Consider the following 144179-nt stretch of genomic DNA (forward strand, 5'->3'; position numbering starts at 1 on the left):
AGGGCTCCGGGGGGAGGGAGGGAAGAGGGGGACAATTTGCAAAGTTTCATGAAAGGGGCCTTTGCGCACGCGGAAGTTTTGCAGCCACTGCTGATCTTCCCATACCTGCAGAACATGTGGTCCCACCAGTCAGCTTGTTTCACAGCATGAGAACTGGCACTCTGCTGTGTACAAAGCATTGAGTGCAGCCAGGGTCCCCGTGTTCCTCCTGTCCGGTGTTTCACATCCACGTATGTCTGTGTCCTCCTCCGAATCTTCACCACTCTGAAGGCTGCTTAGACTCTGCACCCAGCGTGATGCGTGAGGTGCTCATAACACTTGCCACATCAGTTTGTAGCTGGACAAGTTCCATGCTAGCCTTCCAGAGGTACTAGAGAGGCACTGGACAGTGCCATGTAGGGTAGGGTTAAATCTGTATCTCTATAAGCAGCAGTGAACAGGGGACTATACTGTAGGCCAGGAGCTGGCAACACAGGGCCCTAGGGCTGGATCTGGCTGGCCAAACCTTTTAACTGGGCTGCTGGCTGGCCCCTACAGCTGGGGATGAGGACAGTGCAGCACAATTCATCAGCTCCCATTGTTCAGTTTCCAGCCACCAGGAGCTGAGATTTTTTACTGGGCTGGGGATAGTGTGTGAACCCAGCCTAATGGAACTGGGAACTTTTGTTGGTGGGGGGCGGGGGCAGTGCACACAAGTTCTCAGCTCCCACTGGCTGGTTTCCAGCCAATAGGAGCTAAGAGATTTTGCTGGTGGGGGGGGCAAGTGCACTGAATCCCTCCCCATCCCCAGCATAGACAGCCACATGGACCAGCCAATGGGCTGGGGCTCCTAGCAGGCAGAGAAGCCTGCCTGAGTGCTGCTGGCCAGGAGCTTCCTAGGTTAAGCACTTCCTGGCCAGATCCTGCTTCTGGCACCCTTTCCCCAACTCCCTCCCAGACTCTGCACCTGCTCCTACACCCCTCCCCTAGGCCAGAAACCTCTCCTGCACTGAGCTCACGCCACTCCAAAACCCTGCCCTGCAACCTCCTCCCCAGAGTCACCAACCAAAGCTTCTGCACTCTCCTCCCTCCAACTCAGGTCACAACACCCTCTCAAACCCTGCACCCATTCCTAAATCCCTTCCCCAGGCCAGAATCCTTTCCTGCACCCATGCTACTACCAGATCCTGCACTCCACTATCTGCCCCAGGTCACAAACCCCTCTTTCACTTAAAATCCCCCTCAGGCTCCACACACACTTCTGCCCCCCACACTGGGCTCTCTTCTGCCCCCAGCCTCCAGCCCCGACCTCACACCCCTTTGGCCACTTTCCAAAATCTTGACATGCCCCTTCCCCCCATCAAAAATTATTGCCCACTCCTGCTACAGGTGAAGAAAGTGAAAAGGAAATGGGAAGACAGAGAGAGGGGAGCGGAGAAAACTGGAGGCCAGGAAACAGAAGAGCTAAGTGCAATCTGAGAAGGTTGCACAGTGGACAAAAATCATGTTTTCCCTCCTCATCGTTGGTCATCATGATAATTCCCTTTATCTCAACTGAAACCTATATGCAAATGAGTAGCACTGTAATTTATATGATTTTGAGAGTGTGTGTAACTTTGTGTGGACTCTCAACACGTTACAATATTTCCATATCCGTAGGCTCTCCCTCTGCTTTTCTTTTGGTTTCAAGTTTAGAACTCAAAATTAAAAAAGCAGTAACTTTGTTGGTGGAAAAAATTAATTTACACTTTCCGGAAATTCAAGCCACACACTCTCCTTCAGCATCCTCCGGAGGAGGCAGCTTCATATGAATGCATGAAAACCCATCTTAATTGCTTCTACTCTATCTGCCTGGTAACTACAGTATTGTATTAATGTCAGACTACACACTAATTTCCTACTTTATTCTGCTTGCGACTCAACACATGGAAGTTGGGATTCTGTTCAAACCCACAGCAAAGCCTCCAGTGGGAAACAAAAGTAAATGTAATAATAATGTCATACTGGTCTATCAGTTATTCATGGAGCCCTACCTAGTCATCATATAAGTGAAGGTGAAACTTTACAAGTTTACCCTGTAATAAGCTCCAGCCATTCAAATTCCAATACGCCATCTTGTTTTTTAAAATATGGTTTCCTACTTACATTTATTTTTCCTTTAATAACAGACAGTTTAGCATTTCATAGTTTTGCATTCTACACTCTTATACACGCTGTTCTTGTAATAGCATTAAAACACAAAAGACATAGCAAGACCTCCAAACACAAATAAATATCAAAAAACACAGTATACAACTGAAGTACAACATATAATAATGCTATTGGAAAATTAAGACATGTTGCCTCATTATTATTAACAACAACATGGTTATTGCTGAGCAATAAATTATACATTTTTAAGTCTCTCCCCCCCCCCGTTTAAAAAAAAAGTACGAGTACCACTAGTTACCAGATCACTTGCACTGTATCCTTACAGCTATTGATAATTAAGACAGGCAGAATATACACAATCAAATGAGGTTGGCCTTCTTTGGTCTTTGTTTTTGGATCGTAAAATTGAACATAAACAGGTGTACCATTCACTGAAGAGTATGAGAAAAAATGTAAGTTACGCAGTTTTCTAAACATTAATTTTTACACTATTCTTGATTACTCATGTATTTTCTACAGATATTTCTTAAGAGAATTTCTTGGAAATGTCAGCTTTTAGCTAATCCAATTAGTATATTATTTTGTGTGTTTCAAAGGTTATCTTACTTGTCCGAGAGGAATGGACCTACCTACAGCCCATTATTTCTGATTAGGATATTAGCATCCCCTAGTCACTACTAAGTTATTGGGGTTTTCTATCTCATACAAAATCCTGACTTTTCCCCTTTATTCCCCTATTAAATCAAGAAGTCATATTAACCCCCAATACAAGAGCTACAAGGAAAAATAAATGTGTGGACCAGATGGTGCATCAGCAGTGATGGAAGCCTGAACTTTTCCATTCCACAAGTGCAGATTATACAACTCTCTGCCAGTGAGACAGGTCATAGTTGGAAAATGTGTCCTTTCAAGGATGAGCTACAACCAAATTTAAAGCTCAGAACACTCTAGGCAGGAGAATGACCTTTACATATGGTAATGCTGGTTTATCACAGTAACCCTTACACAGAGTCAAATTTTCTCACTACGCATCCCACTGCTAGCAATGGTGCGAGTGGCCACTGGCATTGCTAAGAAGTTAAAAAGTCCTCGTGGAACTGGCTACCAAATTGACAGGTTAGTTCCAAAGGACCAAAAGGTAAAAAAACACCACACCATTGCTTAAGTGGGTGGATGAACCAAAAACCACAGAGTTAGGATCCAGATCTGAATTTACACAAATCCTGGGATGTTGGATCAGGTGTATCTCTGTGAAATTTAGATGTTATTTGAACCCTAAGGAACTAATCCTAACTTGGAAAAAGTGTGGCCTAATATAGACACTAAAATCATGGAATGGAAGACAAAAGCTACAGTCTTGCCAATAAATTAGAAGAGAAATAGGATTAAACAGATCCCCTTGTGTGCTGTATCTCTCAACTCTTCCAGAATTTAAGGGATGCCTCTGAGTTTGCACCCAAAATTACCCCTTGACCTTCCTCCATTTGGCACTGTCTTGAAGACTCAGATTAAAAGGTAGGAAGCAACAGGAAAGCCCTCAATTTTGTTGCTCAGCTAAACTGATCAAGAAAGGATCACAGTAAAGGTTGATAAAACCAAAATCAATTCACTTAAACACTTTTGTCACCTGCCTAAACAAGCCCTTAAAAATCAATCCCCTAAAACGAGGGCACCATAAAAAGATCAATTGAAAAGTACTTTGATTGGTGACCTGTGGGGTGTCATATGCATGCCCCCAAATCACGACAGCTCATATTTTTAATTCTAGCCCTTACAGTCTTGACTGCAGGTCTTTAAAATATGTCACTTCATTTGTTTTTCAGTTCCTTTAAGGGACAAGGACATGAAAAGGTGAGCTCCTATGATCTGAACATAGTACTAGGAGACAAGAACCTCTTAGCTAACCTTGGCTCCAAGACAGGCTCTTTTTGTGGCTCTGGGCAAAGTCATTTAACCTCTCCTCGTTAGTTTTCCTGTCTATAAAATGTGAATGTTTCTTGTGAGGCTTAGTTCTTGTTTGTAAAATGCTTTGTAAATGAAAAGCACTTCGTACTATACAGTAAGCATGAAGAATCATTATCAAATAGATCAAAGTTCAGGGTAGATTTTGTTTTTTTTTTTTGAAGTTACCATTTCTAGGTCAACAGAAGTTGAGAGGTATTGAAGACACTGCAGGAACCCCAGGAAGAGGTGGGCAGTGGGACTAGCTGTTCTTCCATTTTCTTACTTCCCAAATAATAAAAACCCAACAATCTTTTGTCCCACCTCTTTATTCTGAGCTGCCCAGCACCAACTATTTTAAAACCCTGAATCTCCTGATTAACTGAGTGGAAGGAAGGATGTGTGAACTAGATGCCACTCCAAAGAGCATCCATATAGTTTTAGAAGGATCCGGCAAGCTACCCACTTCTATGAGACAAAGCAGTTCGTGAGTGCAGTGTGCTGAGTCTTCGTATTTGGAGTGTGGGAATCCAGGGCTTGCTACTATTCATGAGTCTCCCTTAACAGGAGCAGAAAAACATTTGCACCAGTCGACCAAAACTAATTTGGGGGCTGGGATTATTTTGACAACTTCTACATCAAACAATTCTTTGCCTGACGACAAATCCAGAATATATAGAGAACACTAACAGTGAAAAGTAAGATACTAGGTTTGAAACTAAACTTCATTACCTAAGATTATTTTTTCCCACCACCTATTAATATATTTGCATAGTTAAACATCAAGGCATCAAGACAGCAGTAACATTTGATTTAGTCAGGAGGTGCAGAATACTTCTCTTACCATTGCCTACAGGCTTTGCTGCCTTGCACCACAGAGCACCAATATTAACAGAAACTGCATTGTTGGTGAAATGCCTATTCAGCATGATGGACTATAGTTAACAAATAGGTGGGTTTTAAACTCAGTCGCAACATGCCATCATCAGGGCAAGTTGGTAGCAACTTGAGCAGTACAATCGTACCCTAACATTCATGGGTTCAATAGTTTAAAACTACAACTAAACTCAGATCTCCATTACCTTGCATTTGAGAGATTCATCAGGCACATTTCATATCTTGAACTTTCCTTTTCCAAGTAGGAAAACCAGTTAGGAATTGGAATTAAACTGCATCTTATCTTTAAGATAACTAGCATGTTACCCATTAATTTTCATTTTTACTGAAGTTGAGCTACCCTTTTCTGTTTTCCTATTGCACATTCTCTTTGAGAAGAACAAATTTACAGTAAAAGGCTGAAATCAACATTGCATATAAAGAGTCAGCAGTTGACTTAAGTTGTGAAGGCGTACATGTAGACAATAGCTGAACAAGATCCCCTTAAGATCAACAGAGAAGTAATGCAGATGCAGTCACGCATAAGGATCACAGATTGGTCTTTAAATGCTGAAATAGTTTCATCCTGTTTGGAATTTGAGACTTGCTAAAAACAACACATGCATATCTACTGTATCTGTAGTGCACAATGAACAAGATGCAACTTCTGGCAGACTGGAATCTTTTTGCTAGATGTACCAGCGGAAGTGAGAGAGTCAAAAAATATTAAATAGCAATGCCAAGATTCTGTTATGAAGAAATTCTGTTTATAGTAATGATTAGCACAATAACTCAAATTCCATGGGCCCAACACTGTGTTCATGCAACTCCACTGAGGCTCATGGATTTTCATAGGTGTGCCCTCTGAGACATATTTATAGACAGTGCCTAGGAAAGTTTTAAGATACCCAGGAAGAAAAAAAACCAAATGTCTGAAAAATATAATTTTACCTGACCTACAAGACAGTAAAGCACAAAGGAACTTTTCTCCTAAATTTGGATTACATTTCTTGATCTCATTTCTCTGTTACATACTTCCATTGCATGTACATATACAGCAAAAAATTCACAGTATGGAGATATTTGGCAAGTTCTGTAGAGATGGATATTATAATTCAGGCCTCATGTACTCCACAGGAGGATAGAGATAAGTTTTGCATTCAGGGGCACAAACTGGAAATTCTGTGGCAGCTTTACATTTTTTTAAATATGAAAATACAGTACCAATCAAAACTCTTCTTCTCCTGTGCCTGTATATTTATACCTGCCTTTGGAATTTCCACTCGAATGCATCTGATGATGTGGGTCTTTGCCCACGAAAGCTTATGCTCCAATACATCTTCTCATCTGTAAGGAGCCACAGGACTACTTCTTGTTTTTGCAGACACGGACTAGCATGGCTACCATTCTGATACTTATAAATTCACGCTTGTTCATTTTTTGATGAAGAGCTTGGATTCAGGAGTACAGGTTCACTGTAAGACCTAGAGTCTGCAGCTACAGAATTGCAAAACACTCAGTGGCCTGATTATGATACAAATCTCACCTAAATCAGTCCCAGATTCAAACAGGATAGAAACTGTTCTTATGTGACCGTATATTTTCATTTAAATTTCACAATACATATACTAGCAATGGGAGCAGAGCCCTTTGGACATTTCCACTTGGGAATCCTGTTTTCAGTAAAATTCTGTAATGCACATACACAAAAGCTCAGTTGCCTACATTCATGACTATTAGAATGGTATGCAAGTTGAGTGAACCTTTGCTCTAAGCACAAGTGATGGGTTTATTTAGGCTGCCTGCATAAAACTGCAAGTGCCATACAGATCTTCTGCAGGAAGTCCTCCTTCTGTGCTAGAAGTGAAACATTAGCACATGCCTCCTTACAAGAGTTTGCACCTGTTGTCACCTATGCACCATAAAAGGAATATAGGACCTGGACAGTGGGAAGGCAAGAACAGGAAGACTGATTGCTATGGAATGTTTTGGATGCCAGGAAGCAGGCAGTATTCTAGCAGGTGCCTGGAAAACCCATGAGGACCACTTAGCATGCACTGTATATTTGCAACAGGAAAGTACTTCTTGCAGGCACAGTTTGTGAAGGCACAGCCATAAAAGACAACGGCAACAGAGACAAGCTGCACTATAAAGGCATGAATTCATCTGAGCCCTAGGTAAATACTGTGGCTATGCCCCAAAAAGTGGAAACCTGAATGGGCACCAGCTGACAATCAAGCAGGGAGGTACCATACTCTTTCAGATGCACAAAGGTGCACTAATTAGCTTCTCCCATTTGCTCTAAGCAGCACTCAGATTTTAAGTCGCACCCAGATGACTGGTACATAGTTAAGCTATGCCATTAAACTCACTAGTTTCAGACTACAAGCAGAAGTAGATAAACAAAGTGAGTTGCAATCAGCCTGCTCAGGACTAGGGGATGCTTTCTGCTGAAGCTCGGGCAGTTATAGCAAAGAAATCTGTGCATTTGTGTGTCAGGATGCTTGTCAGTCTGCCATGAACAGACATCAATAAACGTATACATTAATATCCACTCAGAACTCCTGGATTAGTCCATTTGAAGCACTGCCACCTTCCTTAAACAGGACGGTGAGGAAGCACAAATTCTTCCTTCATGCTAACTTAGAGGCACTATCAAAGCCCACACTCCATAGGAGCACTGTGCATACAATTTTGGCACCCGAACATGATGGATTCCATGGTAGTGAAAACACAGAAGCTCTCAAATCCAAACCTGGACTTCTGCTTCTATTCTGCATGTTGCTAAATATCTAAGGGCTCACATTTTGCCTGAAGTCCAGTTAAACCTACCATTTTGGATATTATAATTAATCTAAATACAAAGCTATGGTTTAAAAGCAGCACGTCACATTTAAGGCACATATATGCATGCAGGCCACCATCATCTTTCCACTGCTTTCTGATCATACATCCTTAATAAGATGCAATGATTGCCAGTGCAGAATGAACTCAGAGGATCATGACTGGCTGCATTTCAGCACTAATCCTCCTCCTCACACTGAAAATATTAGGTGTTGCACATTTATGCTGTCAGCAATATACATATATATAGCTTGATTGGAAAGCATGAGGCAGAACTTTAAAAGCGTACAGGATTCCGTTTAGAACTCCAAAGTTCAACAAATGCCCTATTTTAGGGTGAAAACAATTATAAATCTGATAATGATGCACAGCATCCATGAGTGATTTTTCCTTAGTTTTGAAATAGTGTCATTAACTACGACATATATTGTAGGTTTACATTTCTAAAGAGAAATAACATCAATAGTTGAACAATTTCTTTTTTATCACAAGTGATAACCAGTGTTTGATATCTTCTATTTTTCTTCCAAGAAATATCAGTCTATCAACGCCTTTAAAATAAAATGTTTTCTGTAACAATTATTAATAGAACTTTAAATAAAAATATGATTCCGATTTAGATACTTTCAAGAAGACCTAGATATTTTTCAAGGGCTTCTGATAAAGTAATTATTAAAACAGAGACCAGATGAGGCCTTAAAAAGACAATATACTGTATTTCAGACACGATTGCACTTAGTTTTTCAAAGTAATTATATCATAGTTGCAACATTACTTGATCATTTCTTCTTTTACTTAACATGCTGACAGTTTCCAGCTAACCCACAGGTGAACTTTTTTGTATGCTAGTCTAAATGAAGAAAAGTCAGGTAAAATTTACTTAGCACATACTTTACATGTCTTTTCACCTCCAATTGACTAGAGCATAAATAAGTTAAAAAACCCTCTCTGACTGTAATCATTATCCTCATGAGGGATAAATAATTCTTCAGAGTGTAAGTATTACTAGTTCTATTAGAAAATATACCATGGTATGATTTCTTAATGTGTTGCTACTTTCGCCATTGGACCCTATGAAGTTATGCCTTCAAACTCTTCCTTCTGTTCCACAAGATGGTCCTTTGTGCTTTAGGACCTCTGATTGAAGACAAACTGATAGAAAACCCCCAAATGGAGTTGTCTTCTGTTTAATTTGCCTCCTGCTTATATGTCAGGGGTCTGGTAGATCCGATGTATCCACTATGACTTTAATAAAAATAGTATCATCTTTAATATACGTTCCATTTTCTAGTACTGTTTGGGCCACAAAGACAGGGCAGCCAGATGCAATGTTCATTTCTCCAGTAGGCTTCTTGAAACTACTGCTGTTTGGGTCTGGCTTGAAAGCATCTCCTAAGTGACGTCGAGAAGGTCCTTGATCCATTAGCATCAGAGTCACTTTCTGTTTAAATGGCCAAGGAAGTAAGGCATCATATTCTCCACGCATTATGACAAAAAACAGTGATAAATGTGTCCCTTTTCCCATGCCATCTCCATTAAGATAAACTCTGGCACACATCTTGTAGCCAAAGTATCCAGTATAAAAGGGCTGACTGTACAAGGACAGAGTCTTTCCCATGACAGCCTCTTGTTTCCGACGTTTATAGTCTCGAATTTTCCAAATTAATACTCCATTGTAGCTGGCAGTCTCTAGCACCTGGAATCGGAGGTCCATGTCAGCCAAACGAATATCATGAACACTCAGCATTTGATCGTGTCTACTTAACTGTGTCTCCAGTACGGCTAGGAAAAAATGGAAAGGGGATTGTGGGGGGAGGGGGAGAAAGAATAATTTAACTATTTTGTAAAAAAAAAAATACAACATTAATAAATCAACAGCACAAAATAAATAAATACCTCAAGATACTATATTGCCTGAACCCTTAAAAAATTGTCAACATTGTACTCATAATTTTGGTTTTCAATCACTTTGTTCAATGTGAGAACAAGCAAACTTCATTGTGTTCTTCACATCAAACATTCTCTACTAGATATACAAGACTGTAAATTGACATCTGGAAACATTTAGATGTCTTCAAGTCACCAGGGCCTGATGAAATGCCTCCTAGAATACTTAAGGAGCTGATAGAGGTTTCTGAGCCTTTAGCTATCATCTTTGAAGAGTCCTGGAAGTCAAGAGAGATTCCAGAAGACTGGTAAAGGGCAAACATAGTGCCCATGTACAAAAATGGAAAAAAGAACAACCCAGGAAAGTACAGACCAGTCAGTTTAACTTCTGCGTGGGGAAAGATATGGAGCAAATACTTAAGGAATTCATCTGCAAACATCTGGATAAAAATAAGGTGATGAACAATAACGATAAAAAATAAGGTGGTAAAGAACAAATCATACCAGACCAATCTGATATCATTTTTTGACAGGATAACAAGTCTTGTGGATAAGGGAGAGCCGGTGGATGTCATATCACCAGACTTTAGTAAGGCATTTGACACAGTTTCACATGATTTTCTTATCAATAAACTAAGCAGATACAGCTGAGATGGGGCCACTATAAGGAGGGTGCATAACTGGCTGGATGACCATTCTCAGAGAGTAGTTATTAATGGTTTGCATTCACGCTGGAAGGGCATAACAAGTGGGGTTCTGCAGGGATCTGTTTTGGAACCAGTTCTATTCAATATCTTCATCAACGATTTAGAGATTGGGATAGAGAGTACGCTTATTTTGTTTGCAGATGATACCAAGCCAGGGAGGGTTGCAACTGCTTTGAAGGATAGGCTCATAACTCAGAATGATCTGGACACACTGGAAAAATGATCTGAGGCAAATAGTTGCAGTATAATAAGGACAAATGCAAAGTACTCCACTTAGGAAGAAACAATCAGCTTCAGACATATAGAATGGGAAGCGACTGTCTAGGAAGGATTACTGTGGAAAAGGACTTAGGGGTGATAGTGGACAACAAGTTAAATATGAGTCAACACTGCGATGCTGTTGCCAAAAAAGCAAACATGATTCTGGGATGTATTAACAGGAGTGTTGTGAGCAAGACATGAGAAGTCATTCTTCTGCTCTACTCAGAGCTCATTAGGCTTCAGCTGGAGTATTGTGTCCAGTTCTGGGCACCACATTTCAAGAAACATGTGGAGAAACTAGAAAAGGTCCACTGAAGAGTAATAAGAATGGCTAAAGGTCTAGACAACATGAGCTATGAGGGAAGACTGAAAGAACTGGGCTTGTTTAGTTTACAAAAGAGAAGATTTAGAGGGGACGCGACAGCTGTTTTCAAGTACCTCAAAGAGGGTTACAAGGAGGAGGGAGAAAAATTGTTCTCCTTGGCCTCTGAGGGTAGGACAAAGAGCAATGGGTTTAAAATGCAGTAAGGGAGGTTTAGATTAGACATTAGGAAAAACATCCTAATTGTCAGGGTGGTTAAACATTGGAATAAGTTACCTAGGGAGGTTGTGGAATCTCCATCACTGGAGATATTTAAGAACAGGTTAGACGGACACCTGTCGGGGATGATCTAGATGGAGCCAAGAGGGAAGGGAACTGGACTCGATGACCTCTTGAGGTCCTTTCCAGTTCTAGTGTTCTATGATTCTCTGATTTCCAAGCACATAAAAATAACTAACTAATTTGTTTACTAGGACTATATTAACCCTAAAAGACTTGCTTTCTAAGAGCAGGTGATAAAATATCTGCAATTAAATTTCAGTGTAATTAATGCTATGTTCCTTGAGTACAAAGATAAGAACTAAGTCTGAGAGACAACCAAGACAGGAAGTGTCATTCCATTAACAAAATGATTAAAACATCTAATTTCGTTTTCTGGTGGTATTCCACTCCACTGTCCTTATGCTCACCTGTATTTCGAGCTCCTTGTCCTGCAGTTTTATCAACACTTTCCAGTTCAGTCACTCTGTTCTGGAGGGATTCCACACTGGTCTTCATGATGTCTGCCTCCTCCCAATTCTGTCGGAAGGGGCGAATCTCTTTGTCCAGTTCTTTCAATTTGTCTGCTTGACTGTCTATCACTCGCTTTATAAAACAGTAAAATTTAGTTAAAAGACAACCACCTGGAAAAACTGGAAATAATGAATGTTATACAAGGATTGCATTCGTGACAAACAAAAAAACAACCCACATTTAAAATAAACCCACATCACTTAACTGAACCTTAGTGGTAGCATAATCTAGGAGAACAAGGATTGAACTAAAACAAGAACGATTATACTATCAACCTCCTAGGCAGCTTTGGGTATGATACTTACCTCTCAGTTTCCACCAAGTGTGAAACAGAAATAATTATTTCACATGGATGTCGTTGCAAACGAATATCTGAACAACTTTTTGAAATTAGAAGGGCCTCTATATGTGCTAGGTATTTATTATTAGAGCACTGTCAGGATCTCCAGTAAAAATACTATTTTAGAAAATTAGTATTCTGGCATTCGATTACAGAACCTTGTTTCAATAGAAGGTCTCATAATGAAAATTGTATTCATTTGTAGAGTTAATTTGGATCGGATTTTTGAAAGTGTGTCTAAGTGATTAAAGAAACAAAAGTCAGCAGAGCACATGCTTCTGGTCACTTGAGCATCCTTTGCTCCTAGATTTATACAGGTCATGCATCCTGAAGGTGCTCCCTGATTCAGCTGTATTTTTACAGCTATTCATAATTATAAAAAACCATAAGGTCTTTGTTCAAGACAAGTGCAGAAAATCTTCTCATCTCTGAAGCAGGCACAATAATTTCATTTCTCACTACTCTATTTTAGTAAAAAATAGAAACTAAGAAAGAAGCAGCACACCCACCAGATTGCTTCAAATCTAACACAAAAACTATGGAATATTTTACATTGTCACAGTTAATTTAGAATAGCAGGAATTTTAGCCAGAACCATACATTGAAATTATAGCATTCAAACAATAGTGAAAAATGTATGAGAAAAAAAACTACTTTGGCTACCAGCTACAGTTAAATTCAGAATCTCATCCACTTTATATAAATCTATCAGAGCTCATTCAACAGCTCTGGCAAATTTTAAAATATTTTACCTTCTAATTTTTTTTCCACTTTAATACAAAGACCGGTTCATTTCAATCTGTGTCTGCTTTCTGGGCAGATGAACTAAGCAATCAGTGTTCTTGTGGGCATAACCCAAATGCCCCACACCTTCTTCACTTCCCCTCTGGATGTTTATTTTAATCATTCAGTTTCAATACATTCTGGAAATTTATAATGAGTAAATGAAGGCTTTGATTTTGACATTCTAATGGTAGAATTATAATATTCTATAAGTATGTTTTATCTTGCTATAGCTAAGAAATTCTAAGCAACGCGTTAAATTTTAAGAACAAACATTTCTTTCTTACAGCGATGCTTCAAAATAAGTATGTATGAATCTTGAAATATGCACTAAATCAAATATATTATATGGACATGTGCTCTCATCAAATAGATAAATGTCACTGTGTATTGTGATACTAATCACAAAGTACCAGTCAAAAGCACCCAACAACTTTATTTCTTTCTTTGTTCCAGGACAAGAGGCCACAGAGGGGAATAAAATAGACAACAGCCTTGGGCTGTATATGTAAAAGGGAGCACACCATGAGATGACCTAAATTAATTGGCTGTGTCTACATTAGCAAGTTCTTTCAAAAGATTTTTCGAAAGAAGGGGGCTCTTTTGAAAGATCCCACAGAGTGTCTACACACAAAAAGTGTTCTTTCAAAAGTAAATTGAAAGAACACGGCACTCCTTTTGAAATTCTTCTTCCTTTCCCTTTTCAGGAAGAACACCTTGTTTCAAAAGCTTCTCTAGAAAGAAAATGTGTAAATGCTCCACAGGGCCTTTCTTTTGAAAGAGCAGTCCTCGTGGCACCTGATTCTTTGACCCCTGTCCTGTTCTTCTGAAAGAGCGGGGGCTGTGTGGACGCTCTCTTTCAAAAGAGCAGCTCACTCTTTTACCTGCTTTTTTTGTGTGAGGACATGCTCTTTCGAAAGAAGTTCTTTCAAAAGAGATCTTCTGGAAAGGCTTCGTTCAAAAAGATGTCTGTAGTGTAGATGTAGCCATTGTGTAAGAGCATATTAGCAAGCTTAGACCAGGAGCTCACAGATTCAGAAATACACATATAAGTTGGTGCTTGACTTATATTCATGGTACTAGATTTAGCTTGCATACTCACAGGTGCAATGGCCCTCTTTTTGTTACATGTTGTACAGTGCCTCACATAATGGGGCCCTGACCTCTGACTAAAACCAATAGATACATTTCAAAGTAAATTTTCAGATGAACCTGAAAGTACGACTATGGGGTAAAATACAGTAAAAGTGTAAGCTGGGCTTTTCCCTGGAAACAACAGGGGAGAAAATTATTGGACTACTGCCTTTTTTAAAAAACAACTTATTCTCCATCAAGCCATATTTAATATGCTATCCTTGACTAAAATGCACACAAGCTGTACAATGAGACTTTTGCTGGCTGACAGAAAATAAGATATTTTATGCTTCAAAATTGTTGAGAAGAAATTTCAGACACATGGAAACCAATCTGTAATCTACTGAAAAGGAGGCACATGGACCGTTTGCCTCTTCCCAACAGGCAGGCAGAGGATGTTCACACTGAGAATATTTACAAACTAAAACTTATTTTAATACAGCAGTGGAGAAAGAGAAGTTACTCACTGTAGTAACGGTGGTTCTTCGAGATGTGTCCCCGTGGGTGCTCCACAATAGGTGTCGGGCTCACCCGGTGCCGCAGATCGGAAATCTTCCAGCAGTTTCTCCTGGATCGCGCATGCGCCGGCACGCACTGCTCCCCTGCGCGCCCCCGGCCACGTGCGCGATCCGGTCCACACCAGTTCCTTGACCAACCGCCTCGAATGCTCCTGAAAAACACTAGACAGAGATCCGAAGCGGGGAGGATGGGCGGGTGGTGGAGCACCCACAGGGACACATCTCGAAGAACCACCGTTACTACGGTGAGTAACTTCTCTTTCTTCATTGAGTGTCCCCGTGGGTGCTCCACAATAGGTGACTACCCAGCAGTAACCCAAGAAAGGAGGTGGGTAATCAGTTTATGTGCAGCTTGCACCCGAAAGGACTGCTGTCACAGATGGGTATCCTCTTGGAATACCCGACGTAGGGCATAATGCTTGGCGAAGGTGTCGTAGAATGACCAGGTCGCCGCTCTACAGATGTCTCTCAAGGCGATGCCCTTGAAGAAGGCTGTTGATGCCGCCACCGCCCTGGTGGAGTGAGCCCTAGGCGGGGCCAGCAAAGGAGTCTTTCGAAGCTCGTAGCACATTTTTATACAGGACACAATGTGCTTTGAAACTCTCTTTGAAGAGAGACTTTCCCCTTTTGACCTGGGAGCGAGAGACACTAGAAGCCTGTCCGTTTTCCGGAAGGATTTAGTTCTGTCTATGTAGAAGGTCAACGCCCTCCTCACGTCCAGAAGGTGCAGGCGTGCCTCTTTGCCGGAGCTGTGAGGCTTTGGGTAAAACGAGGGTACAACTATTGGTTCGTTAAGATGGAACTCTGAAGAAACTTTTGGAACAAAGGCTGGGTGCAGCCGTAAGGTTACCACCTCCTTTGAGAATACTGTGCAGGGCGGCGTTGCCATAACTGCTGCGAGCTCACTGACCCTGCGAGCTAACATAATTGCAAAGAGGAAGGTTGTTTTTATCATAAGGAGACGTAGAGGGACTGTGGCTAATGGTTCAAAAGGTGGACCCGTTAGCGTGCTGAGCACCAAGTCCAAGCTCCACAAAGGTGGAAGCGGTTTCCGAGGGGGGTACAGGTTTACCAACCCCTTCAAGAACCTGGTAACTATAGGATGGACGAATACCGCGGGCCCCTCCTCTGTATGCCGAAAGGCTGATATAGCGGCGAGGTGGACTTTTAGTGATGATAAGGAAAGCCTGCACCTCTTGAGGTCCAATAAATATTCTAGTATTATCGGTATAGGAACGTCAAGGGGAGCTAATTGCCTGGCGGAACACCAGGCTGTGAATCGAGTCCATTTCTGCTTGTAAGTCTTCCTGGTGGAGGTCCTTCGGCTACATTCCAGGACTTGTTGTACTCCCTCCGTACATGTGCTTTCTAAGGAGCTGAGCTATGGATTAGCCATGCTTGTAGGCGCAGGCCCTGAGGGTGCGGGTGCACTATGGACCCCTGAGCCTGCGTGAGTAGATCCGGAGCCACCAGTAGAGGGAGCGGTGGGCGGTCCGACATGCACAGAAGCAAGGGAAACCATTGCTGCCGATCCCACATTGGGACTACTAGTATCATGCGAGCTCTCTCCCTTCTGGCTTTCTGCATGACCTTGTGGATAAGCGCTGTGGGGGCGAATGAGTAAAGTAGGGGGCCCTTCCATGAAATCATGAATGTGTCCCCCAGGGACCCCCGCCCCACTCCTGCCCTGGAGCAGTACTGGGGACACTTCTTGTTGTGCTGGGTGGCAAACAGATCGATCTAGGGAAACCCCCATGTATGAAAGGTCGGTCATAGCAGATCGGAGCGGATCTGCCACTCATGCGTGAGTGCAAAGCGCCTGCTCAGCTGATCTGCTTTCACATGGTGAGCGCCTGGCAAGTACGAGGCTTTCAACGTTATGTTTTTGGCGATGCACCAGTTCCACAGTCGGACTGCTTCCGCACACAGGGCACGGGATCAGGCTCCTCCTTGTCGATTTATGTAAAACTTAGTGGAGGTATTGTCTGTATTGATTCCGACTACTTTGCCATATATGTGGTCTCGAAAATGTTTGCAGGCATTGAACACTGCTCTGAGCTCCAGTATGTTTATGTGCAGTGTCTGTTCCGCAGGAGACCACAGCCCTTGCGTCACCTTGTCGCCGATGTGCGCTCCCCATCCTGTGTGGGAGGTGTCGGTAGTAAGAAAAATAGAAATTTGTGGTTGGTGAAAAGGCACCCCTGCTAGCAGGTTCTTGGGGTTTACCCACCACGCCAGGGATCTGCGCACCTCTGTCGTGGGCGACACCACCCTGTGGACAGTGTGGGATGCCGGTTTGTAGACGCTCGCCAGCCAATGCTGCAGGCTTCACATGTGCAATCTGGCATTTTGTACCACAAACGTCGCTGCCGCCATGTGGCCCAGCAGCTGTAAGCACGTTAAGACCGGCACCGTGGGGCTGTATGTGATGACTTGCACCAGCGAAGTGATGGCGCAGAAGCAGGCGTCAGGTAGGTACACCCTTGCTGTGACAGAGTTTATGCGTGCCCCTATGAACTCTATGTCTTGTGTGGGGTCGGTCTTTGACTTCGCGAGGTTGATGGACTAGGCCCAGCGAAGAAAACGTGTCCGCTGTGATGCAGATCATGCGTAGGACCTCCGCCTTCGAGGCCCCTTTCAGTAGGCAGTCGTCCAGGTATGGGAATATAAACACCCGCTGTCTGTGCAGGTAGGCTGACACCACTGCCAGGGTTTTGGTAAAGACTCTGGGGGCCGAGGAGAGGCCAAACGGAAGAACCCTGTACTGGAAGTGTTCCTTGCCGACCATGAAGCGGAGGAAGCGCCTGTGTGCTGGGTGGATCGTTATATGAAGTAAGCATCTTGTAAGTCGAGGGCTGCAAACCAATCTCCATCGTCCAGTGCCGTGAGTATGGAGGCGACTGTAATCATCCGAAAACGCTGCTTGCGTAAGTAGCGGTTGAGGCCCCGAAGATCTAACATGGGCCTCCAGCCTCCTGTTTTCTTCTCTGTGAGGAAGTAGCATGAATAAAAACCTTTCCCCTGGAATTGTTCCGGCACTCTTTCCACCGCCCCTATGAACATAAGGTGGTCCACCTCCTGCTTGAGCCTCGCCTCGTGGGTAGCGTCCCGGAGGTGAGGCCTGGAAGGAGGCTTCGTCGGTGGGAGCGACTGGAAGGGGATCGCGTAACCTGTGGCTATGATCTCCATTTGTCTGCGGTGATCTTTTGCCATTGGGAGTGAAACGGTCTGAGGCGATGATGGAACATGAGATGAGAGTGGCATTGCGCGATGGTAGTGATAGTGCAGCCCTCAACATGCCCGTCAAACTTGTTGCCTTTGGGCCTGTCCCGAGGGTGTACGGCTTTGTTGAGAACATTGTCTGGGAGTTCTGTACTGTTGCTGATGTCGCCCTTGGTCGTAGCCCCATTGATACTGTGCACGCTGTGGTTGGTACAGGTAGCGTCTTTGCTGAGGGTAATATTTTTTCTTCCTATATGGAGGAGTGTAAATACCCAGGGTTCTGAGTGTAGCTCTCGAGTCCTTACTAGAGTGGAGGACCGAGTTGGTTGAATCTGTGAACAACTTTTGCGTGTCAAAGGGAAGATCCACGATCTTCGCCTGTAGATCCCTCAGGATACCCGATGTCTGGAGCCAAGATTCTCTACGCATGACCACTGCTGTAGCCGTTGAGCGCGCCACCATATCTGCCACATCCAGGGCGATCTGGACTCCCATTCTCAAAGCTGCATAGCCCTCTTGCACAATTGCCTTTAACACCGGCTTCTTATCTTCCAGAAGTGAATCCATGAGAGAAGTAAGCCTGGAGTAATTATCAAAATTATGGTTCGCTAGGTGTGCCGCATCATTTGCCATTCTCAGTAGCAGGGTGGAAGAGGAATATACCTTCCTGCCAAACAGCTCTAGCTTCTTGGCATCTTTGTCTGATCCCCCCGATTTGTACTGAGAAGTCTTTGACCTCTGCTGGGATGACTCGACCACCAAAGAATTTGGTTGTGGGTGACTGAAGAGGAACTCCATGCCCTTTGCCGGGACGAAGTACTTCTTATCCGCTCTCTTGTTCATAGGCGGAGAGGAGGCCGGAGTCTGCCATATGGTAGTGGCTGACTCCATAATAGCTTCGTCCAGCGGAATAGCAATTTTGGATGAAGCCGGGGGTCTCAAATTTTTCAGGAGTTTGTGATGTTTCTCCTGCACTTCTGCCGTTTGAGTGCCTTGCGTGAAAGCCACCCTTTTAAACAGCTCTTGGAACTGTTTGAGGTCATCCGGGGGAATGACATCCCCGGGGGCCATGGCCTCACCTGGGGAGGATGAGGAGGAACCACTAGGATAAACCTCCCTCGAACTCTCAGGTTCCTGCGGCCGATGATACACCTGCTCGCTGGAGGATTGCGAAGGAAAGTCTCGGGGTTCTAAAATTAACTCCCCTTGAGATAACTGTGTTTCCATCCCCGATCGAGAGTGTCCACGGGGGTATTGGATGGCCGGGGGGGACCTGCCCCTGGGCGTAGGCCTGGGGTGTCTGTGTCCAGCATGATAAGAATGACCATGGCAGCACGGGCCCGGGTCCGGGGATGGAGACCTGGACCACTCTCGGGGTGTGTACCCCCGATGTCTGGGAGAGCAAGACCTCCGCGATGACACAGATAGCGGTGAAACTGGTTTGTGGTAGTACTCCAGGGGATCCAATCTCAGAAAGGGTGAAGGTGGCCCAAGCCATGGTGACATTGGTTCGAGGAACGGAGGAGGTGGTTCTGGATAGGCCGGTGGAGACCCAGGCCTTCTGGGCAGCGTGCGTAGCACAGGGGGAGGGCTTGTTGTCAGTAGCAGCACAGCCCTGTCCGGAGAAGGGCTGCGGTGCCGGGTTTTTGTTCTTGCCTTTCCCCTCCACTGCGGGGCTGGCACCGCCCCCTCCCATGCCGGGGATCTTGGCCCCGCTGTTGGCGCCGTGCTCGGCCCGCTCAGCTGCGGTGCTGCGCGGGTAACGTCCTCCGGTGCCTGCAGGCTCCGTGCCTGTTGGCCCTGCGCCGTTGGTGCCGCCGGTTCTGGCGCTTGCCTGGCCGATGCTCTAGGCGCCGCGCGTGCCAGCTGTTTTGTAACCGGAGGCTCAGCCTCTGCCACGTGCGCTGCCGCCCTGCCACTTGCCTGAGTATGCGGCTGGGGGCTGTGTGCTCCGCCCGTCCCGCTCGCTGAAACCGCCGGCAAGGATCGAGCTCGGGAGAGTTTCCTCCGTTTCTGCACCGAGGGGGTCAAAGAAGCTGCCTTCCTCTTGTGGAACCCAGAGGGCCCTTCTGGTTGAGGCCTCTCCGGCAAGTCCGGCTGGAGGGCCTTGTCAAACAAGAGCATTTTAAGAAGCATTTCTCTGTCTTTCCTGGCCCTGGCTGTGAGCTTAGCACAGTGGGAACACTTCTGGGTAACACGTGATTCCCCAGGCATCGGATACATTCACTGTGCCCATCGGAGGCCAGCATAGCTTCACGGCAAGACTCACACTTTTTAAAGCCTGAAGAGGCCATCGCGGTGAGTCTTTTACTGTTAATAGGATACTTAGCACTTAATCCGTGCCTGTTTACCCGAATCGCAGACACCGGCCTGCAGGGCAGCGGGCGGCCTACTGGCCTTATGTCCACTCTTCTTCTCCGCTCCTCTCTCTCTTTTTATTATATATTTTTTATATTCTCTTTGTCCTCTTTTTTTTTTTTTTTAAACTGGAAAAAAACAACAATTTACACATAGAAACACTATCTAATCTGACTCTGGCCATAGCCTGAGAGGATTCCATCTGCAGCCGATGGCAGTTGAGAAGGAACTGGTGGGGACTGGATCGCGCACGTGGCCGGGGGCGCGCAGGGGAGCGGCGTGTGCTGGCGCATGTGCGATCCAGGAGAAACTGTTGGAAGATTTCCGATCTGCGGCGCCGGGCAAGCCCAACACCTATTGTGGAGCACCCACGGGGACACTCGATGAAGAATTATATTTTCTCTGAGTCATTAGTCATCCTGCAGATCTCACATTATATTTGTAAATTTTCAAGCAGATATAAAGTTTCTATTTATGACTTTCTATTTCAGCCATTGACCTCTCCAGATTAGCACACATAGCTCTATGCCTACATGAAGCCATATACAATTTTTCTGGATACTGAAGTTAGTGATTTTTAATTTTCTGTAGGTAGATACTCATTTGTTATATATTTAAACTATTTATGAACATCTTTTGTATTATTTCTGGACCAGTCCTAGCCACTAAAACTAAGCATTCTTCAGGACTTAAGACAATAGGTCCAACAGACAAATTTAGCACAGCACATATTGTAAGGCACCATTCAAGGCCTATTAACACCCTGGTAATTACAGGACAAAAAGTGGAATGCAATTGTTGTAATAAGCCATAAATCCAGTCTCTTGGTTCAGTTGTGATTTTTAGTGTCTAGCTCCCAGTCAATCATGTCAAGAAGCAATAACTGATTCCTTCATGGTAATTCTTCTTTTCCTTTCTCAGCCCTACCACACTATGTGAAAAGATACCACAGCAACTCCCCCTTAGAAGGAAAGTATAAATCAATAAAGTAGTATCTATGCACTGAACAAGGAGAATTTAATGCTTCCTAGAAATATTTCTCGAGGCCAATGAAATTGCCTAACGTTTTCTCAAGATATGCTATTGAGTACTGTTGGGTTTATTTCCCCATTCATGAGCATGTGAAAACATATGGAGGAGCCTATTTGAGGTTATATTCTGTACTCCTGACAGGTAAGTGGCTGGTATGAAAACATTGTGGTGAATGCACCAATTCCATAGCCTTAGTGCCTTCATGCACAGGGAGGGTGATCTGGTGCCCCTTGTTGATTTATATAAATCACGAACACTATGTTGTCTGTCATGATTTTCACGTAAATGTCCTTTATTAGTGAAAGAAAACATGAGCATGCATTTCTGATAGTTCTTAGCTCTTAGTTCGAAGAAGCTGATATGGAGACACTTTTTTTCCCCAAACCTTGTGGTTGTTCAGGTAGGCTCTCGGTCTATTAGGGATGTATCCATTAGCAAAAACAATATCATTTGGGGGCCTGTATGAATAAGATCCCCACAGAGACATTTGTTAAGTTTATCCACCATTCCAGTAAGTATTCGACCCTAAAGGTATCGACAGTGCCTTGTCTAGCCTGTTTCTGTTTGGTATGGAGACAGAACTGAGCCATGCCTGTATGCATCTCACTTGTTGTGTCATTTGAGGTATCACAAACATGCATACCACCATGTTCCTGAGAAGCTGGAGGCAATGGCTGATTGTTTGTGGGATGGCTTGAAATTTCTCTGACAGCGATCGGAGAACAAAATCTCTGTTGCACAAGGAATACTCTTGCTTCTACTGTATTGAGATTGGTCCCTATACACACCAACATCTGGACTCGAATCTAGGTCAGTCTTTGGCACTGATCTGAAAACCCAACTGTGCGAATACATCCATGGTCCTAAGGGTGGCACCATTGGGTGCTAAATGAGAAGGCTCTGAGAAAGTTGTCTGAGTAAGGGTAAACCACAATCCCCACAGTGCATAGATGAGCTGCCACTAAAGAAAGGACTTTGGAGAATTCTTTGGATGTGGCTTCAGAGGCCAAAAGGAAGTACTCCATACTGATAATGATGCTGACCAATAGTAAACCAGAGGAATTGTCTGTGGATGGATGGATCAATACATGGAAGAAGCAACAAGGGGTCCTGTGGCACCTTCCAGACTAACAGAAATGTTAGTCTGGAAGGTCCCACAGGACCCCTTGTTGCTTTTGCAGATCCAGACTAACATGGCTACCCTTCTGATACTTGACATCATACATGGAAGAAGGCATCCTGGAGATCAAGGGTCAAGAACCAAATATCCCTGTTCTGCAGATGGAATAACTGCTGCTAGTGTGACCAACCTGCATTTCCATACCTTGTGACTTGTTTAGAGATCTAGTTTGTCTCTCCAATGTCCTTTTCTCTTGGAAATCAGGAAACAATGGAAATAGAAGCCTCTGCCCTCTGAGGTTCACAGGAATAGATTATATGGCTCCTAAGCATAGCAAAAGATATATCTCCTCTCAAGATTCTTGTGAGAAAGGTCCCTGAAGAGGGATGGGAAGGGAGAGCAGTGAAGTGAATAGAAGAACCTTGGAGATGACCTCCAAGACCCATCAAGTTGGAAGTTAAATATTCCTAGCTTTGGAAGTAAAGAACAAGGTGACATCCAATAGGATGTGCAAGGTTTGTAGATCTCAGGTGATGTTGTGGGGAGTGGCTTCTCAGGGTCTAAATCATGGCACTCAAAGAGATGTTTCGAAGTCTATGGCTGAGATACAGAGGACTGAGTGGTGATGTTTTACGGCTTTGAATCCAAGGCCTCTTCTGCCATGCCTCATAATGCTGCTTTGGCAGCAAGTATTGGGGTAGTCAGGATTGATGAAATGATGAAGAACTGAATTTCCATTTCTGTCCCAGTGTGTAGATCCTTAGTGAGCATAGTGGGGTCCCAGAGTCCTCAAGAGAATGCAGCAAGGCATCAGTCTTATTTAAAAAAAGTTTAGACCCACCAAACAGAGGTCTTTGACCATTGTTTGTACCTCTTTTGATGGTTCTGAGAAATGCAATCATGATGCCCATTGCATCACAACAACCACTGATACAAGACAAACTGCTGTATCTGTGGCATCTAGTGTGATCTGGGACACTCTTCCTGATATTAACTGACCCTCATGTATGACTCCTTGAAACTGTTCCCATAGTGCTTCAGGAAAATGGCCAATACATTTATTAGGTTTATTGTGGTTCATATGGTCATACACCCCAAATAAGGCTTGATAAGTTGCGGTTCTGAAATGCAAAACTGCGGTGGAATATCCTTTCCTATCAAATGAATCTAATCTTTTCCAGTCTGTCAGAAGAGATGGATTTAGGAGAATAATGTTGACCATAGGCATTCATAGCAGCCCCACTGATAGAGGATACAAAAATGGAATTCTGCATTCTTGGAGGGCACATACTTCATATTAGTGAACTGATACTTGTGCTCACAAGCACCCAAACCTCAGGACTATAATAGTCCCCTTGTCCTTTTATATGCTTGTGAGATAGAGAATCACATTTGATAAATGACCTTAGGAGGATCTAGAAGTGCCTCACTGACAGAAGGTGTGTGCACACCCAAGTCCTAAGCAGGAAAAGGAGGTGTGAAGTGTATGCCGTAACATGTAATGTTGTCTTTTCCTTCCTCTCAGGGAATCTGAGGTGTCTGCCACCTGTTTTGTGAGAGCCTGAAATATTTTAAAATGACATGGATGGTGGGGACATGGATGGTGGAGGGGGCATCACCTCCTCATTTAGGGAGAATGCGATATTAGCTAGTGGTGTAACCTCTTGTAATCTGACTTCTTGCTCCTCCAAAGTTTCTTCTTAAGGTTCTGGAGCTCTGGAAACAGAAGCAGAAGGATTCAGTCTTATTGATTCTTGGTAGGAAATACCAGATGTCTGAGAAATATGATGCATGCAGGCTGCCCGTGGGTTTCAACTACTGCAGCAGAGGAAAGGGCCTGGGTGGTGTAACCCATGGGTGGCGATAGCAGGAGTAGTGAGGCTCACACCAAGGATGTAACTGGGAGTGTCCTGGTTGATGTACAGAGATGCCATATGAGACCTATGAGAGAGTACCACCCTGACCATCACTTGACCCCTTGCTATACAGCAGTAGAGGAGACAAGGAGAAATGAACATCTCAGCACCAGTGCAGATTTCAGGAACCACAATGGGCTCAGTCCTGGTGCCCTGGCATCAAACAATGGGGCCTCTAGAATCTCAGCTACCATGAGAAAAATTAAACTCCTGGGATACCGCAGTAATTGGTACTGACAGGGCTTGTCTGTGCTGGCTTGCTGGTATTGAGTAAATTGAAGGAAATCTTGTATGAGATGACTGGTCTGACACAGGTTGTTTGGAAGGACTTTGTGTCACATGTTTCCACTTTAACGATGATGGGATCACTCATTACTGAGTATGACTGTCTTCCATGGGAGCTGTGGATGCACAAGTGGCTGCTAAGCCCTATTCTTGAACACAAAGTTCTATTACAGAGAAGACAGATGTTTCCAGGTATGGCAGGAGGCTATTGACTGACTGAAAGCCAGTCTCTCCTTCCATCTGCGTCTCTTGTCCACCTCAGCTTGTCAGCAGGCAAATTCATAATGCAGGGGACCACTGCGTATTACTTCTCTCCATTTTGAACAATCCTGGGCGAGTGTCTCCCAAGCGTCAATGCCAATATTGCACTTTAAGGCTGTGTCTAGACTAGCTACCAGCTTCGAAGGGGGCATGGTAATTAGCATGTTGGGAGGTTACTAATGAAGTGCTGCAGTGCATATGCAGCACTTCATTAAGCTAAATCTCCCCCGTGGCAACTTCGAAGCGTGAAACTTAGAAGTGTTGGCTTGCATGTAGGGGAGTAAAGGAACTTCAAAGTAGCGCGGACACTTTGAAGTACACGCAGCTGACCCACAGCTACACACAAGCCAGCACTTCGAAGTTTCACACTTCGAAGTCGCCATGGGGGAGATTTAGGCTAATGAAGTGCTGCATATGCACTGCAGCACTTCATTAATAATCTTCCAACACCCTAATTACCATGCTCCCTTTGACGTTGGGGGCTAGTCTAGACACAGTCTAAGTTATTGTTCAGCAAGTCCTTATAACACTTCCATTGGCCTCCTGTGTTGTGATATTCTTCTTTCAGCTGAGTAAACAGGACCTGCTTTGGATGGCGATGGTCTCCCAGCTGGACAAAATGACCTGTCCTGAGAAGTTGCTGATGTATGATCATTGTCTCGATACTGGTGGTCTTTGCCTCTTCCAGAACACTAGTGTTGGTGTGTATATCTTCCCCTTTGATCTTCAAGATCTTCCAAAGGCTGTGTTGTGATGGCTCCCAAGGACTTTCAAGTGACGTCCACAGGTTGTCCAGATTTCAGACCCATACATCAATGTTGGGAGAATAACGGCCTGATGAACAAGAAGTTCGGTGTCTGTTGAAATATCATGATAGTCAAATTCCTGTGCTGTAAAAGAACGAAGGCTGCAGTGACACAGCTCAGACAGTGTCAGATTTCTGCATCAATATCTACCTTGGATGAGAGATGACTTCCAAGGCAGAGAAAAATGGTCAACATTCTCCAGTATTTCTCCATTGGATTTAATAGATGGAGCACATGGTACCTGATTTGGAGAGAGCTGATGGAGCAAGTTAGTTTTCTTGATGTTCAGTGTGACACTCAGACATGTGTAAGCATCAGCAAACATGCTCAGGATAGTTTGAAGATCTTTCTCAGAGTGGGAAAATTCTGTGTTGTCATCAGCATAATAAAGTTCCAGAACAGATGTGGTGGAAATCTTATTCTTAGCTTGCAGCCTGCTAAGCCTGAACAGCTTTCTATACACTCTATGCATGATTTCTATGCCAGCTGGAGTTTTTCCAGCAATTAGGTAAAGAATAATGACAATAAAAACCACAAACATGGTTGAGGCAATGATGCAGCTGTTTGTCCTTCGTAAGATTCACTCTGGGATCCAGTACTACTCAGAACAGTAGCTTTCATGTTGTCATGAAGCAACTTTAGAACACTGACATATTTATCAGGACATCCATTCTTCAAAAGTACAATCCAGAGGGCACAGCAATTCACCAAATCAAAAGCTTTAATCAGATCAATGAAAGCCACTTACTGAGGTCATTTTTACTCATGACACTTTTCTTGAAGCTGCCATGCTGTGATGATCATAGCCATAGTTCTGCAACATGGCTGGAAACTGCTCTGTGATGCCAGTAAAATATCTTCTGACAAGGGCATATGGTGAATTACAACTTTACCTGCAGTGACAAGGAGAGAACTATCACATTAATTTCTATGGTTCACTTTATCCCTTTTCTTGAAGATGGTGCCAGTAAGGGTGTCCCTCCTTTCACTGGGTATCTTCTTCTTTATCCAGATTTTAAAGATGAACAAGTAAAGCTGGCAAATTAGCTCTGGCCAACCACCTCTAAAGATTTCAGCAGGGATTCCATCTGGACCTGCAGCTTCTTGTTCTTCATCTCCTTAATGGCATTGTGTTTTTCATGCAAACTGGGAAGTCTCCAAACTCGTACCTAGGAGGTCACTGGGGGATTCACTCAAGGACTTCATCTGCAATCACTGAGTTATGGTTAAGAAGATCTTCCAAATATTCTTTCCAGTGAAAATTGATGGCTTCATTGTCCTTCAAAAGTGTGGTTCCATCTTTAGAATGAAGGGGATTCATGCCATAACAAGCTGGCCCATCGACAGCCTTAGTGGCACTGAAGAAACGACATGTGTTGTGGATACCAACAAGATGTAAGACTTTTTACGCTTTCTCAGTCCACCATTTTTTCTTGAGTTCTCTGGTTTTACATTGGACTTCCACACTCACCTTGGCATGAGCTTCTCTCTTTGTATTAAAATTTATGTCCTGCCAACCTTGAAATGCCACTCTCTTCTCATTGATGAGATGCTCAATTTCAACGTCAGTATCATCACACCAATCCCAATGTTTTCTGGTCTGGCAGACTATGGTTTTCTCACAGGCAATGATGATTACTGCTTTCAGCTGGCTCCAGTGTTTCTCGATTTCTTCTGGAAATTCTACTGGGAAGCTTTTCTTCTAAGACTGCTTGGAAGTGGTTAAGCTTACTGAGGTTCTTCAGATCTAGAAGCTTCAGCTTGTGTCTGACCTGCTTCTTTTGCAGCCTCCATCAGGGGCAATTTTAATTTTCTCTGTGGATCGAAGTAGACCAGTCCAGCCATCATTGGCACTTGTCATTGCTCTTCTGAGAAGTACTTCAGGCAGCATCACTTGTGGGGTCATTTAAACAAACAAGCCTCTCCAAGTGGTGATCCATGAAGAGGATACTTCAGTACCTTTTTCACAAAGATGGTGCAGTCTTTCCTCTTGCCTTTGACAGTCATTATCACTGCAGGTCTTTAGGCTTAAAGGCAGCATCTGCACTTGGAGGATACATTTATCCTATGGGTACAATGTTTTGGAGCTGTCAGTGCCACTGGTGAAGAGGTGATCAATTATGCCAGGTATCTCCTCTGTCCCAGGAGCTCAGTTTGAGGACTTGCAGCCCTCTTTTTGGAGACTTTGCAAGGGAACTCATATGATTTCCTCCTCAGTTCTTCCACAGAATTTGAAGGGTCTGGGAACAATCTTTACCATGGAGAAGCTGGAGGACCAAGGTCAGATATCAATTTAAGAGCACCCTCCATTAGGAGTATCAACTTTAATTTGTGGTTCTTTCAGGATCTAGCCTTCCATTGTTGCCAGAAGGTGCACTTCTACGGAATGTCAGACTCTGAGGCAGAGAACACAGGCACAGTGTCCACCTGTAACCGGTATTGCCTCCCTGCAGGAGGCACTGTTTAAACCCAGGGTAGCTTACCATTTATTGAATGCAATTCTCCAACAGGGGAAAAAGAGAGGAAACAGGGTTATGAAGACAGAGTTTTTTAAATGGGAAAAAGACAAACAAACACCCTAAAAGCTAAGAACAAACAAATGGAAACTCAAGTAGGAGCTAAGAAAATGAACTCAAGCTCCGAAGTAAAGAAAAAGTGAACTGAGTGGCATGGGCTGCTGAGAAGGAATGAGGAGGGTTCACCCCTGCAACACTAGTTAGCCTTGAGGCAGAGCATGAGAGACAGTGTATGCACTTTTGGGCCAAACAGACACGGCTATCTAAAACTTTTGATCAGAGGTGCAAGGATACAGATACACCTACTATGTAGCACCTGCAGACACATCACTTGAAGTAGTTTAAAGTTCTAGGAAAGACATTGGTTTTCTAGAGTATTACAATCCACTGAAAAGGGAGATTTAACACTACGTGCATAGTCTGAGTCCACACAACAGTGACTGAGACAATAGTTCGTGGCCTCCTTGTCAAGCTTATGAAACAGTACTAAAGAAGATAATAAAATTTATCTTGGAGACCAGTACAGAAAATCAATTGAATTAAAAGATCCTAAGGGTCCTGCCAACATCCACATGTCTTTTAATGCCTTTATGCTCAGAATTGTTAAGATTGCTGCTGCCAAAATGTCTTGCAGAGCAGAGACCAATACCAATTGTAATCAGTGAAACCTTTGTTTCCAATACTCAGGAAGTTTGCATGGCAGCTAATACTGATATCCAGCTGGAAGTTATCAGCATGCACAAGACTCTGATGCTGAGCAGTTAATGTCCGTCCAAATGCACAATGTCTAGGACTGTACTAAAAGTATTTGTGGCTTTGGCACTTTAATGGCTGGCCAACATGAACCAGAAGAGAGCAGCTCTTGATGGATAATTAATTATTTTTGTCATCCAACAGGAGCTGAGACTGGCCAAATAGTACATGGAAAAAATCAAACTACGATATATTCATAGATTGGTCTTGCAAATTTGATGGAGGCCAGGACTTCAGCACATGGGAGAAATCAGACATTCCGGGCACCATTTGGCTTCGGATAATGTATGTAGAAGATGGAAAGGCAAAAAAACCCTCTTCAACCTTCAGCCGAAAAGGAGCCATCTACTTGTTTCTGATTAAAATGTGTTACTTTAAAAAACAAACCACTCCTAAACAGAAGCTGACCGATGCCATGGCTTAAGCAAGTTTGAAGAATTATAGTAAGTTGTCAATACCTATTTAACATTGCTCTGTTTTTTCCTATAGTTCCTTTGCCAGCATTACCAAGTAAGAGAACTGCAGGTATAAAGACAACTTTCAAGAGAACTTACCTCATGCTAGATTTGCTCAGAAATGAATACAGAGGCACACATCAATTTAAAGCACACCAGTAAGTTGATTCTTCATTTTTATTCATGGCACTAGAGTTAGACTGAAAGCTTGTTGGAGGTGTGGGGGGACAGTCATCTTTTTGTGATATGTTTGTAAAGCATTTCACATAATGGGACCCTGATCTCTGACTGGGGTCCACAGGCAATACAAAGATAAATAATAATCTTCAGATGAACCAGGAAATGTCAAGATAGGAAAAGTACAGAAAAAAAAAAAGTATGCCACTACCCTGAATTACTTCTATGGTGTTGGAATGCAATATTACAAGCATGCCACCATATCTTAAACCACAACCTAAGCAGGGTTAGGTATCATCATGGCTTGAAAAGGAGAAGCCAAGACACAGATGCTGTGGGAGGTAGTGCGGATGTTTCAAACAAATGGAATTTCTAGATGGTACTGAAGCAATGGGCCCAGCATTCTGGTATAGGGACACAGACTTATTGGACATGCCAATTTTTGGATGGACATAAAACTGAACCCCAGTCATATTCTCTTGTTTGGGTACTTATGTACCTCCTACAATACCTACATTTCTCCCGGAACATCAGCTAGAGATGACATGTTCACTTACATTCTCTGGAAAATTGAAATATACTACTGGAGCGTACTGATAATGCTTCTGTATTCCACTCTAGAGGTGATGGTGTCTGGATGGTAAGAATGTTATTTGTAATGATGCATCTATAACTTATGAAAGGATTCTTCAGGGTGAATAGTGCTATACAGGTTAACCCTCTTTTCTCCAGCACTCTCTGGTCTGGCAATGTCTGTGGTCCAGCATGACTTTAGTTAGCCGGATGTCCACTTGCCATGGGTGTGTCCAAGTTTCTCAGTCCCATAAGTTTGCTTATAGCCACTAGTCCCACCTTTCAGTGTTCTGTGCTGTCATTTAGCTCTCATTTAGCCCCACATGTCTTCTTAGAGACCAGTAAGCAGTGGACACTTTGGTAATGCTGTTAGACAATATTGACCTCCCACAGTTGAGCAAATTCTCTGGTTCAGCATCAGTCTGGTCCAGGGGGTGCTGGACTAGAGAGGTTCAACCTGTATAAGCGTAAGGTGCTGTTTTCTCTGAAATGATCAGAGATGAAGTCACTAAATATATGGAAGAAAAACATTTATTCTAATGCAGTGGAGACTCAGGCTGACCCTACCAACCCTCAGTTTAATGGGATTTAACTGGCCTTTGCTTCAAATTTGGTAGTGGTCTGTTAGGTAGATTTTTGATTTATATAGCAGTAAAAAAATAATTACATCATTAGAATGACAAGTGCTTTTCTGACCAAGTCTAATTTAGTTCTATATTTTTTTAAATTAGGTTTTTCAGGCAAGACAGTATTTTTTTTTAAAAATGTAGAGAAGTCAATTTAACATTTTATGGAAAACTTTTTAAAACTATCAAGAGATTTACACATGAAACAGCAGCTGCTGAGCAGGAAAAAAGGTATATTTAAAAACTTTATTTTATAGTATTGTAAACACCTCCTTTTGAATGAAAGTGATTTTTTTAACAGAACTCCTCACTTTGCAAGCGTCAAGGCACAGAACAGAAGCTACTGTAATTTTTGTTTTTAACAGGGAGAGTCTAAAATTCTTACCTGTAAATGAAGTATTTTAGATTCATTATTCCGCAGCATTTCCTTCTGTCTTTCAATTTCTATTTCAAAGCTACAAATCTGATTATGTAAAGTTTGTATACTCTTGTTCTTTTCCAAACTTTCATTCTGGAGCATGGCCACCTGGAAAAAATTCTACAATTACTCCTGCCAAAACTTATGAAAAATACCTGCATCTTCATTTTTTATAACTGTTCTAGAGATTTCCCTTTAAGTTCAGTAGAGAGATCCTAGCAAAATCTCTCTCCATGAGTAGAATATTACCAGAAAAAAACTGCTATTTCTAATCAGTTTTTTCTAGTCCCACAGTATTGTATTGATAGCACTTGGCTTAAAAATGAGAAAAGGGGATAGACAAAAGCAGCACAACATCTTACTTCTAAAAATAACTGTTTATTTGGGTTGCTATTTAACAGGTCAGTGTCCAGGCTATTAACTCACTTCCTCATATGGAGATGGTAGCTGTTCAGAGGTAGCAGCCTATTTAGTTCCAGACTGGGGTTCATTATATTAATATTGCTTAAAGAGAATGGACAAAGAAAAGTAGCAATGAAAAGGCCTATGTAGGAAGGAGGAAGGTTAATCAATACTACTCCCCCACCAGTGTTCCCTCTAATGTTTTTCATCCATGTGCAGAAAAAAAATTATGTGCACCAAGGTATGTGCAGATGTGTACCACCAATAAAAACATATGCTGCTGGCTGTGCACACACTGCTAATCAGCTGAGCAGCACTGGAATCTCTCCTGGGTGGCCGCGCAAGTGCTCATTTTACAGGGAACGCTACCCACCACTATAAATCCTACTTTAAACATGATCAACAAGTATGGTAATTGTGTGGTATTGGGGTGGCTGAGCACTGAAGAAAGGTGGTCAAAGCTACTCAACTAATATTACTGTAGATGAAATCTGGGAACTCCACAGCAAATCCAAAAAAGTACACTAGCCCCCTAAGACGGTGTATGAGTGTTAGTGGGGATATTCCTTTTCTGTATGGCACACCTTTTTATATATATTATTAATTTGTGGCCAGTGTTCTCTAAAAGCTGTGAGCTTGTACAGCATCGCAGGAGAGATTCAATGCAGCCTAGCTGGCTAGCAAAGCGCCCACATCTAGGTTTTGTGTTTCTACCGGTGGTGCACATTCTCACATGCCTCAGTGCACATAAAAATGCACTCTGCATATTGATGGAAAAGATTAGAGTAAACTCTGTTTTTGACTGGTTTTAATTTTAAGCTGTCAGCCATGTCATTGGAATACTATGTGGAACACTATCAGGAGCCACAATAAGTGTGTAAAAAGAGTGTAAGATATTTTTCTTGTATGTGTTACATTTTACACTCTTTCCTTCTGGCAAAAAGCATGCACGGAAAAGTGGAGGTGGGTGAAGTAATATCCTGAGCCCAACTTGCTACAACTACACTGTATCATTTATTATCTATACATTATTCAACAATTAAAGTGAAAGTACGCGGACATCTAGACAATGTCTGGCTTAATACATCTCGGCATTGCTTCTGATAGACAATACAATACACCATTTTTGATCCAATTTAACAAATGTGAAAGTTTCTTATTCAGACTTACTACTTTATACCATATTCAAACAATAAAACTAAACAACCCCAAGACTACCTCTAGTGCTTTCATGCTAAGACATCCTTGACTTCTATCAAAGAGGACAACTTTTAGCACACCACCACTTCTGCTGTTTTAAAATCTTGGTTCAGTCTCTTCTGCAGTTGTGACTTCACTGCCAAGCCAAATGTCAAGAACTAGATCTTTACAAGGCAAGGATATGAAAAAGATTATTTCCATCCTCGCAAAGTGGAAGAGTTGCTGAAGACCCACCCAACAGCACTTAAATTATAAGGAGACAAAACCGCACCAAAAGGGTATGTAGGCCCTGTAGCTTATTTCTAGGATGACACAATAAAAGATGGCCTAGTAGAAACAGGACATGTTTTTTTTTCTTGCATTACAGAGAGAGAAAACAGTTACCACTGAAGAAAAGCATACCAAGTGTACTGGGGATACTTTCAAGAACAGTTTAACCATGTCATAGTCTGCCTGCTGCATAAATCAGATCTTCTGGATGGCTACTCTAATTTGTGCACCCAACTTTTCCTTAATGAATCAGAGTTCTTCACTTCATGTGACATTTTCATTCCCTTTCTCTCACTATTTCCTCTCCATATCTCTTGATCACAAGCCAATTTGCACTTTTTCTGCTGGTATTATATTTCCATTTTTAGGTAAGCTGCAGTATAAAGCTTGTCTTGTATTGTGATTTTCCATTAAATTGACAGGGCCATATCCTGCCGTCCTTAGTCAGATGAACCTCCCATTGTTCTCACACAAAATGTAATCTAAAAGTAACTCATGCACAAATAAACATACAGGATTCAAATTTCATTTGGCTTGTGCCTTTTGAATTTGAGTACCTCAATTTTCAACAGAGGGAGCACAAAAGGAAACAAATTACCAGTATTTGACATAGTGTATCTAGAATGAAGAATCATGAATTTCTTCTTTACTAGTCATATTTCAGTGTTACAGTGTATGCTATGTTGCTGTGTTCCAAGAGCTTTTAATCAATAGAGGTATTATTTTACTATTTTAGAAGATTAGCATAGGAAATCAATTCACACTCTCAAATAAGAAAATGAAAACATTTCTCATCCTCTGCAAGATTAGTTATCTCCACATTTAAATCATATGACATGGCTTTTGTATTTAAACATACATGGCAGAATTACTAGAGACATTATAAATATTCAGACTGAGTCACAATTCCCACCACCAAAATCTCAGAGTAACGTGTGACTCAAATCATGAAACTCAGATTCCTCACTATCCAAAGTTTTTATTTGATTTAAATTTATTTTATCTCTTTACTCTTTTTCAACAGTAGTATTCACTTTCCAATGTTATGTAGCAGATGCTTTGGAAAGGATAGTATACAGCAAACCTGAAAGTTTTCAGTTTGTACACCTCTTAGGTGTTCTACTTTATCAAAGGTCCATTCTGCACAGGAGCAGTTAATTTATTTCTTTTCTTTATGAAAACCCAGTTAAATACATAGGATGAAATTCTGGCCTCACTCAAGTCAGTGGCTAAACTCCCACTGGCATCAGTGAGGCCAAAATTTCACCTACATTCTTCTGCAGAAGTTCTCTCTCTGCCCTAACATTCCATGCCATGTGTTACTTTACACTTAGGCTTTGTTTACCATTTTTAAAAGTAAAGTGCAGCCATGACAGCACTTTAAATTGAAAGTGTGGCCATAGTAGGACCATCAGGAGAGAACTCTCCCAGCACTCTAGGTAAACCACCCTCCACACTCAACAGTGCTGGGAGTCCACTCACAGTAATGCTTTACAGCACTGTAGCTTGCTGTGTTCGGGGAGGTTGGGAGTATGAGATGTTTATTCACAACCCTGAGCTAGAAAGCTGAAGCACAACAAAGTGGCAGGGTAGACTTAGCCTAAGTCACAACCCATTTTGTTACATCTCTCTACAATAAAATCACTGACATGTGATGTGTGGTCAGCTATTCTGGTAACTTGGCACAGTCCTGGGATTTCCAGTGATTCAACTCATTTATTATGAATAGGAAGAAGTCTACAAAGCAGGAAGTGCAAAAAGACAACCGTGATAAACACTAATGTCCTATGATTGACACGAAATTGCACCAAGTCATTAATATTTTTTGCCACTAAAAATACAATATATATAGAATTGCTCAACAGGGCAATTAAAATTCTTCTTTAAGTGCACTATGAAAAAAATATATATACACTGTAAAGCAAGGGAAGAGGCTTTCTTTAATTATGTAAAATAAAACGTATAGCTTGACTCAAATTAGCAAAAAAGAAAATAAGAATATGAACTTATACTTGTTAAAGCTGTAACATTTATGGTTCCTACACTATTACTAAATTATGGAAGCTTCTTCTTAGATCTGACGGTGAGGATAAAACTGAGATGATGTTTCTCATCTTCAGTGAAACTAAAATTTACAGAAACAAACATGTGAATAAAGCCACACTAAATTATCCTGAGCAGGAGAAACTGTTTTCTTGTCAGGCTCTGGGGAAAAAAAAACATGTGAGCACAGTGGGGAAATTGCTCTCCACATAGTTCAGCAAATTCTGGTAAATAAACTTCTGCAGACCGATTAAAATCTTAGGCTTATATTCTCCGTTTAGCAATTAACTCATATCTGGATTGCTTTACCTTGCTTTTACTTTAATATATGCCGTCATTTGACATGCCACATCCTGGTTCGGGACAGGCTAAAGAGGCAGCAGATTTATCTACTTTTAGATTTAGAAGAATTTGTTTAGAAACACTGGATTAAAGGTAATGCAATATTTGATCACCTGGGGCAAGATGGGAGGACAGCCTGGCTCCGCACCCCAAAAGGGGTGGGGACAAGGGGCAGGGCCAAGGACGTTCATCCCTCAGCATTGCCTGGACTGTGGTGCTGGTGCCCCCCTCGCCACCACCAGCATGCACAGCAGGGCTGCCATGGCAATTCAAAGAGGCTTGGAGCTCTGGCCACAGCAGATGCTACTTTGGCAGTGGTGGCAGCCGAATGTCTGGGCCCCTTTGAAATGCCAGGCCTGGGGGCAATTGCCCCCTTTGTACTCCCCCCACCTCCCAGTGGGTGGGCCTGTTTAAAACACTAAACCTTTTACTAAGATCTGTCATTTTAAAATATGTTAACTCATTTCACTACTGATTGAGTGCAGTATTGAAACATTCTGAAGAGTCAGTCTACTAAAGGTCTGTTTTCTAAACATAACCTAAATGCTCCAAATTAAGTTATTATTCAAAAAACCTGAGGCTGCTAGTGGGGTGATCTGCAGTACCTGGTCTCACAATAAATTACTGCAAATCCCCAAAACTCTTTAAAGACAAGAGTTCCCAGGGAGCATTGCACAGTGTGAAATTCAGGTAGACCCAGCATCATAGCAGAAGCCAGCCTGCTTGAGACTAACAGTGTGTTGATTAATAAGTCTCTTCAAGCCAAGAATTTTGGAGAGCTCTTAATAAATTCAAAATAAAAAATGAAGCCGGTTCAGTACGTGCAGTTTTCCAGGATCTGATCTCCAGAAAAATATATAGGTAGCTTCAGCTCCTAACATTGCAGTACTTTCCCTACCGGTACATTCACAAGAAAAAAAGATTGATGGAGAAATTTAATGTCAGCTGGCTAGATAACTTAAATATTAAAATAGTAAATTCACAACAACAAGTGTATAAATTTACATATTTACTTGTGAAGCCAATTTTCTTGTTTTATTGTAATAAAAGTAATGTTACACTGACTAATTTTACAGCTTTTTGGAGCCTAGTGGTGCATTAGCTGTATTTCAAAACAGCTTCTGAACAAGTGTTTTCCTCTACTGTTATAGAATTTTTAAAAATCCATGAAAATTAAAGTGAGTAGAAGATATACCTTATTTTCTAGAGAATTACTCCACTCTTTCAATAAGTTAACATGCTGCACTGCTGAGCTGGCTTCATGTGCTTTAATTTGCTGATTTGTTCCCTGTGACAACAAAGAATTTATACATTTTAGCCAATTTCACTTTTAAAAAAAACCAATAATATAACACAAGAATATAAAATCAACACTACACATTAAGGTACACGAAGGTACTTTACAAAAAGAGAGGGGAAATCTAACTGGGAACGTATGAAAAAGTGAGAAATACATTTAAAATCAAGCCTTTTATCCAATTGCTATATATTTCCGAATGTGCTTATTTACTAAAAGAATTAAGAATGGAGACAAGATTACCTAAATTAATTGTTTCAGAACCATGTCTATAAGCACAATAGAATTCTAATCATGTAACTCAAACATCAGATTCTGAAAATAATTGTTAAACCATTTTAGAAATTATTGTAAAGTTTCCATTGATGTGAATATGAAAAAAGTAAATTTATCATCACTTGAAATTGCCAGCTGTTTAGAATTTGTTAACCAAACCAGTTTACAGTGGCTAATTTGCCACTACAGAAAGTTCGCAAGACACAGCCATTTTTGCATTATTATGTTCAGATTTCCTGCCCCTGCACAATCTGCAAATGTTCATACGAATAACCACTGTAAGTTTACAAAACACACATAGATAATATAGAGTACATAAGATGCAGATCGTGTTATCTTCTACTTCACCCAAATGTTTTGCAATGCAGTTTATATTTGTTTTGAAGCTAGATTATGTTGCAAGCAACTGGAAAACTTTCAACGATCTTCAATGTATATACTCTATATAAATATTCAAAAATATATATGTGGATATATGTACCTATATACACACATATAAATACATAAAAAGAATGAACAGTGATACATAAGACATAACAGTGGGCAATGCTACATCATTAATTTCTACAGTTGAGAAAGCAATTGCATTTTTTTGTGTTTGAATTGTTGAATGTTTTCTTTTGTTCACTGGCAGAACATTAAGGGCCTGATTCAAAGTCCTTTGGCATAAATGGGAAAAGATTCGCATTAGCTTCAGTGGGACTTAGAACAGGCCTTAAGATATCAGTGAGAAAGAAGATTTAGAGGAGAGTTGCTACATATAGATCTAGTTTTGTAAGTCACCGTGCACTTAAAAGTTATTGCATTTAATTTTATAAACTCCTTTTTTCCTGTCAGCAGCATTTGAATTTTTACTGTCAATTGTCAGAATTCGCTGACACTCTCAGACACACAGTATGAAAAAATATTGCAAATATGGGAACAACATTAAAACTACACTCGACCTTTTTATTTTGTGCTGACTTGTAGGATTTAATCTGGAATTTTTATTAATTCTATGTTGCAGTTTCACTATGCACCTATCTGTACACACATGCATTCTAAGAGGGCCAACCTAATTTTAATCATATATTCACACGCAAACAGAAGAAATTAAATTTTATTTCAGGGAAAAAATATTTTCATAAAACAGCTGAAGATATTAGACAGCTTGTGGTGAAAAAATTACTACTTCTCTTATTTCAAAGAAGAAAAATAGTTAAAATTCTTAACGTAATATCTTCTGATCTCACACATCGCTAACTGAATCCCAAGACATCGCCAGTATGGGTATGATGTGCCTTTTATAATTTTATATCTATAAAAATATGAGAAAAAAAAACCCTAACACCCGCTGCATAGCCTCAATCAGTCATGCAACTGGATGAACGTTTCTTAAACAAGAGTAGAGTAGTTGGAACTTTCATGTCAAAATGTAAAATTTTTTTATTGCAGATTTTCATCAATCGGGAAGTATAATTGTTATATACTGACCTGAAAAGTGCAGCCATAACGCTTAAAACTACAGGTACTTGGGGCATTAATACATTCTGACAAATGTGCATTCAACTGCAATAGGAAAAAAATATGAGTTTTGGCAGAAACCGTTTGCATGATAATGCTCAGAACATATAAAGGGCAACAGGATTATCAGATTTATATTGTGTGTCATCTGTAAAACATACAATACATATGTGTATATTATCTCCACTCAGAGTGCATATACACATGTAACCACACGCACATGCCAATACAATATACAGAGAGAGACATTTAATATACAGTGAAACCATCACTGAAGACCATTCCTATAAGCAGCCCCATTTACAAAAGCACTTTAAAAGAAACCCAGGGCTTTCAATACATTTTTGTTTGACTTAATTAAAGGTCAATCTTTATTTGATGAATGACTTTTGCTGGTCTGTTGGGTACTCACTTAGGACCAGTTTCACTGTAGTAACACACATCTTTTCTAACTCATTTCATTAGGAACCAATTGTCAAAACACAACATGCAATTCTCAATGTCAGAATTTAAAATAAAACAAAAATAAACAATGAAGACTGTAAACAAATACTGCATGAAATAGACAAATACTTTATACCAGGGTGTAGTGGAGTCACATTTATAGTGCAGCACACAGGATTCAATATTTGTAAAGTAAAAAAGGCCTATGTTTTGCACAGATTCCAATATTCTGAATGATGATAAACACAGAAAATAATCTGTCCTTTAAAATAACATCACAGAAGCATATACACAGAGCCCTAATGAAATACAGCCATTTTTAGGGGACAAGGCAGCAAATAAATGCAAACCACTTAAGAGCTAGAATGAAGGGCCATTTTTAAAGAGCGCCATGACAAACCTCCCACTTTCTTACAAGTGCCATCTGAGCTTTATTTCCATACAGAGCAGAGAGGAACGAGACACCAGATCCTCACCTAATGTAAATTGTCATATCTCTACTGAGTTCAAGATACTCATGATCTCACTTTAAAGGCCCTGCACAGTAAACTCTATTCTACTCAATTCACCTACCTCCAAAAAAAAAGGCCTAGACTGATCCTGCCTGCATACGAAACTGCGGAGCTAAAGAAATGAAGTTTTTCAAATCTAATTGTCAGAAAATTACATCATTCCCCTCTGCCAAATACAACATTTACTTTATTTTAATCACTTATTGTAGAAATCCACAATGAAAGTTCTAAAGGATTATTTCAGGAAAAAGAAATAAAATCAAAAGAAGAAAAAAGTACAAGATGCAGGTACTGCTTCTTCCAGCTCTTCAAAACTAAACTTTGTGCCAACCAGTAACCATTTACACAGACAAAGAATAAATCTTATCCAATAATAAAACACTATGCTCACTTTTTGTGCACTATCGAGAAACGCACAAAACACAATTTTCTCAAACTTAGGCAGACATTTGCTAACATCACCACAGAATGACTGCCCCTAAGTATTCCACGTGGCTTCAGATTTATTTTCCTAACATTAGAAAAAATTACACAACAAAATTATGCAGGACAAGATAGTAGTCAAAATCCAACCCTACCAACAATTTTAGAGTCCAGTTCCACCAACCCTAATCATCGAGCCTCATATTTATTGTTTTCAATGGGACAACTCACAATGGTAAGGACTAAGCATTTAACTCTTTAGTCCAACACTAAGCAGGACAACATTTAAGCATTTCTTATCAACTTCCGTGGCATTTAAGAACATGCCTAGGTGTTATTTTGAAAAGGAGAGCTTTCCTGAATTGATTATTATATAATGGCAGAATTGAGCCCCAAGGGCAGCTTTCCACTTACGTTATTAGATGCCTAGATCATCATCTCATGAGTACGCGTATTAAAATGCACACGACCTAGTACATATTTTAGATTGCACATTTATTGGGGCAGATACAGCTGGAAATTGCCTGACACACTTCAGTCACTACATAGGATTATTTATTTACTGTAGTATTAAAATTATTTATTCCTATATCCAGAAAATACAATCCAAAAAGAGTTAATAGGGTATCAGTGAAAAGGGATACCTCACAATAATTAATTTTAAAAATAACACCATTTTAAGGAATGCTGGGGATAAACACGTGAGCCCCATTCTAGGTCAATGAAAGGCTTTATTTTTAGGACAATATGCACATCAGCCTTTACAGAACCAGCAATGTTACATTAAATAAAGTAATACATTCAAACACCACAAAAGAAACTCATTGACTCAAAATATTAGTTGAATTTTCCACATATCTCAGAAGCTTGAATAGCTCATTGAGCCTGACCATAAGGAATGACATACTGAAACAGACCAATGGTCTAGCTACATCAGTTATCCATTTTTTTTTTTTTTTATCATGACCAATTCTGGAGGATTCCAGGGAAGGTTCCAACGTCCCATGATGCAACTAGCAAACATCAACTGAAAACTTCTTTACCTGAGATGCTAATAAGTTTTCCTCTAAAGCAGTAATTTATCCAAACAGTGTGAAATACAGACATTAAATATTAAATCCTCTTTTGAATAAGATTAAACTATTCACTTAACATTTTATCCTGTGGCAGTGCGTTTCCCTATGGTTCCTTTTAGACAATTTAAACTTTGCATGTATTAATTTAACCAAAAGTGCCTTCTTGCCCTTGTACTAAGTAAACAGCAACATACAAATTTTGTATATATAGCTAACTTGGTTTAACTGAAATATTTCTAAAATATCTACAACACCATGACACCTAAGCGGCAGGTTTTTTTAAATTATTTTTTCCAAATTTTAGAGTCTCTTTTATAATCTCTCACATGGACCAACTCCATACAGCAGCTGTTCATTTATATACTTCTTTAAATGTTTTTAGTGCCTGCTCTGATCTTTACTGATATGAGGAGACCAAAATCAAAACACCACTTAAGGTCTGGCTGTTATCTTTGAATAGTATATCATCTAAGACAGTTCTAACATCAGTACATGCTACTCTTAGGAGATTTCTCCTACCTGAAAACTGAAACTTGTAGAATACATGCTGCCTATCACTATCCAAAAATTCTGCTCTACTGGCCTTTATATGTTTTCATTAGAGAAAAAGCAGGAAAGATACAAGCTAATCTTTTTTAGACAAGCCATGTACAATAAATACAGAAAATTAAGGAAGGAATTTCTGAAAGATAATTTACTAAGAAATCACTAAAAAAATTAAAAAATTATCATGCTTAACTGTAGTGGTAGAAAAGTCTTTTCTTTAGATCTCACATAGTAATAACGAAATGGCTTCTGGCAAAATTCTTGCGAGATCTTATTAATAAAAGCAAAATTCTAACCTGAACATAGTTGAATAGGGATTTATTTATTTTTTCAACACAACTCTGGGGATGACTTCTTACCTCACTCCTCAAAAGTGATGTAACACTGCATTTATGAGGACATGAAACCGTGACAGAGGGACAGTCTTTATCTTCATGTTTCTAAAAAAGGGAAGAAAGCAAAATTACCATTTATGTTATCCATATTTAAAATGACAAACCATTTTGTAAAGGGACTTGCCTGAAAAAAGAAGTAACTTGTCATGCTCTAATTAAAAATATATGTTTATGTGGATTCACAGAACAGTACCAGCAACATTGCAATTTTGTGTTTGTACAAAATTTGGGAAAAATAAACACAGATGTTACACCATCAGTTGATATGTATTTTGTAACTGTTTTTGATTCACAAAAGTAAGGGATTTATCATATTTTCCTGTGTGAAGAACAGTTTAAATAATCCTTTACCAGTAAAGCCTCAATAAAAAGAGAAGTTACTCACTTATAGTAACGATGGTTCTTCGAGATGTGTCCCCGTGGGTGCTCCACAGTAGGTGTCGGGCTCACCCAGCGCCGCAGATCGGAATTCTTCTAGCAGTTTCCACTGGATCGCGCATGCGCCAATGCGCACCTCTCCCTTGCGCGCCCTCGGTCATGTGCGCGATCTGGTCCCCGCCAGTTCCTTGACCAACCGCCCCAGATGCTCCTCAAAAACACCGGACAGAGATCCGAAGTGGGGAGGATGGGCGGGTAGTGGAGCACCCACGGGGACACATCTCGAAGAACCATCATTACTACAAGTGAGTAACTTCTCTTTCTTCTTTGAGTGGTCCCCGTGGGTACTCCACAGTAGGTGACTACCCAGCAGTAACCCAAAGTAAGGAGGTGGGTACTCGATTCATGTGCAGCTTGCCCTTGAGAGGACTGCTGTCGACAGACGGGTATCCTCATCGAACACCCAATGCAGAGCATAATGCTTGGCGAAGGTGTTGTAGGATGACCAAGTTGCCGCTCTGCAAATGTCTTTCAACGCGATTCCCTTGAAGAAGGCCGTTGATGCCGCCACCGCTCTGGTGGAGTGAGCCCTGGGCGGGGCTAGCAAAGGGGTCTTTTGAAGCTCGTAGCACAGTTTTATACAGGACACAATATGATTTGAAATTCTCTGGGAAGAGAGGCCTTCCCCTTTCGACCTGGAAGCGAGACACACCAGAAGCCTGTCCATTTTCCGGAAGGGCTTAGTTCTGTCTATGTAAAAGGCCAATGCCCTCCTCACATCTAGGAGGTGCAGGCACGCCTCCTTGCTGGAGCTGTGAGGCTTCGGGTAAAACGAGGGTAACACTATTGGTTCGTTAATGTGGAACTCCGAGGAAACTTTTGGAATGAAGGCTGGGTGTAACGATAAGATCACCGCCTCCTTTGAGAATACTGTGCAGGGTGGTGTTGCCATCACTGCTGCGAGCTCGCTCACCCTGCGGGCTGACGTAATCGCAAGAAAGAAGGTCGTTTTCATGGTAAGTAGTTGGAGGGGTACCATGGCTAATGGTTCGAAGGGTGGTCCCGATAGCGTGTGGAGTACCAAGTCCAAACTCCACGACTGTGGTAGCGGTTTTTGAGGAGGGTACAGGTTTACCAGCCCCTTCAAGAACCTTGCAACGATAGGATGGGCGAATATGGCGGGCCCTTCCTCTTTGTGCCAAAAAGCTGATATAGCTGCGAGGTGGACTTTTAGCGAGGATAGAGAGAGCCTGTCTCGTTTAAGGTCCAGCAGGTATTCTAGAATTACAGTTATAGGGATGTCCAGAGGAGCTAACTGTTTGGCAGAGCACCAGGCGGTAAAGCGTGTCCATTTCTGTTCGTAAGTCCTCCTGGCGGAGGTCCTTCTGCTATACTCTAAGACTTGTCTTACTCCCTCCATACACGTGCTCTCTAAGGCACTGAGCCATAGATTAACCATGCTTGTAGGCGGAGTCCCTGAGGGTGCGGGTGCACTATGGACCCTTGAGCCTGCGTGAGTAAGTCTGGCGCTACCGGTAGGGGGAGTGGTGGACAATCGGTCATGCGCAGAAGCAGGGGAAACCATTGTTGTCGGTCCCAAGTTGGAACTATGAGTATCATGAGAACTCTCTCCCTTCTGGCTTTCTGCAGAACCTTGTGGATAAGTGTTGTGGGGGGAAACGCGTAGAGTAGAGGGCCCTTCCATGAGATCATGAAGGCATCCCCCAGGGACCAGAGCAGTACTGGAGCAGTACTCTGGAGCAGTACTGAGGGCATTTCTTGTTGCACTGGGTGGCAAACAAATTGACTTGGGGAAACCCCCAGGTGCGAAATATGCATCGTAGCAGGTTGGAGCGGATCTGCCATTCGTGCGTGAGTGCAAAGTGCCTGCTCAGTTGATCTGCCTTCACGTTGTGGGCACCCGGCAAGTACGAGGCTTTCAACGTTATGTTGTTGGCAATGCACCAATTCCACAATCGGACTGCTTCTGTGCATAGCGCACGGGACCGTGCCCCTCCTTGTCGATTGACGTAGAACATGGTGGAGGTATTGTCGGTATTGATCCTGACTACTTTGCCGTGCAGATATTTCCGAAAATGTCTGCACATGTTGAACACTGCTCTGAGCTCCAGTATGTTTATGTGCAGTTTCTGTTCCGTGGGGGACCATAGCCCTTGCGTCACCTTGCTGCTAATGTGCGCTCCCCATCCTATGTGGGAGGCGTCGGTTGTAAGAAAAATGGAAATTTGTGGTTGGTGGAAGGGCACTCCCACTAGCAGATTCTTGGGATCTGCCCACCACGCGAGCGACTTCCGTACCTCCGTCGTGGGCGATACTACCCTGTGGACGGTATGGGATGCCACTCTGTAAACGCTCGCCAGCCAATGCTGCAGGCTTCGCACGTGTAACCTGGCATTCTGTACCACAAAAGTGGCGGCCGCCATGTGCCCCAACAGTTGCAGGCATGTTGGGATCGGCACTGCGGGGCTGTACATCATGACTTGCACCAAGGATTTGATGGTGTGGAAGCACGCGTCAGGCAGGTATACTCTTGATGCGATAGAGTTTATGCGCGCCCCTATGAACTCTATATCTTGCGTGGGTTCGGTCTTTGACTTTGCAAGGTTGATAACTAGGCCCAGCGAAGTAAACGTGTTCGTGGTAACGCGTATCATGTGTAGGACCTCTGCCTTTGAGGCCCCTTTCAGTAGGCAGTCATCCAGATATGGAAAAATAAACACGCCCTGCCTGTGCAGGTAAGCTGATACTACTGCCAGGGTTTTGGTAAAGACTCTGGGTGCCGAGGATAGGCCGAACGGAAGAACCCTGTATTGGAAATGCTCCCCACCGACCGTGAAGCAGAGGAAGCGCCTGTGTGCCGGGTGGACTGTTATATGAAAATAAGCGTCTTGTAAGTCGAGGGCTGCAAACCAGTCTCCATCGTCCAGTGCCATAAGTATGGAGGCAACTGAAATCATCAGGAAGCGCTGCTTGCGCAAGTATCTGCTGAGGCCCCATAGGTCCAAAATCGGTCTCCAGCATCCTATTTTCTTCTCTGTTAGGAAGTATTGTGAGTAAAAACCTTTCCCTTGGAATTGTTCCGGTACTCTTTCCACCACCCCTATGAACATGAGATGATCCACCTCCTGCTTCAGCCTTGCCTCATGAGAAGGGTCCCTGAGAAGAGGCCGGGTGGGAGGTTTCATCAGTGGTAGTGACTGGAAGGGAATCGTGTAACCCGTGGCTATAATTTCCAGCACCCATTTGTCTGTTGTGATATTTTGCCATTGGGAGTGTAACAGTTTGAGGCGATGATGGAACATGAGGTGAGAGTGGCATTGAGTGATGATGTTGATAGTGCAGTCCTCGACATACCCGTCAAACTTGCTGCCTCTGGGCTTGCCCCCAGGTTGTGCGACTTTGTTGAGAACGTCACCTGGGGGCCCTGTACTGTTGCTGCTGTTGATGGTGCCCTTGGTCTTAGCCTCGCTGATGTTGCGCGCGTTGTGGTTGGTAAGCGTAGTGCCTTTGCTGAGGATAGAATTTCTTTTTCTTGTATGGAGGAGTGTAGATACCCAAGGTCTTAAGTGTGGCCCTCGAATCTTTGCTAGACTGGAGCACCGAGTCGGTTGATTCTGCAAACAGCTTTTGCTTGTCGAAGGGAAGATCCACGATCTTAGCCTGTAGATCTCTGGGGATACCAGACGTCTGGAGCCAGGACTCCCTACGCATTACCACTGCTGCAGCTGTTGAGCGTGCTGCTGTGTCCGCCACGTCCAAGGCAATCTGAACTCCCATTCACGAGGCCGCGTAGCCCTCCTTGACGATCGCCTTTAACACCGGCTTTTTATCCTCCGGGAAGGAATCCATGAGAGAAGTAAGTCTGGAGTAGTTGTCAAAGTTATGCTTTGATAAATGTGCCGCGTAGTTTGCCATTCTCAGTAATAAGGTAGAGAAGTAGTAAACCTTCCTGCCAAACAGCTCTAATTTCTTAGCATCTTTTTCTGACCCCCCTGATTTGTACTGAGGCGTCTTCGACCTCCGCTGGGACGATTCGACCACCAAAGAATTGGGCTGTGGGTGGCTAAGCAGGAATTCCATGCCCTTGGCTGGGACGAAGTATTTCTTATCTGCCCTTTTATTCGTAGGCGGAATACAGGGCGGAGTCTGCCATATGTTAGTGGCTGACTCCATAATGGCTTCGTCCAGTGGAATAGCGATTTCAGATGAAGCCGGGGGTCTCAAATTTTTCAGGAGTTTATGATGCTTCTCCTGCACCTCTGCTATTTGAATGTCGTGTGTGTATGCTACTCTTTTGAACAGCTCTTGGAATTGTTTAAGGTCATCCGGAGGGGAGACATACCCGGGGACAATTGCCTCATCTGGGGAGAACGAGGAGGAGCCGCTAGGATAAACCTCCCCCAACTCCTCTGGCTCCCGAGTTCGCTGGTATGCTTGCTCCCTCGTGGGCTGTGAAGGAAAGTCTCGGGACTCTGGACCAAATTCCCCCTGGGACAGCTGCGTTCCTCTCCCAGAGCGAGAGTGTACACGGGGGTATTGGCGAGGAGTGGGAGGGGATCTGCCCCTGGATCTAGACCTCCGATGTCGGTGTTCAGTATGATGAGGATGGCCATAACAACATGGACAAGGGCCCAGTGATGGAGACCTGGACCATGATCGGAGTGTGTACCCATAACGTCTGGGACAGCGGGATCTCCATGACGACATTAATAATGGTGATGATGGTTTGTGATAGTACTCATAGGGATCCATGCCCGAAAAGGGTGAAGGTGGCCTGAGCCAAGGTGAAGGTGGTTGGAGGAACGGAGAGGGAGGTCCGAAATAGGCCAGTGGAGTTGCCGCCCTGCAACACGGCGTGTGTATCTCGGCGGGGGGGTGTGTTGGGTGATAACAGCATCACAGCCCTGCCTGGAGATGGACTGAGGTGCCGGGTTTTGGCTCTAGCTTTCCCCCGCCCCTGCAGGGTGGGCGCCGCCCCCTCCCGTGCCGGGAATCTCGGCTCCGCTGTCGGTGCCGCGCTCGGTACCGTTATAAGCAGTGCCGCGCGGGTAGCTTCCTCTGGCGCTGCCGGGCCCCATGCTGGGTGCCCCTGCGCCATCAGCACCATGAGAGCCAGTGCCGCGTGAGGCGGCACCGCTGATTCCGGCGCTTGCCACGCTGGCGTCCGCGGCGCCCTCAGTGCCAACTGCTGAATAGCCGGAGGCCCGGCCCCAGCCACGTGCGCGACCGTGCTGCCGCTTTCATCAGCCCGCAGCTCAGGGCTCTGCGTTTCGCTCGTCCTGCTTGCTGAAACTGCCGGCAAGGATCGAGCCGGGGAGAGTTTCCTCTTCTTTTGCACAGCGGGGGTCAAAGAAGCCACCTTCCTTTTATGCGACCCAGAGGGCCCTTCTGTGTGAGGCTTCTCCAGCGGCTCAGGCTGAAGGGCCTTATCAAACAAGATCATTTTGAGCCTCATCCCTCTGTCCTTCCTGGCCCTGGCTGTAAGCTTAGCGCAGTGCGAACACTTCTGGGTAACATGGGACTCCCCAGGCAGCGAATGCACTTACTATGCCCATCAGAGGCCAGCATAGCCTCGTGGCATAACTCACACTTCTTCAACCCCGAGGAAGACATTGCGGTGAGTCTTTTCTGTTAATAAGGTACTTAGCCGCTAATCAGTGCGTTCTACAACCCAAACAACATTCACGGCCTTCAGGGTAGTGGACGGCTTAACCAGCCTTCTTTGTCCACTCCTCTTCCCTCCATTCCTCTTCTCTCCTACTATTTTGTATGGGGTTTTTTTCACTTTTTTTTTTTTTGTATAATATTAAGAACAACGAGCTAACAAGTAAAAACAACTATCTTAGCTGTCTCAGGCTTTAGAGCTGGAGAGGATTCCGTCGGCAGCTGTTGGCGGTTGAGAAGGAACTGGCGGGGACCGGATCACGCACATGACTGAGGGCGCGCAAGGGAGAGGCGCGCATCGGCGCATGCGTGATCTAGTGGAAACTGCTAGAAGAATTCCAATCTGCGGCGCTGGGCAAGCCCGACACCTACTGTGGAGCACCCACAGGGACCACTCGAAGAAGAATCAAAGTTCCCTGCCTCATTAAATCATCTAGGAGAGTGTGCATTATTGGAAGAGAGGATAATTGCCAACAAGATATGCCTCCAATACCATTGTACAGAGCAATGCAAAGCTCTTCACATATTTGTGCTTCTGAATGCCAGAGAACCCTGTAAATCCATACACAGGCATTCACTCTTTTGACTACTCATTATTTTTGAGCCTCTTTACCCTTTGATATGAAATTCCTGCACTGCACATCAAAACACTTAAGCTCATTTAAAGCTCCTTTTGATCAAACTACAGTGATTGTGTGTGTTCATCCTCTAATTTGCATCCATTTCTCACAGTGTCAGACAGGCCTGAAAGACTACGGGATGCACTTTACATTCACTCCTAACCCACAGTAAAGGGCACCATGTAAATTGTTGAACATTCTCTCACCAAGTGAATTATCTACTACTGGTTCATCGCCCAAAAGTATGCTCCTTGAAAACCAATCAGTGTTTCCAATGACTTCAACACATTTAAATGTCTTCCCTCTTCTCAGAACAAAATACTACTTCTTTCATTTGTGACCAGCAGAACTCATTCCTCATCCTGGGCACCCGTTCTCCATGAAACCTGCTTTCAATTCTTCCACTTGATGTGAGTTGCAGATTACACATAATCTTGCCTTAAAATTAGGGTAGGATAACAAATTTTTCAGAATAGCAAAAGCAGCATGCAAACTTATTTTGCAGCAATTCTTTTTTTTCTTTTTCTATATAATACTTTGATTCTTTAATAACAATTAAAAAATTGCACTTCTATTTTTGCTTTGAAGGAGCAATTTTATCTGCCAGAATGACAGAGTGGAACATGGAATATGTATTGTACCAAAAGCTTTATGTTTGCTTCAAATAAAATAAAATTATGTATAGAAATGATCTTGTCTAGTGAACCAAAGCTTTGCAGTATGGACTAGACAAATGCTTGCGCTTTTAAAAATTTTAATTGCAAGTGTACTTTACTATCTATACTCTACCAGCCACAAAGGGGATTTCCTAGGCTGCAGAGCAGGCAGATTCTATGAACACATGAAGAGTACATGAAACAAGAAACATTATTTTTGTTTCCATTTGCATACCTTGGGTTTTTTTCTTTGTGCAGTCTCGAAAGATCTTTGTACTGCTTTTCATTTTCTGTTCATGTCCCTGAAATGCCTGTGTGACTTATTAATGTGCTTTAAAAGCTGGAGACCTACAGAGGCTAACAGCGATGAACTTGAGCTCAGGGCGAGATGGATCACAGAAAGAAAATATTCTCATTCACCTGACTGAGTGACCTGCTTACAACTAGACTAACTCTTAGTACTCAAGGATAGGGAAGTAATACTCCAAAATAAATCCAAGTTTATCAGCATTTGTACCATATCCCAGGCTACATTCTCCCAGGCTTTTAAAACAATGTAGGCACAAAGGCGATTACTGCTTGATCAGTGGCTGAGCTCCTCTCCTCCAAGATTTTAATTTTGTGAATATTGTTGCACCCCTGAAACACCAAAGCCATTCTGATTGGAAGCTAGTCTTATCTAGCAAACTACTAGTTTTGTTAATATTTTTAATCTAGGAACACCTAACACTTTTGATCTTCTTAACACCTCCAACAAACTCAGCGTTGGTCTAATGCTATAAAGGTTTCTGCTCTTCCCTTTCATGCTTCAGTGATTTGTTTTAGTCATACTTTTTAACAGAATTGAGAAGTTTTTGCATTCCCCTTTCCTAGTTATTGTGTATTTGCTTACCATATATTATACCACTTGCTACAGCTGTAATCTTTGAAAACTTGTATTTTTATATCTTAATTTGTATCTTTAGCAAGACCAACAGTTATTTTAGATTTATGCATCCAGTTTTCTATAGTTCTGGAATGGGGGAAAGAGTTTGAGAAAGTATTTTCCCAAACACTTGATAAACAGGGAACTTTCTATAAAGAGTAACTTTATCAGCAACTCTAGTATTTTCTCAGGGTTCACGAAGAGAAGGCGCTTCACATTGTGCTGTACACTGAGATGTCACTAATATTATTGAGGCATTAGTCAGCCTTTTTCATATTTTGCATCTTTATAAACTTCTAAACAAGAGCAAGTTTGTACGTAGAGTCCTTCCTATGCCTGTACCTGCTGCTACTGACCTGGACGTTGTGGTGTTCTCGTGAAGTTTCCTGTCCCTGTGAGACCGTCTGGTCACTAAGGATTGGTCTCCAGGATGGTCTGATCAGACGGTAGGAGCAGGCTAATTGGATAGATAGGAAAAACCTTTCCTTGCTTTTCATCCAAAATTTTTTTCTTAATAGTCGATTTTAACAGCCCCAAATTAAAATCATTAGAGCTTCTCCTGCACAGCTTAAAGTCTGTGTAAGGTTAAAAAAGAGTGACAAGAATGTTCCACTGTAGCAAGTGGTATAATATATGGTAAGCAAATACACAATGACTAGGAAAGGGGAATGCAAAAACTTCTCAATTCTGTTAAAAAGTATGACTGAAACAAATCACTGAAGCATAAAAGGAAAGAGCAGAAACCTTTATAGCATTAGACCAACGCTGAGTTTGTTGGAGGTGTTAAGAAGATCAAAAGTGTTAGGTGTTCCTAGATTAAAAATATTAACAAAACTAGTAGTTTGCTAGATAACACTAGCTTCCAATCAGAATGGCTTTGGTGTTTCAGGGGTGCAACAATATTCACAAAATTAAAACCCTGAAGGAGTGGAGTTCAGCCACTGATCAAGTAGTAAATGCCTTTGGGCCTACATTGTTTTAAAAGCCTGGAGAATGTAGCCTGGGATATGGTACAAATGCTGATAAACACTTAGGCTGGGTCTACATAGAGGCACTCTCCAACCAGCTCCATGCTAATAAGCAGACTCGCCATTGCAAATGGCTGCTCAATAGCATGGTCCCAGGGCTCATTAGCATAGCCGAATAATATCTCAGTCTCGGCAGAGGGTGTACCAGCAGTAAAGACGTTGTGTGGATGCGCCTCTGCTGGCAAAAAGCCCCTCTGTTGCCAGCCCTTTAGGCCTGAATGTACTCTTTACTACAGGCACCCCCAATGTGAGATTCTGACTCCTGTCTCCCACATTTTATTTATATATTTGCCTCTCTATAGTTATGCCTTCAGGGCCAATATGCCTCTATAAAAATCATATTAAATAAATGCCTCCTGTTAATTTACACATACTTGCTGCCTACTTTCATAAATATACCTTTGTGAGCTTTGTCCTCAGCTAACAGAAATAGTTAAGAACACAATTACTAAAACGTTCTAGCCTGTCTCCAAAAGATCCCAAGGCTGTAGACATGAAAACATTGCACAAATATATTAAAAATGAATATAGTGGAATATATATCACAGTGGTCTCAGTAGCATAAGCTGCAAAATGGGGAATAACATATACAGGCAAGCATGAGGACCTCCACCAAATTCTGCTAAAAATGACTGAAATGGCAACACCAATCCCTAGCCTATAATTCTATCCCAATTATAACACACTGCATACCAGACACCATACTTTTGGGACAAAAATAACAACGTTTTCTAAACAGGGTCACATACGATATCAGATACACAGAGAAAGTAGGGTTACTCAGTTTGATGTTGTTGCCATTTTCTTCCTTGCCAACTTATGCAAGGGTATCTAATTTCCTGTCAGAACTACAAACACGATGTAAACCTGTTTTGGATGACACATACATCCAAAGAAAGGAGAAAAAAAACAGGTAATAGCTACAATATGAAGTAATTTTTGGTCATAAATTTTCCTATTTCATCCATTCAAATTGGTATATTGTGCAAATTTACACAACTCCTAACGATGTACCTTAAGCAGGAATATGTGTATCTTAGAAATAGCACATTCCTTGCATCATGTGAAAACTGTACTTTCAAAAAGCAAAACCACCCCAACCCCCCAAAATTAATTCTTTCTACAGGTTGAACCTCTCTTGGGACCTGACTGGTGCTGACTGAGAGAATTTGCCAAACCATGTGAGGCCAATATTGTCTAGCAGCATTACCAACACTTCCACTGCCTACAAGACTCTTAGAAGACATTTTGAGGTAAATTAGAACTAAATAGCAGTACAAAACCTAAGAGCCAGCACTGGTGGGTGTAAACAAACTTTATGGGACCACAGGAAACTTGGCCACATCCATGATAAGTGGACATCCAGCTAACTAAAACCCTGCTGGACCATGGATGGTGCCAGACCAGAGTGGGCCAAACTAGAGACATTCAATGTATATTTATGGCACTGAAATGTTTCCTGTTCAGTTTAATTTACACTGGGGTGGTGACAACTTCCTCATCAGCAATATGTCTTGACAGCTAGAATACTTTCCTTTGGATTTCATAAATTCTGAGGCAAATTTACACTAAACTTACACTAACAAATTTACACTAACACTAAAAGCCCAACACCTCTGATGATAGCTGAAAAAGAATCATTTGAAAAGTGGCCATTCTATGTTAAATGTAAGATCTGATATTAGTGATAGAAGAAAACACTGCACCTGCAATGTAATCATTGGGACTTGGCTTTTACAGTATTTACATGTAGTCTCCCGATATTTACAGGTCTTTTCTACATGGTCTGGCAAGTCTCTCCGCAGTATTTTTTCTTTGCAACCAGCGCGGGGACATGGAAGTTCTTCAAACTGACAGTCATTTCGCAAATGTATCTGTAAGACAGACAATTAAGTTAATGAAATTTTATGTTTCTTTTCATTATACCTATGAAAGATAACTCTCCCAAAGTAAATTCAGGACTAGAGACCAATCTTAGATGTGCACCGCATTGTAGCTCAGAACATCTGCTAATGCTGCTATACATGACTACACAGTAACTGATTTACTGAGATACATATTTCTGAAGTTAGAATTTGACCCCGAGAAGATTGTTATATCATGTCTTGAAAAGTCAAGATTTCAGAAAATCTTAGATATTCAGTATTCCCAGAGGCACCACAATTACAAGTGTAAGCGGAATAACATGTAAGCTCAAGACCAAACTGGTAAAAATGAAATACCAAAAAGGAATTCAAAATTCCAAAAAAAGAAAATGTGAAATAACAAAAAAACAGCACAATGAAAAACCACATACATATCAGCCTTCCGGATCTGTAAAACAACTGTGTATTAAAGGGTTTCCAAATGACCATCTAAGATTTGCTTTTATAAAGTCTGAACATTATAACCAAACTTTTCCAAACAGGGAGCTTAAAGTTGGGCACCTAAATAAGTGTCCTAATGTTCAAAGGTGCTCAGAATGCAGGATTCCTAGGCTATGTCTACGCTAGCGATCTGTCAACAGAAATAATTGTTGGAAGAAATCTTCCAACAAAACTTCTGTCGATAGATCACATCCACACACAAAAGTGAATTGAAAGAGCAATCCACCCTACCGACAGAAAGTGGCCAGACTGCCCAGCCACTCTCTTGACAGAACAGCCAACTGGAAGCTCAGCAAACAGGGCTGCCTGGTGAACTGGAAGCCCTGACCGCGGACAGAGGGCTCCCCAGAGTGTCTACACAGATTTTTTGTTGTCAAATTGTTGATGAAGGCATTATTCCTCACTGCAGAGAGGCAGAACACCATTGGTGGAAGTGCCAACTTTTGTCAACACACTGTCGACAAAATGCATTTTGTGGGTAGATGCCCTACGATTTTTTTCAACAAAACCCCGGTTTTGACGACAAAATTCTCTAGTGTAGACATGGCCCTACTGAAGAGCTTTTAAGGGACACCAAACTGAAAATTCTGGCTACTGACTAAGATTCTTTATAGCTCAATTAAAAGTAGAATTTCAGAAACGCTATTTCTGATAATTTCTATAAACAGGAAGATTAGCGCCCACTGCTGATTAATCAGGAAGTAGGTAGGGTGAAATTAAATTTTGTAATTTTTTCCATTCTTTAATTAGAAAGAAAGCTTGTGATGCCATCATGATACTTACCAGTAACTGTGCCAGAGTTAGCAGTTCATTGCAACCTTTATTTTCATTTCGGCAATATATCTGAAGGGCAAGAAGCTCCCTCCTACAGCAGTTATCCTTAAATACCTGAAATTTGAAGCCACTTTGTTTTAGATTTTAAAACAGTTTAAGAACATATAATTTCAGATAAAGTAGAAATAGCAATATTGGTTAATTTGAGCGTTGAGTGCAGAGAGCTGACTGATACCGTAAACCAGGAAAAAAAAAAGATTTTCTTGATTGTACATTCACAGTAAGGAGATGGCAACTTCACAAAGAAAAAACAAATTAGGCTTGCCTTTAAAAAAAAATTCTTTCTGACATATACAGAGGACTGAAAGCCTTCCTCCCCTTGCTTATTGAATTTTAACTATTTTTCTGATGGTTTCTCACATTGACCACTTTCCGTTGCTGAGAGAGATGAGAGCTCTGTGTAAGCATGAAACCTTCTCTCTCTCTCTCTCTCACCTATTTAAGCTATCTTCTTAATAGGAAATGAAGTCACTCATGGCTGGGGGAAAGAATAGGGGTAAAAGAAATTTTCACAAATGAAGAAAGAACCAATTGACTGACTCAGACGAAAGGACAGCATCCTGTATGTCGTAACAAGCATACATCAGAGCACAGCATGCCCAACAATAAGATATGCCACGACACCAATCACATAGCTCCCAGTTAGAAATACCATAAAGAATTGAACTGAGTTGTAGAAAACTGAAGTGAGAGAACACCAATAATCAGACATTGAAAAGCAATGCCTAAATGCTTCAGTAGGGCATAGTATCCAAATATATATGTGTCTGTGTGTGTGTGTACACACACACAAATCCATGGACTTTGTTAAAGAGATGGCTTTTGTAAGGGGTTCACAAGATAGCATTGTCAGTGCCCCTGACTGTATTTTACATGTATGAGTTTCACAGATTAGGTTGGCTCCTGTGAACTTATTGGGCAAGTTTCATATTTGCAGTGGAACATGGCTGATGCTGGGGGTCCTGGAGGGAGAGAGAACATTTCAGCTAGCCCGGACAAATCCATCAAGGGCTTTGAACATCAGTACAGACTGTGAAGTCTGTATTCACTGAGTATGCAAAGCAGAAAGCAAGCAGTGGAGTAATATGCTTAGTGCACTGATCAGAGAGGTTGCTGCACTGTAAGTCACAGACACTTTTTTAAAATAGAAAGCGAGTGTGACTCTATTTCAACATACAAGTTGCAGTAAAGCAGGTCAGGATATCATGAATGCATGGATAACTATGCCTAGATCTGAGTCCAACAGGAAAGAATGACATATTTTCATCATTCCAGTTTGCTAATACCTCTGGCTACTTCACTGGGAAAGCAAGCTTATACAGTAAACTCTTTCTTATCCGGTATTCTGTCATCCGGAACCCTCAAATAACTGGCATTTTAACCATAAGTAAATTTTAGTTATATTTTCCACAAGTAAAGTAAATATACAAATTATTATAAAGTAAATACAAATAAATACAGCAAATACAGTATAAGTTTACAGTGTAGAGTACTACTGTTGTTGGTAAATAAAGTAATCTGCATACATTTTTTGTTTGTTTCTTAATATCTAATACTGTTTTTCTTCAGTGTTATGCATTGCTACATATAAGCTCTCTATTACCCAGAATATTTTAATATCCAGCAACCTCCTGCTCCCAGAACTACCAGATATGAAAGAGTTCGTTGTAATGTGGTCAGCACTGTAGAGACAGCACACAGGAGAACCTTAGAGCTACAAACACCAGAATTACAAAATGACCCATTAATCACACCCCTCATTTGGGACAAGAAGTACGCGATCAGGCAGCAGCAGAGAGAAGACAAAAAGATGAGCAAATACAGAACAGTGGTGCTGTGTTAAACAAACTATTAAAATAATAAAAGGAATGCTGTATTTTTCTCCCAAATAGTGAAGTTTTAAAGCTGTATTAAGCCAATATTCAGTTATAAACCTTTGAAAGAACGGCTATAACTTTTTTGTTCAGAGTTCTGAACAACCTTCATTTACAAAGTGTTCATAACTTTGAGGTTCTACTGAAATTACATGAGAACTATTCTGCCTACCGAAACAGTAATTATAAAATCTTCACTGTGGTAGTCACACAAAAAACAAAGTTTCGTGTGCTTTTTGGATACCAGGTTAAATTTAACGAGTTGGCACTTTTTCCCCCACACAAATTCTCTATGTAACATGGACTCTGATAATTGTTCCCCTAAATAATTCATAAACAAATGAAATGATGCTACAGTTTTGCATTTCACAGTAAAGATAATTAAATGAGATATTTTTGAAAAATTACGCAATATGTTTCTACAGTTCTGTAAGGCCTATGGGCTGCTCTATTTTGAAAGAAGCGTAAATTAGTGCAGAATTTCAGTTTTGCAGATTTGCACTGTCAGTCTAGAATGCATTCATGTAGTCTTTAGTTTCCTCCTCCTGTGTTGCTAGGAAAAGCTGAAGGTATCTGAGGTTTCCAAGCATTTACATTCAGTTGTCTGGGGTTTTTTAGGTAGGAAAGATAAAGGGAAATGTTACCCTAAGGTGATATCCTAGATGGGTATTTTTTATTAATCATCTGTCTACTAGTAGCATCTAGGAACCCCAGCATGGCAACCATATCAGGGCTTATTGCACTTTGTCCTGTTCAGAGAAGTACCAACAAATGACAATCCTGCCCCAGACACCTCATAATCTGCATCGTACACTAAGCAGAATGGCTATGTCTACACGAGAGGGTTTTGTCAACAAAACAGCTGTTTCGTTGACAAAACCCACTGAACATCCACACTCAAAATGCATTCCTTTTGCCAACAGCCTTCTGCCTCTCCCCCCACGAGGCAGAAAGCCTCTCTCAACAGAATCTGTCAAGAAAAAATCCGTGTGGACACTCTGGGAGGCCCTCTGTTGACAAACCGGGCTTCCAGGACACAGGACAGCCCCATCTGTGGGGTTCCAGATGGCCAGTCTGTCCAGAGAGCAGCTGGGCACTCTGGCTGCTCTCTGTTGACAGAGTGATTCTCTTTCATGCATGGCCACAATCTGTCGACAGAAGTTTTGTCGGAAGAGATCTTCCTACAGTGACTTCTGTCAACAGATCTCTGTAGTGTAGACATAGCCAATGACTGTAGGGATGAAGTAACAAGATGAACAGAACGTAGCACCAAAAATATTTTTAAAATAAAAATCTTATTTAACTTTAAAAAAACAGGAAAATGGACATAGAGGTCATTAAACTGGAAGAAATCCACTGAAGACGACCTAATCCTAAGTGCAAACAATGTGTTTCTACTAAGAAGTGGCAGTGGTAAGAAGACATCCTTTATAGATAGCTGCATTGCCTACAATACAGTACTTTGCAGGGCACTCTGCATCCTGGAAAAGAATGATATTGTGCACAGAATATGGAAAGACTGATATCTCCAACAACTCTCTCAAGAGTAAAGGAGTACCCTGCATCAGAACAGAACTCACCTCAAAGCCCTGATAGTCAAAACTGAGTAAATGGAAATTAATTTTCAAAAACATCTTTCTTTATGTTGATGAAACATCACATAGTCAATACCACATTTAACGTGTAGGTGAAAAAATAGAAAAAAAAAGGTGTTAATGAAATAACCTTAACTGTTCAAGTAAAATCGGTGATGGGCAATCAAGTGAATGGGTTGCATGAATGGCCCTCCTTCAGCTCAGTGGTTATGTAGGGCTGTCATATCCCAGATGGTCTCCTGGGATAGGGTAGTTTTGCTAACCGCACTTGTGTACCTAGAATTTGCAGTGTGTGCCGATCAAAATGCAAATTCTAGCAGCATTTTGATAGGCTGCAGAGGGCATGCACAGCTCTCAGTGACTGATGCATGCAATCATCATGCTCTTCTCTCCACATTCCTGCACTTTACGTGTGCGTCCCTTTAGTAATACCAATAGGAAAAAGCCTAGACAGACAGAAACTAATGGAACACTGGCAACAGTAAACAAAACATCTTGCTGGCCGTACAAGGAACCCAGATGGGCCAGATGCCCACCACTGATGTAAAGGCTTCCAATCAAGTATGGTTATTATTTTGCATTCTGTACGACAGCGGTAGGCAACTTGCAACCCGGGTGGGGGCGGGCTCATGCTCGTCAGGGTAATTTGATTGCTAGCCACAAGACTTTTTCCAGACAGTCATCCTTCAAAGGCACCACGTCCCACAGTTCCTGGTGGCTCCTGTTTGTGGTTCCCATTTAAGGGGAGCTGCCAAAAGCAGCACATCCCAGCAGCTCCTTCACCTGCAGGTCCCACCTCCACAGCTCTCATTAATGGGGAATGGTGAACCACAACCACTGGGAACTGATGGGGAACGTGGGATGACGACACTCAACTCCAGCAATATGTCTCACAACCCACAATCAAATTACCCTGATGCATAAGAACTGCAGAGAGCAGGTTGCCCATCAGTGAGTTAAGACATACTAGATTCAAGTTACACAATAGCAGTATTTTTCCCAAGAAAGACTCAAAAAAAAAAAAAAAAAAAAAAAAAAAAACTCTGAAATGCAGAAAAAACAAAATTGTAAATGAATCATAGCAACTGAATATTAGAAATAAGAAACTTTTGAAACAATACCTTATCTTTAACTATTGTCTCTTGACACGCTGTACATTTTGGACTAGCAGAACTGGAAAGAGAAGAAGATAAAAAATAATTTGTATATCCCACTTCGAATTTTCTGTATTTGTCAGATTTTAGATTGGTGATAGTAAATCAAAGGTGACTTGTTTAGTGATAATTGTTCAGCATACTTAAAAATATGAATGATTAAGTAGACCACAATTAAATTAAGTATAAAATCAAAAGGAACAACCAATGCTGCTAATTTTAAAGAAAATATAAAATAATCTTTCAAGAGAACTTAAAAACTCAGTAAATAGTTGAATTTAACTTCTACTTACTATAGAACATTCATTTTAACTATGAAAAACCCCTTTTTAATAGCACCATAAAATTAAACAGCCTTCCTTTGCCAGGGTTTTATCTTTAAAAAGCATAATAAGAATATTTTCTTGTTGTTTCTTGAATGTAGCCATTTTAAATTTAAAACGTCGTCTACTTAATAATAGACCAAGACGAGGTTATATGTCTTTACACATCGTATTATTGGAACAATACAGAGAGCCCACATGGACAAAACCCCTGATACATTTAGCCTGGGGACTGTACCTGGCATTCTAGAGGAAGGCGGAGGAAGGGGAAAAAAACACCAGAATATTTCCAGCCAATTGTCCAATTCATTGCACGAAAAAAAAATAACCATTCCTAACTTTCACAGCATGCCCTGATCCAGCAGCTTTGGTTATCCCTCAGTGTTTCAGCACGCACAGGCAGAAAAATTATTAGCGTCTATTACATATCTGGCATTCTTTAAAAGGCCAGGCATGATTTGACTTGACCTATGACAGTGTACTCTACATCTTGATTATATAGGCATGGAATATTATTAAAGAAAACCTAAATTTACCCCATATCCCTTTCCAGCCCCACACTCCTTCCCATAATCTTCCCTCTATTATTAATCCCTACACCCTGCCTCATCTGAACGGTTGCCTTTCTTTGTGCTTGGACTGTAATCTCTTGCATGGCAGGTAAGTAATTCTATTTTTATAAGGGATATGTGCAGTATAAAAAAAGTTATTGCTGTTAATATGCTGGGTCACTGCAAAAGGAATGACTGATAAACTCTCGCTGTCTTCCACAGTTCGAATATTTTAGTCAAGTCCCACCCCCCAATTAATTAATCCTGCTTCTTGTAATTGAACATTGTATGTAAATCTCAACATACTTCTAAGGATCTTCATTGAATCATAGCTTCAATATTTTTCTGAAGGTGAGGTGAACAAAATTGGAGACATCATTCCACATGAGGTTATATACTGTGTGACACAATGTCATCATTTTCTAGCTTTTATTGAAAGCACTCAAGCATCCTATTTGCTCTTTTACACTACTGCTGCATACTGAGTAGATAGCTTTGCTGAGGTTTCTCCTCAGGTGACCCTGACACTGAACAGCTCACTAGCATATAATCAGTGTGTGCTTAACTGTACGCTGACAGTAGATGTGACATATTTGCAACTTATACTTGTTATTCAGCACAGAAGACTGCTTCTCAAAAACATATATTCAGAAAAAATACTAGATTTCTTAGCAAAAACAATACTTTAATAGAAAATAATACACATCAGACCAATGCTATTTTTCTTCCTGTAAATCCAATACACTGCGTAGGAGAAAGAAAAAGATTTGATTCTTAAATGTATCTAAGGTCACTAGCCCTGCACACTCAGACATAGTGCTATATTCTCACCATGAACTACATCTGTTGCATACACAGTGCCAAAATGGTTATGGGAAATAAACAGAAGGAAGGAAGTTCCTAGGTTCTATCTGTGCTCTGCTCCTGAGGTAGGATTAAGCCTGAGGCAAATTCACTTCTTTCCTCTCCTGAAGCTTTCCCATCAATAAAGAGAGGATATTACTAGATATCTCCCCAGAGGTGTGCTCTTTAGATTAAATTTTGTGCAATATTTTGAACATGCTAAGTACTATGCATTTAGTGTTATTTCAAAACTTGAGTTAATGTGTACTGACACCCATCATCAGCAATATATCATAGATGAGATGCAAATGCAACATATTTAAATTGCCAAGTATTACTAAAAAGCTAATTTTAAAAAGAAAAAAAAAATCTAACAGCTATATTTTTATTCTCACCAGTTACCACGAATAATTGCATAACTCTGCTTTCTTATGAAAAAAATAAAGTAATGAAAAACTCATTGTCTTGCACTCTCTCTCAGGCCCTATATCCCTCAAATTGCTATTTTTAACAAAAATTTTACATGTAAGACAATGTGAAACAAATGTCTATTTTTCAACCTGTTTCAGTGGGTCAGAATTTTTCAAACGTATATAGCGCAGTAAGAAACACGCACCTTAACAATGCATTAATGCAGGTCTCACAGAATCTGTGTCCACATTCTGTCTGTTTAGGATTGCACAATATGAGATGACACTGTTCACATTTATACTTGTCCTCCACTGTGTTTACAAATTTCTCTTTGTAACCACCTTGCTCAGGAACATATATTGCTCCAAGCATGTGATCAGGATTTGCTCTTTGTTGTACCACTTCCACAGACACAGGGGGTTCTGTCTTTTTACTGGTGTCCATATTGTAACAGGTGATTTCTGCAAAAGATAAAAGCTTAAGACACAGTTCTTCAGCCCAAAGAATAACTCATCAATACATATATGCATATGCGCACACTATCATCTTTCTACAAACTCATCTGTAAAAAAGGGAATAGCCTCGCTCTACACTTTTACATACACAAATAGAAAAATGCAGGTGCACATATGAACATAGATAGGCAAAGATAGCATATTTGCATAATATCTTAAAATGTGGTAAATGTGTAAAATTATGGTTCCCCTTTCAGGGGCTCAACACACTGAGAGCCAAGTTCTGGTCCTTCAAGCAAAACCTTAATTACTAGGGGAAAAACATTATGGAGTCTGGGCAGAGGGAGAGGTGAAAGACACATTCTTCCTTTTGTTCAGTAGGACAGTTCTGGTACTTAAGCAGCTAGGCTACAAGCTCCACTACAGGCTGTGGCAAGAAGCAGCAGACACAATCTGCCTCTGCTCTTAGTGTGATAGTTTAGGGAGCACTGGGTCCACAATGAGCATAGAGCCATTTCAGCACACCATTGTCCCATCATTACTCCTCTGTGACGAGCAACACCAGATCACAGCACAGTACTGCATCACACAGCAAAAGGGACAGAGTCGGGTTGACTCCTCTACTATTCTGGCTTTTGTCTTGCATTTTAGGCATGGGGAATGGGCACAGTGCAAGCCAGAATTTGCTTGAGTACAGATGAAACCCATACGTTTATCATTTCAAACACCTTCCAAGCTTTTTCAACCTGGGTTTCCAAGGAAAAAGATCAGGTGATACAAGTCCACTCCCCAGAAGAAACAGGTCCACATTACATGACTACTCTGTTCATGCAGCAGAACACAGCACAACTGGCCTGTTCAGGAAAGAATTAACACAACTGAAGACTGAATTACAGTACCTATTAGGCAGAGGTTATGATACTTTAAGGTCAGTGTACAAAGAATTGGAAGAACCACAGAAGGGAGAATAAATTAATTCAATTTAAAAAAACATCTTCCCTGTTTATCTTGTGCACCAAAAATCAAGAGTTCTTAAAGGAGAGCCTATGCAAATATAAGAAACAGCACAGCAGAGGGTTAGAATTAAATATGTACCCAGGAGAGAGTACCTATTTATTTACACAAATGATCGACACATGGTTATCAATGTGGAATCTTTTTAGCATGCAGAATCAGAGGGTAACTAGTATCTGAAAAATAAATTAGCTTTTGGGGGAAGTACATGGGTACCTCCTCCTAACCCCGTGCTCTCAGAAAAGAATCTTTGGGTTACCTATGTATGTCACATTATTTTAATTCAGAGGGGGTCCAATTCTCCTCTCTTGTGCACTGTTGTATCTTCACCAACTACAATGGCGGGAACATACCTTCAGTTACAAATATCGCACACTGAAACCAAACCCATAAACCTTTACTTTATACCCTCATATGTGATTTATAATTTCCTATCTCTCTTTTATAAATGCAATATGTATATATGTAATTAAAACAAAGGTTCCTTATAGCCCTCTTTTAATTTACATCCTCACAATTTGCACGTTAACCGTACACCATTAAACACGTAACTGTACTTCAAAATTAAGCAGGAGATCGCACGGTATGGGAGAAAGATCTCATTCTAGAAACCAGTGTTTGAATATCTGGCATATAAATAAACCATACCAAGTCTGCTGTACTGAAGTGTTCTTCAGAGATCAGACAGCCCTGTGTCTTGGTAAAACATGATCTGAAGAGGTATCAAGGCTGTCCACATATCTATTCTGGAGATACCATCACTGGACCTAACCAGGTTATTCACAGAATCACAGGCACATTCTAATGTTCCTCAACTAACATCATATATGCCATCATGTGGCAACAATGCCCACATGCTTTGTATATTGGACAGACTTCAAACTCTCTTAGACAAAAAATTAATGGGAATCAAACAGATCACAAACCTGTCAGCCAGCATTTTGATGGAGTGGGCCATTCTGTTAATGACCTGAAAGTCTGTGTTTTACTGAAAAGGAACTTTAACAGCTGTTTGAAAGAGAGGCTGTTCAACTCTCGTTTATATTCAAATTCAACACATTAACACATGGTTTGAACCAGGATGGCAATTTTCTAGCTCATTATAACAACTCTTTTACATATTTTGCTTCATCTAATTCTTGACTCCCCGCCCCTCTGCTCACCTTGATGATAATTTTTCTGATCTGTCAACCTTGATTACTATTTTTGGTTCTCTGTGCCTTAAATAAGGAGTCTGTTCTGGTACGGCTATGGTCTGAAGAACTGGATCTGTCCCACAAAAGCTCATCACCTAATAAATTATTTTGTTAGTCTTTAAAGTGCTACTGGACTGCTTTTTTGTTTTGAGAGACAGAGGGTGTGAGTTAGATAAGAACTAGAAGATCTGCACACACTAGAACTCTACAGAGGGCAAACCTGAATCGTTCAATACAATCAAGCCAAGAGATCAACTAGGTTTGGACAGGGGTCTCAAGAATAGACATAAGGACGAATGAGTGCACTGTAGTGATACCGAAAAGGAAAGTGCCAGGATTTCATGCTGAAGGTATGGGGAGGAGATTAAGAAGAAAGTCAGAGGTAACTGAACTTAAAAATCTGAGAGACAAGGGCTACGTCTACACTAGCACCTTCCTTTCGGAAGGGGCATGGTAATGAGCAAGTTGGGAAGATGCAGCACCTCATTAGCATAATAGCAGCCGCATGCAATTTGAAAGTGCCACTTTCAAATCATGTGCCGCCCATGTAGACAGGGGACTTTCAAAAGGATCCCCCCAGACTTAGAAAGCCCATTCTTCCTATTTGCTTATAGGAAGAAGGCACTTTCCAAGTCTGGTGGGGGGTCCTTTTGAAAGGCCCCCATCTACACGGGCACCATTCGATTTGAAAGCGGCACTTTTGAATTGAGCACGGCCACCATTATGCTAATGAGGCGCTGCATATTCCTGGATGCGCCTCAATAGCATATTCCCAACTCACTTATTACCATGCCCCTTCAGAAGGGGCTAGTGTAGACATAGCCCCTTGATGAAGATCTCTCAAGGGTGAGAAAGCTCAGTTTTGGAGATTGTGTTTGATTTGTGAGCAGTACAAGTGAAGATACGCAGCTGGATTGAGGTGGGCGATATCAGTATTAATTTAGGACCTGCTATCTGGAGGTGATTGCCAGAACCATGGAGGAGGACGAGCTCAGCAAGAAAGAAGAAGAGGACAGGGTTGAACCCTGGAGAGAGTCCAAAGGAGGACGTGAATGAGAGAAGAAGCTGGGAAAAGGAAGCCCTAAAGATGATGCTGAAGAACTGGTCCTCCACTTAGGAGGCTCAGGAGAACACAGAATTCCAGAAACAAGATCAATAGAATGGTAAAGAAAAACAATGGAAAAAGCAATTTGGGGTTCAATGGGCAACAAATGGTATTACAATGAAGCAAAAAATAAAATTAATTGAAGATGTTCTAAAACTTAAATAGTACTTTAGCTTCATCAAGAGCTGAGCATTTAGCCACAACAAGGAATCATATTGCAGAGTCAGCCGGAAATGCATATTGAACACAGAACCAGCAGCAGGTAACTGTTTCTTAGAAATATCAATCTGCCTAAAAACTGGATTGTCAGCTGGCAAATGAAACTTCATACTGATTATCTACAGAAGGCCCCACAGGACTCCACTTTGTGAATTGACATGTATTGGACATTTCGTCAAAGAAAATTATCAGTAACACACAAGTAAATTTTATCTTCCCAGATAACTCTCCTCACAACTAGATCTTTTTTGGTTTGCTTTGCTTTTTTTCCACCCCCTGTGCCAGACACAACAAGGTTAAAGAAATGTAGAGGATTTGGTAGCCAAATGGGTGAAGAATTTTCTTCTATATCACACTAGAAAATTCCTACGAAGCAAAACAGTTGAACCATCCACAAAGCAATGCAGTAATAAACATAGAACAGATTTAAAACTATATCGACAAGCATTATTATTATTATTTCAAAAAGGCAGGGAATTCCATACATATAAATACTTTATTTTATATGCCCAAACTGACTAATTTGCATGCATGGGGTACTTTCACCTGCATATGCATTAACTAGGTACATGTGCAACTAGAGGCAACACAAATGGGAGCAATGCATAGACCTCAGCTTTGAAAATTTGGCACATTTTGGATCACGTTGCCCCTTTTTTTTTATTTGAGCAAACGAAGGATTCAGTTACATCCACTAGGCACAGTTCAAATTCCCGATGAGATGTAACTTTAAGGCACAAGGTTCCACCTAAGCTAAGTTATTATTGCATCTGCAGTACAAAGAAGCCAATTTTCAAAAAACAGAACATCTGAAGCTTCGAACAACAACAGATTAATGGGTATCTCAGTTTTCCTGTGCACCGTATCACTCAACTAAAGTGACAGATGTTTCAGAAACAAACTCTTAAGAATTCAATAGCAGATCTCCATTAGAAAACACGAACTGTAGTATGCCTGTAGACAAACAGAACAGTATTCTTCCAGAAATTAACTGACCTGCTAGTCCCTCTAGAGTTAACCTCATTTTGCTCACTGGAGTTCAGGTGCAAATTCCAAAATATAATGATTTTCATTTGTGTCCTCATAACAGATTTTACATTTGGCACATACTTGCAGCTATCATGATAGTATCAGCTAAAAATCAACATGAAAAAAGTGATGGAGGTTCTTAACTCACAAAGATAAATACAATCTTAAGTCAACAGTAAAGATCTGGGCAGACAGGACTTCGTTCTTTGATTTTAAACAAAGAAATAAATCCAGGGTGTTAAATTACATTTTCAAATTTATATGCGAATGTGGCTTGTACCAAGACCTGCTGGTTAGCAACTAGAACCCAAGCAGAGAACAACCTGGAACTTCAACTGATGCTACTCATTCTGAGGTCAAACCATTAATAAAAATACTATCGTGCCAGATGAAGACTCCATCTGGCATCTAGAGCTGAGCTCAGCCAGATGACTCAGATGGCTCATTTTCAGAGGGGGTCGTTAGCATCTCCGAAAGGGAGGGCAAACTGCCAACAAAACCTCAAAGATCCAAAGCTATGGTTCTTGTTCAATAAACCATTTCTTAACACAAGTGTCATTAGCTATTACTGAGCCTCTACCTTCTTTTTTCTGGGAAAAATAAATTAAGATGATAAGGAGTACAGAAACTTACAATTCTTTTTCCATCAAGAAATCAGGTTTCAGACCAGCACAAGTATGGAAACAGCAGTTACCTCACTGACCGGATAGGTCTACTAGCAGTGTTACATTTTTCAGCAACCTTTGAAACCAACCACCACATGGTGCTATTCACATCTCTAATGCATTTGGCAGTAACTGCTTTAGTACAGTTCTGTTTTTAACTCTGACAGAGATGGAAGAATGCTCTTCCTCTTTGAGAACTCTCCTTTGTGATGTGCCACAAGGCTCTACCCTTGTCATTCCTCTTATTCAACATAGAGATGAAGTCTTTGAAGGAAGATAATGAAATATAAAGGTACAGTGTCTGCAGTGTGCTGAAAAACTAGACTGTATTCTAGCTTGAATTTAAACTTAAGCAATATTAAATGTTTTAAGTTTCAAAAAGCTCATAATCAGCCTATAAAGTTTCACTTCATATACCAAAGTTAGGTATATTCTATACCAGACTTTGACTCCTATTGTATAAATCCAAAACTACAGTGCTTAAAAAAAGAGGGCAGCTTTTGAACAGTAACATTTAATCATTTAATACTCTAATTTGTGAGATTCTAACTCAAAGCTAATTACTAAACAATATAATGTTATTGCTCAGAACTATACAAGGTATTATAGTGCCAGCTCAGAGTCCTTAATTTGAACCTGCCGTAGCAAATATCTAGCACAAACTTTACTGTGCGTCTGCAAGAGTTGAACTGCAGATTGTTGAAATTAAAAAAAAAAAAAAAAATTAGTTCCAAGTGCAAACTGCATCATCGTCCTGAACATACAAGCGAAATAGTTTTATAATTTAATTCAAGCCTATATCAGCAGCAGTAGTTAGAAACTGGAAGCAAAACTAAATCTGCTGACACAAGAGTGTTCCAAGAGTTGGAAAGTACGGGGATTCCCAGACAAGGAACAAATGGGTAAAATAAGGAAAACAGTTTGCACGATAAAATGAAAGTGTTATTAGCATCAAAGAAATTATTACAAAAGTAGTATTTGTTTAAAAGATCAGAAAAGATCCTCAATGTGGAGGTAGCATTATTTGGGTGACAAGTACATTTGCCCTCAATCTTGCATTTACATGAAAACTAAGTTTATATAATTTTCCTTAGCTTTTCTATGCAGAGCTTCTTTACCATAAAATATTCAAGAAACATAGGCTATGTCTAAACTGCAGGCTTCTGTTGGAGACCGGGAGGCCTCTTGGCAGAAGTCTGCCCCATCAAGAATGTTATGCCAACATCCCTGTACACCTTGTTCCATGAGGAAGAAGAGGTGTCTCGGCAGAGGGGGTTTTCCTGAAATTTGGCTCTGTGTGGATGGGCCAATGTCGGGAAAGCATGTACTGACAGAACTGTTACTACGAGATACACAGATGCAGTGCACAGTTTGTGTATCTTTTGCTAACAGTTCTTGAAAGCTAAACACAGTGATGGTGTCTACCTATGTCTCTCTTTCTCTCGGAAACAATATCCTGTTATAATACCTCCTGAAAGCTTCAATAAACATTGGGGTGCCAGTGTTTTAGGAACTGTGTAAGAATAAAGTTATTTGCAGAATGCAGTGATAAACAGAAATATTGAGATAAACAGAGATCTACAAGTCCTTGTCTTACAATTCATGTCTTTTTAAACTGTAAAATGAGGTACAGTACAAGCTTTATTATCCAGCATCCCTGCTTCCCCAGGGATGCCAGATAACAACATATGCTGGTTATTCAAGCTGGGGCTGGCAGCTGTCCCCACTCTGCCCCCACCCTGGCTAAGCGCTGACCCCACAGCAAGTGGCCACAGCTGGACATGCCAGTCAACCAAATGTGCTGGTTATCAGAGGTAATGGCAAAATGTCAGATAACTGGGCTTCTACCATACGTGTAATATGCAAACATCTAACTAAACTGTGCAAGGAAACCATGACTAGTTGCACTATATATGACTAGTTGCACTAAATATGAATAGTTATTTTTCCAATATTTAAAGAAAATGTGAATTTCTCTTAACTTAGCTGCTCTCTCAGTTACACATGGTTACAAAAGTAGAACAAATAAAAAAACCCATTGGTTCCAATTACGCTAAACTACCATATAAGAGAAAGAATATGAAGATAAACAATTACGAATTTATTACATTTTTAGTCTTTAAGGTGCTACAGGACTGCTTTTTTGTTTTGTTAATTTATGTTAGGCAGAACAAAGCTATCTTATCAAAATCTTAAGATTTGTGCTTGTAATAGAATAGAATTTTTTCAGCAGTTTTCAAACTTCTTACGCTGCCGTGCCCTTTCCAAATACTGTAGTCTACCGTATACCACCATCTGAGAGAAGGCCTTAACATCCCTATGAAAATGTGGAGTGGGGAAGTCTATAAGGAATAAAAGGATGCAATACAACAACCAACTCCTGGAGCGTGTGGTCCTGGATATTATTACTATAATGAATAATTTTACTATAAATATTTTTTCACTTTAGACAAAAATAGTCCCTCATAAAAGTTTATATTTGTTGATTAGATGCTAAGTTGTACCATATAAAATGTGTTGTCACCATGACAGGACTTCTCTGATATAACCTTTAATGAGAGCACCGCAGTTTCAGAACTACACAATACAGTAGCATACCTCTATATCCAAACAGTCAAAGGACATCTAAGCTTGGACTGGGAACAAAAGACTACAGCAGAAAAGTGAGCAGTGAAGCAGTGTCCTTTCAAACAATTATGTGGATCCCTCCTTCATCTACAAAAGAAGCAGAAACACCACAACTTAACTTCAAATCAAAATGGAGTATTAACTGTGGATTAGGGGTTTTTTAGAGTAGTCTCAGATGACCAGATTGCTTGATGTTTCTAGCTTTTTAACTTTGTTCATAGATGTCAGTCATATCAATCTGTAAGAATTAAAGTTTGATTGCTTCAGTACAAGGTTACCAAGAGCAAGCTAAGACATTTTCAACCCTCATTTTATCTGTTATTTTTGTTGTTTTGTATTTCACTGTTACACAGAGACTTGACGGCACCCCATTCGCACATTTTATTAAATAAAACCACATATTTTCCTCCCCTTTAATTTCAGAAGCAGAACTAAAAGGGGACTATGTACTTTACAGAGTTATTTCTAAGTCAGAATATGCATTACAATTGATTACAGATAGAAACATTTTATTCACAAAGATGCTTCTAGCGCTCTAATCAGTTCAGCGCTTATTGCAGAATACTTATTTCTGCATAGTGTTTTTCCTCTAGAATCCTTAATCATAAATGAGGATTTCTTTATTAAAGATTTCTTAGTATGGAGAACCACTCCATGATGGCCTCTACAGTAAGAAATCTTTGTACTTTAAAAAAAAAAAAAAAAAACAAACAAACACAATAAAAGATTCTGCCATGCACCATTATTACCCACCAAACATACCAACTGAAAAGACCACAGTTTAGCAGAAAAAGACAAAGAAAAGTACACATATTTTATATTGTAACACAGATATGTCTAGATGGTGATGAACATCTCACAGGAAGAGAGTTCCAAAGACAAGAGATCATGCACTGAGGTTACCACCTCCTCATTTAAAAAACCTTTAAGTTGCCACCACACATACATCAGAATCAGGCCACCCCGATCGCACTGGCAGCAGCGTGCAGATAAAAGCTAAAGAACTCTGCCAGACCTACATCAAGGCCCACAATGCTGCCAGCCAATTGGGGGCATGGCCCATCCACTGCCCCCACTACCAGGAGCTGCACAGGCTCCTGGGGCCAAGGTAGGCAGCCACCCCAGAGAATGTGGTGGACACCGTTGGTCCCCTCCCCATGGACAGCGAAGATGATGTGGGCCCCTCCAGCACCACGAGTCCTCCACACAGGGAGCTGCTGACTGAGCGAAGGGCAATGATGAGGGCTCCAGCAACAGGGCCCTCGTCATTGCCCACCCCTCTGGCGCACCAAACCGAGCCTCCTCCAGCCAAGCCTCACGCAAGCCCCAGGATTTAAAAAAAAAAAAAAGATACAATTAAGAAACTCTCCATAGAAACAAAAAATACCAGAACTGGAAGGGACCTCAAGAAGTCATCAAGTCCAGTCCCCTGCCCTCACAGAAGGATCAAGAACCCGTTAAATCACTCCTGTTAAATATTTATCCAAACTGTTCTTAAATATCTCCAATGATGGAGATTCTACGGCCACCCTACGCAATTTATTTCAGTACCTAACTACCCTGATGGTCAGGAAATTTTTCCTAATGTACAACTCAAACCTCCCTTGCCACAATTTAAGCCCATTGCTTCTTGGCCTATCATCTGATGCTAAAGAGAATAATTCTTCTCCCTCTTCCTGGTAACACCTGCTTAGGTACTTGAAAACTGCTATCATGTCCACTCTCAGCCTTCCCTTTTCCTAACGGAACAAACCCAGTTCTTTTAATTTTCTCTCATAGGTCATATTTTCTAGACTTTTAATCATTTTAGTTGCTCTTCTAGGGAGCTTCTCCAATTTTTCCATATCCTTCCTAAAATGTAGTGCCCAGAACTGGACACAGTACTCCAGTTGAGGCCTGGGGATTTTCAAAAACTATCTGGCATATATAATGCACCATTCCATATTGTTATGATGTATGTAGTATCAAACAAGCAAAAGCAAGAAATCTGCTGCACCTGATACTGCTAAATGAAGAAGTTAGTGGGTAAAATAGTATTTTTCCTCATTTCCAACCTTCAATGCTGGTTATTAATTCATTTTATATTAAAAAGAGGGTGCATTACGTCTATCTTCCTTTGTTTAATACAGAACTCATACTCCTTTACACGGGTGAAAAAGAATGCCTAGGGTTGCCACACACAATTTTTTGTGGTTTTGAGGAATTCTTATAATTTAATGATTTATGGCGAGATTTTCAAATGTGTCTAAACTCTACAAGCCTTCAATACCCATTCAAATCTCAATTAGTTTTAGATAATGATTACAAAATGCTCATGGAGATCTGAGCAGCTGTAAAATTTAAAAGCTCAACAATTACGGTGGCTTTTAACTATCCCCACATTGATTTGTTACACATCACCTCAGGATGGGATGGAGAGAGAAAGTTTCTTGACACGTTAACTAACTGCTTCGTGGAGCAGCTAGTACTGAAACTCATCTGAGGAGAATCAACTCTAGATTTATTCCTAAATAGAGCTTAGGCTCTGGTCCAAAAGGTGAAGAATATAGTTGAACCACTTGGTAATAGTGGTCATAATATAATTAAACATCTCTGTGGTGGGGAAAACACCACTGCAGCCCGACAAAAGATCATTTAATTTCAAAAAGGGAAACTACTCAAAAATGAGGAAGTTAGTTAAACAGAAATCAAAAGATACAGTGCCAAAAGTTAAATCCTTGCAAGCTGCATAGAAACTTTTTAAAAATACCATAACAGAGGCTGGACTTTAATGGCTATCCCAAATTAAAAACACAGTGAGTGAACCAAAAAAGTGCCAACATGGCTAAACAACAAATTAAAGACACAGTAAGAGGCAAAAAGCCATCCATTAAAAAGTAAATGCAAAATCCTAAAGATGAAAATAGAAAGGAGCACTAAAGGCTGGCAAATAAAGTTTAAAAATGTAATTAGGTAAGCCAAAAAAGAATCTAAAAGTCCAGCTAAATAAAGACTCAGAAAGTAATACCAAAAAAGAAGTAGTACACCACAAGCAGAAAACCTGCTAAACAACCAGTGAGGCCACTGGATGATCAAGATGCTAAAGAGCATTCGAGGAAAATAAGGCAACTGAAGAAAAACTAAATGAATTCTTTACATCGATTTTTATGACTACCGATTCCTGAGCCATTCTTTTTAGGTAACAAATCTGAGGAACTGCTCCACAATGAGATGTCAGTGCAGAAGGGTTCAAACAAACTGATAAACTAAACAGCAATAAGCCACTAGGACCAGATAGTGTTTGCCCCAGAATTCTTAAGGAATTCAAATGAGCAGTTGCAGAATTACCAACTGTGACACGTAAACCTATTACTTAAATCAGCTTCTGTATCAAATGACTGGAGAATAGCTAATGTGATGCCAATTTTTGAAAAAGGCTCCAGAAGTGATCTCAGCAACTACAGATTGGAAAGCTTAACTTCAAAACTGAGAAAAATGATGGCAACTATAGTAAAGAAGAGAATTCTCTCACACTTAGATGAACATGATTTTTTGAGAAAGAGTCAACATGTTTTTTGTATAGAGAAATCATCCCTCACTCATCTATTGGAATCATCAGAGGGGCTCAACATGCATATGGACAAGAGGGATCTGGTATACTTAAGAGTTGCAGAAAGCCTTTGACAAGGTCCCTTATCAAAAACTCCTAAGCAAAGCAAACTGTCATGAGATAAAAAAGAAGGCTCTCTCATGGATTGGTAACTGGTTAAATGATAGGAAACAAAGGGTAGGGAAAAGTGGCCATTTTTCATAATGGAGAAAAGTAAACAGTGGTGCCCACCACAGGTCAGTATTGGGACCAATTCTATTCACCATATTTATAAAAGATCTGGAGAAAGGGATAAACAGTGACTAAATTTGCAGATGAGACAAAATGCTTGAGATTCACACAAAACATACAGCAACCCTACCTCAAAATAAAAAAAAATTAAGAAGACCACTTCTGAAAAACAATGAAGATCAAAAGGAAAATGTAACATTTAGCTATAAACTACAGAAGAATGACAAATTATGATTCAACGAGAGAATTAGCTAACCTTATTTTGTTAGAAAGAAACTCTCTCTCCATGGGCAGGATATTTTATAATTATCTGTGATAGGGATTCTTGCATGATCTTCTGGTACTGAGCTAAACAGATCTCTGGTTTAATGCCATATAGCATATGCTTTCATAAATATGGGAAGTAGGAGTGCTGGGAGGGTTGCAGCACCTTCAGGTTTTCCACACGGCTTCCCAGCATCCAGGGGCCAGCCTCACTGCTGGCTTCTCAAACCACGTGTCCCAGTCTCTGGGCGGCCCCAGTACTCACCAGGCTCCTGTTACCCACCAACCCCTGAGGGTCTGCAGCCTGCTGTCCCCAGCATTCAGGCCACCACCCCTGTAGATATGGTGCCACTACTGGTCAGGCTCCAGCCTAGGGCTCTGAAGCTGCCTCTATCTGTTCTTAAGTTCCCAACTCTCCCTGACCAGAAAAACAAACACACCCTAAACATAATTCCAGTGCCACTATATGCTACATTCTCCAATGGCCATTGTGATATTTAAGAGCCCAATTCTGCATCCATTAATGTCAATAGGAAAACTTCTGGTCTCTTGAATGGTGTAGGATCAGGCCCCAAGATGCTCTTCCAGGATTTGAAAAAAACACAAAAAAACCACACAATAAGTAAGTATTTCTGACACCCGACTACTCTTGCAAGGTAGCACCCACTCAGTGAAACAGAATCACTGGCACTTCAACTTTGCATGATTCCCATATTTCAGATTACAAAGTGACTGAAATGCAAAAAGTGAATAGCGAGATTTAAAAAAAAGAAATGGCAGAAAATTATTTTATGTTTATAATCCTTTTTTCAATTTCCTTGTCTAATAAGATATTCTTTACTGACTAATAAATCTGCATGTGGAATGTCTGAATGATTTGAAATTATTAGTAACAATATTAAATAAATCAGCATCACATTATGACAAGCTGTTCCTGGCAAGTTTATTAAACTGGGTTTTGTGTTCACCAGGGAAGGTGTCATTTCCAATGTACTTACAGCCATGCTAAACAAGACTGATCATTTTAATACTGTTCAGGAAAAGAAAGATTGTCATTGCAGCGTCCAGTAACTGCATTAACAAGGAGTAGGAATATGAATATTTTATAAATACGTGTATTACCTAGTATTCCAGAAACTGTATAAAGAGGTTTATTTAATATGACTGGACAACTATAAAAAATGTAAGTGCAACCCTGGTCAACTGAAATACCTTTTCTTGTTTCTTTATTATTTTAAGGATTAAAAATGGTAGACGGACGAGCAACTTAATGTGATTTAGAAAAAATCACTTTAAAATACTATGCAAATATTAGTTGTTTAAAATTATCTACTTTATTGTAATGGTGGCATATGCAATGCCAGAATACCTTCATATACTAAGATTTTGCCTAAGGCAATGGTCGAAAGAAAATTTTTATATTTCAAGCTATCCTTGCTAACTACAGATCTTCATTCATCATTATTTCATAAGTACATAATCTCAATGGGCTAAATTTTTTTGAACCACGAGAAATCAAAAGCATTGTTTAAAAAAAAAAAAATCAGACAAAGATCACTCGTGCTTTGCATGTCTGGGTCATGGTACAAATACTCATGGAGCAAGCAACCTCTCTAAGCTGGTAGATATTGCCTTCCTCAGTGTTCTGAATTCCAATGTGTTCTTGTTCGCATAGGAGACACAGGGAATGAAGTTGTCTCTCAGGCTGCTGCTACACTACCACTCTCCCATCAGAGGAGCCACGGTAATGAGGCAATTCGAAGCAGGCTAATGAGACACTAACATGCATACTCAACACCTCATTAGCATAATAGCAGCCACGTGAACAGACTTCGAATTGCAGACTGACAGTGAAATGAGGGCAGCTTTGAAATAGGTGCCCCACATCAACATTCCCTTACTCCCACAGAACTAGATCGGAGTAAGGGAATGTCGAAGTGGGGCACTTATTTCAAAGCTGCACCCATCTTCATTGTCAATCTGCAATTTGAAGTCTGCACTTTGAAATTCGCACAGCTGCCATCATGCTAATGAAGAGCTGAATATGCACGTTAGTATCTCATTAGCCTGCTTCGAATTGCCTCATTACCATGGCACCTCCAACTAGAGAGTGGTAGCAGCAGCAGCCTTTGTGTCTAAGAATTCAGACCACAGCTGGAATTCAGAATACCGTAGCAGACATTAGCTGAAATGTGTGGACACACTGAATCTGATCAGATTATCACGGGACTAGATGCACTATAATCTCTACCCTTGTTTTTTCTGGGGAAAGTCCACAATTGAGTCATGTCTGAGGAAGTGGATGAAGCACTTAGCTACTTAATATTCTGCTCCTGCACTCTAAAGGAAATGGTTAATTGTTGTGAAACAAAGAGTATTTTCATTATCATATTTTCAGAGGCATTCCTTAAGTAGTTAGGCACCATAACAGTCTAATAACCATTTCAAATCAGAGAGTTTCCTATTACTGAAGTAACAATTACCAGGGTGGTGGGTGGTGGTTTTTTTCTTTGGGGGGTGGGGGGAGTGGGGAGAATTAGTACTTTTCCTGCGCTCTATGCTATCTATTACGTGGTTAAAAAGTCTCCGAAGGGTAGCCATGTTAGTCTGTAACTTCACAAACAACATACAGTCTCTAAAAGTTGCCAAAGGACTGTTTCCTACATATTAAAGATGATAGTTCCTCAGTCATCTGTCAGATCCTATACGTTTATTCTTGCAGCAGGCTACAACTTTTTCCATGGCCTTCACTGTGTAGCATACAAATCGTTGAGTGGTGTACTACGAAGGAAAAGGATAAGTGAGATGCCACATCTAAAAGAGACTGGTAGCTATGGTTCTGTGCATATTCATGCTTACTGTGGCAGGCAGACAGTAGTAAAATTTGAGCTATACATGAAATGAACTGACTAATCTTAAAAGTGTCAGTCTCTAAAGGGCTCAGCAAAGGAATTTTCTTTCTAGGTGATCCAAAAAGTAATTAACAGGCTCAGACAAAAGTGATGGGACGCCTCAAGTGTGTGTCTGTTATAGCGGTCCTAGACAAAGAAGCCTCATCTAAATGGTTGGAAGAAAGTCCGGTTCTCCTCCTTCTGAAGTGAGACTCCAAGATAGTTGGGCCTAGATTTATACAAAATCTTTGCCTATAGATTAACCAGCACCAACAAACTGCATGGAGCTACAGCCTCATACTGCAATGTAATCTCTCTGCAGCCTAGTACTCCCAAAATTCCTCCCTATTTTTGATGTTCTCACTCTGATTATTGTTTTCATTGAGACTCAATGAGTGCAATTATTCTTCTGTTGAACAAACTGACTTTCACATTTTCATTATCTAAAACAAAATTTAATTATCTTCTCGTTCTGCCTAGTGAAACAGTAATTGAGATAATATACGATTAATTATTACAATTATTACTATTAATAAAAATTACTATAATTAATTCCTTGAACATCTTGCTCTTTACATCGCCTGGTGGTATAACCAGGGAACTATCCTTGCAGTGTTCATTTCTTGGAAGGATCACAGAATTACAGGGTTGGACGAGACCACAGGAGCTCATCACATCCAACTCCCAGCTCAAAGCAGGACCTATCCCAACTAAAGCATCCCAGCCCAGGGCTTTCTCAGGCTGGATGTGGAAGATGAGCCGATCAGGTCTTAATGTCCAATATGTACTACCACTACATTCTTGAAATTCTTTTGTCAACTTAGCAGTATTTTTAAATAAATACCAAACATAGTATGTGAAACAGGGAACTCAGCACTACCACAGATCATACAAAAAGACCATAGAAGAACGATACTGCACAAACACAACACACTCATTCCCGACATGAAAAGTTACAGGAAACTTGTCTCCTCTTAAGCACACCAAAATATTACTAAAATCTAATTTAAAATGCAAATGATGTTTAACAAAATTGTCCTCCTATAAAATTTATTACTGCACACTGTAGGGGAAGACAAAAAGTAGGACACTCTTCAGCTCCATATCTGAATTTCTTTAAATGTAAAGTTTAGATGATGTAACATATAGTAGAAATGCCGAAGTTAAAACTTAAAATGACGCATGTACTGACTTATACAAGGGGTCACTTCTTGACCTATCAAGGGGACAACGCTTTTCAGACCTACCTCCAGAGTTCAGAAAACAATACACTACAGTCCTCCTAAGGAAGACTGACTGATCCCCTTGTTTCCTGGGAAACATTATGTAAGATAGCTCTAATGTCCCATTTGAAATAATTGGTTACTGAATAGCATGAGCAGAAGATCAGCAAAAAGAAATATGTAAATTAAAACACAGCCAGACACAAGTACTAAAAATGTTTTCTTTAGATTAAGGTGCCTACAGAAAGCACTGCCACATTTAGTTTACATTTAGGACTTTTCACATTATCATTCAGGTAGGCTTTTATATAATTTTCAAGAGGTCTTCAACTTGACCCACGATAATGGTTTCCACTTTCTCTGGTGTCGTACACATAGAGATATGTCAAACAAGACACACTCATAAGTCCTGATATATAAAAGGATAGGTAAGACTTTCCCATTCAATTAATTGTTTACAAAACATCAGTAAAAAAACATCCTCTTTCATTCATTAATCGTCAGTCTCAGCTCTGATAGATTTAAATTTATCTTTTGACTGGTATGTCTTCAAAAAATCAGTTTCGATTCAGTGCTACAAACTATCACCACTTTTAAGATTAAGAAAAGCTGACTCCTTTTGTGGGTGTTATTCTATGAGAATCCAACTGAAAGACATTCTTGGAGAGCAGAAAAAAAAAAAAAAAAAGACCCTATCTTCCCAAGACCTGCTGAAATAAATATTCCTCCTTTTTTCCATCTTTTCTGGCATATCAATAATACTTTATGTTGAAGCTCACTTTTTCAAGAGGAAAAAATGTCTTATGATTTATCCACACATTAAATTGCATGTGGGTCTTCCAAGAACAAAGATTTCCTCACCCATTTTTTTTTCCTTTTTTAATTTTTTCCTCTATTGCAAATTGTTCAGTGAACAACAAAACCTATGTTTAAAATAAGAAAACATGGCTTCTAAGATGAAGATTCTAGACAGTATCCCAGGGAGAGATGGGTTGGCTGCTATCTTTGCTAGCATCTGACACAAAGCAGAGAAATCTTTGTTTTATTTGGTTTTGACACATGAAAAGCCATACACTGTTGGGTGTCAGGCCTTTACAAGTGATGGATACAAAATCTGCACGAAAAGTCTTTGTCCTGACTTGTACGCACACTTTTCAGACTGTGATCGCTTTGCTGTATGCAGCCATCTTATTGTGTGGAATCTGCCAGCATGACAGTCCTGAGTTCTTTGCCTTTGCATCTTGAAGCAGAAAAAGCTTTGATAATATTGCCTGCCCATCTACCAAAATGGGGTTGCCTATAAAAGGCTTGGTAATTCAAGGATCCCCTCAACTGGCATATTGTAGGTTGTAGTTGATATTTTATTCCCCAAGATGGAATGGGCCTCATAGCATTAGTTTTTAGACCAGAAAGGGATCACAAGGATTAGTATCTTTGCAGGTTTGTCTCCAACCAATGTTCTCTCTCATCTTTTTCATCCATATGAGGATTTTTTTCCATCCATGTGTGGAATAATTTTTTAGTGTGTACAAAAAGTGCAAATGTGCTCACCAGCAGAAACAAAAACATAGTTGTGGGCACACTACTAATCAGCTGGGCAGCTTTTTAATCTCTCCTGAGCAGCCATGGAAGTGCACAGCTCACAGGAAGCCCTGTTCCTGGTACTGTATTTTTGAGAGTTAACAATGCAGTAACAACATTCTTAAAGAATCATAGAAATCTAGGTCTGAAAGGGACTTTGAGAAGTCTTCAAGTCCATTCGCTGTGCAGTGGCAAGATCAAGTAAACATAAAGCACTCCAGATAGATGCCTGTCCAATTTGTTTTTCAAAACTTTCAATATTGGGGATTCCAAACCTCCTTTAGAAGCCTATTCCAGAGTTCAGCTACCATGATAGAATGTCTTTCTAATATCTAAACTAAATCTAAACAAAAAAAGCAGTAAAGTAGCACTTTAAAGACTAACAAAATAATTTATTAGGTGAGCTTTCGTGGGGCAGACCCACTTCTTCAGACCATAACCATACCAGAACAGACTCAATATTTAAGGCATAGAGAACCAGAAATAGTAATCAAGGTTGACAAATCAAAGAAAAAATGATCAAGGTGAGCAAATCAGAGAGTAGAGGGGTTGGGGGGAGAGTCAAGAATTAGATTAAGCCAAGTTTGCAAAAGAGCCCCTATAATGACCCAGAAAATTCGCATCCCAGTTCAAACTGTGTGTTAATGTGTCAAATTTGAACATAAAAGAGTTCAGCAGCCTCTCTTTCCAAAGTAGCGCTGGAAAAAGAGGCTGCTGAACTCTCTTTTATATTCAGATTCGACACATTGACACGTTGTTTGAACCGGGATGTGAAGTTTCTGGGTCATTTATAGAGGCTCTTTTGCATACTTGGCTTAATCTAATTCTTGACTCCCCCTCCAGCCCCCTACTCTCTGATTTGCTCACCTTGATCATTTTTTCTTGATTTGTCAACCTTGATTATTATTTTTGGTTCTCTATGCTTTAAATATTGAGTCTGTTCTGGTATGGCTATGGTCTGAAGAAGTGGGTCTGCCCCACGAAAGCTCACCTAACAAATTATTTTGTTCGTCTTTAAAGTGCTACTTTACTGCTTTTTTGTTTTGATAGTATATAGACTAGCAGTTTTCTCTCTGTTACTAATAAACTAAATGTGCCTTGCTTCAGATTAACCCCATTACTTCTTGTCATACATGCACTAGCCAAGGACACAACTGATCACTATCCTCTTTAACCTAACTCAACGTATTTGAGAACTGCTATCCAAAGAAGAGACATGCCCAGTTTTTTAACTTTTCCTAATAGGCCTCTTTTGTGCCTTTTGCAAAAAAAAAAATCACAAAAGTGCTCTACAAACATTAGTTAAATCTCAGAACGTCGTTCTGAGTTAAATATTATTTCAACTTTATAGGTAAGGAAACTAAAGCGCAAAGAAGTGCTTTATAAATAATCACACAGTCCCAGGCTGAGCCTCTCATTCCTGGATCCCAGGCCTTTGACATAACCGTAAACCATTCTTATTCCATTCCATTAGTCTTGCAACTGTAAATGACGAATTTAAAAGAAAGTCTTGTGCATCTATCAATGCACGTAGACAAGAGAGATATAGGATCTTTCTTCAGTTGTCACAAAGAACTGAATAGAACGCTGCTCTGATCTGGAGGACTTTCCTTAAGTATTAGTTCTAAGTCACCTTTCCACATATGTAATTACACAAATACAAACATAATGGTTGTAGCAGCAGCAGCCACACTAGATAGAGTAAATAAGAATAAGTGACCCAAGGCAAATCTGACACATCGCTGATGACTTTTCATTATATGAATATATAAACATTACATAAAGTCTATGGAGGTCAAGTTGTCCACTTGGTTGATGTCAGGCAGGATAATAATTGATTCATATAAAATAAAGTTTTTCCATTTCAGGGCCCAGAAGAGAACTTATCCATAGTGGTGGACATTGCTGGATTTCTGCCAAAGAGGCTCACGAAAATGGTATCCAGGCACATTTAACAACCATTTCTGACAAGCTGTGAAGAGCAAGTCCTTCTGCATTAGAGAAACGTGAGCGGGAATTTACAGCTTTCAACTATCTGAAAGAAGGTTCCAAAGAGGCTGGAACTAGACTATTCCAAGTGAAACAGATCACAAAACGTGGAGCAGTGCTTCCAAGTTGCAGTGTGGGAGGCCTAGGTTGGATATCAGCAAAAACTATTTGATGAAGAGAGTGGTGAAGCATTACGGAGTTGAGGGAACCTCTCCACCCTTAAAGATTTTTAAGGTTCAGCTTGACAAAGCCCTGATGGAGAGGATATAGTTGGGTCTGGTCCTGCTTCAAGCAGAGGATGGACTAGATGACCTTCTGATCTCCTATGACTTGGACAACAAAGCCCCAGACAAATCACTCATCCCCCAGTAGATGACCATATTTAGAAGGCACAACATTTTATTTGTGCCAAAAGCCACGGGGCTCTTCTACTACAACTGATGAGTTGCTGGTATTGTGTGCCAAATGAATACTGAATTGAGCAATTCTGTTTAATGCACTAATGGCAATCTTGCATTTAATAATGCATTTTGTTTATTTTTGAAGTACTCAAACCTGAAGGTCACAAAGCAGTCTAATGAAACTGTTACTGCAGCACTTGGGAGATTCCCTGGGGATTTATGTTGACAGGCATTTGTCATCTTGAATTACAGAGATCCACACAAGGATGCTTCAGATATGCAGGATAATATGAACAATAGCTTGAACAAATGCCAGATTAAAAAGGTATCCAGAGGACTCCCAGCATTTTATGTCTTACACGTCCTTAAGGCAAGATATTAGAGTCTGTAGGAATCGAATACTTAATTCATGCTGCCTCACCTATGTTTATTCTCACAGTACCTAAGATTCCCAGATTTTGCCAAACAGCCTGTGTTATTAGTCTGGGTAGAAATGCTGTCTAGTGTTAGATCAGAGAACTGAGACTGCCTGTATGACCTTAGAAACACTATCCTTCATCTCACTCCATCTGTAAAACAGGAATAATATTAATCTTTTACATCCTCATATGAAATATACCATACAAGTATGAAGTATCATAATTATTTCTGGCATGTTTTCCCAGTGAGACTTCAGAATGGGGAGCTGCCCAGCCCAAATCTACAATCTTCTTGAAATGAAGTCTGCCTAGGGATGCATTTTATTTCTCTCATTCATTCACAGTAACAGGAAATATACTGTTGTGATAATTCTGTACGTGTTGCTGCATCCTGAGGGCTTCTATATACTATGGAAAAGATCAGCCCACTTAGGGTCAATCTTCCAGAGTTCAATTTCACGTGTCTGGTAGAGACACACAAAATTGTACTATCTGGGGTCGACAGTCGACCCCTGTACTCCTCACTACACTCATCCCTCGTTAAATGAGCACATTACTTACAAGTACTCACTAAAACAAGGGACACACATACCTTCCTCTGTGCACTAGACGAGTGAACTCTCCCCACGACTAATATGAGCCTTATGCTCCTCCCCACAGACCCACCCTGCCACAGCCTGAACCCCCTCCGGCCCCACAGACCCAACATGAGGCAGCCTCAACACCCCCATCTGTCCCATGGACCCAACCTACAGCAACCTCAACACCCCCTCCCACCCCGCAGACCCAACCCGCCATAGTCTGAACCTCCCGCCTTCCCCACGGACCAAACCTGCAGCAGCCTTATCCCCTCACACACCCGCCATGCAGATCCAACCCACCACAGCCTTATCCCCATTCACCCGCCTTGCGGACCCAACCTGCCACAGCTTTAACCCCACCTCCCGCCCCATGGACCCAACCCACCACCAGGTTTTAACCCTCCCTCCCGCTCATGGCCCCAAACTGCCCCCAGCTTTTCACTCTATCCAACCCCACCCCCTCCCCAGGTTCACTTACCTTTCAAAAACAGTGCCACATGCCGCCACTCCCTCACCGATTTATGAGGACTTGGAACGAATCAGAGTCTTTTACATGTATTTTAATGGGAATTTAGCGTCACCCTTATGAGATTTCACCTACGAGCAGAAATTTGGGAACCAACTGTGCTTGTATAGCGAGGGTTGAGTGTATCATGAGGAGTAAAGATCTACCTCCCTTTATGTGGATGGCCAGGTAAGTCGATTGCAGATAAGCTGATTCTAGCTATGCAATTGCCATAGCTAGAAATGTGTACCTGCAGTCAATTTACCTGCTTACTATAGACCAAGCCTGAAACTGAGAAACTTACGTTAATTAACTTGAGGCCTCTGGCAACATTTAGTGAGCTAAACATAACAGATCAGAGCAAATGAATCACTCTCTCCTTTTCTGGGTGCTGGTGGGGAGAGCAAAGTACACAGCTCATCTTCCCCGTATGCTTCCCAGACAAAGTGAGGAATGCAGCAAACTGTGCACTTTTCCCTTGCTCCCTGATGCAGGGGAACAGCCAGCAATGTCCCTGTACAAATTGGAGGGGGTGCAGCTTCAGCCAGCCCCCACCTCCCACCACTGTCCCTAAAAGATGCCTGCAGAGTGGGAGGCTTGGAGCTGCTATACTGAATTTGGTGCTCCTAGCTCTTACTATTAAGGAGGAGTTCTTGACCAGACAAGCACACAGACAGACTCTCAAATTGGTACTAAATATGACTAAGGTCTCGACTGCCTGAACACCATGCCCAACAACAATCATCACTGTCCACCCTCCATCAGCAGTGCTGCATTGTGAAAACAGGCAAGGCTGCTACTAACTCATGCAAAGTTCATCCCTATTTGAAAATAGAGAAAGCTCCTGTAGTGTAAGCAGTCCTTTTGCCAGTCTACAGGCAGGGTTTGCAACAGTGCAGCTACATGTGGTAAATGGTCAACTGCGGTTGAAATGAGGGCAATTCCACAGGGACTTTATTCAACTCCACTCTAGACTAAACTGCTCCAATCTTTTCAATCTTTCCTCATATGAAAGTTGTTCATTGATTCTAAGAATTTCCATCATTCCTTTCTGGACTGCTCCTATTTTATCTATAACTCTGAGATGCAGTGGCTAGGACTGAACACAACATACAAGTGAAGCCATCTAATTTATAAAAAATCATTATGTTTACTAATACTTTTTTACATAGCCAAATATTTTGTTTACCTTTATTAAAAAAATCCCTAAGCCTTGATCAGATGTTTTCATTTAGCTGTCCGCAGCTGAAAAACAGGTCTCATTGTAAACTCTTCACAAAAAGCACAGTATAATACAACTGTCTCTGGGGTGTAAAATCCAGGCAAAAAATTGACACTGCAAAACTTTGTAGCAGAAGGGGAAATGTTGGTCAGATACCAAATTAAATGCTTACTCTTGCACAAAAATCTATTATAGTCAATCTGTATCTACCAGACCAATGATCGCACTGTGGTCAATCTTCCAGAGTTTGATTTTGCCATGTGTTAAGACATGGCAAAAAATCAATCTCTCTGGGCTCAGCCATCAAACCTAGTACTCCATGCTTTTGCATGGAGTAAGGGATGCTGGTGAGAGCCTAAAGAGCCAAGATCCACACAGGGTAAGCAAGTCAATTCTGATATATCGGTTCTAGCATGGCTAGAATTGTGTATCAGAAATCAACTTTCTGCCTTAGTGTAGGTGTACCCTTAAAGCTTTAATTGTAAAAAGTCTCCAACTGCAAGGCAACTTCCCATTACATTTGTCTGAAGTGTAAAAATACAACTAGTAAGACCAAAAGAGAATCTGAAGAGCAGGCAGCCAAAGACAAAAATTCTTTGCGTCGGTCTTCACAGCTGAGGATGTGAGGGAGATTCCCCAAAGTGTAAAGAGTTACAAAAGGATGTCACAAAACTGGGTGACTGGCCAATAAAATAGGAGATGAAATTTAATGTTGATAAATATAAAGTAATGCACATTGGAACACATAATCCAAAACTATACATATGAAATGATGGGGTCTAAATTAGTTATTTCCACTAAAGAAAAAGATTTTGAAGTCACTATGGATAGTTCTCTGCATGCCAGCCATTCAAAAAAGCAAACAGAATGTTAGGATTATTCAGAAAGGGATAGATGGTAAGACAGAAAATATCATATTGGCTCTACATAAAACCACTGTATGCCCACACCTTGAATACTGAGAGCAAATGTGGTCACACTCAAATATGTTGAAATTAAAAAATGTTCTATAAAAGGGAAACAAAAATGATCAATAGTATGCAACAGCTTTCATATGTGGCAGAATTAATAAAACAGACTTTTCAGCGTGGAAGAGAGACAATTAAGGGACATAACTGAGGTTTATAAAATTATGACTAATGTTAAGTAAATAAGGAAGTGTTATTCACCCCTTCTCATATCACACAAACAAGTAGCTAACAAATGAAATTAACAGGTAGCAGGTTTAAAACCAACAAAAGGAAGTAGTTCCTCAGACAATGCACAGTCAACCTGTCAAACTGCTTGCCAGAGGATGCTGTGAAGGCCAAGGCTACAATAGGGTTCAAAAAAGAATTAGATAACTTCATGGAGGATAGGTCCATCAATGGCTGTTAGCCAGGATGGGCTGGAATAGGGTCTCTATCCGCTGTTTGCCAGAAACTGGGGAAGTGACAAGTGAGGGGTCACTTGATTACCTGTCCTGTTCATTCTTGCTGGGGCACCTGGATTGGCTATTGTCAGAAGACAAAATACTGAGCTAGATCGACTTTTGGTCTGACCAAGTATGGCTGTTTTCTGTCCTCCTGAATAGTAACTAATGAGACAGCAAGGCATTTGGAGAGGAGACTTTCAAGGAGAGTTTGGTACCAGAAAGAAGAGGTAGTACCAGGCTAGAAACAGGAATTAGGGTCGAAGGTAGGCTAAAGTCAGGGACAGGAGGTCAGGTGACAAAGCAAAATCTGGTGTTGGAGTAAGCCAATGTCTGTGTGGTTGCCCAGACAGTTTCTAGAGGCAATCTTTGGGGTTGAATAGGGGCATTTAGCCAATCAGAGGGTGGCAGGATACCGTGACTCTGGGTCAATATTTTCTGTGGCACCTACTCTCCAAGGCTCTCTGTGGTTCTAGTTCTACTTGGCCTCCGGGTGGCACTGTGCAAATATCTGTTGTCTCAGACTCAGCTGACATGGGTTCTGATCTTTAGGTCCTTATATTCAGCAACTGACTTCTTATAGCTCCTCACCATGAACAGACAAGCTCAGGTCTGTCTTACCTTCAGAAAGCCAATTATAAAAGGAAATGCAACATGTTCTCACTGTTAAGGGCACAATCCCCATGTGTTTAGGATGTGATATACATGCCCAACTTCACCACCAAGATTCCTTCTACTCTGATGTAAGTAAGGGGTCTCTCATATACTCAAGAAATTAGAATCCAAAGACAGAATGTTGACAGAGAACTCCACCCCCGACCCCATTACAGCTTCACAATGCAGAGAAAGTCTATAATTTTTAAGAATGTGTTATCCCAAAGAACTACCTTTAGCAAACTGCAGAGAATTCACAGACTTGAAAAGACTGAAAAACAGATTCTTCCTACTGAGGCTTGAAACCATGGTCATAGGGAGTCTGCATATTTGCTTGGAGTAGTAAGCCTTTTCTTCAGCATGGGTTTCCTTGAGCAGGATCCACAGGATCTTTTTAATCATTTACACCTCACTATCATTTTAATGGCAACGTCAAGGCTACTGTCAAATCAAAGTGTTACTGTGGTCTTTTCAGCATTGCAGTGTTTTGCATAACTTGTCCTTTTGCAGCTCATCCTTCATGCACCATCTAATTCTTCCATCTGGACTCATTTCCTAGCTCGTCCTCCTCTCCCTCTTCTTCCAGCTTTTTCCCCAGTCATCCTCTTCATGTTAAACTAACCAACCATGTACCCAGCTGGAATCTCTCAAGAATCCATTTTACTTATTTATTTATTTTTAAATAAAGCAATTCCAAGGCAAGGAGTTAAAGATCTTCCCCAATAAAAACCTATCCTCTTACCAAGATGACAAAAAGGGCTGGTTTTACTAAAGCCTAATTCAAGGCTTGATGGAACTGGCTGTTTTTAATGGAGTCACACAGTGCTAGTTATACTGGTCTTAGTGAAATCTGTGCTGCCCTCTTCCTCCAGACCCTATGTTATGTGACTGGATTTTTATACTGGATATAGAAGCCATCTTATGTGCTCAGTGTATCTAGCGGCCCCAAATGTTGTGCTAAGGGGGCCGTGTGAGGTGTCTAATTAAAGCTGAGGATGCCCTGAATCTGTATATGCTACTTATAAGTCTATATCATGTTGGTAGGTAAAGTTATAGATTTGAACTATGTAGCTGTATTAGAAAATGTTTTAGTCCTAAGCTTCACAATAGGAGGTGTGAACTGAACCACAGCCAGGATATTGGGCTAAACAATGGGATGGAAACCGAATGCTCAGAAAGTCAAATCCACATCCCAGAAAGGTGAGACTCGTCAATAGAATGCAGCCTACTGGTCAGGCAACCTGGGCTGAGCAAAGGAACTGAAATCAGATGCCCAAATACAGACTCCACCTGCCATGTGAATGACTGGGGCGTGCTGGAAAAAACAGCACCCAATGGCATTTTGGCACAATAAGTCACCTGAGTCAGGTGACTTTTGACCCTCACAGGCCTAATGGGAGGAAGAAGGGGCTTCATCCCCGGACACAAGAGAGAACAATGAGGTGGACCTAGCAGCGTCCATCTTGGGGAGAGATGTCCCATTCCAAGGATCCATGTGCCAGCATGCTGACTCCAGCTGGCCAGATCTACATTTCTCCAATAACTAAAACTATGTAACCTGAAATGGACTTTCAGAGACTTTCAAGAATCAGCAAATAACATCACAGGCCTGCATCAATAGCCATAAATGATGTACGTTAAGTATTGCTTTAACATTTTTTCCCTCTAACCCTGTTCTTTCTTTTAAATTAATGAACCTTTAGATTTAGATCTGAAGGATTGGTAAACAAGTGTTTTGGGTAAGATCCAGGTATATGTTGACCAGGGACTGTGGCTGGACCCTTTGGGGGCAGGAAGAATCTGTGTGGAGTTGGTGAAATAGGTTTAATAACCTCTCACCTGGTTTTGGAAGTGTTGGTCTGAGCTAGTACAGCAGCTGGAAAGTCTGTGGGTTTGCTTGGGTGACTTCTGGCTGGCCAGTAGGGCTCACAAAGGTACTTTTGTGGCTGATTAGATTTGCCTTAGCAATAAGGAAATCACAGCCTGGGGCTGTAAGTAGTCCAGATTTTAAGTTTTTAAAACAGTCTGGATTGAGTTCTCTAGCTGTGCCCAGAAACCCCATCATATTACACCTAGCACCCCATTTCTGTCTGGAATAGGTCTCTTTTTGACTGATGACATTTTCCTAGGTTTAGTTTCATTCGGAAGATAAGGGGGTTTCCCCACCTCTCAAACACTTCCTTTGATTTCCCAGAGTTTGCTCAATGAACACTGAAAAACAACAAGAAACTGATGACTAGGGTTGGGCAACAGTTTTTGCTGGGGGGGAAGGGGACAAATTTTGAAAAACTGTCAGGGGCCACACATTCTTATTAATAAAATTACTATGTATTGCAGGGGTGGGCAAGATAGGGCCCACAAGCCTTATCTGGCCCATATACTATTTATATCTGCTGGGTTAGTAGTGGGGCCGGGAATGGTGGGCTTTTTAAATAGGCACAGGAACCCCAAGTAGCAGGCAGGCAGCATGGTAGCAGCAGGAGTTGGCAGCCACAAGCCCAGAGCCCTTCAAATTACTGCTATTTAAAGGATTCTCAAACCCCACCACTACTGCACTGCCTGGCTGCCACCTGGGGTTCCTGCAGCTAAGGGGGCCGTGGCTACTACTAAAAATCCAGTAGTTCCTAGCCGTGGCTGCTACCCAGGCCATGGGACACAAATAGCATATGGGCCAGATACAGCACATGGGCTGGCTGAATCTACATGTTAGGCAGGCCAGATTTGGCCCATGGGCCATTTCTTGCCTATCCCTGTCCTAGACTAATGGAACTAAGGAAAAATCAGACAGATTGCTAACCACCAGGCCTGGTTAGGAGCCAACGTAATATCTCAGATGCTCCTCACTTCAAGGGATATCAGTCATTTAAGCCCTAGAATTACTGCATCTCACTAAAATTTGGTGTTCCCTTACTTTTAATGTTGAAAATTATTTATACCAGACATAAGTGTGAAACTGACGCTATCTAAAGACTTATTTACTACAAATGAATTAACAGGACAGAATTTTAAATGTCTTAAATTACTTTTTGTATTTTCCATATCTTACACTTGGGTCTTACCAGGCTGAGATGTATTGCCAGCACTAGTAATAGAGTATCAGCGATGCAGTGGCTTAACCAGAACCACCTTTAGAACAAATCATGCCAGCAACTGATTACAAACTCAGTTAAATACAACACTATAGACAGAGACATACTAATGCAAACAATTAGCAATTTCATACAGGGAATGAGATATATTTTAAGAGCCAGAAATACCACCTTACAGTCTAAGATTTAAAACAGACATGTAAAATTAAGAGGCCATCCATTTGCAGAAATCTTTTCTAGCCCACAGTAATATGCAAAAAAAGCACACATCACAAACAGCTTTATGAATGTCTCATCCTACTGCTGTACATTTAAATTCTGTTATATCACTGGATTTAATGCACGGTTTTGTTTGGTTCTTCCCTCCCCACTGATTCATAGAAAACTGGAACTGCCATCTTTTGATTCTGGCTAAAACCATTTCTAGCTAGAAAACAAAAGAGTAAGATCACTGGCTATAAAAAGATTAATAGTAAGAAAACTTACAGTTTCCAAACATCAAAAAGCTTTTTTTTAATCAAAGTTTTTATTAAATTACAAAACATGAACATTACCTATTCAAATGTGGAGTTCACACACAGCTAGATCATTAAAGAACCTGACTGAAATAGAACATATTTGCTCTACATTTGAAATGGCTAAGTTTATGAAAGTTAAAATTCAATCTAAGTTTCACAAACAAACATTTTAATTGGTTACTAGCAACAAAAGAGGTAACGTAAAACTTTGGCTAGTAATTACAAAACATCTGAAGATAAGTTATTGTAGCATGTTACTGAAAGTTGCTTCCATTACCATTACAAATTGTAGACAACAAAAGAAAATACCTCACCTTATTCTCCAGCACCAGAGCATAGAGAATTAAAAATAAAAGATAGTTAGGCACAGACTTCAGGATTTTTTATACAAAGGGAATATCCCATCATCAAGAGATATGCTGCATGTCACGCACACACAAGCAACAGTTTACAGAAAACAATGTAGGTTCTTTTTGGTAAGGAGCCAAACCTCGAAACTTGGGACCTGGAGGCATCACTTCATTATCTCCGTCTCTCAAATGCAGACCTCAGTCAACAACTGCGTAAATGGGGGGGTGGGGGGAGAATTACCACAGCTTGGTTTTCTCTGCCAATAAGAGTCCTTACCAACTCATGCATTGCAGTCTTTCTGTTGGCTATGCAATGGAGAGTGCAAGTAAAAGAACCCAAGAAAGAAACACAAAGTTACAGTAAGCTGTCTGTTCAAGACACATCTAAGGAGAAATGACTTAATGGAATCCTGCATATAGTTCAGTAGAATCTCCATGATTCTGCCTCCTCCTCATCCTCCCAGGCCTTGACGTCTCCACCCCCATATTTCAAACGGTTTTTGGAGGGGGTGGTGAGGAAGGGAAATGTTGATTGAATTCAAAGTTGTTGGTTTTGTTTTTAACAGAAAATGGTTATTTTAAAATAAATACATAAAATTGAAATCACCACACTGATTGGTTACAGCAATTTCTTTTGTCTTTACCAACTTCCACTGTGAGTGTGTGTGAGAGGCAGAGAGAGAGAAACAGCATTGGGAACCTCACATAAGCAATTCTTACCACACAAATGGTAAAATATAGTTTCTGAAATAGTTTTTATTACAATCAGCTGCAGTATGTGGCCTGCTGAAGAGTAACATCAGCACCACAAACAGCATAAGGGCTAATGTCAAAGATTAGTTACCTATTTTAAATATGAAATTGATGGGTAGTAGGTTCAAAACTAATAAAAGGAAATTTTTCTTCACACAGCGCACAGTCAACCTGTGGAACTCCTTGCCCGAGGAGGCTGTGACGGCCAGGACTCTATTAGGGTTTAAAAAAGAGCTTGATAAATTTTTGCAGGTTAGGTCCATAAATGGCTATTAGCCAGGGATAAAGTATGGTGCCCTAGCCTTCAGAACAAGGGCAGGAGATGGATGGCAGGAGATAAATCACTTGATCATTGTCTTCTGTTCTCCTTCTCTGGGGCACCTGGCATTGGCCACCGTCGGCAGATGGGATGCTGGGCTGGATGGACCTTTGGTCTGACCCAGTATGGCCATTCTTATGTTCTTATGAACACAAGGGATAATTGCAACAAAAGATTTTAAAATTAGAAACTGACAACTAAAAGATTTTTAAAGTATATGTCCTTGTTGCTCCTAATATTTAGCTTACAAAATTAAAGATTTTAAAGTCAAATCTACTTTTCTTTAATCATGCTCCTTTATTTTTTCTGAATCAGGGGATTCAAAAACGTAGACTAACTGGTTGCATAACTAGATCCTCACCTACACTATAGAATTAATCATACTTAAATGTGGGTGTGAGGCATGGCTGTGGCAAATATGTGTTCTAATACTACAATAGATAACTTGATTGTGTACATTTCCCCCCTCCCCTGCCCACAGCATGTTAAAGCAATGTTACAGACCTGTGTTTTGGCTGAGGTATCTATCAGCCCTCATGTACACTAGCCTTGTTCTTCACTGGTGCACCACTAGCAGCAACAATCAAAGCACGGAAGTCAATTAGCATCTAGCCAACAGGCCTGACAGGCCTATGACTTGCTCCTCTCCCTACCACATAATTCATCGGCAGGGACTGAAACCAAGATTTCCAGAACTACAGCACAGACCTCTATCTACCTAAACAAAAAGAGCACCCCTTCAGCGGGCAGAACCCGTAAGCTATCATCCTCCCATTAAACAGCAATTAGAGAGAGATGTGATCCATTCTGTACCAGTGTGTTATACTAACATCAAGGAAGATTTTGTTTTCTTTGAGAGGGAAGGGAGAGAAGGACTCAGTTAAACAATGTTTCTCTAACATGGCTATAACTTGTTTTTTTTGTTACCCACACAAGCAAAAAAATAGTGGCAACAGATTATTCACAAACATGATATACAGCCCTATGTCATGAGATGTTCACGCCACTCAAAGCAGGGCAGGTTGAGTGAGGTCAATTAACCTGAAAAGCAGTTACCTGGGAGAGCGACTGGGCAGAAACGCTAACTGATGATGGAACCTTGCTAAGGAGGAACTCACATGGTTTGCATAATGCTGGGATGAGAGCAGAAAGGGCTAGCAGGGCTAGCAGTTCGAAGTCACCCCCCTGGCAGAAGTGAGATGTGTTTAGGGTTACAGATTTAAGTACAGGATGCATCTCCAAAAACCATCACTCTCTGGTCCAGCAACATCACTCTTCCACTAAGATCAAGGATGTTCCTGGTCCAAAGAGCTGGGCAGGAGGGCAAGCTGCAGTCCACATCCTCCACCAGCCCTGGGGACTGGTGCTGGTATGCCTGGCAGCCGTATGGGGGGCAGCTGTGCCGGTTGCATCCCACATTCCCCCCAGCAACCCTGGGGGCGGAGGGCAGCCACTCAAGCCAGAGCTGGCAGCCACATGGGGCTTGTCACAGCTGCTCAGTGCCAGAGGCAGGTTTGCACAGCAGTCCTGGCAGACGGCTCTGCATCCCAGGCATCCCCACAGGGAAAAAGCTGAAGCTGGCGAACCCCAGTAGCCCCATGGGACCAGGGGCAGCCGTGCAAGGCTAGGGCTGGAGTCAGCTTCCCCTGGCAGCCCTATGCGGCTGGAGCTGCATCCCAGGTAACTGTGCGAGGCCGGGGCTGGGGACAGCCCCACGAAGTTAAAGCCAGAGCTGGGTTCCCTCAGCTGCACTGAGGGGCTTGTGTCAGCCATGCAGGTGCAGGACCAGCTTCTCACAGCAGCCCTGTGGAGGCAGGGTCAGCTGTGCAGGGCTAGAGCTGCCTGCCCAGCAGCCCACAGGGCCAGGGATGGAGCTGGCTTCCCCAAGCAGCTTCACCAGTGCCGGCACAGGCAGGAGCCCCAGCAGCAATGCAGGCCATGGCCCCTCCAAGCAGCAGACTGTGAGCAGCTGCATGTGTGGGGTGGTAGCTTAGGGACCAGTGGCTGGGAACCTCCCTGGGGTCCAGCAAATTCTCTTGTTCAGGACCAATCAGATCCCGACCATGCCAGACCAGGCAGGTGTAACCTGTAGTCTGCAGTTACTCCCTGGGAGGAAGAAGTTTCAGCTAGCACACCAAGGCCATGGCTACACTAGCCCCTTCTTTTTGGAAGGGGCATGGTAATGAGCGAGTTCGGAAGATGCCAGTGAGGCGCTGCCATGAATATGCAGCACATCATTAGCATAATGGTGGCTGCGGCAATTCAAAAGTGCTGCTTTTGAATCGCACACAGCCCATGTAAATGGGGGTCTTTCAAAAGACTCTTTGAAAGTCACTTATTCCTATTTGGTTTTAGGAATAAGGGACTTTCGAAGTCAGAGGGTCCTTTCAAAAGGCCCCCGTCTACACGGGCTGCGCGCGATTCAAAAGCGGCACTTTTGAATTGCCACAGCCACCATTATGCTAATGACGTGCTGCATATTCATGGCAGCGCCTCATTAGCATCTTCCAAACTCTCTCATTACTATGCCCCTTCCAAAAAGAAGGGGCTGGCATAGACGTAGCCCAAGAGAGTGGGGTAGCTAGAAGACAAAGCAGAGAAGTAGGAAGGAGTCCAAGGAAATAGCAGCAAGCTCTGGGAGCAAGGAGGCATAGATTGCGGACACAAGGTCCTATACAGGAACCAGGAGTAATGGGTGGGTTTGGATTCCCCATCAGAGAAGATGGCACAAGACCTGCACTGAATTAGAAGACCATCTGGAGCAGATAAGGACAACAGGTCCAGTGTGACTTTGATATCCAAGAAGGGAAGAACTAATTAAGGGCCAAGCCACAAAGAGGGAGCTCCCTAAGTGACAAAGAGGGAATACCACAGGGGCAGGCAATGTATTGCCCTTGGGCCGGATCCAGCCCCCCAAGCCTTTTAGTCTACACATGAAGCAGTGACGCTCAAAGGGGCTACCTGCTCCCTCTGGCAATGCAGGGAGGGAAACGGATGGCTTCACATGCTGCCCCCACCCCCAGCAAAATCTCTCAGCTCCTACTGGTTGGTTTCTGACCAGCAGGAGCTGAGACATTTCTTCTGGGAGCAAAACAGCACAATCTCTCAGCTCCCACTGGCCAGTTTCAAGCCAGTAGGAACTGAGAGATCTTGCTGGGGGCACGAGCAGAACACAAAGACTCCCATGAAGAACAGAGAGCCACATGGAGGGGTCCAGAGCTGTTAGCAAGACTGAAAGCTTGCCTGAGATTGCTGCTGGCCAGAAGCCATTTAGGTAAGCGTCTCAGGGCCAGAGCCTTCCTCTGGCACCATCCCCTTCTGCAACCCACCTCCCTCCCAAACCCTGCACCCCTTCCTATTCCCCTACCCCAGACCAGAATCCTCTCCTGCACCCAATACCATCTCCTGGACCTTGCACCCAATCATCTGCCACAGGTCATAATGCCCTCCTTCACTCAAATGAACCCCTCTCTCTCCTGCACCCCAGTCCTCTATCCCAAGTTCCCTTCTACACCCAATATCTATCCCAGGTCCCGCAGCACCTCCACAGAAAAGCATGACCCTTGACCACTTAGCAAAATCTTGGAGTGCCCCCCGCATCAAAACAATGGTTGCCCATCCCTAGAGACCGACCAACATTAGGTAAAAATACATGAGAGAAAGCTGACTGGTTATGAGTTAATCCCACCAGGAGGTGCCACCATCGTGACTAGTGAACCCCATGTCAGCATGTTAAAAAATAACTTTGTGGTTTAACTGTTTTTCTTTTAAACAGGGTCCTTCAGTTCTCATGCACCAACACAACACTGTGATGTTTGCACCACAGTACATTTTTTTCAAAAACTTTGCAAGGCACATCATAATTCATGGAAACTATTTTAAAATGTTTTACTTTAAAATTCAGAAAGTGCAAATATGTGGCACTAGTGATTCCCAAGCTGTGGTCCACGGGCAACCAATGACAGACAAATGTTTCGAGAAAGTATCAGTGGAGAGTAGGAGAAAATCAGAACCATAACCAAATCTCTCTCTCAGAAACAGCTTAGCAAAATGAAAGAATTCAGAATCATCTGAACACTGTCTAGGAGACATACAGGGAAGGACAGCAATGGACCATTCCAGCAGAAACCAGAAGTGAGAGAGTAGTTTGCCTTTCCCCATGCCTCCCTAAGACAGGAATAGGTTATGACCTACAAAAGAATTAGGTGTGTGAATCTGCAGAAAGGCTTTTTCTATGGCAGAAGCATAAGCCCTGCATTTGCACGTGTAAGAAATTAACTATATTCAGAAGATTCACGCTTTCTGCAATAGCACCTTTAAATGGTATAATTTATTTTTAATTATTTTTTAATTTTTACAAAGGTTTTTCAGATTCATTGCTGGGTTTATAAGAGTTTTATCTAGTTCTGAGGTTCATGCCTCAAAACCTCAAATTAATTAGAGTTTGGCTGTCCTGCTGTTGTCATCAATGTAAGCTCAGAAACTCTAGACTTTTTAAGCCATGCATAAAATGGAGAGGAATCTTAAGTAATGTTGATTCTTTCGAGATCCATTGTCAAAACCTATGCCTGAACGTCCACAGTAGGCCACCAACTCTAGACAGCAATGTGTGTTAAACTCAAGAAGGTACGCTCTGGGAAAAGGACAAGGAAACAAAAGCTCTGTCCATGTATAGTTTTCAGAAGAATCAGAGTACCTCCTTCTGCAGTCTGAGGTATTGGTTTTTTAACTGGACACATGTATGGTTTTGTAAACTGGCTACAGCTGAAATGCTTACAACCAAACTTTAAAATTATGTCTACAAACTCTAACTTTAATTTTCAGCTGTCTCAAGAGATATCGATATAACCTATTGCAAAAAAACAAAAACACAGATAAACATCAGACACACTTTACTTAGAAACAAAACTACTATAGCTCCATTTACTTTCAGAAAAGAATACTCTTGGCTGCTAACCAGTGGAACCAAGCAAAAGATGATATATACTTGCTAAATACCCCAGTAAAATTAGGTGGAGAATAAACAGGGTCAGATATACAAATTGGCCCCAATACAGAAACAAACATGCATCCTTTGAAGCTCGGAGACCACCAATTTCAGTAACCTAACTGTGAGCTTGAGCATTATATTAATTATCCATAAAAAAAAGTCAGTGCATACACAAGGAAAGAAAATTGAGAAAGTTGCATGTAATATCATTGTATCAAGCTTCATGCTTTGTAGGAATATGGGTCCACATCTGGCCTGAGTGAACTCTGGTTTTAAACTGAGTCTGAATCTTGACATGAGTGATGGGCCTGAAACACGTGACCATGAAGAACGAGACCATAAGAACCAAAAGTTTGCATTAAACTTGTAGCAACTACTGAAATACCCATGTTATCTTATTTAAAGTCTGGGGCTAAGAAACAGAAATAAAAAAATCAACTGGGCCCAAGGTGAAGTAATTAACTAGCTAGAAATGCTTCTTTCAGTGGCTTTGGAAAAAAAAAAAAAAGTGCAAAGTGAGACAAAAGGAATAATCCTTGTAGTGCAGCTTTGCACTGACTGAGTTAATATTCAGAAAGGTCCAATAACTAATGCTGATATTTTGTTTGTGTAAAAAGATGATTTTCTAGGGTTCCTTCATCAGAGTGTTCCCTTATCTCACTGGAGTCTTGCCATGATAGGCTGCTGTCTCCTGGACCTGACCTGATTGTGAGCATTTGGCAAATGCTTGTAACTAAGGCAATGATTTAGTCGTGTACTTTTAGTAAAAGTCACGGACGAGCCCCTAAGCAATAAACAAAATGTAACTCCTCTTGACCTACCCATGTCTTACATTAAAATTATCTGTACCTAAATCTTTGGGGGAGAAGGGGAGAGAGGAGGGCACTGACAGGACTGCACCTGCTCTGGCCACCCTACGATCACTGCCAGGGGCCACCAGAGCAGCGGCTGGTGTGACTCTCCCCCAGGCCACTTCAGCAGAAGCTGACGTGGCTGTCGCCAGAGCCAGCTGCCAGGCCATGCAGAAATCACAGAGGCTGCAGCAAGTCATGAAGCTCATGACTTCTGCTCCCTCCATGTGAGACATGGAGCCCAACTTATTGTTTGGATATTGAATAGAAGAGCATATATGCAGATGTAACCAACACAAAGAGGCCCTTGGATTAATAAAGAAACCTTTGTGTGGAAACTGGGTCACAGTAAACTTTAATAATCTTATTAGGAAAAGTATTTCTGCCTGGTTGGAAATAAAAGAGCACCAAAGCAGAAGACTGATACAAAATAAAAGCCTGGTGTACCTTCATGAGGTTCTTATATATATACACACCAGGTAGAAACATCATGCAAACAGAGCTGTTAGTAGCTACCTACCTACATGAAAAAAACTGGTCACAGCACAAGCTGCAAAGACTCCACTCTGTGCTTCCAATGGATTAATACATTATCTCCCACTGTTGAAAGCTAGTCTTGAGTCTGCTGAAGTCTGAGTACTCCAGTCCCCCTGCTGGGAAACAAACAAATGAAGCTAGTGTTAAGTGTCTTCTATTAATATACTAAAACAATTCTCACAAGCCCAGAGGCAGAAAGGATAAATGGGATGCTGAGCTTGCGCTAAATCATGTCAATGTACCAATGAAACAGGCTACATGAAGATTTACTAAATTCACTAAAAACTTCATTGTAGAAAAATATATCTACTTCCCGCAGGAAGAGACTCCAGCCTGCCACCATTTAGTACATCAAGCCAATCTGTAAGATGTTTTATGTAATGGGAAAAATTGTATTGTCCAAGTGGTGTAAAATGTTCTCATGAATTTTCCAGAAATGGCAGATGTACAGATGTATACTGTTAACTTGAACCAAAACCAAGAAAAGAAACTATATGTGCTATAAGCTCTGTTACATAGTACAGCAGATCTAATTTTATATCAGCTATTATACTTCAACTTATCCAGAGCTGGAAAAAATTACACTAATACCAAACAGAATGAATATTAATTTTGAAAATACAGGTAATTTGAATAAAGTTTTTAAAATAGTATTAACACATACTGGCCAGCATGATGGGGACACTTACATACAACAGTGTTGAAATCCGAAGTAGCCAAATTATCACTTCTGTTCTTATAAAATATTCGCAAGAGTGAAATATATGAAGCTCGTGGGAATGGGCTTTTCAATACTACTAGAAAGTACAGTGATACTATCTTAATTCTTCCTTTTACTGTGAAAGAAACAGCAAACAAAAGAGATGTAAATCCCTAGAGAGAGTTGATAAGAGATTGAATGGGGTATTTCTTTTCTTCAGCATATATTTTTATATATATATATATATATATACATACATACACACACACACATATATACACACACACACTATATAAACACCCCCAAAAACAGTTAGCTCAAACTAAATAAAACAGTATTACAGAATCAGTCCACTTTTCTTTCAGAGGGTTGACTTCACCTTGTGATTATAGTTGGAAGTAGACAACTGAAAAAATTAAATGTAATGGAATTACATGTGAGCACTGAAATTACATTTTATAGGAATCCTGCCAAGATGAAAATATGTCTCATGTCACCTTCTTCTGCTACAAATATGGGGGAGTTAGGAATACTGATGGTTAAGAACACAGTGTATATTTTAAATGATTCTTATAAAAGAAATATTTACTTTTACTATGCACTGAACTCATTTGGATAAACTTTTTTTTAAAAAATAGCAGCTCCTTTAAAGCTAAGAAATGAAGACACATTTTGTCTCAATGTTGTGGGTCACTCGTTCTCAAAACAGTGAACCTTAAATCAAACCAACTTTAAAATTAAACCTAAAGAAATTTTACTCAGGTCAAGTTTCAGTAAGAAACTACACTCTTCAGTTGTGCATAGTTTCAAAAAAACATAGGCACAGGTGAACATTATTTTAATACTTAAGAATGAAACACAGTTCTGCCACCATTTTAGTGCTATGTGAGATTCCTAGCAAACACTAAAGCATCAGAATACATCGATACAGAAGGTTCCACTCACAATTTCAAGAAAGGAGAGTTAAACCTAGCCTGTCCTCCTAATCTCATTCTATTTGGACTACGTTCTGCAGAACATGTGGTACTGTATAGGGCCTACTGCCATTCATGCTTCCTCTTACTCCTTCCATCACACCCACTTTATGAAAGCTTAACTGCCCTAACACTTTTACCTAACCTTGTTGTGTGTTAGCTTACCTGCATAGGAGAATTGTTTACATCTGTGGTTGAGCTATATCACTTTTTCAATGAAAACCAATGCTCCTGCACAGAAGAACCATGTGTGTGTTAAAGATTACCACAGCGCCATGTGCAAAGGATGTATTTAGATTAATTTCTTCAATGGTCACTACCAATTTTTAATAAAATCTCTTAGGGGAACCTCCAGTGAGAGCCTTCTCCATTCTGGAAGAGCACAGACCTTTGTAAAACAATCTGTGCTCATTAAACACACACTCTCTCCCCCTTCCCTACAGATGGAAGTATTTCAAAAATGCTTACGGTCACTTATTTAATGAAAGCATCAGGATGTTCTCCAAGCAGTTGGGTTTAAGTCTGAAACCAAGGACCACTCCTGGTTGAGCAATCACAGTCACATAGCCAGAACGTATCATCCCACTGGTATAAGGACCAAGAGAGCCATTTTGGTAACTGATGTATGGCCTCTGACACCCCGAAAGAATGACTGATAGTTATGTAACAGATAGATGGCAGCAGAGCTTTCTTCAATCTCTGGGGATAATCAGTTATCAACTCTCTCCATCCCATCTAGATTATTACTTGCAATAGAGCATGCTTTCACTTAGTTCTAAAATGCCTCACTGTGCCTCCATTTGCTCATTGAAGGTAGTAACTCTTCATTAACCAAAGGAATCAACTTCCTGTTTTTTTCTCTGAACCAGCTGACTGCACTCCTTTTGAAATATTGCCGCCAGTATAATATTGGACTTGCGGGCTGCCCTTGGATTTTCCACTTAACCGCTGTCAAGAGCTGCACTTCAACCCACGTTGATGAGTACAGATCTTCCCAGCCAGTGTCAGAAATCATACTTGCAGTTTTTTCAGCCACTTGGCAAAATGGGCTTTGAACCATCTGAGATATTGTAGTAAAGCACAGTCAGTCCATATAAGCAACTTTCATTCATATAAACAGAGTTTAGGTTTTTCACAGATTTCATGACTGCCAGTAGCTCTTGCCTAACACCACAGCAGTTCCACTAAGTCTATGACAAGGCCTTTGTAAAGTAGTAAAACCCACACAAAAAGCAGGAAATGAAAAGAATGCCAGAAAAAAGGCAAGTCTATAAAAAAAAGGTAAGTGTAGGATAAAATGGAAGGGATTCATGCAGAGTCAAAAATGACTGGAAAACTGAACTCTACTTTAAATTAGCCTTCAAAAAAGAAAAAAGTTCAGACAATTGGTGTTATTATTATAAAAGCAAGTAAAGAATATTGGAAAATTAACACACCAACCTGATCAGTTCTGTGTGATGCTACTCGGAAGCCTTGTTCCCAGCTTGGCTCCTTGTCCTGGAGGCTCTAGCCACTGGCTTCTGTTGTGGCCCCAAAATGGAGGGGTGAGGGTCCTAGCTCAACATCTCTTCCTAAAAATTGTTCTAGTGACATTGAAAAGAAACATTGTTCACTGGTGTAGACCAAACCAACCCAAAGGCTAAAGGAAGGAGAGAAGTAGCAGAGACATCTACCCGATCTAATTCTTGGGGGTGAATGTGGGAAGGAGAAGAAAGAAAAAATATCCCTTTGCTACTAGCAGAAAGGCTTTTTCTCTCCCTCCCACCCCCTCCCTCCCTCCCCCTTCCAGCTTCCAGACACATGCTGGTCTGGTGGTCAGAATAGGATAATGGAAAAAAGCCCATGGTCAGAGATGAGAACCGGGAGCTGCCTATTAGCCTATCATAATTCCCAGATTGTACATAAAATCGTACAACAATAGGAGGTGGAAGAGACCTAAAAAAGCCATCGAGTCCAGCCCCCTGCTCTAAGCAGGGCCAAACCCATCAGATCAGCCCAGCCAGGGCTTTGTTGAGGCGAGACTTAAACACCTCCAGGGATGGAGACTCTACTACTTCCCTAGGTAGACCAGTCCAATGCTTCACCACCCTCCTAGAGAGAAAGTTTTTCCTAATGTTCAACCTTGACCTTTCCAACCGCAACTTGAGACCATTGTTCCGTGTTCTGCTATCCACGACCACTGTGAACAGCCTCTCTCCTTCAGTAAGTTGAAGGGTGTTATCAAGTCCCCCTGAAGTCTTCTCTTCGGTAGACTAAACAGTCCCAATTCCCTCAACCTTTCTTCGTAAGTCATATGCTCCAGCCCCCTAATTATTTTGGTTGCCCTCCACTGGATCCTCTCCAGCGTATCCACGTCCTTCCTATAACTGGGGGCCCAGAACTGGACACGGTACTCCAGATGTGGCCTCACCAAAGCCGAACAAAGAGGAATAATCACTTCTCTGATCTACTGGCAACGCTCCTCTCGATGCAACCTAATATGCCATTAGCTTTCTTGGCTACAACGGCACACTGTTGACTCATGTCCAGCTTCTCGTCCACTACAACTCCCAGGTCCTTTTCTGCAAAGGGAGTTTGACAGCCAGGGCCAAACACCCAAATGTCTGCCTTCAACTCAAAATAATCTCCCTCCAGTTACTGAAAACGCCATCATTCCTGAGGATCCAAGTGTCATGGAAGTGAAGCTGAGCTGTAATCATTTGAGTTTGATATGTTGACCTCATTTTACTGTTTGACCATACTGGTTTAGTATAAATAGGGGATCTAAGGAAATCAAACAGGAAGGAAATAGAATGTTTCAAGACAAAGCAGCTCTGCACAAACACTTGAGGGTGCAAAGAGGCAACCTCATTCCTGGAAAAGGCTTGGGAACAACAATCAATTTAAAGAAAGCCTATCAAGAGGAGGGGGAGATGTTGAGGAGGAGCCACACTAAAACACAGGCATCAACTGGGGATGTACAAAGAAGTTAGGTCTGCCCAACATCATCAGGGCACAGTAAACCTATGTGAGAGAGACATGCATTTTGACTGGATTGCTTTAAGATCCTTTTCGTTTAAAGCTTTGTTCAAATAAATAATACTTTGGTTTTAAGAAAGCTGTTTACACCACTGGCCCACAGACTCTCAAAGAGAAGAATCACAGGTGCCAAATCCAGGTGGGCTTGACAGATAAGCATAGTCAATATATGCAGTGTAGCATAGCCAAGGGTCCAGTGTAAGAAAGAACTGCCAAACTCCCCACCAGGACAGACAAAGGCAATATTGTACATCAGACACTTGAAGGGGTACACTGAAAGAGACCAGGAAGGAGACAGAAGTACAGCTTGCCTATCAACTGTTACTAAGAGGTCCCAAACCAGGCCTTTGCTTTAGAGCACAGGGCTGCCTTGTAGATAGCCCAGAGCTCAACACATTGAGTTCTGAAGCCCAAGTAAGTATTCAACAGTTGACAGTTAGCTGAGGCATGAGTGTGAAGTGCTTTCATTGCCATGTTGATCAGAGTACTGAACTGTTGCACCCTTGGCAAACCACTGAATAAACTCCAAATCCAGTGCAAAGAAGCGATAAATCCTAGAGGCTACAAATGATATGGCCATGCCTGAGTCTGTTAGAATGGCAAGCAGTCCCTTGGTGGGAGAAGGGTGAGTTTTGTTACTACAGAGTGTCAAGCCACACTGCCTCCACCCACCCGCACTTTGACAACGTTTAGGATCAGATCTTCCAACACAAGGTGATAAGCTGCTTTCTACTTCTAAAGCAAAGTCTTCACAAGAAGCACTGACACTTCATTGCTGAAGCATGGACACTCACTACAGAGGAGGAAGCGGGTCTCCCATTGCTGCAATTAATTCCTCTTCACAAGAGGCAGTAAGTTGGAATCATTATTCCATTGACCTACAGCTGCCTACACTGGGGGTTAGGCTGGCTTACCCGCACAGCTCAGAAGTATGGATTTTTCAAGTCCCTGAGTAACAGAGATAGGTTGACTTAACTTTTTTGAATACCTCTGGCCTACATATTGCCCTCTTCCCACTAACACCCGCTCCATTTTATTACCCAAGAGCCAACTCACTAAAGGAATTCAAAATCACATCGAGGAATGGCAAGTTCATAGACAGCGAGTTGGTGTCAGCAAAATGTTGGCATTTAATCCCTTCAGGGGTTTTAAGTAGACACGAACAAAATGAAGGAGAGAATAAAAGCTTGTGAAATAGTACACGTGATATCTGAGGGCAATAGGCAACAGCACTTCCAAAGTCCTTTGAACACAAGTTTTGAGGAAAGAAATGAAGTTCCCTGCAAATGCTTAGGTCCGCAAGGTCTCAGAGGGGAACCTGCAGAATCTCACAATCAAGGATGAGGATGAACACACAGCTGCCCATGTCTTGGAGGTGGTCCCCCATGGCGCTACTGTTTTTGTATGCCATATCCTCACTCTATAGCAAGTCAAGTAGGATACAAGATACTGGAAGTCAGAGGTACTTGGCTTTTTGCACGTCTCAATTAGTCTATACAACAATGGAAAATTAGACAATCGGGATAGTGTAAGAGATAGTTTGCATCAGTTTTTGCATATCTATGGCTCTAGAAGTACGAGATACCTCTCTGTAGAGAATACTGACATATTGGTCACTCAGATTAAATTCATAGGGTTCTCTCTCTCCCACTCCTGCTCAAAAGGGCTCTGACTCCCAAGAGACCTGATCAATTTACTTACCTCATGCGTTGTGCCCCGTACTGACGGGGGACGGGAGAGGGAAGTCATCCACAAGGATAGTCTCTTAATAGTCCTCAGTCTGATTATTCTGCCACATATTTATGAAATCAAAGATTAAACTAGTTCTGTGACAAATTTTGATGAGTTCTTCTAACCAAATTGTCACCTGAGAGTTCTGGTTAAACATAATGAAACTGCCCCATTTAATGATTGTTATATTTAGTAGACCTGAGAAGGCTGAGAGATTTCCAGCTACACAGAAAGTTTTATCAACTAAACTCCATTTGATAAACTGTAGATTCTCAGACTTTCCAGTCAAAAGGGATCGTTGTGATCAACGAGTAAGACCTTCTGTACATTAAAGGCCACAGTACCTCACCCACCCACTCATGTACAACAAACACAGACTTTAGCAGGCCAGCTAGATGATGCAGCTTCTGGATTTTGGCTTCCAAGATGTCCTCATCTGGTGCTGAATCTAGGATTCTATCTTCAGCTCACTACCACAAGACCTCACTCCAGACATACTACATGGCTACAGACAAGGGGGAAAAGGTGATTTTTAAAAAAAGTGAGACACTATGGCTACATCTACACTACAGTGATCTTTCAGAAGTTCTTCCGGAAGGTCTCTTCTGAAAAAACTTCTGTCAAAAGAGCACATCCACACACAAGAAAGCAGATCAAAAAAATCTGCCCTTCCAGTAGAGAGCGTCCACATGGCCCCCGCTCTTTCAAAAGAACAGGCCAAGGATAAAAAAAACTGGTGCCATGAGGACTGCCCTTTTGAAAAAAGGGAGTATGGAGCATCTACACACACTTTTTTCTAAAGAAGCTTTTGAAGAAGGTGCTCTTCGTGATCTGGGAGCAGAAAGGGGCTTCCAGAGGAAGAACCACGTTCTTTCAATTTCATATCAAAAGACAGCATTGTGTGTGTAGACGTACCACGTTTGTTTGAAAAAGGGACAGATTTTCCAAAATAACTTGCCAGTGCAGATGCAGCCTATGATTTTAAATGACTTCTCTCTTTCACAACTTCATATAAATTTATCTGAAATCACTGACACCTTTTGTTTACCAAATCAGTGGGGTGGAAAGCCATTTACCAGCAGAGAAGTTCTGTAACCATTTCCATGACTATGTCAAGTTGCCCCAGTGCAGCTAACATTTGCACTGTGGAAAGATCATGGTTCAGTCAAAGTTAACTATCCCTGACCTTTCAAGACAAACACTTTTCAAAAGCATCTTCTTTTCCTTCTTCTAAACAGGATCTCTATGGTTTAAGAATGACCAAGGATGCTACTAGTCATATAGTTTCATCTCAATGACTTCTAATGCAGAGAAAGGCTCATGGGCAGACTTGTAAAATCAGGAAGTCAGTGTGTTTAGGAAATGTATTGCTAACATGTATTAATATGCTTTTGAGCACCACTTAGCATAGACAAAGAGTGTTTTTAAAAGTATTCGTTTTTCATGATCCACTCTAGAGGATAGTTTAGGCCAGTCAATGTGTTAAATGTTTTAGACTCTGTCTACTACACTAGATGCTAAGTGATATTTTAAAAATGTAATTTAAAACAAATGTGCTAACATTAAATAAAACATGCCCTTCAAAAATAAAAGCCTTTTCCTCCTTGCTCATTAATGGGGCATTAAACATCTAGATAAACTAGAATGACCATTACCTATGCATATTCAATGAAGAATTTCTCCACAGCTAAGTCTGACAAGGTTGCAGACTAGTGCTTCTTCTAAGTTCTTGGTAGCCCCGTATCCAAGTAACACACAATCATTATTTAGATAAAGAGCTATACCTGCTAAGACCTAAGATTACCTCTGTGTGGAACAGCTAATTTACGATTTCTCTCAGAAACACTGTTTAGTATCTAACCTTTTCATTTTTAAAACATTTTCTCCAAACATAACACAAAATTCCTTGCAAGTCTGCCTACCTATAAAAGCTGCTTAATAAATAAAAGTATAGTACTTCATAAAAATCCTATCATCTATAAATATATACCAATAAAGCCACAGGAAGTAGCCCATTTCCATTTACTTGTGCGAATATTTTAATCCCAGCAGCACCACCTAATGGAGAGCTCACCAATTTTTTTTTCTTCCTTTTTTCTACATTTGACAGCATATTATTGTAGAGGCACCAGCAAGGGATAAAATTCTATATAACTAATTCAATATGCCAATCTCTATAATACAAGTCAAGCTATTTCTACTTAAACTCTATTCTACATTTTCTATAGCTAGCTCATGAACACTACATTTGTACGGATTTATTTGTTCAAAAGATGGACAGTGGACACTTTAGCTGGAACTCTTTTCTTAAGTTTTATATACAGAAAAACCAAATTTTACAGTACAGCAAATGTAAGTTCCTTCAACTGTGCTTACTCACTCCTACACAAGCAACCACAGTGGGGCATTTATACCACAAGTCCAAGTATCTCTAAACTTAACAACCGCAGGTGGGAATAGAAGATCCAGAAACCAGGATCTTTTCCATGGCAATACAAGTCACTAGCCACAGTCTTAATTTCACTTAAAAGTTAACCAAAAAAATATAACTTACATTTGTTCTCCTGCTATATAAGACATATCAGAAAAGATAAATATCAGTAAATAAACTCTCAGGAACAACAGCATAACGTGGCAAAATAGCTGAGAGGGACTTCCAATAGTTATCTTATAAAAAAAATAGGACTGGTTTGAAGCTATATAGTCTGGTAACTGACCTACGTACACACATTTTCCTCATTGACTTTTCCTCTCATACTACATCCCCTGCTGCTTCCTCTTGTTTTATCTTCATTACTGTGACAAATTTAACCCTGATCCTGCAGGCGTCTAAGTATAAACTTAATTTTAATCATGAGTCTTATCCCACTGAACACACTTGTGTGTGTGAAAATCACACTGAAGTTTAAGGACTGGCACTTGAGACAGTAAGATCTTTGGGGGAACAAATGTCCTGCTATTTGGTACACAGCATATAGAACAATGTTAACAAAGCCCGATTAGTACTAATGCAACACTAATAGTATATTTACCCAGTTTGCAGTCAATAAAGCCAGCCAATATATGTCAGAGTGCTTATAAAACTTAGACCTTATATAGTCCTGCAAATATCCTCAGAATAACCTCAGGTTACAAAATAAAAGAATACAAGAACTGCAAGGAACTTCAAGAGGTCATCGAGTTGCGTCCCCTGCACTCATGGCAGGGCCAACCACCATCTACACCATCCCTGATAGGTCTAATCTGCTCTTAAAAATCTCCAATGATGGACATTCCAGAACATCCCCAGTTAACTTATACCACCCTGACAGCTAGGAAGTTTTCTCTAATGTACTACCTAAACCTCCATTGATGCAATTCTTTCTGTATTTACATACTCATATAGTTGTGCATTCAGGCACATACACACCCCAGAGTACCTAGTCCTCTTCTTCCTAATCATTTTAGTGAATCCCCACAGGAGAACCAGCGAGAATATGGTATGTGTATTTAGAACAAAATACAAAGAAACTTGGACTTTCAAGCCCCACAAAACACATTTAAGCTCCAGAAACTGCCTCAAACAAAGTACTAGGAGTGAAATGTATAAATTCTGTAATACTTTTAAAAAATGAAAATGACTGTTTCATGCATTTGCAAAAGTCCAAACAGAGAGAGTTTATGGGCCCAAGTCCCTGATTCAAAGAATAGTTGACATAAATCGCTAAGTATGATTTATTAAAGAAGCTGATTGGGAAAATAAAGAGTTTATCATAGAGGTTGATGAGGGCATTCCTCTACATATGTTCCAAAATCAAAAATACCTCATAATGGCTATGTTTACACTAGCCCCAAACTTCGAAATGGCCATTTCGAAGTTTACTAATGAAGCGCTGAAATACATATTCAGCGCCTCATTAGCATGTGGGAGGCTGTGGCACTTCGAAATTGATGCAGCTCGCCGCCGCGCAGCTTGTCCCGATGGGGCTCCTTTTCAAAAGGACCCTGCCTACTTTGAAGTCCCCTTATTCCTATCTGCTCATAGGAATAAGGGGACTTCGAAGTAGGTGGGGTCCTTTCGAAAAGGAGCCCCTCCAGGACGAGCCGCGTCAATTTTGAAGTGCCGCGGCCACCCGCATGCTAATGAGGCGCTGAATATGTATTTCAGCGCTTCATTAGTAAACTTCGAAATTGAAGTTTGGGGCTAGTGTAGACACGGCCAATGTGTCCCTGTAGCATGAATAAAAGGAACTGATAAACAGTAAAGGCAGCATTGTAGCAACATCCACTAGCAGAATTACAGAAAAGGATATATCGGATTTCCAATACAAATCCATACCTTTACAAAATTGGCATTTTTAATCAATCACATTACACTGTGCTGAATTTAGCACAAACAGGTTCTCTATATAGGAGGAACACGATCCAGCTCACAAGGAACCTATGGAAAGATTACTACCAATCTTTATGCAAATCACTATGCATAGTCTTTGATTTAGGGAGATGGGCAAAAAACACTGAATTGTTGAGATACCACTGCAGTCCTTCAGCAGCTACTAGAGAGGCAGATGTGAGTCAGAAGATGCCATCACCCTCACCTATTTAAGCAAGTGATTACATCTTTCCAATGCAAATTAACACTCCTGCTGCCAGCTTGACAATAAGAGTATTTTGCAATCCTGTACTCAAGATCTTTATTCTTGGGCAAAGACAGCTTCCCAGTTCAATGGGTGTGGACATCGGTGACAGAGGAAGTAATGGGGAAGGAGAGGTCAGTGAGGGCCCAAGCCCATGAGGTTGCTACCTTTCCTTTTGGAATATGGGGGTTCTGCTCTATATTAAAGATATTAAAAGAGTTAACCAGTTAAATGACAGTGCTTAACCAGTTAATTGTTTTAATCTAGCTCCTGCCACGGCCATGGGGGTGGGGTCTCACCATGGCCACAGGATCTTATTGTCCACCCCACCAGCTCCCCACGACCAGGACTTCTCCAGCAAAGAGCAACTGCAGGTCCCAGAGTGAACTGGGAAGGGCTGGTTAACCAGTTTGTGTATTGGTGAGCCTCATGCTTACTGGTATGTTTATCACTTAATCATTTAACATCCCTACCCTGTGTGTCCAGAAGACTGCTCCTAGTCCCACCTCTCCCTGAGCTTCAGCCCTGTTGTAAGTAAGAGCAGGATCCCCAACCCCACTCCCACTTCTGAGCTCTTGGCCCGACTGTCAGATCAGCACTATCAACAACAGGCGAAAAAGCTGATTGTTACTGCAACTGCGAGCACCAGACCACGACACTCACTCAAATTTGGCCTTACCACCTCTCCATTCTGACACATGTTCCTTCCCCACACACCACTCAGGTTGAAATCTGAGTGAGTGGCACTGTGACCCTGTATGCTAGGTTGTGGTACCACTCAGGTATAACCTGATCTGGCTTCTTTTCTGTGGATGCAATTCCACACATGGACCCAGCTAAAACCACCCTTGTCCTTGGCACCTACTGAGACTAGTGTCAGCATCCCTAATCAATGTCAATCAAAGTAAGCATAACAAAGGCACAGTATTCCTTTATTAAAATACTGGGATAAGCATAAAAAGGGGAACAGACAAGAATGTATGTGTGAGGGGAAAACAGCAAGTGTATCATATATTAGAGAGTGACATCCAAGGAGTGAGTATGGACTGAGGCTGGATTCAGACTGCAGTCAAATATTCAACGATTTAGAAGACCAGAGTATCTTAATTAACTTTGAAAATGATAATAAATAAGTAGCCAAAGTGAATACCACTGAGATTATATAAAAATGGATTTAGAGGTTAGAGATATCAGCAGGTGGTGCATAAATGTGTATAATTCTGGAAAAGCAAGCAGATCTGGGGGCAGGGGGAGAGAAATAAGCCAATATTCAGTAATTAAATGGAAGGGAGACACTTAGAGAGCAGTGAGACAGCAAATGGATAATGTTGGATAAGAATAGGCAATTCCATAACCACGTAACAAGACAGAAAAGAACAATCCAAAGTAGCATACAGTCCCCCTTCCAGAGATCAGACCGATACCCTTACACCATTACATTCGTCTCAACAGCTCAGGGAACAAGCCATAAAAATGCCTAAAAGTGTGTAGGAACCAACAAGAAAAATGAGATGTACTTATACTGCTTGGCCAAATTACTCTAACAGGAGGGGAGAGAGTTGCAATGACATTTTTCTGGAAAGCATGAACATCAGAGAAGTTATTTTGGAGTGATCCAAGGAAGATCATTAATAACTGAACAAATTATAAACAAACAAAATGGGACTAAAAGCAAGAAAAAAAATCCCAAAGTTGACGTGTATTAGGCTTTAGAACTCTGAAGTCTTAAAAGCCCTTAATTAAAGGGAACATGCCACATGGGAAACACCTGCAATGACAGGGGAAAGAAAAGATTTTGCAGGACTAAGGTTTCAGAAGGTCACCATGTTGTACAGGTTCACCTAACTTCTATGATTAAAATATTCATTGTGTCACATATAATCACATTCTAAACTGCCATTTCCTTATGTAAAATGACCGACTGTATAAAGTCAGGACTCTTCATACTGCCAACATGGGGAGAGAAGGGGTGCAGGTGGTGTTAAAATTGATTTTAGGAAAATTTGGTTTGTTAGGGTGATGGAAATTTATTATCACAATAGAAGTTCCAAACAGAAAACAAGCTGAAAATCACAGAATAAGATCCAAACTAGATGGTATTTTGACAGATTATACAAATAGCTACATACTGTTTATATAGCACTGAATATATGCTGCACAGAACAGAAGAACTGCGATAAAGCACAGATTTCCTGCCCCCATAGGGCTTACCATTTAAAGGCAGAGACTGGCATAGTATCAAAGACAAAGCATGGCAAGAGGTTACTATAAATGGAATGAACGACAATGAAGCTCTACATGCGTATTTAAGTGGTAGGCAACCTGTGGCCCACTGGGGCTCCACTTGTGGACCTTGGAGCACAAGTCCCACTCCCCCCGTGCACCTACCACGCTGGGGCACCAAAGCCCCACACTTCCTACTCCTCCGCCTCTCTCTCAGCACCTCAGGAGCACAGAAAAATCTACTGATTCGCACTCATATCCGCTCTTTCCCCTCCCTCCCAGAGCTGGACTACCAGCAAAGCGCTGGGACCAAGGTGGAGGTACAAAAGTCAGCAGATTTGCAGCACTCCCAAAGCGACAGGAGGGTGGGGGAGATGCAGGAAGTGCAGGGCTCCTGCATGAGCTGCACACAGAAAATGAGGACTGGCGCGGGTCTGCAGGGCCACAGGTGGAACCCCAGTTGGCCACAAGTTGCTGTGGCTCACTGAGATGAAGGAGGGCCACTCATGTGGCCCACTCCCTATTTCTGGTTGCCCATCACCTGCATAGTACGGATTCATTTGGCACATCTTCACAGGGTGTTGTGAAGATAAATACATTGAAGGAGAGGTTCTATTATCCCTGTTTCAGAGGCAGAGAACTGATGCCATAGACCTGCAAGTCACATCTATACTATGGGACCATAAAGACATAGTTACAGCAACATAGAAAAGGCAGTATAACTCCATAATGTGGCCACAGCGTACAGTGACAGAAGGGTATTTCCATCAACGTAAGAACCCCTCCTCCCTAAGCAACAGAAGCAAAGTCAACAGAAGCTAAGTCGACTCCAGGATTTGGTGAGCACTGCTTCAGCTCTCAGGCATATATACTTTTCACACTCCATAGTGCTGCAACTATGGGGATGTAAATTTTAAATACAGTTTAGACCAAAATTACTTGCCAAGATCACATAGAGGTTTGATGGAGTGATGAAGCAGGGACTGAATCCTGGTTCTCCCAGGTTTTAGGCTAACATCCTAATGACTGGATCCTTCTTTCTCCACCATGGGATATCAAGTTGTTCTCCATTCACAAAATAAGAAAATCGCCGCAGGCACGAAGTAGCAGCATGGAAGAATGCATCTTTATTATGGTAGTGCCCACGATAAGTTAGTTGAGACAGAAAAAAGCAAATCAACTATTTTGAGAACAATGTTAAATAGTAAGCATACCTACTGGTCATGTCCTACTTATAACATTCAGTATGCTTTGCTTTTCAGATTAGACACTATGAAAAGACACACTGTATGATTCTTAACTTGTATGGCTATGACAAGAAGTCTCAGTATAGTCATTACTATGACAATGAAAAAGAATCAAAGCTGGCATGCATGAGTATTTGGTATGGAGCATTTGCAGTGCAGATCCATTCACTCAGAGGATCAACGAAGTTTTGTTTTCAATTGCACATGGTCTACAGAATCTGCTATTGGTTGAAGCTCTCTAATCTGAAACTCTCTCGTCCAACAAACTCTGCAATCCAGCATGATTTTAGTTAGCCACACCACTACTTATAATGGGTGTGGCCAAGTTTCCCATGGACTCAAAGTTTACAGCCAACAATTCTGGCTCTGTGTTCTGTGCTGTTATTTAGCTGTAATTTACCCCAAATATCTTCTAAGAGCCCAGTAAGCAGTGGAAGTGTTGGTAATGTGCTAAAAAATACTGATCTCCCATCATCCGACAAATTTTCTTTTCTTGTCCAGCACTAGTCAGGTCCCGAGGGTGCCAGACGAAAGAGGTTCAACCTGTATCCCAATACATTACAAACACATCAGTTTCTTAAATGATCTTATGTTAACACTAAAACTATAGAAATATTATGCAGGTTAAAATTCTGAGTTACGTAAGAGCTTCATTAACAACTTGGATAAAGCAGTAGAGAATAAGCTCAAAAAAATGTGATGAGGACACCAAGCTGAAAGATGTTGCAACTATTGTGGAAGACAGAAGTAGAATTCAAAATGGTTGACAAACTGGAGAACTGGTCTGACATAAGATATAGTGGATTACACATTGCACATGGTTAATATCATCCTGATATGTGCTCTTAGGAGTGTAGTATGCAAGACACGTTAAGTAACTGTACTGCTCCACTCAGCACTGTTGAGACCTTGGCTAAAGTACTGTCCAGTTCTGGACACCCTAATTTAAGATGTTAACAAACTAGAGAATACACAGAAGAGTGATAAAAACTTCAAAAAGTTTAGAAAACCTGACCTGTGAAGAAAGCTTGAAAAACTGGGCTGATTTAGTCTTAAGAAGAGGTTGGGGATTGCAAAATAGTCTTCAAATATGTTAATAGCTGTTACAGAGAATGATGATCCATTTTCTCCAGGCCAACAAATGTAGGACAAGGAATAATCAGCAGAAGATTTATGATAGATATTAAGAAAAACTTTCTCAGAACAAAGGTAGTTAAGCTCTGGAATACGCTTCCAAGAGAGGCTATGTAATTCCCATCATTGGAGGAATTTAGGAACAGGTTGGACAAATGCCTGTCAGGGATCGGCTAGGTTTACTTGGTCCTACCTCAGTGCAGACAGTTGGACTCAATAACCTCTCAACATCCCTTCCAGCCCTACTTTTCTATGATTTTAAGCCTGCTGCAGTTCTCATGGTAGGCTGATCTGTAAAATGAAGGTTACAGAATAAAGCATGAGAGATGTCCCAGGGACATGGGTGGGGGGGAAGAATTATACATCTCTCATATAAAATGCTGGTCTCCAGCAATGTCTTAAAGATTTTCATCTTTCCTTTATTATCTCTTGCTATATTTATTCCCATATTATTATTTCTTTCCCACCCTTATGCTTCAGAGGACAAGACTCTAGTAAATGTAAGTTTTTTTAAACCCCGCCCCCCTCCCCCCACACACACACAGCAGCAGCAGCAGCAGCAGCAGGAAAGCAACAGCATGAAGATCTAAGGTTTGACTAACCTACTTACAAATCCAACCATAAGCGGCAATTCATCCCAAGTCACATGCACAAAAATATTTTACCATCAGCCCCTCTCCACATCTGTCCCGGCTGACAGGACAGTGGAATGCATCCCATAAAAACACAAAGAGGTGGAGGAACTTAGGAAAAAATGAACAAACTCAATAATGGGATATCTTTTCTATCTTCTTCTCTCTCCATTTTCCATGTACATTGTGTTCCTTTTTGGTTTTCTTCTCTCTTCAGTTTTCTCTCCTACTCTTCCACTTTTTCCCCATGTTTTTCCTCCCTCCTTGCTCTGCTTCAAAGAGCCAGCACTACACCATCTTCTATGCCCTTTCTACCGCTCCTTCACCCCACTTCCCATCTCCGCCTTTCTTTCTACCTCCTTCAATTTCCCTTAATAGTTCTTTCTGTTCTCATCCTCCAACTTTTGCATTCATTCTCTCTCTCTCTCCCCCCTCTCCCCCCCACCCACTCATTTTTCTCCTCTTTCTTCTTTATCCATATTCATTAACAAAAAGCTTCAGCATTAAGAATGAGTTTTACAAAAAACTCACTCATCAGGCAACCTTAATTCTGAATTAAGAATTTTTTGCCAGTGAATTTCCAAGGGTTTTTTGTTTGTTTTAAACCAAAATGTTTTTGGTAGGAGATTAGGTAATTTTAGTTATACAGTGCTGCAGCTGAGATGTTCCTGAAGCCAATTAGCTATGATAACACCTACCTTTTACATAGCATTTTTCCAATCAGCAGATCTCAAACCACTGTATTAAGGAAGGAAGCATCATTATTCTCCCTGTACAAATGGGGAAACAGATGCACAGATATACGAAGTTGACCATTCATCTCATTCTTAACTGAATGAGAACAGCCAAAGAGATGAATACAGGCTGAAACAACAGCTCTAAGAAATGAGAGCTGCTCCATTCATCTCAGCCAGTGTCTCACCGCACCACCCCAGCGCCAGTGATTGACAATCTGTTCAGTGCCCCACCTCCGAGATACCAGCACACATACACAATGGGAGAAAGTCAGACAGGTGACACTGCCCCTAATCTTCCCCACTCACCTTGCACATACCTCCATGTTATGCCTCTGTGATCCATCCCTCACCCCCAGTCTCCCTAACCCCATCCTCCCCCTGAACCTTTCCCCTGTTACACCACCCATCTCTATTTGGGCCCCTTTCCTCACTCCAACCTTAAATTCCTCTCTCCCAGTATGCACTTGCACATGTAACTTATTTTTATCCTGAAAAACATATTTACCAGTTTCTCAATTTTCTGCCACTCTCAGGCAACATTCACCAAAATAAAAAAAGGCTTTGGGGGAGAGAGAGATCACAGCAACATGCATGTGTTATACTTTCACTTTCTGCCCAAGGTTGAATTGAATCCTACATTACCGGGTTGGGGTGGGGGTTGCTCTGATATGTTTCATGACCTTAACATGTCCTCTTGACCCACAGAGGTTCTGTTGGTCTTGGCAGGTTGGCAAGCCCCTTGGACATGCATTCCCCTGAAGCACATCACATTCTGAAAGCAGTATGAACAAATGTGTATTTTAGAATCCGTAGAAGAATCAACGTTCTCAACCTGTACTATAGCACAGATGAGGTTTCAAACATGGGTATCCAACTCGAAAAGTACCCTTCCCCAGGCATGAAAAATTTGAATTTCAAACCCTTACAATTTCTTATAAAGAAGAATCCAAAAGGAATATTGACCTCCAAAAATAGATAGGTCTCAAGTAGTCTTGAGACACCATAAGACTCAAGATCTTGAGGTAAATGTTCTAATAAATCAACACTGAGAAATTCAGCTGTTGCCTCATATAGGATGTATGAGACCACAATGTTCTGATATCCCTGCAATGTCTACTCACAACAGGGCAAATAAGGACAGGGGGATCAGCTCCTTCCATTCCTCTGTTCTATTGGCTTAATTCACATTTCCAAAGGGTGGGGGGAGGAGGCGGTTGTATTTTCTCCAGTGATTTAACAAAAACCAAAAAAATTTATTTCACTTATCATTTTAATCACAATTTTCACATCCATTAGCAGAAGACCAAAGTCCCCTCTCTAGAAAGGTGGTCCCCTTCCCTCATTTCAACATAAGAATAAAGGATATAAAATGCAGCAAAATTTCAAAGCCATTTTGAAAGCCAAAGCAGCTCTCTCCATCTACGGAATCTCAATAGTCACACAAAATATCATCAGCAATAGGAACTGAAGTAGTGAAATTTTTATACACTGCTTTAAGATACTAACAACAGTAGAGATGCTTAGATTGTTATGAAGATTACCCAAATTGTTGGTCTAGTTCAGTATCTTTTTGCACTGGAATTCTGTCTTTCAAACCAGTATGAATGCCAAATTTCATTTCGGGTTGTCAGAAAAGCATAAGAAGAGACCCTTGACACTCACTTTCAAGTAGGATTAATTGCTTTGCTTTTACATGTATGGTTCCTTTTCTGTGTTTCAAGTCCAGTACCAACAGGCGCTTCCAAACAGATTGTGTTTCAGTAACACACCTCACATTTTAAAGTAAGAGCAACACATCATTTATAACATTATATCGGTGTCCGCTCATGCTAACTAAGCTCATGATATGTCAGTATCTCCATTATCAACCTGTATTATAAAGGATTTCACAACCTGACCATAAAAACTCAGAATCACGCTGAAACATGGTATATTTCATCCCAAACTGGGAACCTTCTTTCTGTAAACACATTAAATATGTTATGCACACAGTGTCATTTTTACATTTCAAATTGTAAATAACACTGCACATACATTGCCACCCATGGACCCTTCTAGACTCCCACATGTAAAAATGCCTTATTTTATAAAATAAAAGGTATTGTTCCAAACATACTGCCATTTGAAAAAGGATTTGATGGTCAATATATAGCAATTAAAATGCAGCTTCTGTGTACAGACTGCAGCTGTTTTACATATAGATTTTTATTAAATATGCAGCATTATGACATATGATGTGCCCAGTCTTATCAATGCTCATATGCATTCATAGCATACACTGAAAAATAAACACCTTTCTCTGGTGCATGAATGTGAATTAAGATTAGCACACAGCAATACTAAATACATTCTCTGTATAACAGATCTATAACAAAATATGTAACACTATACTCAGAAAGCTTCTTTTGATTAAAACATACACTTAAATACATCTTGACAATCTAGAGAAACAACTGACCCCAAAAGATCTCTGATTTCAAAGCATATCCTTGGCACTACCCACATCTTACTACTATAGAAACACAGGAGATGACACAACAGTGTTCAAATAGATGCTGAGCAGCCCGATATAGAAGGCTATATAGTCTTCCAACCATACATGAGCAATATTATGGCATAACATGACCGCACACTAGAACAGTAGATATAATTGTGAGGGTTTTTTTGGCTTTTCTGATGTCTATTTAAACCCTTGATATTATCAGAATATACAAATAAATCACACAGATTTCTTGCTTTCCTATCTTACAAGCCACTGCAGTTCTCTGATTATGAGTCAGTCATAGGTTCATCTGCAGAAGAATGACTCAGTATAAACTTTTAAACAATAGTTATTTTTCCACTAAGTTACAAATGAAATTATGAAAGCACTACATAGTAAAAAGTGCACACATTTACTAAAATGTTAAAATAATGTAAAATTATTTCAATTTTGTTCATGCTAGAAAGATCACTTTATAAAAAGAAGACCTTGGAAAATATGAATTGCAAAAATAGGGCTCCTTTTGCCCTGAGTAGGGATCGCTATTTCTATGGAAATACTGAGACAGGATAGTCTCCCAGGGACACAGAAGAAACCCAGGTTAATTGAATTTATTTTACATCCTTCACTACAGAACCCCTCCTTGCTTGCAACAGACACACACACCCAACAAGGTCACGGTTTGCTAAAAGCCAGCTCAGCACAGATATTCTACACGGTTAACAAAAGCAAAGGCATCGTTGGGCTAGCAAAGTTAGCAAAATAAGCGTTTGCCACAACTGAAAAGAACAGCTCAAAACACACAGCGGCTGCCCCTTTAAAAGCGTATGGCCCGCCCACACTGCCTATGAGAGAGCCAGAAATTGAGAGAGCTGTCTGCATTCAAACAACACAGCAAATGCTTGCACGGACCCTACCGCACCTCGCCTAGCAGAGCGGCAAGGGGTTTTTTTTTTTTTTGCAAGGCTCACTTACTGATCGGCTCCTCTCCAGGCGGCCTTTAGCCTCGCAAGCGCGTCTCCCCCACCTCAAAAACAAGCACAGAGAAAAGAAAATAAGGCAGCAGCCCGGGGCCTGACCAGCAGCCCCGAGTGCGACGCTGAGCCCCAGCAGCAGACGCAGCCTGAGGCTGAATCGAGCCTTGGGCGGCAGCAGCAGCAGCCGGAGCCCGGGCAACAGGCTGAGGCTGCCGTGCCTGTGCCTGTGCCCGTGGCCCCGGGCAGCAGCTGCCGCCTCAGCCCGTCCCCGGGCGACAGCCGCCTCCGCCGCCGACCCCCCGGCAGCCGGATGCAGAGCGGGAGCCGAGCCGCGGAGGGTCCCGCGCGGGTCGCAGCAGCCCAGCCTGAGCCCGAGGCGGGGCAGTAGCGGCCGCCGGCGGCTCGCTGAGGCGCCTTCTCGGGCAGCAGCGCGGAGCCCCCCGCCGCCCCTACCTGCCAGCGTGTGAGGGGGACCCACTGCAGCCCGGCGGAGGCGGCCGCTGCTCGGCTGGAAAGTCCCTGGTGCTCTGCCCCGGCTCCCCCCGCCCCGCACTTCCTCTCCCGCCCGCCCAGGCTGGAAATCCCCGGCGCGGCGCGGCGCGGCGCGCTGCTCTCCCAGCCGCTAGTCCTCACACACCGAGGGGCGGCTCCCGCCAGCCGGGCTCCTCAGCGCGCAGGCGAGAGGGGGCCGGGCCTGGCCTGCGGCCCGCCCCGGCTGCACCTGATGCCGCCACCCCCGGGAGGGGCAGTCGGGGCTGGCAGGCGGAGCGGGCTCGGCTGTGGGGGGCGGCCCAGGGGCCGGCGCCAGCCCAGCGCTGCCCGCAGCCGCTCGCCTCTGGAGCCGGGGGAGGGAGGAGGAGCAGCGAGGGAGCCAAGCCGTGGGGCCGCTGCCGCTAGCCCGGCTCAGCCGCCGGCCCCCGAGCTGTAACCTCCTGCTTGCGGCAGGTCAGGGCTCAGACAAGCGGGGCTGGGGAGCGAGAGGAGCGGCTGCCTCCGCCCCACACCAACGTTTTTACCATCCCTGGCTGGGATAAATTTTGTTACGCGCACCAAGACCTCGGGGATGTGCACCACCCCTAGGAACAGCCGCTGCCCGCTGGGGGCTCTGCTCCTCAGCTGGGCCACAGCTGAGGCTCCTGTGGCAGTGCCCAAGTGCTCAGCTTACAGGGAACCTGCTCCAGTCTAGCTTTGGTCCCTGCCACCGGTTTTCCTCAAGGGCTCCCTTATACGTTCTGCTTTTGGTTCCCCCCCCCCCCACTCCGACTTTTACAGGCTGTAATAAAATCACACCAAGTTTTATATGCTGGCACATTTTCCCCTTCCCTGGGAATTTCTCATAAATGATGCTCTGGGGTTAAAAAGTGAAGAGAAGGGGTGAGGGAATGAGGTGATAGAGTGGAAAGAGGGAGCCCAGGAAAGAAATGGATTATCACAAATGGAAATCTCCATTTTTGCATAAAAATCACTCCATCCTCAGCTGCACTAAACTGTTAACCAGTAGAGACCTAAGAACCCCATCCAAAATTGAATGGTCTTCCGGAGAGAATGACTACACCAAACCCTAAACACGAGTATACAAATCAGTAGGACAGATCTTAAAAACAAGCTAGACTGCTAGTTCTCTGCACAAAACTAGCAGGCTGCTTTCAGTGCAGTGGAAAGTACAAAGTTGAGGCCTGTTCTCACCAAATACAGTCAGTAAACCAACTAGAGGTGGCAACAAAGTCACACAGCTGTGCAAACCCAGAAAGAGTGTGCAACCACTGTGACAGAGAACAGATTGTAAGTGTGAGATATTTTCTACGCCAGTGTCCAAAAGAAAAGGAAGTACGAGAAATGTATTTACTCAATTATCAGAAATGATGAGACTTCCCATTCAACAGAAGGAGAGTAACAATAGCACAACTGGGAGAAATGAAAAAAAAAAGATGGCCGAAAGAATACGATGTTATTCAGACTCAGAGGGGTAGTGGTGTTAATCTGATGAAGTGAGTCTTACCCATGCAAGCTCATTACCTAATAAATAAAATTGTTAGTCTTTAAAATGCTACAGGACTGCTTCATTGTTTTATGTTATTTAGAGTAAACTACTACTGATTCAGCAGTGGATAATAACTAAACCAAAGGGTTAAACATGCCGTCCCCCACAACATATTATTAAACCCTACTGGGGCAGATGCCTTATCCACTGAAATTTACTGCTGATAGAAGATTCTCTTTTACACATGGACAACTTTTGTATAGTTATGTCAGTAACATACAGTATTGAACTGAAAGGAAGTGAGAGAGGCAAGGAGGGTATTGGAGGAACAGACAGTTGGGGCATAATGCTGTTTTTTACTGTGAACCCCCTGCCCAAGGAACACCACCTGTAGCAGCACCCTTAGCATCTTACTCCTAATCCTGGCCCAGTTCAAAGGTGCAGAGGAAACTGGATAGTGAGCCTTCCCCATGCTTACCCTGCAGCAGTGTCTTCAGCAGCTCCTGTAGCCAGTGTTCCCTTGTAATCTGCGCACTTTGGCAGTCACCCAGGAGAGATGCAGGTGCTTACCAGCTGATTAGCAGAGCACCCACAGCCAGCAGCATTTGTTTCTATTGGTGGTGCACATGTGCACATGCCTTGGTGCACACAACAAAATTTATTCTGATGACAGATAAAAAAAATTAGAGGGAATGTGGCCTGTAATTCACGGAGCAGAGTGCAGCACCTGCAGTCACCTTGCAGTGGTGGCTGCTGTGGTTCCTGCATCCACAACACTGGGCCTAGCACTGTGTGTTGCAACCCGGTCTGCAAAGTCGCAATGCCACTCAGGTTTGGCCTGCCCGACCTCATATGAAGGAAGGTTGGATGTGCCAAAACTGACTGGCATTGTGACCCTTCACATCAGGTTGCAAAGCATGGAGCAAAGTGCCAGTCCCAGCCCTGCAGGACACAAGAACCATCCCCTGCAGGGACACAAACAAAAAATCATGGATAGATGTGATCTGTGACTTTTCATGTAATGATAAACCTGCAGCCTTAATAATGATTCAAACTCGCATGCCCCCAGGGCCATCTATGGTATTTTGTCCTGTCAACTTCTAGTGGCTAATCCTCTGCCCATGGAGAGATTATGCTGTGGCTGTTGTCTGCACTAAATTTTTCTGAGAACTCTTATTACATTACTAAAAGTGAGACGAATGTTGGCAATACCGCTGTACACTAGCCACCCGTGGTTTTGACACATTTTTTAGACTTTTATGATATAGTGATAAAAATGCCATCTGCTCACCCATGCTAGCATTCCCATGATCAGTGTCATTTATGGAGCTGCTGTTTTAACAAGGACTGTAATCTAATTGTCCAAAGTAAAAAAAGTCCAACTCAACCTGTTACATAGAGATTTCCTGAACATCAGAAAAGTTAGAGACAAATAGACTAATAAAAATTGACTTGCTTAAGTTAAAGGAATTATACTAAGGCACCTTCAAGGGCTGGTAAAGTGATGGTTTGACTAGGGAATTCAAAGATTCTAGAAAGGGAAGAAAATGTTTATACAATAATCTCTTGAAATGCGCAAATTCCAGCTGCACTTAACTCGCATTAACGTGAGTTAAGCACAACTCAAAATCCCGTTTACCCCCAGCCCTGGCTCAACCCCCCCGGCTCCCTGCAGCCCCAGTTCAAACCCTCACCCTGCACAGCCCTGGTTCAACAACGCCCCAGCATGCAGCTTCAGTTCACACCCATCCTGCACAGCCTTGGCTCAACCCCCCCAACCCCCGCGGCTCCAGTTCACCCCCACCAGGCTCTGGCTCACCCCCACAATGTAGCTCCAGCTCAACACCCCACAGGGCCATGTGGCCCCAGCTTCATGCCTCTGCCTCCTTCCCATGGCCCCAACCCACTGCTGGGCTTAATCCTCCCCAACTGCCCCCTCCAGTCCCAGGACTTACCTTTCAAAAAAGCTCCAGGTGCTCCTGCTGCTTCCCTAGCTGCAGATGTGTTCCACTGGGTAAAAAAGTTGCCCCCTGACTTACGTGAAATTCGAGTTATGCGAGGGTGCATGGGAACATAAACCACACATAACTCAAGGGACTACTGTAGCTGAGAGCACTGATGTGTTTTGATTGGTTAATTTTAATGAGTGGACGTTGCCACCTCTGCTGAGACATTTAGAGTGGGGAGGAGGAGTGTTACCAGCTGGGAGAAGCAGGGTAAGTGGCACAGAAGCAGCAAGCTTTACCATATTGACTGTCACCCTCTCTGTCTCCTGGAACTAGGGAATCTGCCATAACACTCTGAGACCTCACATTCAGATCCTGAAAGGCACCCTGACCAATCCAGTGAGATGGAACCAGATTACATCACCATCTCAGTCAGCCTCAGTGACATCCTGACCACCACCTTGGATATGAGACTTAGTTTTCATCACAATTATCTTCCTCATGTATTATTATTATTATTATTATTGTCCAATATACTTCTCTTTCCTACATGTCCATCCAAGAAGACTCTGACCTGTCTGCCAAGACAACTACACCTTGTTCAACAGTGCTGTGAGCCTGTGACCAGAAAGGCAAGCAAAAAGCAAAACTTTAAACAGACCCTATGCTGATAGAAGTTTACCAGGCCTCAGAATGGCTGATGGCACTATATACTGGGCCTGTGTTTCTCCAGTAACAAGGATGCAAAGATCAGTCACCACCTCAATTATGCAATTTTTTCATCTTCCATTTTGTGTGTATTTTGTCTCAAAGAAAATAGATTCGGACTCTCACAGCTCTGAAGTATCTCAGCTAACTTTTCTTTTCCCTTTTTCCCTGAAAAAGGGAGTTAATACCATCTTTAATACCACCTAAAAGACTGTTTGTAGTAGTGCTATTCCCCAGACCTGAAGAAAAGTTCTGTGTAAGTTCAAAAGTGTGTCTTTCACCACCAGGAGCTGGTGCAATAAGAGCTATTACCTCACCCACCTTGTCTCTCTAAAAGACGTCAAACAAAAATTTTCTCTCTTAAAAAATAAAAACAAAACAAAAAAAAAACTGTCTATAGCCATTTTACACTTTAAATTATTTAGCTTGTCCTTCTTTTTCTGTATCTTTAGAATTAAAGATTACAATTTTTTTAAATGGTAGATTTCATAATGGGAATGATAACTTGACACAAAAACACATTTAACTGGTTCATATAATAAATCAACAAAGCTTTTGTTAACCTCTTGTCCTTTGGTGGACATGCGACACTCCTTGCCAACACAACTGCAACTACAACCATCCATGACTTTTTTTTCCTTTCTGAAGCTTAAGGTTGGCTACTGAATGTGAGAAAAGTGAGGAAGAGAATCCTTGTTTCTACTGTAGATGGGATTGTAAATATTTACAGAAATTCACATAAACAGTTGTAACTTGAAGTACAGTGTGTCCAAACTTATCACGGCTCTTTGAGGTGCATTCTTGTCCTGCTTCTGTACATGGCACTCCCACCAACCTCTGCAATACCAGTGCATGCCTATCCCACAGTTTCTTCTCCCAAAAAAGGTGCTTGAGTTTTCTTTCCTGAGGCTATGCCTACACTAGAGTGTTTTGTCTTCAAAACCCATGGGGAGTCCAAATTCCCAGGGAGTTCTGTCAACAGTAAATCAACAGAAAGCAGCACTTTGGCCAGCAGTCTTATCCTGTTCCCCATGGGGCATAATGCCTCCGTCGATAGAAAGCCGGGCTGAATATTCCAGGAGCCCTCTCTCTGCTCTGCTTCCAGTTGGCTGTTTTGCTGAGAGAGCGGCTGGACTGCCCGGATGCTCTCTGTCAACAGAGCGGATCACTCTTAAGATACATTTGGCAATTTGGCCACAATTTATTGACAAAAATTCTGTCGGAAGATACCTTCCAACAAAAACTTCTGTTGACAAATCGCTGTAATCTAGTAGCAGTAGGTAGTCTGTCGTGTCTGACGATGACGTCTTGAGCTTGCACAGGCTCATCGGTTGTGGACTCACATGTGGCTGAGGAGTCCAAGCTTTGAACGGCATGGGTGTCCACAGTGGGGGAGCAAGGGAATTGTCCTGGCTCTTTTGGTGCAGCTGCTGCTGTTGCTTTCTTCCTCTCATGAGCATCAATGAGGCATACATGTCGCTGCTCTTCAAAGTTGTCATATGTGTGTTGTACGAGAGCACGCCAGCCTGTTCAGTCTTTTGCATGCTGCTCTATCTGATCTGGTTTTAAATCAGCATGAGCAATGTTGGCCTTCACACAGTCTTTATATCTCTTGCAAGGCCTACCTTGATTCCTTTTGCCCTTGGGAGAGTTCACCGTAGAGGAGTTGCTGAGGGATTCTCGACTCCTCCTTTCGTATGCCTAACTGACCTGTTGCTTACTTGGATAGGACTTAACTAACAGATCCAAATTCCTACTTTTTTTTTTTAAACTACTACATCTTCAGGTGTGTTACCTCTTTGCCTTGTTTGCATGGCACTAAATGCATATTGACAACAGGGGATTATTGATTTCTCTCCAGCTAGATAATTTTTTCAGTTTAGATAATATTTCTAAACGTCAAGGTCATTATAGCCTCTTGGGAACTCAGCTTTAGTTCCCTACCCTCCCAAACTCTCCAGTTACCTCCCTCCCAGATCCTGAAAGGCATCCTGACCAGTCCAGTGAGAGAGAACCAGATGACACCACCTCAATCTGCCTCAGCAACATTCTGAACACCATCTAGGATGTGAGACTTTGTTTTCACTGTTATTATCTTCCTCATGTGTTGTTATTCTTCCCCAATGTACTTCTCTTTCCTACATGTCAATCCAAGAAAAGTCTAGCCTATCTGTCAAGAGAGCCACACCTTGTTCAACAACGCTGCAAGCCTGTGGCCAGAAAAGCAAGTGAAAAGAAAAAAAAATTTAATCAGCCCCTATGCTGGTAGAAGTTTACCAGGTCTCAGAATAGTTGATGAGGTTATGTGCTGGGCCTGCGTTAATCCAGTAACTCCAGGTTCTCCAGTAACATGTGTTTCTCCAGTAATTGCCACCTATATGTTCAAGTAGCATATCAACAGCTGAACAATCCAAAGCACAACTTCATCTACCTACTAAAGAAGCAATGTCACCACAACCTAAATTCAGTTCCCAGTGTTGGTTGGTCAAGCTTGTCTCAATTACCAAAGTTACAAAAGACAGCTACTGGCACACCTTTTGCAAACAAGCTTATGAGAAAAGAAAGCTCCCCCCTGCGACAATTGGTACAACTGAAGGAGCATGGTTTGTTCATTCCATTGTCAGTTGTTAACTCTGAAGCTGGACAGTGGTTTTGAACAAGACTGGCAAATGTTCATCAGGTTTCTGCCAGAAACTCAGTTGACTAGTTAGAAGCATGGAGGAAGGGGGCAACAGTAAAGAACTCAGCAGTTGGAGGGGTGAAGAACTCTCTCTTCCCTTAAAATGTGCTTACATGTCTGATTAACGCACCTATGTAAATGGACATTGATCATTAATTACATTTTCTTGATGTCAGAGGTAAGCCAGTAGATGCATTTCTAGATGTTCAGGTTATGGAAGACACATTGGTTACATCTGTGAAGACCTGCATCTTAAAAGCTTGTATATTGGACACCAAACAGATGGCTACTTGGGCATTTGATGGAGCTGTACACTTGTCTAGAACACCTGGTGGAGTAACTTTGCTCAGAGAAAAATGTAAGCCCAACCTCTTCTATACACACTTCAGAGGCCATCCTAACTTCAGTACCTGAAAAGATAATGGAGCAAATAATTATGGAATGAATTTGCAAACTTTGGGAAGATTATCAGATATCAGTGTGAATTTGTCAAGAATAAAGCATGTCAAATCTACAACAAATAGCTTTCTTTAACATGATAATGTCCACCTGTAGATAAAGGAGGAAGGGGCAGATATGGTATATCTTAACTTTAGTGAGGCTTTTTATACACATAAGATTTTCTTATAAACAAACCAGGAAAACACAGTCTATATGGAACTACTAAGGTGGGTGCATAACTGGTTGGAAAACAGTTTCCCTGAGAGTGGAATGGTTCACAGTCAAACTGGAAGAGCATATCAAGGTCCTGCAGGGATTAGTCCAAGCTCTGGTTTTGTTAAATAGCTCCAGCAGTGATTTAGATAATGCCTTAGAGGGTGCACTTGTAAAGTTTGTGGACTATAGCAAGTTGGGAGGAATTGCAAGTGCTTTGAAGTTACCTCAAATTGGAGGAATGGTTGGAGGTAAATAGGATGAAATTAACTAAGGACCAAAGCAAAGTACTCCATTTAGGAAGGTAGAGTTCTCCTGTCCATAGGATGAGGTGAGGCAGCTGCCCCAGGTGCCACGTTTTTGGGTCCCCACAGCTGCCCCAGCTGTTCTATGGAAGAGAGGGAGGAAGATTACCTGGCACAGAACACAGGCAGCAGGGGCCATCAGTGGCCGCAGCAGTAGGGAGTTGCCTCCTCTCCCCTAGCTCCCTTGTACTCACCACATGGCAACAGCAGCAGCCCACTCCACTCTACCATGGCTTCCCAGTCTGCTGAGCCCCACTTCTTCATGGGCAGCTCAGAGGCCTCCACTCCCAGCTGTCTGCAAAGAAGCCAGGCTCAGTGGGCCACAAGGGCACTGTGGAACTGAGCAGCTGTCATTCATACCACGTGGTGACAGCAGCAGGGCAGGGAAAGGGCGTCAGAGGGAAGGCAATCCCCTGCTGCTGCTGCTGTCTTCCACAGCACCCTGCACCAGGTCATCCTTGGGTAGAGGGGCAGGGGGTAAGGGGAGACACTGGAGGTGGGGTTCCCCTGCACCCCCAGCCCCGAGAAGGAACATCAGTTGCTCACCTACAAAATGGGAAATGACTTCTAGAAAGGGGTAACTGTGGAAAGGGATCTGGGGGTTCTAGAGGATCACAAGATAAATGAGTTAATAGTGTAAAATTATTGCAAGAAAAAAAGCAAGTATTCTGGGGTGCATTAGGCAGGAGTATGTAAGCAAGAAACAAAAAGTAATTCTTTCACTCTACTTCGTGCTGATTAGGACTCACCTGGGGTGTTGTATCAATTTCCTGGTGAGACATTTCAGGAACAACATGGACAACTTGGAGAAAATCCAGAGAACAACAACAAAATGATTAGAGGTCTAGAAAACATTATGTGTAAGAGAAGATAGAAAGACCTGGGTTTGTTAATCTTGAAAAGAGAAGACGGAGGGGACATAACATTTTCAAGTACATAAATTATTGTTACAAAGAGGAGGGACAAATACTGTTCTTGTTACTCTCTGAAGGTAAGACAAGAAGTAATGGGCTTAAATTGCAGCAAAGGAGATTTAGGCTGGACAACAGGAAGAGCTTCCTAGCTGTCAGGATAGTTAAGCGCTGGCAAAGATTGCCTAGGGAGATTGTAGAATCTCCATCAATGGAGGTTTTTAAGAGCTGGCTAGATAATCACCTGTTAGAAATTCTAGATAGTACTTAGTACTTAGGGGACTGGAAGATCTCTCCAGGTCCCTTCCAGTCCTATGATGCTATATTTCTATGATCTTCTCAACTAGCACTAATACAAACTTCAGAATTTTCAAAGACATTTAAAAAGCCAAAAAAATAATGTTTTTCTTATACTCTTTTTTCACTAAAGCTGCGTCTACACGTGCACGCTACTTCGAAGTAGCGGCAGTAACTTCGAAATAGCGCCCGTCGCGGCTACACGTGTTGGGCGCTATTTCGAAGTTGAAATCGACGTTAGGCGGCGAGACGTCGAAGTCGCTAACCCCATGAGGGGATGGGAATAGCGCCCTACTTCGACGTTCAACATCGAAGTAGGGACGTGTAGACGATCCGCGTTCCGCAACATCGAAATAGCGGGGTCCGCCATGGCGGCCATCAGCTGGGGGGTTGAGAGATACTCTCTCTCCAGCCCTTGCGGGGCTCTGTGGTCACCGTGTGCAGCAGCCCTTAGCCCAGGGCTTCTGGCTGCTGCTGCTGCAGCTGGGGGTCCGTGCTGCATATACAGGGTCTGCAACTAGTTGTTGGCTCTGTGTATCTTGCACTGTTTAATGAAAGTGTGTCTGGGAGGGGCCCTTTAAGGGAGCGACTTGCTGTTGAGTCCGCCCCGTGACCCTGTCTGCAGCTGTGCCTGGCTCCCTTATTTCGATGTGTGCTACTTTGGCGTGTAGACGTTCCCTCGCTGCGCCTATTTCGATGTTGGGCTGAGCAACGTCGAAGTTGAACATCGACGTTGCCGGCCCTGGAGGACGTGTAGACGTTATTCATCGAAATAGGCTATTTCGATGTCGCTACTTCGAAATTAGCTATTTCGATGTAGCGTGCACGTGTAGACGTAGCCTAAGTGTCCAAACAGACTGAATGTCTAAGAAAAAAGAAGATGCTCTGAGACTGAAGTTCAAATTAGCCCAAACTGGGAAAAAGCCTTGATTTCTTATGAGTGATCATTGACTATTGTTTTAAAATTACTCCAACAATTATTATTAGTTTTGTAAACTATCTGCCAAGTTGGGCTGACTCTAAGTAGTCAGACTGGTAGACTTCTTTTGCTACTATGGTCGTAGAAGACAATCCCCATTCTTTCTCTTGTAGGTTTACTGTTGAAACCACTTGGGTCTTTACAAAGTGCCATCCAGGCATCTAGTATAAAAGAAGCAGATTCTTATCTAGCAATAGAATTTACACTTGGATCAGAGAGATAGCCTTTGAAAAAGTAATGGATGAAGTGAAGACTTCAGTCTAGAGTTAACTACTGACAGCACTTTTATTGAATCTTTAATTGAAGAAGACATGAAATGCCCATTAAGTCAGCTGAAAAAGTATATAGGCTTTATACTTACAAATCTACAATAGCAGCTTCTGGATTCTACTCAGCCTCTACTTAGGTTTTTCAAATGCCTGTCTGTAAAATACTGACACTTGCTTTTATGAGGTACTACCAGTAACGGGACTGCAATGTGACTAGGACAGAATAGAGAAGCTGAACACAAAGTGAAAACCCACACGACAACTCAAGATTTTACTTCAATTTCCTTTTTATCCTCAGTATTGGCTTGGCCCACTCTTTGTACTGTATTTCCTGGGGTGAAAGAGGTAGGAATTTCTCTCTTACTACTCCAAGTTGCAAAAGGTACAGCTGAGTGAACTTTTTCATCATTGAATAGAATTTTACATTCTGGAAGAAGTTGACTTTTGCCTGATCACGTGAATGAACTTATGAGCTTATTGGTTGAAGAACTGGAAGTTCCATACACACAAGAAGCCACCTAAAATGAACGTACTGCATTCAGAAGCACATTAACAGAGTTATACAAAATTAGAGCCAGAAACCAAGAAGGATATAGATGCAGTGTTTCACAGAAAGCTACAGCAACCAACTTTGTTTGATTTTAAACACAAGCTAAATCTAATAAAATGATTGTGAAACTTTTTTTTTCAATTTTTAACGTGGGGTTACGTAGCCCACCTTTCCTCGCATGGTCTCATCCCTTGGTCCCCCGGTAAATTCGAACAGCTCCTCCTAATTTCAATTTCCATGGAATATACTAGGTCAAGTTCTTCTCTTTTGTCCTCTGGTGTACATCCAGAGTATATCAAATTAAATCTGTCAAGTCAGTTGACCTCAATGAAGTTACTCTAAATGTAAAATAGTGTAATGGAGAACAGATATGAGTCTCAAAACTAGACTAATGTGTAACATACAGTAGACAGTCTCATAGAAACCATACACAGAGTCCCCAAATATCCCTTGAGCAGTGTCTGATCTCAATTACATGGTAGGAATCTGGAGTAACTTCACTAACATTCCTAGAGTTACTCCAGATTTATATTGGGATAATGGAGGTCAGCATCTCAGCTGAGATTAGCATCTGTTTCCATTAGACAGGTTTCTCACCACAGTGGTAGCAGAGAGTCTTTCACTGAATGAAGATGAGTTTGTGACAGGTTCAGACCCCTTTGGTGCTTTCTCCTGTACCAAAAACCCACTGAGCCTGTTTTCCCTGCCAGCTTGGGCTCTCGATACCCTGTCTTGAGTCAGACACACTAGCCTGCTGCAGCACAGACACAGGGTTCTTCCCATGCCCCCAAAGCTACAGACCTTAGTGAAAACAGCATAGCAAGATACCTGTCTCCAGCACTCAGATACCCAGCACCTCTAGAAGCCAAAGCTTCAGATAAATCTGTCCTGTGCTGTGCAGAGTTCTGTACAGTATGAGCTCATGGAATCTGTCCTCTTTCTCAGTATAAAGAGATATGCACAGCCTCCTTGCCTCCCCCCAAGTAATAATTATATACTTGGGGTTTATTAATAAACAAAAATTATTTTATTAAGTATTAAAGGTAGGATTTATATAGTCATAAGTGATAGCACACAAAAATGTAGATTATTAACCAAATATGGAACAGAACATGCAAGCTAAACTTAATACACTAAGAAAGTAGGTAAAAGGTAATATTATTGCATCCTCAAATTGTCTTAATAAGCTTCTTTCACAGACTAGAAAGCCTTCTAGCCTGGGCCCAATCATTCCCCCAATTCAATCTCAGTTGCTTCCACTAGTCATCTGGGGTGGGATAACCAGGGAGAATTGATGGCCAGGATTACCTCACTCCCCATCCCTAAATAGGTTTTGCAAAATATGGGACTCCTTTGTGTTCAGTCTAAACTTTTCCCAGTTCTTGTGGAAAAATACAACATATAAGCTGGATCCAGCACCAGGTGATATGGCCACATGGTAGGACTGACTATAGCCCCTCCTCCCAAGCATACAGGAAAAACAAGTCTATTCACAAATCATTATCCTGAGTATTGGGCCATTACTTTCCTTGAGTATTAGTAATGGCCCTCACTTAGCATGGCTACATTAGTAACACAGGTTTATATTTCATATTTCTAACTTCAAATAGTGGAATGATGTATACATACAAATGAGTAATTATATTCAGCAGAGTACAACCTTTCCAATAGTATCTCACATGAAGCATATTCCAGTTATGTCACATTCATAAACCTATTTCTACAAAGCCTATGGAATGTCTTGTCACTGAGTTATTTCCAATATAATTGTTGTGAAAGGATATCTCTTTTGTCAATGATTTAGACAATGGCATAGTCATAGCGAGTACACTTATAAAGTGTGCAGCTGATACCAAGCTGGGAGCAGTGCAAGTGCTTTGGAGGACTGGGTCAGAAGTCAAAAAGATCTGGACAAACTGGAGAAATTATCTGAGGTAAATAGGATGAAGTTTGATAAGGATAATTGCAAAGTGCTCCACTTGGGAAGCAACAAGCAGTTTCACATATACAAAATGGGACGTGACTGTCTAGGAAGGAGTACTGCAGAAAGGGATCTAGGAGTCATAGTGGACCACAAGCTAAATATTAGTCAACTGTGTGACACTGATGCTAAAAATGGAAAACATGATTCCAGGACGCATTAGCAGAGCAAGAGACAAGAAGTAATTCTTCCACTCTACTCTGCGCTGATTACGCTTCCGTTGGAGTATTATGTCCAGTTCTGGGCACTACATTTCAAGAAAGATATGGAGAAATTGGAGAGGGTCCAGAGAAGAGCAGCAAAAACGGTTAAAGTTCTAAAAAACATGACCAATGAAGGAAGTTTGAAAAAACTGGGCTCATTTACTTTGGAAAAGAGAAGACTGAGAAGGGAGATGATTGGAATTTTTAAGTGCCCAAAAATGTGTAACAAGTAAGACGGAGAAAAACTGTTCTCTTTGGCCTCTGATGATAGGACAAGAAGCAATGGGCTTAAACTGTAGCAAGGGAGGTTTAGGTTGGACATTAGGAAAAACTTACTAACTATCAAAGTTGTTAAACACTGGAATAAATTGCCTAGGGAGGTTGGAGATATTTAAGAGCAGTTTAGATAAACGCTTATCAGGAATAGCCTACATGGTGCCTGGTCCTGCCATGAGGGCAGGAGACTGGACTTGATGATCTCTAAAGTCCCTTCAGGGTCTAGTATTCTATGTTTCTCATCATCTTGCACACATTTTCAGATGTACTATCTTTGTAGCAAGAAGGCAGCTCTTTGAATGGAGCACCTTTTGGGAGCTACAGAAAGACAATATTGCAAATTCTCAAAATGCTGAAATATTTTGTATTTTGGTCAAGGTCCCAAATCCTGGAGTGATGTGTTACATGAAAAGTTCTGTCATGTGCTCTCTTTGTCTCTGTATCTGTCTCATCCTTTTAAAAGTAATTTCTAGCCTTCATGGTTGCATAGAAAGGCTTGAAAAACGTGAGCGGAGCAAACCCAAAAGGCTCAGGAACCAGGAGACAAAGAAAAGAACCTAGAACGTATTGTTTTAAATGTCATGATTTTTCAGTCAGTCAATCTTAAACATTTTTCAATACTTCCAATGCTGAGATGGCAATACTGTATAGATCATTCTTACTGTTGAATAAAACTCTTCACCATATTGAAAAACTGAATGAAGCCAACAGTAAATTTACTAAAATGAATCACACATACTGTACACTCTTGGCTGCACTGAAATATCATCTGCTGTTTACTAGATTTTTATAGTACAGTCAAAACTAATGGAAAATCATAGCTTTCACTCTGCAGAGACTCTGTATGTGATAACTATAAGAAGAACTGAGAGGCAAAACAAAAAGAGAAGCTAATGAAACGTGAGATAGATAGGATTTATTTATTTATCATAAACTTTTCTAGACCTGTGGATCCAAATTCGTCTTTCAGTCACACTAGTATAAATCTAAAGTAAATCCAGTAATTCAGTTGACTCCAGTGATTTCAATGTATATTTATGTGTGTGTGTATATATATGTGTGTATATACACACACACACACACACACACACACACTAGAACTAATTCATAACAGTTTTAAGTACATTTGTCCTTCAGTTTCAATAGCCAGCATTCTTCTTTCATCAATATCTAGTAACTTAATATGGGATAGGGGAAAACCCACCAGTGCAGCAGTTCAGACTGTAAACTCTTTGGGGCAAGGAATGTGTCTTGTGTTTATTCTGTAAAGCACTATGGTTGATTAAGGAGCCAAGTTAGTGCTTTAAAATGACAAATGCCCTAATCTTTCTGCAAATGTAATAATTTGTGCATGTTTATATTGCTAAAAGCTCACTAAACTTGCAAAGGCAAGCACTCAAAGGTTAGGAAATACCAAAATAAAGTTGCCTGGGTACATGCATCATGATACAATCTTTCATCATACAACCACACTATTTTTTCACAGGCCCCCCTGCCTCATTCTTTTCTTCATATTTTTTAAACACAGGAGTGTTTGTGTGTGTTTTCATAGATATAAAATTAAACTTCCTAAATTTTAAAAAGAAAAAGGAAACAAATATCCAGCATATGGAATCATATTGACACCTACTGTGTACATCATCTGTGCTGGAACTGTCAGATCTACCACAGAAAAATCCAGCATTTCAGCTAAAGAGTAACTGAGAGAAGAGGACAACCTACTGTTGCACAAGGAAGCGACAGGGGACACACTTTGCCAGTGGGTTTTACAGATATTTGCTCAAAACTGAGACTCAGCAATCCTGGGTTATAACCTGGGATGTGGAGGGAAGTGTGCTGCAGTGGTCAGACTCTTCTACCCACTCCCACCACGCTTGAGCCCTTCAGCACCATCCCTTCCAACCCATTTTTTCCCAGCCCCATTTCTTTACATTTATCAACACTGGATTTTGTCTGCAATTTTGTTGCCCAGAATTCCTTCAGAATTCTTTGCACCTCCCCCTTCTGGACTTAATCTCAGACTTAATCTTGAATAGTTCTCAACCAGCTGCAGCACAGATCCTTGGACTAGGCCTCTATTTTGTTCTCTATTCTGAAAACTGACACCCTTGCTCCACTTCTTGCTCTGAGACCCACCCTACCCAATCCCCCACCCTGAGCCTTCACATCTCTTTCTTGGAGGTCACTCGATAACAAGGAGGATGTCTTCTTCTCACTCTCCTATTTGTGAGTCCCTTGATGGCTGACCAGCCCACTTCTGGAGCTGCAGGTCTTATCACAGAAGGGGGCATGTGTTGATAGCTGCGGGAGGGTTGCAGGGCATATTTTGCTGCTCTTTTCTTCTTTTCCGCCTCTCCTTGTCTGTTCTGTGGCAGGACCTCTCAAGTTGCGCCACCCACTCATGGATTACCGCTCTCCTCTAAGGACAGTCCTGGGAAAGGTTAGTACACAGAGGACGACGCTTGTGCATGACTTGTTTTTATGGGGCGGGGGCTGTTGCAATGCAGTTATCTCGTGATCCTTGACAGATAGAAGGCCCAGGTCCAGTGGCATGGGATCCATGACGATTGGGAGTCTCCTGTCCACTGCAGCCTTCATCTGCCTTCACAGCTGTTGTAGCGTTACCCTTGCTATCCTGCACCTGTTCTGCCATTTAGGACTTTTAGGATCTTTCTTCATTGGGACCTTCCCCTTTGCCCTTGCCACCCTGGGTGACCCTGCAGGAGCACAAGACTTCCTATGGCATCGCACTCAGGTGCATTGGAACACACAAGCGCACTCTGCATGACAAGGTGATGATTTGGAGAGCGGAACCCTCAAATACCCCTCAGCTCCCTTTCCTGAGCCCCCCACCTCCTGCCCTGACTCATGAATGCCCCTCAACACTACACCCTGCCCTGGCTCCTGGACACCCCCCGCCACCCTCACATCTTTCCCCCATCCCCCTTCCCTGAGGTCCCCACACTCCAATCTCATACTTGAATTCCTTACAGGTACTGTTGTAATGCTAGCCAAAACCTCATGCCATGGGGTAGGTGCAACACAACAGTATCTGTAAGAAATTTGAGTTACTTTCACCCCACTTCAGTCCCAGTATGCCACCCCATCCTACCTCTTCTCCAGTCTTTTGTCTCGTTCTCTTTGTCTAGCCAGCCCCAGCCTTCCATCCACTTTTCCTGGGCAGCAGGCAGTTACTGACAGCAGAGGAGAGACAGGTTTCTTGTGTTCATTTCTAGTCCCTGGTGCCAACCCAAAACAATGGAGACCCTGCACTTTCATGCTGTGGGGATGGTGCATACCAGCACTAGGAACTGTGAAGGGGTGGAATTTGTTCATTGAGGATGGATTCTTCGGAGAGTTTATATTGTAACTCCACTAAGCATTTGTAAGATAAGGTTTTTTAAAGGCCAAAAACGTGGCCAAAATTGGATGGATTTCACAGGAAGAAAAAAAGCACATCTCCCCAACACAAAGGTCACCCCAGCCAAATTTCCAGTCCCTGCTCCAAAGCATGCTAGGGTATCTGCAGAAAAAGTGTGCCTCTGAATTTTTTTAACATTGCAAAACACATTTTTCTTCAACTTCATTCTCAGAAATGTCTGACCTTTCCAAAAACCTTCAGCTTGAAGTCAACAACCATCAGGGGAAATTTCAACACAAAAAGTTAATGTCCAACCTATAATGCATGCCTTAGCATATACATGCAACTTAGCCAAGCTGTGGTTGTCATATGAACTATACCTTTTGTGAGACCCACAGACCCAAGTTACCAGCACCGGGAATAGAACCTGCAAGCATACAATCTAAAGCTCTGCACTCTACCACATGAGCTAAAGGCCAGCTGGCTCTCTGTGAGGGCTCTAGAGCAGAGACTTCACTCACCCCAGACGAGGTCTCAGTGCCTCTGGATACTATCCTTTGAATTCATAAACATTTTAATTTAAATTCTAAGTCATAGTGTTCCCTTAACATTTTTTACTTTATATACGCATTGATATATACAGGTGTTTGCTACTGTACCCTGCTGGATTGGGAGTCAGGACACCTGGGCTCTATTCCATCATATGGCACCGTAAAGGACAAGGGGGATGAGATAGTACCTTCTATTACAGGGGTGCCCAGAATGGGGGGCAGGCCACCACAGACAGGGAGATATTTGTAAGAGGGGCTCAGCAAGATCAGCTGGTGGGTCTCAGGCTCATCAATCTCATTAAAAATGTTGAAATGTTTATTTTCATGTCTTGTGTATTCACATTTATATCCCGGTTTTAAAGTTTTTACATTTCACATACCTTTTTTCTTACACAAGACAAATGGTTTTGTTTTATTTTGGTTTGGTTTTTTTCATATGACTGTAACTGAAATTTCCATCAGTTTGGATTACATGAGACAGGCTGGGGGAGCCCTGCTAATTGCAGGGAAGAAAAGTGGGGCCTGACATAAAACTTTTGCTCACCTGTTTTATTGGACTAGTTTCTGCTGGTGCAAAAGACAAGACTTCAAACCTACATAGAGCTCTTCAGGTCTGGAAAATGCAGTCAAAGTGTCACAGCTAAATATGAGGTAGAAGAGATTGTTTAGACTAGTAACTGCCGCACATTTCAAGGGCACAGTCAAGGCGGAATGCACAGTTAACACCACTCTAGTCACAGTAGGGTGAAAAGGCAGCTAGAGTAGGGGGAGGTTGTCAGTCAGTGGAGCAGATTAGGGTTCTGTGAGACCCCTGAGAAAAGCAAGTGGGGGGCCCCTACCCCAGTCTTCTGCCTGCAGTCCGTCCCCCTTGTTGCTCCCATCATGCCTGCCACAGAAATAGGTTTGAGCACAGGGGTTTGCTCTGTTCCATCTGGTGCTCCTGCCAGAGTTCATGGGCTTGTCCACTCCACCTGTATGGGCCTCAAGACAGGTGGGTGGGGCAAGCCCCTGGACCTCAATCCTGCTTCCCAGCTAGAGCAACAGGTGGGCAGAGGAGGCTGGGGTAGAGAGACACCCATATTTCCAGGTCACTCCAATTGGCCAGGGCCCCAAGCATGGGTCCCACTGACTAGGTGGCTAATCCAGCACTGCTAGTGGGTTACCAGTAGTTGTAATAAGCAGTAAATCCAATCGAAGGCCATGATTTTTAGTGTCTAGAAAAGTTATGCATTTAAGCTAGAGAGCATGTGTCATATTAAATGGCCACAGGAGGATGTGAGAAAAAGCAGCCAGGGCTGCAGCTGCCCCACCCTCAATGCCATTTTAAAGCTCAAGACATGAAGAAAGTTGATTTCAGTGGGTTTTTCACCTTCAGTCCTTTTGGTATGCTGTCCATCTGTTTGCATTTGGAGAGGAAGATGCTGTCTGTCTGTATCTGTGCAAGTTTTTTCATGAGGTTGATGGATTTCCACGCAGTATGGCTCAATGCAGCGCCTTGCATGGCGACAAGTAGCAGAGGGATAGCCCCATCCTCACTCAGACATCCTCAGAAGAGTCTCCAGGGGTCTGACAGTCATCCTCCTGCCCCTGGCACACTGCTGCTTTCGTACTTCCTCATCTCTTAACAAATGAGGCACCATGAGGCACAAAGTCAGACTTGAACATACGACTGCTTAGTCAAAAACAGAAGATGACGACTTGGGTCAGGGTATGTATGAACACTCCAAAGGGACGAAGGCTAACAACTGAGTAGTTTTGCAAACTCATCTACTCTGAATATATCTAGCCATTAGCTCTCCCGCCTTTCTAAAGAATTGGGCAACACTCATTACATTCCTTGAAACATACCTGAGGTCCTCTCCTTATTGAGGAGAAAGACCATAACAAGTTTGGAGTTCTAAAATTAGTTTACTAGAGTTACGCAGACGCAGATAAATCTGATTTCCCCCTGAAGCATTAAAAACATAGAATCATGGGAAAGGAAGGTACGGTGGGGCGGAGTGTGTGTGTGTGTGTGTGAGTGCGCGCGCGCACGCGCTGGATCAATTTTTAGAGTGGGAAACCTGAAAGCTGTTGAATCCAACTGAAAGCCCTGTATATAATGGAAACCTCTTCAAAATTGGGGGTGTGGGGCATGCTGCAGCACCAGCTGCACCTCTACTTCCAGCAGCTATTGGAAAGGACCACAAGAGCTCACCTAATCCTGTCCCCTGCACTCATTGCAGGACTAAGTACTAGCTAGACCATCCCTGGCAGGAGATTGTCTTCCGTGCTCTTACGTATTTTCAACAAAGGAGATTCCACAACCTCTCTAGGCAATTTGTTCCAGTGCTTAGCCACCATGACCATTAGGAAGCTTGTCCTGACATCCAGCCTAACTGTTCTTGCTGTAATTTAAGCTAGTTCTCCTTCCCCTCTCCTCAGAGGTTAAGAATAGTTTTTCTCCAGCTTCTTTGTAACAATCTTTTGTGTACTTATTATCATGCCCCTCTCAATCTCATGCTCTCCAAGTGAAACAAACCCAATAAACACACACTACTGAGCAGTTCAGAATACATTGCATGTGATGCATGCCTTCAAAGTAATGAAAGCCAAATAAATTCAATAACTCCTTTACTATACTAGTGTCAAACTCTTATATCCTTGGTGTATTCCAATAGTAAGAACCTGGACCAAGTTTACAAAAGCAGATTTTTTTCCCTCTTAGTTCTTAAGTCACTTTTTTCCTATTTCAGAAAAACCAAACTTGTCTCCACCAATTTTCCTCCAGCCAGTAATGACAATTTTACCTCAATAACTAACTGCAGGCAATAATACCTGGAGTAATGTACTGATGGCCTTTTGGCTTGAATTCTCAGCTAGTATTTGGGGCCTTGCTCCCTTGTTTCTGTTTGGTATCATCAATTTCTCTTCCTGTCAGGTATTTCTTTGGTGCAGTCCTGTTCGTTTACAAAAGAACATGCACAACCTAGGTGGTGACTGCATGGGAACTCCAGGGCTGGAGCACACACAGAGAAGAAAATAGTGGGTGCTTAGCACCCACTGACAGCCAGCTCCCCAGTTTCCCCCACTTCTCATCCTCCAGTGGCCCCATGAATCAACTCCCCTCCCTCCCTCCCAATGCTTCTTGCCTGTAGCGATGTAGGGACCTTAAAACAAACAGTTTACAGGTTAAACAATAGCACTTAATCAGTTAACTTAGGTCCCCTCAACCTGACCCACCGCCTGGCCTTGCCATGGCCATGGGGTTCCAATGTGGTCAGCATCCTGCCACCTGGCCCACCATCCCCACTGCAGCCAGGGTTGCTCTGGCCCCATGTGGCTGGCTGCCACTGGAGTTAACAGGCAAAACCAGTTAACATCCCTACCACGATCAGCTATTCTGCAGCACACAGGAGGCACTGGGGGTAAGAGGGGAGGAGCAGGGACAGGGAATACTCAGAGGAGGGGCCAGAAAGAGGAGAGGCTGAGGACAGGTAGGGGCTGGGAGCGTGGCAGAAAGAGGCAGGGCAGAGGGGAAAGTTAGGGAAATGAGGATGGAGCTGGGGGGCGAGTATCCCCGGGACCTGGCACCTGTGGCACACAAAATCTCGTTTCCCCACCATTTCCTATAATTCATCTCCTAAATAACACAGGAGAGGAGAAATAATATAATAAGGTCTGTATTCACAATCATCCTGTGCAGCTTGCTCATATGTTATATCCTTTCTCCAGACTTTTTAAATTTCAAGCTCTCCAGACCAGCCGTGTCTTCCTGTGTGTCTGTAGGAAGACTGAGTCACAGTGGACGTGGGCGGGCTGGGTTCATGTCCCAGTTCTGGCACAGGCTTCCAATGGGACCTGGGACCAGTCACGCCATTTCTCTGCCACTGCTCCCCATCCTGAGAATGAGGATAATATTACTTGAAACATTGCTTAATGCCTCATGCGCTTTTCCTGCTAAACCCCTAAACAAACCATGTAAATGTGTCTTTTTCCCTAATTCTATTATGTGACAAGCTGAGTATTTTGAAAGACTTAAATTCCTAAGTATTCTCCCCAAGAATTGTAATGCTTGCAGCACCAGAAATGGACATTTTCAAGTATAAATAAAAGAGGAAAGCTGAGAAGGTAATATATAGACTTTGAAGGATTTAAGAAGCCATGAGATGCTAGGGAAAGCTGACCTGGGTGTGTGTTCCAGACATGGGAACTCAGAGGTATAAGATGGGAAATTCCCTATCTCAGCCCTGAAGCTGTCAGTAACTCTGAACTAGAGCCAATAATCCCAGTGAAGTCACCGGGGTTTCACATGGACACCAGGCCACATCTGCAAGATGGAGCCTTAGAAGTTAGTTTTCTCATAAGCTTTACACACCGTGTTTCATGATAAGACAGCTCAAGAGCAGCTGAATAGATTTCCCCCTCAAACTGAGAAGGTGGAGAAAGGGTGCCTTACAGTCAAGCAGAATTGAAAGTTATGCTGATCCAAATATGCTGAATTCCATTTAACAGTACACAATTTGCAGGTACTGCCATAAAAATAGTCAGTAGAAAAGGTAAATAAAGATAGTTATGCTCAAAACCTTCTGAAATGTGGCTTCAGCAGGAGAACTGTCTCAATAACATGGAACCTGTGCTATGCATTTTAAACAGCCTGTTCTTGCTCTGAGGGAAAATCCATGTATTTGCAGGCAGCTGAAGGACTGGCCTTTTAGCAAAGCTGAGGGATATAGGTTGACAGAACAGCCAAGTGACACTGGAAAAAAATTTGTCCAGCTGGAGCAGAAGCTCACACAGATAAATATCATAGACGACATCTACACTGACCACAGAAGATCAACTTTTCAGGTTTGATCTTCTAGGATGCCGTATCACGTTCTGGGGTCAATGTCAACCCTGGAACTCTTTGTGAGCCATAAGGATTAAGGAAGGTTGACAGGAGGAGTGTTCCCATTGACCTTCTGCTGTGAAGACAAGCACAGAAGTTGATAGCTGAAAAGTCGATTTTAGGTACGCAACCAGCAAACCTAAAATTATGGATCAGCTGTCGACATTCCAGGTGAGTATAGACACACCCATAGATTTGCAGTAGTTTTTCTCAGTGCTGTTTTTGTTGTTGTTTAAAAGAAAAGAGGAATCAGTATTGAGCTGGATCCCTGCCCCCTACCCCAGCAGGGTCCCCAGGGCTGGAGCTGCTGGCAGAGCTCTGGGATCCTGGCTGGAGCTGCTGAGCTCTTGGAGTGGTGTACCAGCCCTTACCAGCACAAAGAAAAGCACTGATTTTTTCTTATGTACACAGCTCCAGATTTAAGTGAAGGTTGTTTGGTAGCTATGGCTTTCCACCTGCTCTAGGATTTCCCCAAGCTAGCACAGACAATAATCTAAGACCTAGGATTTTAACTGTAAGCTCTCACAGAAAGAGATCAGTGCATCCTTACACAGTAGTACCTTAGCATTACAAACACCTTGGGAATGGATGTCATGCGTAACTCCAATAATTTGTTCAGAGTTACAAACATTTTATTCTTTGAAAAGTTTACAACAGCTGTATTAAAGTCAAACTTTACTATACAGAAGAATAATGCATCTTTAACCATTTTAAATTAAGTGAAACAAGCACAGACACTGTTTCCTTACCTTGCCAAACCTTTTTAAATGCTCCCTTTTTTTAGTACAGCTGAACCTCTCTGGTCTGACATGGTCAGGACCTGACTGGTCCAAATAAGAGAATTTGCCAGACTGGGGCAAGTTTCCTGCCACAAGCTCCAAAGCCACCAATCCTGCCCCACAGCCCCTCTGCACTGCTCACCCATCTGGTGCTGTGAAGATGCCTGGGCTTAGGCTGCTGCTGGGGCTCCTGCCCATGCTGCTAGGGATCACCAGCTTTGGCCCAGCAGAGATGCTGGAATGCTGCTCCAGCCCTGCTTGGCTGCCTGTGGCCCCATGGGGCTTCCAGGAGATACCAGCTCCAGCCTTTTGGGGATGCAGTAGGAAGCTGGCTCCATCCCCGCAGGACTGCCAGGAATGCAGCTCCATCCCCATGCTGATGCTCCAGACCTCCACAGCTGCACTGACCCCAGCCCCCTGGGACTGCCTGGGACATGGCTCTGGCCCCACAGGACTACCAGGGCATTTTAGCCTGGGTCCTGCACGGCTGACCTCCTCCATGGGGTTGCTGGAGGATGCAGGCTCCTGCCCATGCAGCTGCCAGGAACACCAGCTCCAGGCCCTTAGGGCTGACTGAGGACATGGGCTGCAGCTTCCCTCTTGCCCAGCTCTCTGGTCCAGGAACATCCCTGGTCCTGACAGATGAGGGATCTTGCCAGACCAGAGTGTGCTGGTTTTAGGATGTGCAATCTGCAGTTTGTGTTTACTACAGAACTGTAATGTAGTTAGTCATGTCCCTGCTGCTGCCTGTTTGCATACTTCCCATTCCAAATGAGGTGGATGCTTGACAGGTCATTCGTAACTGCAGTGTTCATAACTCTGAGATTTGCCGTATTTCTCCCAGGAAGGAGATTTCTCACCTCACAGGGCATGGTTCTTACCCTCACACGGACATTTCATTTTAAATATCTCTTGCTTCCTTCCCTGAAACCTTTCCCGACACTGAAGGAGAAAGAATAAATAATGCTTTTGGAGAACATGGTAGAGGAACAAGCCTTCCCTTCAAAATGCCCAACAATGGGGTGAACCCTTTGTTGGCAATGTAACACGAAAGGATTGCAATGAAGCCATAAAACTCACCTGGAAAATAATTCCAGCATAGGGAACCTCTCTCACTAGGTGCAGTGTTTCTGTTGCCAAATCCTAACATCTCCTGGCATAAGGCATGGGAAGAGTATGGCTGGGACCTTCCTAGGCCATGACAGTTGTCCAGTAGTGGCAATAAGCAGAAGGGCCAAAGCATCTGAGACATAATCTAGAGCAGCCCTCAGACTACCCTACCCAATGCTGAGTGTGGAGCCTGTCCCCCAGCAGCCTCAAAATGGAGAAAGTGCAAGATGCTGTCCTGATGCCAGATATTGCACTAGTACAGGGATAACTGAGACCATCATCTCCAGGCTAACGCCTCAGAATATGACAGACGTGCCCATAACAGGAGCTAGGGGACAACACAAAGGAGAGTTAGACAGTCTATTCAGCCATACATCAATAGAAAAAAAATTAAATCAGGAGATTCCTTCAGAATACCAGGAACAAGGGGTACTGTTATTTTTTTAAAAAGTGCCTTAAAGAGCAGATCTTTTTTGAAATATCACGTCTGTTTAAAAACTACGCAAGCCACCCTGGAGTCACTGACCTGCAATAAACGTACAACCCTACAATACCATTTTCACAGGGTCACTTTCCAAACTACCAGCACTGTAAATACAGTCTCGAAGGTGAGAAGCATCCTGGGTCTTAACAGCTTGCACATCAACAGGCTAAATCTAGGCCTTGGTTACACTTGTTCAGCCATTATAATTAATTAATAGCTTTGGTGGAAATTAAAGGCACAGCAGCAATCTATTTTCCCCCTCTGATTTTTTTATCACATTACCCGGTAGTGGTGAGGGCCGGAGTTTGTAGTAAACATGCACTGTCAGTACAGGCTCAAGTTTTCCTCTCACTTTTCAAAAATCAACAAATTAATTTTTGAGTTAAGTAAATGAAATAGAGGGACGTTTCATTTGTCACTGTCTTCTAAGTTCTAAACAAATATCTAGGGCCTGACCATGCAGCCCTTACTTACAAGAGTAGTTCTCACTTACATGAGTGATGCCACAGAAATCAGTGGAACTAGCTGAATAATCAGGAGTTCTTAGAAATCTCTGCAGAGAGCATCCACAGTGCCACTCAAAATTTTGAAACAGGAACATGTTAGAAAGGCTGAGGTACAGATATGAGTTTTGAGGGGGGGAAAACCATTGGTGCTGTCTGGAAAAAAGATGTTCTGTTCTGCCCACTCGCTAGAAATACAATTGATTCAGTCTCCTGCATGTTTGTTTCACTACATGTGAGATTTTAAACTTTGCTTTGAAAATATAACTGGCAAGTTAGTGGGATTCTTGAACTAGCGCCAAGCTACTAGGTGGAACCAAGAGCCAACAGGCATGTGTAAAAATTTCTGCATGTAGCTCTGACGGTTAAAGTCAGTCTTGCATTAGCTATGCCTTTCAAGAGGAACTAGGATGAAACCACAATGAGTATTCAATGGCAGAATCTGAACTCATGATTTTAATACCGGTGTTACAAGGAAACCACAAAGCACCTCATCACAAAGTTCACCATATTCCCAAGCTATTTCATGCTTTCACTAGACACCAAGACCACTTTCCAGTTTTCTCTTCTCCCCACATTTAACATAGCCATGGGGAGAAGTGCTGC

At 42.0% G+C, this 144179-nt stretch overlaps 1 protein-coding gene across 1 annotated transcript; it reads right to left on the minus strand.

The window, feature by feature from the left end:
* Positions 1-2385: 2385 nt before the first annotated feature.
* On the minus strand, positions 2386-114828 carry TRAF3 (TNF receptor associated factor 3). Its single transcript, XM_074996468.1, has 13 exons — positions 114678-114828; positions 100819-100961; positions 97688-97820; positions 61231-61486; positions 58865-58916; positions 54224-54328; positions 52781-52948; positions 41747-41827; positions 38357-38431; positions 36506-36598; positions 31021-31161; positions 11658-11832; positions 2386-9573 (listed from the first exon to the last, which is right to left on the minus strand). Exons 4-13 carry the CDS (start codon positions 61467-61469, stop codon positions 9002-9004), a joined length of 1701 nt encoding a protein of 566 aa, XP_074852569.1. The 5' UTR covers positions 61470-61486; positions 97688-97820; positions 100819-100961; positions 114678-114828; the 3' UTR covers positions 2386-9001.
* Between the last annotated feature and the right edge of the window lie 29351 nt (positions 114829-144179).

The sequence above is a fragment of the Carettochelys insculpta genome, chromosome 6, assembly GCF_033958435.1.
Source record: "Carettochelys insculpta isolate YL-2023 chromosome 6, ASM3395843v1, whole genome shotgun sequence".
Taxonomy (NCBI): domain Eukaryota; kingdom Metazoa; phylum Chordata; order Testudines; family Carettochelyidae; genus Carettochelys; species Carettochelys insculpta.

Excerpts from the sequence above, each read along its gene's own strand:
- TRAF3 (XM_074996468.1), bottom strand. The coding sequence starts at position 61,469 with ATGGACACCAGTAAAAAGACAGAACCCCCTGTGTCTGTGGAAGTGGTA. Across the intron at positions 52,949-54,223 it reads TAACTCTGGCACAGTTACTG|ATACATTTGCGAAATGACTG; the intron begins GTAAGTATCATG and ends TCTGTCTTACAG. Across the intron at positions 36,599-38,356 it reads GTTATGGCTGCACTTTTCAG|GGAACAAATCAGCAAATTAA; the intron begins GTCAGTATATAA and ends TTGTTGTCACAG.